Here is a 144,179-nt window from a genome sequence, read left to right on the forward strand (position 1 = left end):
AAAATTATGAAGAGAATTAGTCCAGGGATCAAGACGGTCATTTTGAAACTGAAGGGTAAATTTTGCACAAACATTAGGAAGTTTTTTTACATAAAGAACAATAGACTCTTGGAATAAGCGACTAAGTAGTGTGGTAGACAGTAAGACTTTAGAAACTTTCAAAACTTGACTTGATGTTTATTTGGAAGAAACAAGTAGATAGGACTGGTGAGCTTTGTTGGGCTGAATGGCCTGTTCTTGTCTAAAGTGTTTAAATGTTCTAATGGTGTGAGGGCTGTTCTTCAGGTCGTACCCGTTTCTTCGAAATTATGGACCCATGTTGTAATTGCATGAGCAGACGGAACATAATCATGATGTCCTAACTGGTAATGATGCCGAAAGTCCCTTTGCGCAGCAGTCACACTATCACCACTCTTATAAAAAGCTTTCATGGCAAACTCTCGTTGTGCACCACTCCACTGCTCCATTATAACTAATGGCAAGGGGTTCTAAACGAGGTTGCATTGGTCCCAAACAACTGCCGACACCCCAGGGTCGCCAACACCTCATTCCGAAATTTCCCAGTTTCCCTGAGCAACCCTGTATATTTCTCTCTTGTAATTATTTTCCACCATGGGTACGAAAAGGGATGGTATCTGTTCTAGTCAGTTCTGCATCAACAAACACATCCCAGAGAAGAAAGAACGCCCCCTGCTGGATACAGTGTCAAACGAATCTATTGTTACTGTAGCCAAACAACTCCATTTTGGATTCATCTGTCTAGAGCTCATTGTTCCAGAAGGTCTGCTCTTTGCCTGGCAAACTATACTCTTGCTCTGATGCTCGTCATGGACACCTCACACGCAGGTCAGATTTGTGAAATCTCTTTCTAATTGTAGATGTCAGCACTTTAACACCAGATGTTGCAAGAGTTACTCGCAGATCTCTGAGATGAAATTTTAGGGTTTTTGGAGACTTCTTTTAGTCAGATATGGTCAGGTCTTGGGCTGAGTTTGCTGGGCCGGACATTCCTTATCAGTTATTTGAAATCTGCGTCTCTTGTAGGTGTTTATCCTTACAGTGGAATGATTGATTTCAGATAGTTTATTGATCTTTGTGAATCCCTTGCCAGACTCATAGACATCCACAACCTTCTTTCTGAGGTGCCTGAGGGAGATCTTTTGATCTTGGCATAACGACACCACACACGTCAATAACAAACAGAACACCGGAGCCTACGCATCTGTAGTTTAAATAAGACAGTGCTGACCAAGGGAGCACACTGGTAATGGAGGAAGTGTTGGGGCACCAACAGGGTCACCCCTGTTAAAATTTACAAAGTCATTAATCAAAACGGGCGCTCAACGGCATATTCAATAAAGTTGAAATGAAAAGCAGGTTAACCAAAATTAAATAACAGGCTTCTTTGATCTTTTTTTCTATGATACTTCAAGTTCAGGTAGGAGCTCCAGTCACCGGTCCGCTCTCTGCTGAGTGAGACGTGCCATGCCAGGAGTGGCTTTCTCTTTTATAGCTGAGGGACTGCAGGGGGCGGAGTCAGTTTCTCCTCCGTGGGCGGGTTCTCGGGGCTGTGGTGAGAAAAGGGAGATGTTACCATTAATGGCCACGCCCCCTAGTGCCCTGTGTGGTAGTGCTTACCTCAGATTAGCCTGTAAGGCCAACCTCAGACGTGTCTGTGACAACAAGTACATCCACCTGCATATTCCTTAAGGAGTTTCTGATCATGGGCACCTCATGATGGGACACCTGATTCTAATCTGATGGATCTGAAGTAGGGGTGGACTCACTTTATCTACGTGACAAACCTGCATTTTTGTTCATTTGGAGTATGAGCATGAATACACTGTGTCAGTGTGAGGTGCCACTTCATCAAACAGATCACCTTTATCTGTAGACACTCTTTGTATGAAGATCTTTTGTTTGAAAATGTCAACCATTTCTATAGGGTGCACTTACTTTTTCACATGATCAGCAGCTATAAGAAGGTCCTTCACAGTTTCTACCAAGACGGCCTCCCTCCTGTGCTTAGTCATAAAACCAGACATGACTCAAACCACTGAATGCCTTTCAACATTGGAAATTACAGGTCGGCCCACCCTATCCGCAGGTATATAGTTCCAGGACCACCAGACCCAACCAATGTGCATAAACTGAGCATGCTCAGAACTTAAATACAGTCATATGAAAAAGTTTGGGAGACCCCTCTTAATTATTTGGATTTTTTTTTCTCATTGGCTGAGCTTTTAAAAAAGCAACTTCCTTTTAATATCTGACATGCTTTATGGAAACAGTAGGATTTCAGCAGTGACATTAAGTTTATTGGATTAACAGAAAATATACAATATGCATTTTAAACTGAGTTCATCAAGAACACAGGGACACAGTTGGAAACTTGTTAAGGGTAAATTTCACACAAACGTTAGGAGGTTTTTCTTTACACAAAGAACGATAGACACTTGGAATAAGTCGTGTGGTAGACAGTAGGACTTTAGAGACCTCCAAAACTCAACTTGATGTTTTCTTGGAGGAAGTAAGTGGATAGGACTGGCGAGCTTTGTTGGGCTGAGTGGCCTGATCTCGTCCAGAGTGTTCTAATGTTCTAATAACAAAATTAGGTGCATAAATGTGGGCACACGAACAGAGATATGACATCAATACTTAGTTGAGCCTCCTTTTGCTCCTTTGAGCCTCCAGACGCTGTCCTCCTATAGCCTGTGATGAGTGTCTGGATTCCAGATGGAGGTATTTCTGACCATTCTTTATACAAAATCTCTCCAGTTCAGTTCAATTTGATGGACAGCCTGCTTCAAATCATCCATAGATTGTCGATGATATTCAAGTCAAGGGACTGTGACGGCCATTCCAGAACATTGTACTTCTCCCTCTGCATGAATGTCTTTGTAGATTTCCAACTGTGTTTTGGGTTGTTGTCTTGTTGGAATATCCAACCCCTGTGTAACTTCAACTTTGTGACTGATGCTTGAACATTATCCTGAAGAATTTGTTGATATTGGGTTGAATTCATCCCACCCTTGACTTTAACAAGGGCCCCAGTCCCTGAACTAGCCACACAGCCCCACCGCATGATGGGACCTCCACCAAATCTGACAGGAGGTAGCAGGTGTTTTTCTTGGAATGCGGTGTTCTTCTTCCGCCATGCAAAGCACTTTTTGTTCTGACCAAATAACTCCATTTGTGTCTCATCAGTCCAAAGCACTTTGTTCCAAAATGAATCTGACTTGTCTAAATGAGCATTTGATACAACAAGCGACTCTGTTTGCGGTGTGAGTGCAGAAAGGGCTTCTTTCTCATCACCCTGCCATACAGATGTTCTTTGTGCAAATTGCGCTGAATTGTAGAACGATGTACAGATACACCATCTGCAGTGAGATGTTCTTGCAGGTCTTTGGAGGTGATCTGTGGGTTGTCTGTCACCATTCTCACAATCCTGCCTCTTCATATGCCACTCCTGTATTTTTCTTGGCCTGCCAGACCTGCTGTGTTGGTTTAACAGCAACTGTGCCTGTGGCCTTCCATTTCCTGATTCCATTCCTTACAGTTGAAACTGACAGTTTAAACCTCTGAGATGGCTTTTTGTAGCCTTCCCTAAACCAGGAGACTTAACAATCTTTGTTTTCAGATCTTTTGAGTGTTGCTTTGAGGATCCCATGCTGTCTGTCACTCTTCTGAGGAGAGTCAAAGTGATGGAAGCACAACTTGCAATTGACCACCTTAAATACCTTTGACCACTCATGATTGGACACTCCTGTCTATGAAGTTCAAGGCTTCACAAGCTCATCCAACCAATTTGGTGTTGCCAGTAATCAGCATTGAGCAGTGACAGACATTCAAATCAGCACAATGACAAGGGGACCCCCATTTGTGCACAGCCAGTTTTTCACATTTGATTTAATTTCATACGACTAAATACTGCGTCACTAAAAATCTTTGTTCGGAAAACACCCCAGTACTCAGATGTTTCTAGGAAATGAAAGACATACCACTGGTATCTTTATTGTTGAAAGGAGAGGGCTTCACAAACTTTTTCATATGACTGTAAAAGCATAAATGCAATTAAGTACACAAAACAAACATAAAGGCCTTAAAGGGCAGCAAGGCTTGGGAATGTCGTGATGTATCAGCCTGCACGTGTCGTTTGTTTTTGTGCGTATTAAGCACGCAGCGCCACGTGTTGGAATTTCAAATTTTCTTTTTCGAGAATATTTCTGTTTTTTTTTTTTTTTTCTGATTTTGAAAATGATAGCGCAGATATCAAACCTGCAGATAAGGAGGGCTGACTTTAATTGCAAGGCAACAGTCTGTTTCAGTACTGTAGCCAAGAATGGTTGACAAATTGGCCAGTAACTGAAAAAATGGACTCGATCAAGTCCTTGCTTTATTAAGACCTGTGTGACGATAGTCTTATTGCGTTTGGCTGGAACATCACCAGATACCAGAGACATGTTGACAATATCTTCAATATTTTAGTCTCTTTTGCCCTTTTTTTTACGGGTCGTGGTGACCTCTGGGAGGCGCCCTATCACTGCATCTATATCTTTATATAACAATAAGTAAACTTTTTGAGAATCTTTGCTGTGCTACTGGCAGAACTTCCCATGAGATTAGTGAGCAGGTTTTCAGTTCACAGCGCAGGTCATCCTTAAAATATTTCTATGACCTGAAGCACCAAATTTATCCGTCCTACATTCTGACGACTCCATGAGATAAGGAGCAGAAGGTCACCCGGAGGCAGCTAGCGCGGTGTAGAATATTGGCAGGCTTTACATTTATTGTAAAATGAGAGCATGTTGGAGTTTAGTTTCTGAGTATTCAACGCAAGGTGATGCATTCTTATGGATGCTGAATGGGTTTGAAGTAAAAGATAAACTCAAAACAGAAAAGAGATGTAGATCAGGTGTCGACTTCTTTCTTTGTGCCATAATCAAGGATCCAAATGACCAAATCCCTTAGGGGTCGTAGAATCGTAAGATGCAAAATGATTCACACAGCAGGACGAGCAGAGGTCAACACGACTAGTACCCATTGCTATCCCTGCACAATATTTGAATCCTTGAACTTCTGGATCAAAGTCGACTGTGAAGCCCTCAGGGGCATTTAGCACATCAATTTAAAGAGCAAATCTTCCAAATCCCCAGAGTCAGTAAGTTCAAGAATTTTCTGGCTCTGCCTGCAGGATTTTTTTTCTCCCTGCAGTGCCTTCATGATAGCAGGAATAAAGCTTTGGTGCCACCTAGTGGCAATTTATAGAATTTCCCTGGAAAAAAATCTTTCTTTGAGAAAAGCATCCCTGCCAGTCAACAACAACACTTATTTGTATAGCACATTTTCATACAAAATATGTAGCTCAAAGTGCTTTACAAAATGAAGAATAGAAAAATAGAAGACACAAAAAAAAATAAAAATAAGTCAACATTAATTAACATAGAATAAGTAAGGTCCGATGGCCAGGGAGGACAAAAAAACTCCAGACGGCTGGAGGAAAAAAATAAAATCTGTAGGGGTTCCAGACCACGAGACCGCCCAGTCCCCTCTGGGCAATCTACCTAACATAAATGAAACAGTCCTCTTTGTATTTAGCGTTTTCATGGAAGGACTTGATGATGATGGTCACGTAGACTTCTGGCATCCAGTCCATCAATGTTGGTGCATCAGGATGCTTTGAGTAAGGTGGTGATGGCGCAGGCCGCCACCACAAAGAAACCAGAAAAAGAAACAGAAGAGAGAGTTGGGGTCAGTATGGATTTTGGAGCCACTGTGAATAGTTATTATGATGAATTGAACATACAGAGTATCAGGATTAAGTTAAAGTAAAGTTATAAAAAGGCCATGTTACAGTAATGTGTTTTCAGCAGTGTTTTAAAGTGCTCCACTGTATCAGCCTGGTGAATTCCTATTGGCAGGCTATTCCAGATTTTAGGTGAATAGCAGCAGAAGGCCGCCCGCCTCACCACTTCTTTTAAGTTTTGCTCTTGGAATTCTAAGGAGACACTCATTTGAAGATCTGAGGTTACAATTTGGAATATAACGTGTCAGGCATTCCGATATATAAGACGGAGCGAGATTATTTAAGGCTTTATAAACCATAAGCAGTATTTTAAAGTCAATTCTGAATGACACAGGTAACCAGTGTAGTGACATCAGAACTGGGGTGATGTGCTCGGATTTTCTTTTCCTAGTTAGGATTCTAGCAGCTCCATTCTGCACTTGTTGCAAATGATTTATGTCTTTTTTGGGTAGTCCTGAGAGAGTGCGTTACAGTAATCTAGTCGACTGAAAACAAACGCGTGAACTAATTTCTCAGCATCTTTCAGTGATATAATAGGTCTAACTTTACTTATGTTTCTTAAGTGAAAAAAATCTGTCCTAGTGGTCTGATGAATATGCGATTTAAAATTCAGGTTACAGTCAACAATCACCCCTAAGTTTTTTACTTCCGTCTTAACTTTTAATCCTAATGCATCAAGTTTATTTCTGATAACCTCATTGTCTCCATTATTGCCAATTACTAAAATTTCAGTTTTCTCTTTATTTAGTTTGAGAAAATTACTATTCATCCATTTAGAAACACAAGTAAGACATTGTGTTAGTGAATCAAGAGAGTCGGGGTCATCAGGTGCTATATATAAGTACAGCTGTGTGACATCAGCATAGCTGTGGTAGCTCACGTTGTGGCCTGAGATAATCTGACCTAACGGAAGCATGTAGATTGAGAAGAGCAGCGGACCCAGGATAGAGCCTTGTGGACCACCATATAGAATATCAGGGGTCTTGAGGTGTGATTACCACAACTCACAAAGAATTTTCTCCCTGTCAGGTAGGATTCAAACCAATTTAAGACATTGCAAGAGAGGCCCACCCATTGACTAAGGCGATTTCAAAGAATATCAAGCCATGTGTACTGTATATACTGTGGCCATGTGCAGGAATAACAGGTCACGCAAAGGTAAAAGTTGGAACGCCAACTGGTTTAATTAATTGAATTGGCCGAGAAAAAGAATACCTCTCGGGCATAATGAAAAACAAAAAAAAGATTTGGCTCTAGCCAGACATTTTAGGGTCTATTAGACAGGACCTCTGTCCGGCGTGTCGCTCTGGTGATAAAAGTTGGCACCTTTTGGACAGCCAGGTTTCTTATTGCTGGTGAACCAGAAGGGGTGGGCTACGTATAAACATGGCCCCCACATTCTAACATGGGCCCCTATGCCAGGATCTGTGGCGGGCCATTCACCTAGGGTTAAGGAAAACGTGATACCCAATAGGATTACAAATAAAATAAGCGAGGTTAATGATGTGAAAACATAAGAAGTATTATGCATATATTTATAAAGTAAAGATCCTAATGAAAAACGTACAATAGTATCAACAATCACTGCAAAATCTGTTTTCCAGCTTTCTTTGACGCAAAATTTTCAACGACCTCACTAAAATCAACATGTTTAGCTAAATCATTTTCGATACACAGAATTTCGATAGTCGTTTTTGACTAGTTCTATTTCTTTGCCATGTTTTTAATGAATTTGCCAATCTGCTAAGCGATCTTTCTACTGAAGAAACAGGAACTGGGAGGATCTGTGCAGCTAAGCAAATTCTATTATTTTTTTTATAAATTATAATTTATTTGTCTGCAATAGTCAACTACTCATACAAATTAAATAATATTACTTCTTTTTTGTTTTGCCTTTAAAAGAATTAGAACAGGCATCTTATAAACTAATTGTTATAAATATACTGTAAATATAAATATAATATAATAATATTAATAGAATTGTTTGCGTTTTAGCTTTAAATGTAGGTATACAAATTAGTTAATAATCCGTACGGTTCTATGACGCTTAGTTTTTCGTGTACTCCGCCATTTTTGATATACTTTTCTAATGTAGGGTTTCATATAGGAAATTCTCTGACTAAAATAATGGAGGTTGTTGCAGGCCTCAATTTTCTTGCAAAAAGCCGAAAATTACGTCTTTTCGAAAATGGTGGCAATTTTGAGAAAAATCCAAATCGAAATCCTAAAACTACCCATACAATCAGATCGAGACTCAGACTACGGATGCTATGAATATACACAGTATGTATGTATATATATATATATATATATAGCATTCATGGTCTGAGTCTCAATCTGATAGATATACTCCCTGTGTCTGTGTGGGTGCTCCGGTTTCCAAAGACATGCAGGTTAGGTGCTTTGGTGATTCTAAATTGTTCCTAGTATGTGCTTGGTGTGTGTGTGTGTGTGTGTTTGTGTGTACCCTTTGGTGGGCTGGCACCCTGCCAGGGGTTTGTTTCCTGCCTTGCACCCTATGTTGGCTGGGATTGGCTCCAGCAGACCCCCATGACCCTGTAGTTAGGATACAGAGGGTTGGGTAATGGATGAATGGATATATATATCCGACACATCCAGGCCGCTAGATGGAGACTTCCCTGCAGCTTAGAGGTGCCCCAGATTCCCACAGGGCAACATGGGAGATGGAGTTCGGCTTCACAACCCTGCTGGCCACCGTGGGTGCAGCTGTGTGATGCTGCTGGGAGACAGGGGGATTTTTATTTTCCCGGAAGTACTCCCAAGTCACGGAGATGGAAGAACAGAAAAAATATAAGTCTTCATCTGACCCGGAAGTGCTATTGAATCACGTGGACTGAAGGACAAGAGCACTTCCAGGTCATGGAGTATTTAAAGGACTATGGGAAACCCCACAAGCTGAGCCAGAGTTGGGAAGGAGTGTGACAGAGCTGCTGGGAGAGGAGGATTTGTTTATTTGTATTGATTATTGATTATTGTTGGAGAATTGTGGCAAGTGTGCAGTGCTTTGTGCACTTTATTGATGAAAAATATTAAAAGATTCTTCTTGGTGCTTTTACAAGTGTGTCCTGGATGTCTGTCTGGTGGGTTTCATGGGGCAACAGCGATCCCTAGCTTCCACAATATACATATATATATATACACATATATATATTCCAGGGATGCCTGGAACAAGGAAGGACAGGGAGAGGGGCAATATATTCCCCTGGACGCAAGAGGACAGCCTCTCTGGATTCCATCAGGGCCACGGATACAGAGTGGGGAAGCTCATCCCTGTGAGGGTCTGTGGCCGCCACCAGAGGGCGCGTGGATGGTTCCTGAGCCGTGGACTGCAAACAAGGAAGTGCTGCCGGAACAGGAACCAGATACGCTCGAAGTGCTCCCAGATGTAAGGGCAGCACTTCCAACACACCAGGAAGTGCTGCTGGAAGATCATCAGAGAGCACCTGGAGCACATCCGAGTGTGCCATAAAAGGGGTCGCCATACTCCATTCGAGGAGCCAGAGTTGGGTGGAAGAGGACGGAGCTTGCGAGAAGTGGAGTAGAGGCGGCAAGAGAGTGAGAAGCCTAAAGGACTGTGAGCTGTTCTTGTGCGTTGTAGTGTTGTCTGTAAATAAATGTGAGTGCTTTTGGACATCTGGCTGTCTCTGTGTCTGTCTGTGTCCGGGCATCTTTCACAATATATATACAAATACAGTTGCTATAGAAAAGAATCGCCCCCTATGAAATATTCCCATTTTTTTGCTTAAAATGAAAACACACACAAAAAACATTTCTTCCAAGCTTTACTTACTCAATGCAACCCAAAACATAAGTGAAAAATATCAGAACTACAGTTCAGAAAAATTATAAAAAATCAGAAAAAGACCTACTGAGATTAATAAAGGATCACCTTCCAATTTCAATGTCATTTTGTTGACCCACCTTTTGCTTTAATGACAGCCTTGAATCTGTTGGGATTCTTCTCTATCAGCTTTGCACATTTAGATTGAGTGCCCACTCTTCTTTACAGAACTGTTCAAGTTCGGTCATATTGGATGTTGAGTGTTTCTGGTCTGCTATCTTCAGATCTTTCCACAGATTTTCCATGTGATTTAGGTCTGGTTTCTGACTGGCCACCCCAGAACATTCACTTTTATCTCCTAGAATATAATAAAATAAAATAAAAATAGGAATAACCTTGGAAGTCAATCATCACCCTGAAAGTGGATAGTAAACGTCACGTAGTGTATGTGTACCAAATTTCAGGTCAGTAGTTCAAACGGTTTGCGAGCTACAGGTGATTTAAAATCCTGGACAGACAAACGAACCGCCATGGTAGTGTATTATATAAGAAGATATATATATATTGTCACACACGTGAGCATGGCAGACAGCTAAAAGGACCAAGGCCAGGGGTGGTGTATACGGTGGCTGCCCCAAACGTCTTTTTGATGTCATGGTCTATTTATTTCACTATATGTATATATATATATATATATATATATATATATATATATATATATATATATATATATATATATATATATATATATATATATATATATATATATATATATATATATATGTACATATATACTAGCAAAATACTGAAGTACTGAATTAAAATTTTTATTAGGAAGAAAATGAAACCTTTTTAAACTGAGGGAAAATATGCCAATAATTATTTGTTAAGGATCTCTTTGTATATCATGTTGTCAGTTCGGCCCTCCGGTTGTAACATGACCAAGCTGTGCGCTGAGCTTACTCTTTAATCGGTTTGAGTTTCATGGTTTGTTTCAATTACGACAGTATTTGCAGGATTTGTTGTGTTGAAGAGACATTCGGCATCTGTCAAGTGTTGTAAGCCCACAACCGGTTTCATCGATAACTTCACATCCAGCTTTTGAGAGTTTAAACATTCATAAACATCAAAGTGTCCACTACTCAAATCGTCACCTGTGAATCTAAGATGTTTAAGAGGCATTGGCGGGTGTCAAAAGGTGTAAAATATTTGTCCATTTTGGTACACTTGAAAGCGACAACCAAACAATTCAGTGGCAGCCATCAACTCACATGCAGATGCATAGGTGAAGGGCTTAAGCATTTCACTCTTCTAGTGCTCCTGTGTAGTCTAATTATCTCCTGTACCGTCATCAGTCCACACCTTGAACCTGTCCCAGTCATTCAATACATAGGACACAATGTTCCTCCGGATATCAAGAGTGAGCCTGATATGGCCGTGCAACATGTAACACAGAGAATGGAAAAGACAGGCGCCATCTCCGGGCATGGAAACCACTCGGTAAGTGACAGTTCTTTGATCGATGGTGATCACCTCGATAGACATGTTAATGGGGGTACGGTTGGAATGATAAAGTAAATGGGTACCTGAAAAATGTAAAGTAAGTCTAAAATACCTACACAATAACTATAATCGTAATAAATGAACAATAAGACAGCGGAGAAGCCGTGGATTAAATAAAAATGCTGCAGTTATCAGTAGGGAGACGTGAATCCCGTGGCAAAGCAAGAAAGGGAATGTAGAGACCAGAGCGACGGACAGCCTTATTTAGGCAGGCAGCCAACAACATGGGAGGCGGTGGGATGGGGGACCCAACGCCGCCTCACACGGTGACCGAGCTGCAGGCTATGGACGTATATATGTACATAACTAGGATTCAGTTAGCGTTGGGAACCCGTGTACTAAATTTCTTGAAGATGGGCCCATAAGTAACAAAGACTGTTGAAAAGTTCAATATGGCGGCCAACAGGGGCGTCATACCACTGAAATAAGTACGTACATTGGTTTCGGTTAGTGCAGGGAAGCCGCCTACCAAATTTTGAGAAGATGGGGCCATAAATAAGAAAATCAACATGGCGGACGTTGTAATTTTTGTAAGTAAGCTGTAAGGAATGAGCCTGCCAAATTTCAGTCTTCTACCTACACGGGAAGTTGGAGAATTAGTGACGTTGGAAAGTTCAGTATGGCGGCTGACAGTGGTGTCATACCACCGAAATAAGTATGTACATTGGTTTTGGTTAGCGCAGGGAAACCGCCTACCAAATTTCGTGAAGATGGGGCCATGAATAAGAAAGTTCAATATGGCGGACGTTGTTGACCGTTATGACCATTATGCGTAGAATTTCGAAATGAAACCTGCTTAACTTTTGTAAGTAAGCTATAAGGAATGGGACTGCCAAATATCAGCCTTTTACCTACACGGGAAGTTGTAGAATTAGTGACGTTTGGAAAATTCAATATGGCGGCCGACAGTGGCATCATACCACCGAAATAAGTAAGTACATCGGTTTTGGCTAGCACAGGGAAGCCTGGGTTTTGGTTAGCACACTGTTGTGTCATTTGCAAAATTAATGATGCGTGCAGTGTCTGCTTGAAGTCTGAGAATCATAGACATGAGCAGGTGCCAAGGATCTTCTCTGGTGATGCTCTTCCAAGCCTCTAACACAGCCATCATCACCTCCGGCTTTTTTTGGGGGGCTTGTCCCCTTAAGTTTCCATCTTCAGCATATGGAAGGCCTGCTCAGTTGGATTGCAATCAGGTGACTGGCTTGGCCGTTCAAGTATTTTCCATTTTTTAGCTTTGAAAAACTCCAGTGTGGCCTCAGTGGTGTGTTTGGATCAGCATCTTCTAATAGAATGAGTTGGAACCATTTACTGGAACATGAGCAGATCAGATGGTTTCTGCACACCTTGGAATTCATTGTGCCACTGCCGTCAGCAGTTCCATCATCTCTGAAGGTCACTGCCAACGTAAGGAAACCTCACGACGAGGTCGACACTTTCTCCACAGACAGACAGACACACTACTAATGGCTGTGCCCAAGAGATTATTAAAGGCCTGGCTCTTTGGTTTTTGTCCAGACACTCGCAAGCCCAGACATTCAGACTCCTTGCTCAGTCTCTCGACATCACCGATCAGAGCCTCCATAGACTCTACAAAGATCATGGCCTTGATGACAAAGTAAAGATCAATGAATCTTTCTTCACCAGCAGATACCCAAAAGCCGCTAGACCTCATGAACCTCCCCAACACCCAGTCCATGTAATCACTGAACACAGTAGGAGCAAAAACACATCCCTGGCGAACTCAAGAATCAACTGGGAAAAACATAGAAGTTCTGCCTCCACTCTGCACAGCACTCACAGTGCCAGTGTACAGGATCTGGAGTATGGTGTGCCTCAAGTATAACACCTTGCATAGAATTCACACTAAAACATGGCACTGTGGTGTTATGGGTCCACAGCTCGCTCAGCAAAGGCTAGTTTGCTGCTCACAGCTTAGCGGGGGGGCATGGTGGCTGTAGCGGGTCTCAGGGCGATCTGCGGTGTGGGCTTTTCTCACCTAGGTGCACAGGTGAGAGACTGCCCAAACCCGTGATTGTTCCTGAGGCTGCTAATGTGCTGCAGCTGCTATGCCGTCTCAATATATAGAAGCGCAAGTCGGCTAGGGGGTGGATAGAAGAAAGAGAGATGAACAAGAATAGAGAAGGAAACGGAGGTTGCAGGAGGAAGCAGTGAGCGAGTGAGCGAGAAAGCCGGTGCGAGAGAGCGAGCAAGAGCAGGCTCGCAGCAGCTAAGTAGGCAGCCTGGGTGTTTGGAGCCGTAGTAGTGTTCACTACCGCTGAGTGAATGAGTAGCAGGAGTGACCAATGAAGGGCGACTCGCTGCGTTAAGACCAGGAAGGCAGCAGGGGTTGGGAGATTTGATGGTGGATTCCCCAGCGTGTGCGTCCTGGCCATTGGGTGAGAACCAAGTCTCGGGCCTAGGATGAGTGCGCGACCGAAGCCAGGAATCGGGGCGGCCTCCAGACCTAAGTGAGTGTATGAAGGTCAGCTGCAGAGAGAGCGTCTCGCCTGTTGCAGAGCCCAAACGGGAGAAGCAAGTGAGATGCTAGTATAAAAAGAAGCACTGGGCTTATTGATTTTTAAAAGACTGCTTCCTGCATTGTGTTTTAACCTCCTCATCATTTTAAAGGATTGTTTGTTTTTGTAATTATTGTAAACCTTCACATTTCTTTGATGGATTATTTATTGAACTTTGGATACTGCACTTTATTTATTTAAACACTATTTTGTTTGTGATTGTTAATAAAAGCACTTTGCACTTTTTACATCATCCCCTTGCTATGTTGTTGCCTCACTGTCTAGCTCATCTCGGTTATAACTATCGACGGTGTCGGGTTCAAGGGCTCCCAAACAGCAGATGGGAGCATGGAGCTGAACCAGCATCGTCACAGGCACATGGACAAAACTGCATTTATACATAAAACTCTACATAAGCAAAGTTCTGTGCACTCTCCCTTTATAAATCCCAATCAATGTGAATTTTAATGCACATGCACAAACCTTCAGCCCCACTCCGACTCCTTCCAGAATTTCGCCTATTTGAATATGTAAATCAATATAAATATCCCCTTCCACTCAGTGTTTTGTTAAAAGATAATGGCAAAGCATGTGTGAAAAAGAAGAATTTTAGCAAATGCAAAATGGAGCTTCCACTCGGTGAAGTGCCGGCAAAGAGAAATGTACTATTTGGTGGCTTAAGCATTGGTAGAAGCAACAGAAGGAAATTGATGGATTGGCACAGCGTTGAGAAGGCACTCAAAAGTTCAAGTTCAGAAAGTCACATAGTGGGCGAAATAAAAAATAAGAGGCTACAACAACAACATTTATTTATATAGCATGTGTTCATACCAACAGTGCAGCTCAAAGTGCTTCACATGATGAAGAAATAGAAAAAAGACAAAATAAATAAGAATCTTAAGGAGGCCAGTGAGTACACATATAAACCCTTGACATATACTTTGTATTTTTAGGAAGACATTGCAAGACACTGGAGAGATTCTGAAGGACTGGAAAATGGCAAACATCATCCCATTATAAGGGTGACAGGGCAGAGCCAAGCAACTACAGGCCAGTAAGCTTAACGAGAATCACAGGAAAATTAATGGAAGGAATTATTAAGGATAAGATTGAGCAACACCTGGCAAGGACAGGAGTTATTAGGAACAGTCAGCATGGAGTCAGAAGAGGGAGGTCGTGTTTTACTAACATGCTGGAATTCTATGAGGAGGCAACAAAAGGATACCATCAAAGTGGAGCTTATGATATTATTTATCTGGGCTTTCAGAAAGCATTTGATGAGGTGCCACATGAAAGGTTGGGCATCAAGTTAAAAGAAGTGGGAGTTCAGGGTGATGTTTTTAGATGGGTGTAGAATTGGTTCAGACACAGGAGGGAGGAACCTCATCAGAACTGGGTGAAGTTAAGAGTGGTGACCAGCAGGGGGCAGTGCTAGGTCCACTGCTATTTTTAATAGATATAAATGATTTAGATAGGAATATAAGTAACAAGCTGATGTGAACTTGTCCCAGACACAGACAGGCGGACATGTTGTTGTCAAACCACCACACGTTTATTTACACTATATACAATTATAATTATGGTCACAAAGACCCCAGTCCATTGGTCACACAGACCTTAATCACGTGCACAAACCCCAAACAGTCACAGTCCTGGCCACAATGCCTTGTCTTCGGGCCGCCTCCACAGCTCCTCTTGCCTCGTCCTCCTTCCACCCGACTCTAGCCCGAATGAATGGAGACGGCCTCTTTTATAGAGAACCCGGATGAGCCCCAGGTGTTCTTCCTCTAGCCACGCCCCAGCGTGGCGGAAGTGCCGGCTGTCCTCCCGGCTGCTCTCCGGGTGCCGTCATAAATCTTCCCCCCAGCACTTCCTGGTGTGGCGGAAGTGCTGGGGTAACAGGTCCCCAAGGCACTGGGGTGCCTCCTGGCGGTGACCATGGGCCCCTACAGGGTAGGGCTTCCATGCCCTGTACCCGTGGCCCCCAAAACAACCCGGAAGGCAACCCCCACGTGATCCAGGGAGGGTGCAGACCCACATCCGGTCCTTCCTGTCGTCCTGGCCGGGTCATGGCCCCTGGCATCCCTGACACTGGTTAAGTTTGCAGATAATACCAAGATAGGTGGATTAACAGATAATTTGGAATCCGTTATATCATCACAGAAGGACTTGGAAAGCAGACAGGCTCGGGCAGATTTGGACGGTCAGAAAACTGAGAGTCCACCTTATGAAAAGGATTTAGGAGTCACAATGGACTCTAAGCTATCGACTACCAGACAGTGTTCAGAAGTCATTAAGAAGGCTAACAGAATGTCAGGTTATTTAGCGCCTTGATGTGTGGAATACAAGTCACAGGAGGTTCTGCTCAAGCTTTATAACACACCGGTGAGGCCTCATCTGGAGTACTGGGTGCAGTTTGGGTCTCCAGGCTACAAAAAGGACATAACAGCACAAGAGAAGGTCCAGAGAAGAGCGACGAGGCTGATTCCAGGGCTACAGGGGATGAGTTATGAGGAAAGATTAAAAGAGCTGAGCCTTTACAGACAAAGAAAATTAAGAGGAGACCTGAGTGAAGTGATTAAAATTATGAAGGGAACCAGTCCAGTGGATCGAGACTGTACTTTTAAAATTAGTTCATCAAGAATATGGGGACACAGTTGGAAACTTGTGAAGGGTAAATTTCGCACAAACATTAGGAAGTTTCTCTTTACACAAAGAACGATAGACACTTGGAATAAGCTACCAAGTAGTGTGGTAGACAGTAAGACGTTAGGGACTTTCAAAGCTCGACTTGATGTTTTTTTTGGAAGAAATAAGTGGATAGGACCGGCGAGCTGTGTTGGGCTGAATGGCCTGTTCTCGTCTAGAGTGTTCTAATTTTGTAATTAAAATTAGGGAACACTAATTAAGATAATTAATAGAATAAAAGTAAGGTCAGATGTCCAGGGAGGACAGAAAAAAATAAAAATAAAAACTCCAGGCAGCTGGAGAAAAAAATAAAAAAAAACTTTAGATATCAAAGTTAACATGAAAAGGCGAATCACAGCCCACCATCTGAGTGTCAACACTACTGGAGGAGAAGAAGAATTCTGTTGCTCACACCGTTTGAGCAGTGAGCTGCTGTAGTTACTGACAAGGCATTTTACTTATTCAGCTAATTACATTCAAACAAAGTCGTAATACTGTGATTTGACTGATCATTTGGTGGGTCATCCCTTCAGGTACGGACCAGCCACGATTATGTGCCACATTATGCAGCAGGTTACATGCTTGCACAAAGTGACACACTTTCCATGCACTGTAGAGCAGCACTCCACCAGTCTTATCCAAGCACTGCCAACGTCTCTTTAGCTGCCCTATAGTACATTCCACCACTGTTATCATTTCACATCATTCTTGTTCAGTCAGTGGGCTGACGAGGGGGATGAGAAGCCCCATCATCAGTGGCAACAAACTCTATGGTCAGGCAGCCAAGGAGGAGATGATAAGTAATTGTAAGGAATTGTATTACATCATATAGATAACTTACAATTTTGAACAAATTCCTGAAAGTCTGCCTTTGTAAAGTTGGCCCCAGTTCAGCACAACAAAGCCAAGAGGATAGCTCTTGGAAATCAAAATCGACTTAGAAGCTAGTCATCATCATGGGACAAGATGTCAGTATGGTCTCTAAATACGCACTCTCTTCTAATTCATTTATTTGCTAAAGCAAACATGGTAGTTGGAAGAGTTTGGCCATTCCATTCACCATTCTATTGTTGTAAATTGATTACAATCAAGAGAATTACATTTGTAAACAATATGCAATTCATTTCAATGTATTTGAGAAAGCCTACATTATGTATGCAAATCAAAAAATTAAAGGGAGACCACACAGAAACAGTAGCGCTGCTTTGACGGTAAAAAAACGAGCAGAAATGTGCGTACGTGTGATGTGTGGCTGCCGTGAAAATGTATGTGGCATTGCGCAAAATTTACTTTCTATACATCTTGATGTGAGTGTGGAAATGAGCGTATTCTACATTTTTATGCGTACATATTATTAATACTCAAGGCCTCTGGTGACCACGCTACAAGAAAGACACAGCAGATGTGAAAGAAAAATCAGCTGCTTGCAAGCTAATTAGGGTTAATAGATGACAAAGCGTTCTGCTATAACAGCAGGTTATTCATACAGGCGTCTGTCATAAGACAGGGTGCAGTAAGCTGACTTAGGACAATTTCCAGTTTCTTTAGGAATGCGTCTATTTGACACAGGAAAGATGACCTTTACTTCTTTAGGGCCTATCTGACAAGAAAATAAATAAGAACAGATGGTCCATTAGCGTAATAAAATAAAATGCTTAAGTAAACAATATGTTTTTTTCGATAAATAAGGAAAAAGGGGGAGGAAGGAGAAATTATAAAAAGCCAATCGAAAAATGGAACTTTGCTCTTCTGCTTTGCAACGTAGAATCCATGTACTCATCGGTGACTGAATAAAAATCTAATTGATTAAACTATTCCTGTCTTCCTCGGGGAGGTTTCTTCCAAACAGCATTTGAAGTTCCGCAGAGGAAAGCAACCAAGTGCATCCCAGGACTGACAGACTCATAAAATCAAATCTGTTTAGTCCTGAGCAGAGGAGACTGTGTGGGAACCTACCGTATATATTCGCGTATAAGTCGGGTCTTGAAAACTGAAAAATCGATCACAAAATCAGACCCTGACTTTTACGCCCGTTCAAAAAAGTGCCATTGCCTCCTCCAATCTCGCATCAGTTTCTCAGACACATTGAATTTTGTTGCAGCAGCACAGTTAACTTCAACAAAGTTTAGTTTAAAACCAGCTTCATATTTTTTTCTGATCGAATGCTCCATCGTAGATAAGGGATGCTCTTACGATAAAGGTGCATGAGGGTGTGAGATACAAAAAACACAAATCAGTGCAAACATCACTTCAGAATAGTTTGGGTATTACCGTGTGGTCACGTAGGCACAATACATAGAAAAAAGGCGGTGTGCTCCGTGGTTACTCTCTCAGGTGGGTGTTAGGATATCGTAATCTCTGGGACCAATACCGTGAGTTTTCCGCATTCGACAGTAAAATCAAGTCCTGACTAATCCGCAGGAGAACTTAAACGCGAGTATATACGGTAATCCAGGTGTTTAAATTCCTCAAAGGCATTGAGAAAGGAGATCCAGCGACGTTCTTTCATCCTAAGGGTGAATCCCATACTCAAGGATATCAGTGGAAATTAAGGAGAAGTACATTTAGGACTAAAGCCTGGAAGCACATCTTTATGCAACGAGTCGGAGGACTCTGGAACAAACTACCGAGACATGGAGTTGGAGCAGAAACCTCGACCACCTTTAAAAAGAATCTGGATGAGGTATCAGGACAGCTTAGCGATTGACTAAACCATTGTCGGGCAACTGGTGCGCCAATTTTCTTGGAGCGACGCAAAAACTTTAGTAAAATATTTAAAATTTCTAGTGTTTTTGAACTTTTGGTTAATTAAAAAGATAATTTTTTAAAAAATATATTTTATGTTGGAAAAACAGATAACGGTTAATCAGATTGTTGAATAAACGAATGTATTTATTTTGAATGCAAGTTAAAATTTTTGCTGTTCACCATTCATCATAATATCAACACCAGCAGTGTCAAAAACACATCTCGTGAGACTTAAAAAGTCTCGTTGTTAGAAGATCTCGCTCACTGTACAGATATAAGAAGGCGGAGCAAATATAAAACGAGAAAATACGAACACTACATTTCGGCTCTTGCCGACGAGAGAGTATCGCTGTAGCTGCAGCTTTCACCACTTAATCGTCTGAGTATTACTATGGAAAAATTAACCTTATTTTCGCTCTGACACCGCTGATCAACACAGTAAACTTTGTAAACTCAGTGACCTTTTCCAGTTCTTTGTGGTGAAAAACATTTTGATGTGACACAGGCATTCGATGCTTCCTTGTAATTTAATTCTCAACGATTATCACTCGCTTTTTATTTACGGTAATTTTAATTAATCTTTATCTAGAAAAATCCATACATAGTTAATTCTCGTCACAACTTTATTTATGGGCAGTCCCTCAGGTGTGCCGCAAAAGTAAATTTTTGGACTTAGTGTGCCGCAACTCAAGAAAGGTTGCCTTTCACTGGGCTAACCAAATGGGCTTGATGGACTAAATGGTCTCCTCTCATCTGTCAAATTTCTTATGTTCTATGTCCAGCAAAGCTCTTGCACACAAAGGATTTTCAGTCTCCAGAAAGGTGTAAAACATTTTGTTTAACTAAGGTACATCTCAGGAGGACTACACATAAGGCTACCTGCTTCATAAAACAAAAGCAGCTATGCTAAAGGTTCATTGTTTGACGATAGCTCTTTTAGGGTATCATAATTGCACAAATGAGCATATACAGCATCTGCTAAGCATACAGAAATAACATATAAGACTCTCACGTGTGCTTTATGGAACAGAGAGAGTGTCCGTAAGGCTGCTCATCCTAATGGTGGCCCTGGTCAGGTGCTCTGTGCTTGTGCAGATCAAATGGCAGGTATCTTCATTGACATTTTTTTTATCTGTTCCTGGCCCAGCATGTTATTCCACTTTGTCCCAAGACATCAACTATTGTGCCTAAGCCTTCCACTGGTGTGGGCGTTGATGACATCCATTCAGCTGGGTTCGCTTTCTTCATTATGAATGACTTTAACAAAGTGGTTCTTATTCATTTCAGTGTGTACCTACCATCCCATCCCCACTGGATCGCCATCCGTTTGACCCACCTGCACAACAGTGGCACCTGTGTGAGAATGCTGTATAGTATTCAATACTACCATCCTCCTCAAGCTGATCACAAGTTCAGTAAGCTTGGCTTTAGAACTTCCCTCTGGAATTGGATTCTGGATTTCCAGACCAACAGACCAGAGTCTGTCAGATTAGACAACAACACTTTCTCCACTTTGACCCTGAACTGTGGTGTCCCATGGGTTTGTTTGCTGAGCTCCTTGTTCTATGCCCTTTTCACTTATGACTGTGTCCAAATGCATGCATCTAAAACAATCATTAAGTTCACCAACAACACCACAGTAGTAGGGCCCATCAGTAATAATACAGCTAAAATGTCTAGAGTCTTATGATGTGGAGTGCCAACAATAAACTGGCCTTGAACATCATGTAGATAAACCAGCTCATTGTGGACTACAGAAAGTCCAAAGTCTGAGGGCACACTCCGATCTTCATCGATGGGACTGAGGTTGAGTGTGTGTTCAGCTTTAAGTTCATAGGCCTTCAAATGTCCGAAGATCTTTTCGTGGTCCCTCCACACCTCCACCTTGGTCAGCAAGGCACAGAAACATCTTGTCTTTCTGAGGAGGCTGAGGACAGTTCAACTGTCTCATCAGATTGTAGTGACGTTTCACCACTGCACCATGTGAAGAAAAACAAAAGCACAACATAAAGAGTCTGGGCCACCCGAAGACAAACCCCAGTTCATTGAAAGGTACGCAAAAGGCATAAAATAAAACGTGTGGTGCAGCGATAGGTTGAGACGTCATATAAATCAATCGGTCCGCCCAAGATGGCATTGTTTCCTCTCGAGCTGGATTTTGAGAGGAACAGGTGGGTCCAGGTGGTCTGACCTCGGAAGTGACATCACAGCTGGTAAAGTGTCAATCTTCCTTTCTGCAAGAGGGGTAGGAGAAGAAAGGATGCTATTACACATTGCCCCGTCATGTCTCAGCAGTAAATTACAATCACACAAGGCCTTAGGTTGTTTTTTTTTTTAATATAAACTTTATTTTGCACAATAATAGAAGACATGAAACACATCAATACAAATAACAACTTCTCAAGAAAAATAACAATGACATTACTCCTCCACTACTCCAAGGTCCACGCCTCCTACCCCATACATTAAGTCAAGTACACAAGTCTGTAGTAAGTATTCAGTACTCAGAACAATCGTTCTAACATTTAACATTACAATGGCACACCCGCTCTTCTTCATTATTCCAGATTGATTTTTAGTTGCCCCTCCTCAATGGAGCACAGCACCCGTTCACTCCCCACACTCTTTCAAATTCTTCGATACTGCACATTGCTTTATAATACGTAAATTCCAGCTTAATTCTCGAAATAACATAAAATTTGAAAATAAATAGTACATCATCTGGTACCACTCTGTTGTTGGAGTTTTGGTTTTGATGTTTTATTATATTTCATGCCCCAAATAAATCTCTGATGATCAAAAGAAACAGTACATTTTGTCACATATTTTCTGAAAGTACACCAACAGAGTTTGTAGTCTCATACAATATAAGAATAAATGGCTTTAGGTTGTTAAACCAGCGCGCGTGTGTGACAGCGATCAACAGCATTCTGATCAATCGTATTACAGTACGGTATGGACACAGCACACTCTCTCTCAGACTATAGTCTCTGCAGTGGGTTTTTAAAACTGCTCAGGACATCATTGGTGCCTCAATACCTGCCATGGAGGACATCCAGCGCAAACGGTACCTGTGTAAGGCACATAGCATCATCAGGGTCCCCTCTCACCCCAGCTGTGGCATCGTTAACCTTCTGGAAGGCAGTAAAGGAGCTGATGTGTCAGCACAGGCAGGCTCAAGAACAGCTTCTACCCTGTAGCCGTCACCATGCTGAACTCAAACTCCAGTCTCATGCACACCCTTGGACTGAATATCCATCCATCCATTATCCAACCTGCAATATCCTAACTGCAGGCTCACGGGGGTCTGCTGGAGTCAATCCCAGCCAACGCCGGGCGCAAGGCAGGAAACAAACCCTGGGCAGGGCACCAGCCCACCACAGGACTGAATATTCATATTCAAATTTGAACTTTCACGAATCATTCTGCATAAACGTGTGGCTTGCTCACTGCTGCATATAGTTCTACAGCTTTGTTTTCTGATTACTTGAAACTGACTACTATTTGTACTTCTGGTTAGATTCAAAACTGCATTTCATTGTGATGGTCCTTGCACTGTGCTCAATGACAATAAAGATCAATTTAATCTAATATATGGGATATTAGGAAATGTTAAGAAAATCTAACGTACCATCATATAATTGTCTTTTGGCACTTGCTCAAGGGCAAGAGCTGTACATTGGAAACGTACCAGCATGAAGCAGTTAAAGGACAATGGGACCTTAGGAGCTTATAGTGTTAAAGCAAAATAAGAAAAGATTTCTCTTACATGATCCAAACCACATCTCAGATGGCCACTTATGACAGGTGGCAAAACAAATAGATAGATAGATAGATAGATAGATAGATAGATAGATAGATAGATAGATAGATAGATAGATAGATAGATAGACGTGAAAGGCACTAAATAATAAATAGATAGTGTTGTGATGTGAGATTTTACATATAACTTGATAAATGTTTTGTATGTCTTTATTTATAATTTAGGCAAACCAATGTAATTTAGTGGTACCTTGGTGAGAGGCATTCTTGTTTATCCCCCCCATGTTTACGACTTTTCTTTGTAATTTTACGACAGGATTTGGGGGATGTGTCTTAAACCAGTTTGATGAGCATTTCTTTACTAAAGTCTTTTCCCCCATCCCCCACACAAAGCCAGGTTAGTGTAATATATGGTCTTTAGGAGATAAGATGTTCCATTTCTCCCATTGGTCTGAGGTATGGCTGTTTGGAATTGGCTCGTCTCAGAGGCCTTCAAGTACCATGATATCCTATTCGCTGTAGGGAGTTGGTCAGAAAACCTATAAATTTGCTTGCTCAACCACATTCTCTCTCTCTGACTGACCCACATATGATGAAAAAGCATCTCTCTCTCTAACCAACATATGATGGAAGAAGCATCTCTCTTGCTAACCTGTGATGATGAAGACAACACAATGAAGAGCACAGCTCAGCAGCCATATTGAACAGACATGTGGCTGAAAGCTGAGCACCAACGATGCCTTAACTAGAGACATTTTAAGTAACTGCAAGTCTGTGTGCCACCTGAATTACACATCACCATTTTATCAGGTTGTATGGTTGCCAATATTCAAATGTACTTTGCATTTTGTTATTATTTATGAATATTATCATTAATACATTATTTTATGTGTAACTTAACTCCTGCTTGTCTTTTTACTACATCTAATTGCCTGAGGTTATAGATATAGAAGGGAGGTGGGGATAAGTTATATACAGTGGTAAGTCTGTGAGATTAGGTATTCTAAGGCTACATATTAATAATACAATAGGGGACAGTAGAGCAATATATATTACTCTACCAAGATAAAACAATTGGCGTAGTCGGCAGGATTTTGGGGTAACCAAGTTTTGCACCCTGTTTGCAAATACTGTTTTGATGTATGTGTTTGTTTATGCATAGGTATTCTAAGGCTACATATTAATAATACAATAGGGGACAGTAGAGCAATATATATTACTCTACCAAGATAAAACAGATAGATAGATAGATAGATAGATAGATAGATAGATAGATAGATAGATAGATAGATAGATAGATGTACATTCTGTCTTTCATTGCTCTTGTTTTATATAACCTTTCACAAATAACCATTATTCTTTTTATCACTCTCTGTTTGGCTTTTACTATTAAAAGGCACTTTCATATGCAGAAATGTGCCGTATAAATACTTGCTATTGTTCCTCTATGGTTATGGTGTTCATTGTAAATCTTGTCAGCTGCTGCCATGCATTGTGTCCTCTTTTATGGGACCACGGAGGCTACATGTCTATCAACAAAGCACTGGACAATCACTGAAGATGGCTCCTTTGAACTTGGCATTATCCTGTTTTTCAGAAGGACATCTTCATATTGGATGTGATAACTTCTCCAGGGGCCTCATGTATAACGCCGTGCATAGAACTCGCACTATAACATGGCGTAAGCACAAAAGCCGAAATGTGTTTACGCACAGAAAAATCCAGATGCAGGAATCTGTGCATACTCCAACTTCCACGTTCTTCCGCTACATAAATCCCGATCAGCGTGAAAAGTAACGCTCGTGCACGCGCTTTATGTAACGCCCCAACTCCTCCTAGAATTACACCTCTTTGAATATGCAAATGAATATAAATTGCCCTTAAACTCTGTGAAAAGACAATGGGAAAAGCACGGAGGAAAATATAAGAATTTCAGCGAATACCAAGTGGAGGCAAAGGAAAAACATACTATTTGTTCAAATAAACCGTGATATAATCAACAAAAGGAAGTTGATCGAGTGAAATAGCGTGTTGGAGAAACTTGAAAGCTCACGTTCACAAAATCGCACAGTGCCGGAAGTAAAAAAAAGCCGAGTTGTAGCCCACCGTCTGAGTGTCATATGAAAGCTTATTAGGGTACAGACAAAAAAAAAGGCACTCAGTGGGGAAAAAGCACGAAATGTAAACTTCAATCTCGACATTTCCACTTTAATCACGTAGTTTATTTTGTCATTAAAGTAGAACATCATAAACTTCATCTTAAAATGGTTTAATTAACCAGTTTCTCAAATCACATTGTAATTAAAGTAGCACGTTAAATGCTTTGTTTTGTATTTGATCTTCTGTGTGCTCTATCTGTGTGAATCACTACGTGCTTCTTAAACCAGCTCTCTTCCTCCAACTGGACACAGAATCCATGACATTCGTGATATTACAGCTCTCTGAATAACTAAAATACTGAGATGTATACGTGATGTCATTTTCATGATGATAGGAGTTAAAGCACGTTATTAAACATGTGTTTCACTTCGATGAAATAATTTATTGCAGCAGTACTCATGGGCGGCTCTAGGCTTGTGGTGGCACTGGGCAAAGGAAGAATCGGTGGCTCCTTCGCCGCCAATGTCAGTAAGGTTGCTTATGCATGATGGATGGCCTCGTCCATTGCAGACACTGCATAGCCACCTCATGCTCTTGACACAAGTATTTAACTTTTGCCGAAATTTGTCGCTGCGTTTTTAGCTGTGTCGTTATTTTCTCTTTCTGTTTTATATTCAATATATATTGGCGTAGCCGCCACTGCAGTCCTTGCTTTTCTTTCACCAAACACCCAATCAGAATTGGGGAGCGCCGATTCTTCAAAACGTTTAAGGAACATTGAAATATCTTCGTAGTACATGTTTAATTATTCTATCCTTCACGACACTCCCAGTGAAGAATATAGATTGTTTAAATGTTGTTAAAGTTTTATCTGTATAATATAATAAACATATTTTGCTGCATTTCATCTTAAAAATGATATCATCATCATATGTAAATATGCACTTTTTAAAGTTGCTCAGGTTGTGCGATATTATAACTGTAGTGCAAGTTTACAGTGAGGTGATTGTAGTTATAAGTACAAACAGTTCTACAAGGAGCAATTGATTGAGTGTGTTTAAAGTTCTTGGGATGAAACTGTTACTGAACCGCGAGGTTTGTACAGGAAAGGCTTTGAAACGTTTTGCCGTGGCTGAGACAGCGTGTCCTTGAAGCTGTATACCAATAATTCTCTTTCCGATCAGCTGCTGCTGTGATTCACACTCAGATACAGTGATATAAATACTCCGAGTGCTGCAGTGAGAGTAATATGGAAAAAGATGATCCGTTCTGGCAACTCCTAACGTGAGCAGCTGAAAGAAGAAGGTGCAGTGAGAGTAACAACGCTAAAGCAGTTATGGCATTTGGAATACTATGGCTGTTCCTTGAACCATTATATTTTTACAAGTTAATTACAATCAGATGCATTACGCTAATAAACAATATGCGGTTAGTTTCAGTGTATTTATAAAGCCGCGTTAGGAAAATAAGGTGTAACCACACAGGAACAGTAGCACTGCTTTGACGCTGGGTGCCACCAGTTTGCAAAACCGAGCGGAGAACTTGCGTACGACAAGGTATGAGGTACCGTGGAAAAGTGCGTGGATTTACGCCAAGTGTAGGTTTTATACATCGCGATTTGAACGTGGAAAAGTTCTTACGCAACATTTCTGTGCTTACGCACCGTTTATACATGAGGACCCAGATCTTTGCAGGAAAGGGAGGAATTAAGAATAACACTTTCCTTTTTGGCAGAGTTTCAGAGAAAAAGCAATATGTGAATCTGCCAAATCGAAAGAAAAGATTATAGTTGGGTGAAAGACAACAAGCAGACATTGGACAGAAAAAGACTGGAAAAGTGTATTATGGTCAGCATGCTAGAATCATCTTCTCTCTTTTGCAGGAGATGCTGGAATTTGCCATGTGTTTAAGGAAGAAGCCAGCTGAGGACCTGTAAGGTCTTTGTTTCTCACAGTAAACACTCTGATGCCCTTATCCTCTTATGCAACTATGCCTCTGGGCCTTCAAAGAATTAGTGAAAAAGTTGGTAGCTTTTAGTTCCTGGAAACCATATTGGATGATAACTTGAATCTTAATGAAAACACACAATATATTATGTTCTGCAGGGGGTGCCACCGAGCTCAAAAACCCAGACACAACTGCATACAGACAGTCCTGGGTTGAAATCAATTATTTTATTTTCAGAAGAGTATCTGTGACAGGCTTCTTCATTGTCAGCACTGCACTGCACAACACAATTCAAGTCCTTTCTTTTCTCTTCTTTTCTTTCATTCTCCCATTAGAATGTTATCCTTCTCCTCTTCCAATTCAGACTCACGTGGTTCCTTCAATGTTAGATCCAGCAGTACTTCTGGTCAGCAGCTTCCCCAGGTGGCACCCAAGTACCCCAGCAGGGATGCCCATCATGAGTAAAGCTCCCATGTTTACCAGCAGTTGTACAAATGGGACCTCAGCCAGGGGGATATCAGGGGAATACCTGGACCCGGACAACTGCCTCCCTCTGTTCTTCCATTATTATGACCTCCTGGCTGGAAAAGGTGTCAGAAACCAACCCGATCATCCATGTCACTCCATTATAAAGGCCTCCTGGCCAGATAAGGAACTATTGATCCTGGCCTGGGTGCCAGCCATACCATGTTGTCTGTGCCAATATCTATACAAAATGCCAAACAAACAGTTATTTATTAAGAAGGCTGAGCAAAATGAACATTTCAACAAGCATCTTACAGAACTTCTATACATGTCATATTGAGAGCATTCTGACTTTTTCATTCATGGCCTATTTTGGGGGAACTGTCAATGACAGATAAAACGAAGCTTTGGAAAATAATGATAGAATTAGGGTCTCCTCTCTGTGGAAATTCACAGCTAGACACTCTAGCAACTGCTCTGAAGAGCCAAACAGGTTTATTTTATATTTTTGTGGAGATCAGTGCTTGGCCAAATCAGACAGTAAGTCTCCTCATCCCACTCCTGACACCAATGTAGCAGCAGTAACAGGTGCCAAAGTGGATCATCATTCTTTTTACAAGGTTCTTTCGAGATGACTTTGTTTGTCTTTTCCACACTTGCTGGAATTCTGTTTGCAACTTTACGTGTTTGCTGTTTTTATAGGTGCCTCTGTCACTGGTGATAAAATGCCAGTACATACTATGGGTGACCCAACTCTGGTTAATGCAACTTTTCAGTGCTGTTACAATATGAAACCTTCCGTTTCTTGGCAATCTATCACATGGAAGAACCTTTATTCTGCAAAACACAATAGACATGTTTCTTGAGAAAGCTGTTTCCTTTGGGCCATTTTTGCACCCAGAACTGAACAATAGGAATGCCAGCACCTTACTACTCAATTGAACAGAATAACAAGTTTCAGCAGTGACGCTGTCACCTCCATCTTTGTTAGCCCTATGAACTGTGATTTTAGGTTGAACACAAAAGGCCACAAAAGGTTTTGTCCAACAGGTCTGTAAAGGTTTATTTCACTGCAATGCAAAATACATACAGGGTCTCACCTGCATGCCCCATAATACAAAATACATTTACATTTAGGATTAAAAAAATATTGCATTAACAAATGAAAACACTATAGGAAAACAAAAGAAAAACCAACACCTCTCAGGGGGGCCTTTACCGAGCTGAAAACACGCCTAGAGAAACATGCCCCCCTTCTCTTACAAAAGTTCTATTTACATGGCAGGGGTGTCTGTGTTAACTGCCACTCACTTCTGCAATGGTACCATTTCCTGCTTAAACAAAACTTAACAAAATAGTCGTGGCTGTTTAGCCCCAACAATCTAATTAAAATAACCAATAATAATAATAATCATCATCATAATAATAATACTGGATGGGCTAGTATAAAAGGACTCTACTTTTCTATTAATGAAATATCTATTTTATGTAAGCCCTTTTTCATTTTTTTTGCTATCCTTCGTCACACACATGCGAGTAGGAGTAAGTTGAGCAGACCAAGTGAAGGTAATTACCCGCCAGGCCAGGGGGTGGCAGGATGCGCTAAACCTATTTCTGTTATTTCTGCAGGCCAGATACGGGAAAACCTGATTTATCACCAAAAACGTCACTTCTGTTTCCGCCGCAACAAATGACGTCACTTCCAGTTCCAGTGCCACAAAAGATGTCACTTCCGGTTTTGGTGTCATAAAAGATGTCACTTCTGGTTTTGGCATAGACATATATAGGTAGATGCCGCATTCACTGTGTTGCCCAGTCGACGCGATAAGTCAGAGCATCAGCCATATTGCGAGTGGCAAAAGTGCCATTTAAACTAATACAGGTAGACGTGGAAACCGGGTTTTCTGATGAAAAAACAACAGTATCGTTTACATACAACAGATTTTGGCGAATCGTTTAAATGCAATTATTTATATCCATTTATACACTAATAATGGCAATTATTAAATAATAATAATTATTATTATTAAATAATTCCTCCCATATAAGTAACATTTCTCGGACTGCCTTCTTCCACCTCTGAAACATTTCTAGACTTCGTCCTGTTCTTACGCAACACAGTACTGAAGTATCGATCAATGCCTGAGTCACCTCACGTATACAGATTACTGTAATGCTATTCTATCTGCCATCACACAAAAACGTTTCCATCACTTACAACTGCTGCCAGGATAATAACCTGCTTTTCTAAATCCACTGAACATATTACACCTATTTGCTCTTAGCTTCACTGGCTCCCTGTTCACTACAGAATACAATACTAAATACCACTCTGAACATTTAAAGCTCTCCATAACCTCACTGATCTCCTACAGACTTGCACTCCTCTCGCTCACTCAGATCCTCATTTGCAGCTCGACTTTCTGTACCACACATCAGACTCAGTACTATGGGAGCTCGAGCGTCTCTCCTGGTGCTCCTCAACTCGGGAATTCTCTTCCCTCTCATATTCGTCAGCTCAATTCAATAACACATTTGAAACCTGCCCTCAAAACGTATCATTTCAAATTGGTATACCAATTGTGAATTTTGCACTGTGACTGCCAGTTATCTTTGTTTTTTTGCTAATTATTTCTTTTTGATTTATAATTCTCTTGTTTTAATTTTACTAATGTTGTTTAATTTTATTTTAAGGTGACCTTGAGTGCTAAGATTATAAAACGTGATTTTCTAATTGCCAAATATAACCAAATCAATTGTTTGGCCTTACCTATGAAATGTACAATCGGTTTGTACAATCCCAAGCAGCACATGTGTGAGGCATCTTTATCCACTACTTCACTCCACAGCAGTGCCACTTGCAGTATGGCGGCGGCGTTGACGTATGATGCTGCTGGTCATGCAGCATCTAGTAATTCTATGTCTATGGGTTTCAGCACCATGAAAGACATCACTTCCGGTTCCGGCCATAGATGACATCACTTCTGGTTTTGGCCTTTAAAACTGCTCTCATATCACTGCTTCGGCAGTTCAGTTTTGGAACTCAATGAGAGCACATATCATCATATTTCAATATTCTTTTGCAGCCAGGGACAATATATGGCTGGCTGCCCCAAACCTTTTTCCTGTGTTGAGACTGATTCTTTTACACCTTATATTATTTTGCTTGTGTCTGTCTTTGCTTAATATAATCTAGGGTTGCACAACTGCTAAATCCCTCCACAACGATAGCGAGGAATCCGCTTACCTTCAAGTCTTCAATTCTTCAATGTGACCAATTATCGACTGTGGCATTTATTCTGTTTATACGGTGCCTACTTTGTTACTGTCCGAAACTGCATTATGACACTACCATTTTACAACTCCTTTGTCCTTCACTTCAACGTAAGCCTTCCAATAAAATGAAAAGGTACATACAGCATAGCTGTGACCAACAGAAACAGTCTCACCGGCCTACATACTCACATCAACGCACAGAAGCAGAAACATCAACATCATGCCAGACCAACCAACACAGGCGAGAACAACAAAGACAACATATGACAAGCCACAGAGCGACATTATCTGAAGATCAGCGGCAGCAAGTCTTGCACCTCGACAGCGAACGAAAAACAAATCACACACACAACCTTTCTGAAGAGCAGTGGCAAACTGCCAGACAACAAGAAACATTACGATGGAAAAACTACAGGGACTCCATAACACTTAACTGAACTCAAAACCAGATATTCCCTCTACATTACAGCGTAGGCAATTCCCCGTTCGTTTAGCAGATTGTATGACTATCACCAAGTCACGACGACAAACGTTTTAACGTTTGTGAATTTCTCCTTGGGATTAATAAAGTATCTATCTATCTATCTATCTATCTATCTATCTATCTATCTATCTATCATATAGTTCCTTTCATATCTATCTATCTATCTATCTATCTATCTATCTATCTATCTATCTATCTATCTATCTATCTATCTATCTATCTATCTATCTAATAACATCAGAGTTTATTTGCCAGGCCCTGTTTTTACCCATAACTACATTTTCCCAAGTTAAACGTACAACTACTTGCAGGTTACACACAGAGGAATATTATCGCTGACAATAACGTTTATGCAACAAATCGCATTTTCCGACAATTATTATAGACGTCGGTACACTACATTACCTGACAACCACACTTCACACATACTGTCTTACGCGAGCCCTGCATTTCCCTTCTTATCCAATATGTTTTTTTAACCTGTTTGTGTTACACTTTGTATTGTAAATATTCCTGCTGTTGTAAATGACATTAATAACATCCCATACTAGTCATGTGACTATTCTAATACTGAGTCCTCGCACAAGACACTACTTATTAAAATAATCTCCTTTCTTACTGTAACATGTAATGTTCTTCTCTCCCTCATCATCATTTCATTCTTCTTCTTCTTTCGGCTGCTCATGTTAGGCGTTGCCACAGGGGATCATCTTCTTCCATATCTTCCTGTCCTCATCATCTTGTTCTGTTGCCCCCATCACCTGCATGTCCTCTCTCACCACATCCATAAACCTTCTCGTACGCCTTCCTCTTCTCCTCTTGCCTGGCAGCTCTATCCTTAATATCCTTCTCCCAATATACTCAGCATCTCTCCTCTGCACATGTCCAAACCAACGCAATCTCTCCTCTCTGACTTCGTCTCCCAGCCGTCCAACTTGAGCTGACCCTCTAATATCCTCATTTCTAATCCTATCTACCCTCGTCATACCCAGTGCAAATCTTAGCATCTTTAACTCTAACACTTTTATCCTTGCAAAATTTTCGCAAGCACGATTTGCTAGTTTATTATTACTCTTGTTTCATTTTTCTTTTCTTGCAAATATTTTTTGACATTTTGGGAAATATATTGCGGGCAGCACGGTGGCGCAGTGGTAGCACTGCTGCCTTGCAGTAAGGGGTTTGCTTCCCAGGTCCTCCCTGTGTGGAGTTTGCATGTTCTCCCAGTGGCTGTGTGGGTTTCCTCCTTGTGCTCCAGTTTCCACCCACAATCCAAAGGCATGCAGGTTTGGTGGATTAGCGACCCTAAATTGTCCCTAGAGTGTGCTTGGTGTGTGGGTGTGAGTGTGTGTGTGTCCTGCGGTGGGTTGGCGCCCTGCCCAGGATTGATTCCTGCTCCAGCAGACCCCCGTGACCCTATGTTTGGATTCAGCAGGTTGGAAGATGGATGGATTGGAAATAGTGCTGTATGGCGTGGTCCACATCTAAAATTTTCATTATTAAGTATTAACTTATTAAGTTTATTACATAGAAAATCACACAAAAAATCCCGGACCATCCAGAAGTGTGCGAACTGACAACATAAAGAATTGTCTTCACGCTGAACTGGAATCGTCCCCGCATAAATCAAAGTCATCCAGACGATTTGGATCTGCATAATTAGATCTGAACCACCCTGTAGAAATAAATCTTGCTGTAGTAATGTCTTGACTATACTTAAAAAATAGTTTAAAGGTAACTTGATTAAAAAAAATAAAATTTCTTTATTTTTTCAAAAAGCAAAACACACTTTATTTATTGTGTTTATTAGTAGGTGACAAATAAATAATTATCCATACAAAAGGGAGCGCTCTAATTCGGGTAAGCTGAATTAAACCCCCAGTACTTTGCAAAATAAATATAATTAACTTAGTATTAATCTTTCAGATGTAATATCTGCAGTATATACAGAGTGCATGCAAACTCCAATACCCAGGGTCTGAAACAGTCGGTGCAGCTGATCAGAGTTTACTTCATCCAGTCCTTGCACACTTAGCAGCCTGTCGCTGTCTGTCAATGTGCCACATTTCCACACTTGTTGAATCTCTCAAGAGAGGGAAGCTGTTGCGTAGCAAAGGACTATGCAGGCTGTGCAAAGCACGAGGGCCTACGAGCTTGGGGGTCCCACTTGGGCTGTTTAGATTTTTTTTTTAATTTTAATAACTTAAATCACTTGCACAGTTCATTACATTAATAATCCACAGTTTCACTGACATGTTTGCACCATCGCCAGGTAAGTCCAATCCATGATGATATTACATGTTTGGCAGGCCTACAGTTTACATGAATTTAGACTTCTGGAGTTTGGAGGCTTGGAGGCACAACACGTCCTAGTCCACCTTACAGAGACAAGCGCATTCCCAAATTTGGTGACCTTTGGTGTGCCATAGCAGATGTGAACGCAAGACATTTTGAAGGACGTCACATGAAAAGTGTAAATATACATTATTATCTAATTGTTACTTGTGTACATTTATTTGATGTCAACAGTCCTAAAAATTCGAACTCATAATTGGTAAATCATAGCAATTCTGTTGTTAAGTTGTGGTCCTCTTTACTCGGCAAAACGCAGAATATTTGAACAATTGGATGGTGTGACGGACGGCTGGGGCCCATGCACCTTCTGTATATGTTCCAGGGGAGCAAGCATGGGCTGCACAATACCTCCCCCGGACCACTTGGTGGCAACCCAACTGGGTGATTCTAGTGTCTCAGATACCCGCAAGGCTCCATGGGAGATGGAGTATTTCACAGCCCTGTGGGGATCCATGGGTGGCCACTAGGAGGCACTGCAGGGGTTCCTGGGCCCGTCTGGGCCGTAGTTCAGCCACACCCGGAGGTGGTCAAGCACCTGAAGCATTTCCGGATGAACTATAAAAGGAGCCACCAGGCACCACTCCGAGAGCCTGAGTCAGGAGGAGGAGGAGGAGGAGGAGGAGGAGGAGGAGGACAATGCTTGAAGGGAGGAGTGGTGTTAAAGAGAGAAGTGTGCCTTTTGTTTTGGTTTTGTGCTTTTGGGACTGTGCTGTGGCTGAGGGGCATGGGGAAGACGTGTCCCCCAACTGAAGAAAAATAAATCCTTTTAATTTTAACATGCCTCTGTTGTCAATCTGTGTCAGGTCAGGTGCATATATAGCTTCTTTCTTACAATGGTTTTCATACTCTCGTCATACAACACCATGTCAGCCAGTAGCAGCTGATCCGACAAACATTATAAAAGTGGTGCTGCTAAACGTAAGCCACGCTTTCAACAGGACTTGAAAAACGCTACGCTTACCAAGATTTCTCAAAAATGAGCAAGGCCCAGCAGTGGTAACTGAGAAGGCGGATGCTGGTGAATTGTCGCAACGGTCGCAAGCAGGTTCTGCAGACAGTGCAGCGAGTGAAATGGTTGCAACTACCGAGTCTGGAAGTAGCGATACAACGGCTTCAGATCAGGTGCTATCTGCTGAAACCGTTCAAAATGGAGAAACTTCGAATGACAAAAGACAATTTCCTACCCACAAGGCAAATTTCTTGGAACCATTGACACCTCACTTTATGATGTCCATTTTCTCAGGACTTGTGTAAAACAGGTCAATTGTGAAGTAGTATCCTGTCAGCCGGTGTTGTTGTTTTAATTTGTTACAAATTGAAAAGGCTTCATTTTATAGCACAGAAGAGTTTCTACTTTCTAGCTTACGTTATATTTTAAACATCTTCCTCCACAAAGTTGTCTTGGAAAAATAAGCGGGACATCTTACATATATTTATGTACTACTACTACTATTACCCACATCTCCCACATTCCATTCCCACAATTTATTTTATTTTTGCTATCTTACAGCTGATGTAATAAAGCGATTAAAAAAGTTATTACAAATTCCATTTAGAGAGCCTGTTTGTTTGTCACCCGCGTGTGATCTGATAGTGACGCGGACACCACTGCTCAGTCAGCCCCTAAGACCTACTGGCGAATAAATTACTAACAGTTATGCTAGACAGGGGTGACCCACCTCAGGGCACAGCACAGGGGCCTTCAGCAAGCTAGCTACGCCACTGGAGGGAAGCAAGCACGGAAGACAACATCTATCACCTATGCATATAAGCACAGTTAACAGCTTCACGTTTCTAAACAAACCATTGGCAAGGTCAGATTTGATGAAATGTTTCTAGAAAAAAAATCTCCATTATTTAAAAAAAATCCTTTGACGAGACGAGACTTTTTTGGAGGAGAGAGTTTTTCAAGTCCCACAAGACAAGACTTTAGCTTTAACATTTTTTCAAGTCACACCCTCCTCTCAAACATTTTCAGACAAGTCCGCGGTCCTCTCACCTCTCATTCGTGTGAATGCTTTTGACAGACACAGTTCCTGCTCTCTCAGCTCTTATAAATTTTAACGTTTTCCTCACTTGAAATCAAAACGGAGGTAAGGAATTTAGGGGTAACAATTGACTCTGACCTGAATTTTAAATCACATATTAATCAGATCACTAGGACAGCATTTTTTTCACTTAAGAAATATAACAAAAGTTAGACCTCTTATAACATTGCAAGATGCTGAAAAATGAGTTTTAAGGCTTCATTGCAATAAATCAACCACACTGACTCAACCCAATTCGGCCGAATGAGATTGAGCCCCGATCATTACAGCCATTGAAGTTTTTATAACAATTTCTTATCATTTTGGCCCATTCAATTCGCTCATTCTGCACCTGGTTTTACTGTCCATTGTTCCTCTTGGTGTCTATTTGGCTTATTTTGATTGGTCTAAGACTGGGTGGATGGTTTCTTCCCAATCTCTTCTCTGACTCCCTTCTACTCCTGTCCGCCGTACCTTGAGTTTCCATGGGAACCCTTATCATCTTCTTACTATTTCTATTACTGGCCCCTTTATGGAATGTGTTATCTTTCTATTCTGTTCCCATTTTCTCTAACTGGCCAAGGATTCAATTCCATATATGGGTTTTCCTCTCATCGTTTCCTCTCCTAAGCCTTCCAAACTTTTTACAATAGTGACCTGAAGCTTAAGCATTAATTAAAAAGAAGTATAGTATGTGCTTTCATTTGATCATTGCTTGGCATGCTTGATTTGTCTTAATTTCTACACTGAAGTTAATTGCTAATATATTCTTATAGTATTTTTGCTAATGCCTGCATTTACTAAGATTTTCTCTTCATGCATTAGGTCAGCGTGACCCTGCTTATAGCAAAAGCCTTTCTGCTGATTCAGAAACCTAGCTGGTTTCAGCGGCCTCTTCTCTATGTTATCGTTTCCTAGCCTTGAATCACAGGTGTTCTCAAACTCTTATCCTGTCCAAAACTGGTCTCGGTGTATCAATTAGCTGTTCTTTTGTTTATTTTGGAAATTTTAATGTAAGCCTATAAAATAATGCAATATAACTGATTTTTAGTTAAATATTTGCTAGACCTATTGTATTTGCTTTAATATTCTAATTTATGCTTAATCTAATGTTTTAGAAGCTTTTAATTACTTTTTATGGCTCTATATGTTAATTTTGCTATTCTCTTATGCTAATAAAATTTTCCTTCTACATTACCTGTGTCATTCAGAATTGAGTTTAAAATCCTGCTTATGGTTTATAAAGCCTTAAATAATCTGCTCCATCTTATATTTCAGAATGTCTTACACCTTACGCTCCAGATCGTAACCTTAGATCTTCAAATGAGTGTCTCCTTAGAATTCCAAGAGATAAACTTAAAAGAAGTGGCGAGGCGGCCTTCTGCTGTTATGCACCCAAAATTTGGAATAGCTTACCGATAGAAATTCACCAGGCTGATACAGTAGAGCACTTTGAAAAACTGATAAAAACTCATTATTTTAACATGGCTTTCTCATAGCTTCATCTTAGATTAATCCTGATGCTCTGTAAATTCAATTAATTATCATGATTATTCATGGTGGCTCCAAAATCCGTACTAACCCCTACTTTCTCTGCTGTTCTGGTTTTCTGTGATTGTGACATGTGCCACCACCACCTGATCAAAGCACCGTGATGTCCCTACATTGATGGATTGAAGGCCAGAATTCCACATGATCGTCATTATCAAGCTCTTCCATGAGAACCCTGAATACAATGATGACTGATTGAGGTAGAATGCCTAGAGGGGGCTGGGTGGTCTCGTGGCCTGGAACTCCTGCAGATTTTATTTTTTTCTCCAGCCGACTGGAGTTTTTTTTTTTTGTTTTTCTGTCCTCCCTGGCCATCGGACCTTACTTTTTTTCTATGTTAATTAGTGTTTCCTTATTCTAATTTTTATTTATTTTGTCTTTTTTCTCTTTCTTCATCATGCAAAGCACTTTGAGCTGCATAACTCGTATAAATAAATGTTGTTGTTGTTGTTAAGTTCCCAATTAAAGAAGACGTATTATGTCCAAATCTTATTGAAGAATTTCATCACAAAGGGTTATCAACAGAAAAAATAAGTACACGGGCAATCCTAGCACAGAGAAACGATGAAGTCAAACGAATTAATGCCAAAAATGTTGATCGGTTACACAGCAAATTGATTAAATGCGTATCGATAGACTATGCTGAAAAAGTTGGTGGTAATCGTGAGGGAGATGAAAACATCAACTTACAATATCACAAAGGATATCTATAGGGTGGTCCAGATCTAATTATGCAGATCCGGATCGTCTGGATGACTTTGATTTATGTGGGGACAATTCTTCATGTTGGCAGTTCACACACTTCTCGATGGTCCGGGATTTTGCGGGTAATTTTCTATGTAATAAACTTAAGTTATAGCATACTGAAAATTGCATAATTCGATCTGAGCCACCCTGTACAACAGTTAACCCAGTCCGGTCTTCCACCGCACGAATTACTTGAAAGAAAGGTAATGCAGTACATCTTCAGGGGATAACATTAGACACCAAAGGAGATCTTCATATGCCATTCATATTAAAACATTAACAGTTTCCTGTTAAGAGTCGTTTTATTTAATAAAGAGAAAGAAACAAAATTCAATCATGGGCAGTTATACATTGCTTTGAAGCAAATTTAACACTACAAATGAAAATATAAATCTGTTTAAGTTGTACATCCGCATCCCCATACGCGAGTGGAAGAACAGCAAAGAGGCTAACGTGTAGTGCAGGCCCGGGCGTTGGCAAGTGAGGCGAGCAGAGGGGGCAAAGCCCTCTAGTTTACTACAACAACAACAACAACATTTATTTCTATAGCACATTTTCATACAAACAGTAGCTCAAAGTGCTTTACATATTAAAGAATAGAAAAATGAAAGACATAATTATAAAAATAAATCAACATTAACATCGAATAAGAGTAAGGTTCAATGGCCAGGGGACAGAAAAACAAAAAACTCCAGACGGCTGGAGAAAAATAAAATCTGTAGGGATTCCAGACCATGAGACCGCCCAGTCCCCTCTGGGCATTCTACCTAACATCAATGAAACAGTCCTCTTTGGATTTAGGATTCTCACGGAAGGGCTTGATGATGATGATGGTCACGTAGACTTCTTCCTTTTAATCCGTCCGTACTAAAAGAAAGTATATCCCTCCTCAAGCACACAATTTCTATTTAAGCCTGTATGCCTTTTATGAACCCCTCCATCTCCAATGTGGCAGGAATTAGGCAGGATTCATAAGTTTGCTGTTCAGTGATCACAGCTAAATAGGCCTGAATGAAGAATAGATGGAAATCAACTTACTTTATAAGTGGAAGAGGTTATTTGGCAATTTGGTTCCTGTATTCAAAAAGTCAAAGAATTAATTTATAAATAAATAAATAAATAAATAAATAAAAAACACCACACACAACACTTCCCTATCCATGAGCCATTAAAGAGGGTAAAAAGTATAATCCAGTAATTGAGGATATTAAACTCCTCTTTAAGATGTCATCAAAAGACACATCAGGATGACCAGCAACGTAATATTTAGTAAGAAATTAAAACTTAAATATACATATTAAAAAACCCACATGCCACACATTACATTTGAATGAAAATAAAAGTTAGCCAAGTAGAAATTAAGAAAAGACAACAATTTCTATCAAAAACATGAGCATTTCTAGGCTTGTCCAGACTTTTTACTGGGAAACGCCAGTTAACTCGACTAGTAATGAATACAGCATAATTAGCTCAGTCTATAGCAGGGTTATTCAATTGGCGGCCCACGGGCCACATGCGACCCAGAATCAACCTCCGAGTGGCCCAGCCCGTGGTTCCGCCCATAGATAATAAATTAATATATATTATTCATAAATTGTTATTTAATATAATTTAATATAAATATATATATATATTATATTAATATAAATATATAGTACTGTATATTAATATAAATATAAAGTATTTATTATGTCTATGGTCCCGCCAAAAACGCGTATTCCTACGTAAATTACGTAGCCTGCAACACGCAAACAATGCAGACCGTGCTGGTAGTAGCTTAGATTACTATCAATATGTCTTTCTCAACACTGAAACGTAAAATTGCCAATGAAAACCGTAAGTTTAACCCTGTCTGGACTGACAAATACTTGTTTATTTTACCGCCACATCCAAATGGCAAACCGATGTGTTTAATTTGTAATGAGTGCATTAGAGTATTTAAAGATTACAATGTGCGGAGGCATCATGTTGAGAAACACCACACTTTTCGCACCAATTTTCCAGAGGGATCTCAAGAGAGGGCTGCAAAATTTGATTGCATTTTACAACCGGAGCAGTACTACCATGGTGCGGTCATTCACAGCCCAAGAGAGAGCTACTGCAGCATCCCTTCATGTTTCCTGGATACTGGCAAAAAAAGAAAAGGCCATTCACAGACTCTGAAACCGTGAAGGACTGTATGCTGGCTGTCGTGGATGAGGTGATAAATGACGATAAAATTAAAATGAGCGTGGTATCTGCTATAAAAAACGTACCCCTATCAGATACTTCAAACATTCGTAGGGTTGAAATTCTTGCTGCAGATGTGTATGAAACGCTGTTAGGAGACCTGATGAAAGCTGATACTATGTCTATAGCAGTAGATGAGTCCACAGACAAAACTGATACTGCTCAGTTGTGCATATATGTCCGTTTTTTTTATGGCAAATGCTTCCGAGAGGAGCTGCTCGGCCTACTGCCGTTAGAAGGACACACAACTGGCGATATAGTCTTTGGGAAAATTTCAGCCTTTTTTAAAGACAGTGGTCTGGATATGAAGCGTGTGTGCATGCTTGTGACAGATGGGACTCCGTCCATGACAGGGAAAGTGAATGGTTTGGCAGCACGTTGGTCCGCTGTTGCACCTCAGTTGATCTCCTTACACTGCATTGTGCATCAGGCGGTGTTGTGCGCAAAACTAAGCGGGGCGCTCAAAACGACAATGGACAGCGTTATGGCTATAATTAATTTTATTCGCTCCACATCAAGCCTCCAACACTGCTTATTCCGCATGCTGCTGTCAGAAATGGCTGCTGAGCACCACAAACTTCTTTTGCATAATGACGTGAGGTGGCTGTCCAAAGGCAAAGCACTGGAGCGTTTCTGCGGTCTCAGAGAAGAGATCATAACTTACCTCCGCGGCAGCAAGCAAAAAAGGCAAAAGTGCACTTGAGTCGCATATTGGACGACAACTTCATGGCCGATGCCTGCTTTCTGAGCGACATATTCAAACACCTGAACGATCTCAATTTGGGACTACAAGGCAGAGACAAAACTGTCATCGACCTTGTGGAACAGATGCGCGCATTCCAAGTTAAACTGGACCTTTTCGCAAATGATTTGAGCACAGGCGAATGCTGCATTTTCCGACACTCCGCAAATGCATCTCATCCCCCACACAAATCACGGATGTGATGACAGGTTTCATTGCGATGTTGAAAAATAACTTTGCTAGTCGATTGGATGGACTTGATCTGCCCACAGAGTTGGCCGTTTTTGTCAGAGACCCGTTCACTGTTGCAATAGAAGGGGACTTATCCGCCAGAGCTAAGAAACTGGTCCCTTCCATTGACGAGGGGAAATTCACACTCGAACTTGTTGACATGCAGTCATCTGTAACCATGGCACAGGAGCTTTCCACTAACGGGCCTGCAATGTTTTGGACTGATGTCAACGCACATCAGTTCCCTAACATTAAGAAAGTAGCGATCGTCATGCTCATTATGTTTGGATCAACATATACATGTGAGTCAAGTTTTTCACACATGAACTCCATAAAAAGCAACTCGTTTGCTCCCTGACTGACCATACTCTCCACCAATGCCTTGAATTGCATTGACAACTTGACAAATTACGAGCCTAAAGTCACTGCTCTCGTTCAAAACAAAAAAATGTCACTTCTCCCACTAAGTCAGCAGGGTAACTGTAGCCTACAATACATCAATATAATGTGGGATGTGTAACAGAGGCATGCCTAATCACACATGGTGATTTAAAATATGTTCCCTCAGTGTTGTTATAGTTGTGAATACTGTGCACTTTTTATTTTATGCACTTTGAGATGTTCCTGGGTCAAATGTGTGCAAGTTGTTTATTTTGTTTCAAAAGGAAAAAATGTTATTTCTAATAGCCTACTACTGTGCACTATTTTGTTTTATGCACTTTGTGATCAGATAGGTCAGATATGTAGCCTAGGTCAGTTTTTTTTCTTTTGTAAGTGGAAAAAATAGGGGCTACCTCAGATTCTGTTAATTCAGCTCTTTTTGTATGCACCTTTTGCTCTGCAAACTGACCAAAGTTAAAAGAGAAACAACGAATAAACCTTATGTTTTTCAATAAATTTGTTTGTGTTGGTTTTAAAATTTGTCATTACGAGCTGCTTTGCCGCTAAAATGACTGGCCCAGCTAACCTTCTTGGTTTGACAATCTGGCCCAACTGAATTTGTAATTGAATAGCCCTGGTCTATAGTGATTAAAAATGAAGAATAAACTTTATTGTAACTGACCTCAAGAGCAAAGGCGCATGCGCTCTATAGATGATATGCACGCCTCGCAGAAATGAGAGCGACCCCGTCAGCGCGCGCGCATTCTGATCTCCATGGTAACACCAGTTGGCGGCCGCGTGTTTTGCGTACATTGCGACTGCGCGTGCCCGGCATGGCGGATTGCGGCAGTGCAATGATGGCGGAGGCTGAGCGGAGCGCGGAGACCCTCAAGGAGAAGGCGAATAACTACTTTAAAGGTGATTTTTATTATAGCCTCACATATACATGTTAATTAATACATTAGTTTTGTCGATGAGGGAAAAAAGAAGCGAACTGTCGGGTGTGGTGGTAAACGTTTTAATGAGGGGCTTGGTACTGTTTTTGTGCATGCCTGGCACGAGAAAGCCGGGTGAGCTGCATGCTCTTCTGTTTCGAGCTTTATTCAGTAGTAGTGACTCGACGGAAAGGGAGCTCGGATGAGTTACTGGAGGTTGCTTTCTTATCCGGCTGTGTTCACGAGTAGTGGCGCCGCCTGCTTGTCATTGTAATGGTGTCGCCTTTTTTTTTCGGTCGCGGGCTTGCGCCGAGAATGTTCTCCTGCTTTGACCACGAGGAGTGCATTCAGTTGCGCCTTTCACTGTCTCGCCCCTGTAATTTGGACGATGGCAGTTTGAAAAAGTCGGCATGATCTTCCGGTTTCCTTCCGCGTGGTGTTCACTTTTCATGGCTATCACGTCACATGTTTGGCTTCCTCGGGGTACGCGGATGGCAGCTCCTCATTCTGTGCTGGTGCGCCTCTTTTACAAAGATCACTTTCCACGCTGTCACTTGTTAATCTTTGGTCGCGATCTTCTGAGCATGTGAAGCAGGTCGTCGTGCCTCTCCATTTCCAGAAGCACTCTTGAAAATGTCATCGACTACTTTTATAGTTTAAATTGGACGAGTTATCGTTTGTCCAGTTTCTCGTTATAACATAAAGATCTGGGCGAGACTTGCATTTACTGAAAGCGTCGTCTGTGTAGCTGACCTGTTTACATTTGTGATGGGCCAGCTGTCGGAGACCTAATAAACTATTCAAGTTAATGTTAAATGTTTATTTCGAAGTCTGGGAATGAATGAATGAACTTATTTAGCTCAAGGCAGTTTTTTTTTTTTGAAGTTTCTGTTTATAAAGTATAATCAGTTTTGATTGTAGCGATTTAATCTGCATCAGTGTAAAGGGATGGCGGTGCATCCTTTTATTTTCCGTTTCTACTCAATTTCTTCTTAACTAGAGCTTCCCATTTGTGGGTGTTGCAGATTCAGAATGTACTCGGACCTCTTCACTTTCAGCATGCTTTACTGCGTTTCTAGATTTAATTTTAAGTAGATAAACTTATAATTTTTAAAATCAACAACCCATAATGGTCAAAGTGACAACATGTTTTCAGAAAGGTTTGGAAATGCATAACAAACCAAAACTGAAAACGCTCATTTATAGGAATCCTCAGACTTTTAGTTCAACACTTTGTAGATGAGATTAGATCAACTTTACTAACCCTAAGGGAGAGTTCAGTTGTAAGCAGTGGCAGAAACAGAAAAAAAAAAAAAACATTGGTACAGACTCGCAGGACAAATAATACAGTCAATTAATTAATTAATTTAATTAATCAGTCAATCAGGTCAGGTTGGGAAGCATACACTGGTACAGCGTGTAGCTGCACCCACCACATGACAAAACAGCTTGGGATCCCGGTTGGCAACCCTCTAGGCAGACATGTGGTTCAGTCCCACCCTCGGGGAAATGACCTTCTGTCTACCACAGCCAGGTAGTACTTGGTCTGGTCCAGCTGCTTGGGTCCTCAACAATGCGAATCCTGCCAGCCGGATCACCCTTAGCGAATCACGCCATAATAGCTGTAGTACTGTAACTGATGATCCCTCACAATGCAGGTAATCTGCCTTATTGATACTTACATCAGTCAATCAATCGATAAACAAAGTACCTACCTGTATATTGTGCGGATATTTCAAAATAAACTTAAGAGTACATCAGCAAGAAGCATTGAATTCCCTGATAGTAGTGAACAGAAAAGACCCCCTCCAGAGGTGCTTTGTAGCACAATATGGTGGAATGGGCCTGTGGGTAAAGGTGCTCCAAGAGATTGCTTCCTGGAGGGGATTTTTCATGATGGTATTTAATTTTGCCACCATTCTAGTTATCCACAACAGCTCCAGTGTGTCCAGGGTTCATCCTGTGATGAAGCATTTTTTCCTAAGGCGTTGTGCTTCTTTTGAGTTCAAGTTGTTTCACGAGGAGACTGCAGTATAGAACAACTTTATTGGCTACTACAGACCGGTAAAGCATTTCAAGCAGCTTGTTACATACATCAAAAGACATTCATCTAATCTAATAACGTAACATTTTATACTCTATAATGCCTTTTCTGACCTATATATATATATATATTTTTTTTTTACAAGTAGTAAAAACAAAACTTTAAAAAAGAAGTAAAATGGTAGAGTCCTTAGTTTGTAAATCTGTAATGGTTAACATATGCTATTGTCAGATGACCCAAGCAGTCCATTAAACAAAAATGGCAACTTGTGAAGGTGCTGGAGAAAATTAATGTCTAGTGAGTTCCAAAGCCACAAGACTGCTCAGCCCCATCGAAGCTTTTTACAGGACTTAAATGGGGGGGGCGGGGGTTGTGTTTACATTAGCAGAGCAGTGAGTACAACCGCAAGATGTTATGCGAATAAATATGAATAATGTTGCATCCATGCCACATTTTCCGAAATGTACTATACAAGTCATAAAATGAATGATTCCAAATATCATATACTGTATGTCTTTTATCCATCCAGATCAGAGAATTTTCAGTTCCATTGCCTCAAAACACCACTCACATCTACAGCTATTCTCAGTTTCAGATAAAAACTAAGTGTCAGATCCCCTCAATAGTATGTATCATGATCATGACTGAGAGAATTTAAGTGGGGGGAAAAAAACAGTAACTTTTACAAGTGCTATAAATGTACAGAGGCTGTTACAGACGCAAATCAAATGTATGTGTGTACTGTATAATATTAACAATAAGATCAGCTCACTACTGAAAACGGTAGATATAGGAGGCAGTCGGGATCGAACCGAGGACTCTCGATTACAAGTCGGCAATTCTTACCGCTATGCCACGGAAGCTGTTGTATCGTCCTTGAACCTTTTGTGAAAGTGTTTATTTGATCTTTGGACTTCAGGCTTCACACATTATATAGTTTATGCCAACATTTTGTCATTTATTACTAAAATATGAAAAACACTTCTGTGTAATCAGAGTGTTAAAACAAGTTATTGTAGAAATGGAACACACATGGAATGCATGTTCCAAATAATGATATATTATTTCCACTCTAAAACTCCAGCAGTTCACTCCCAGATAATCAATCAAGGCATGAACCTGGGAGAACTTTGTGCACGTCCTGCGGCGGGGAATGGGTTACCAGGCTACTTGCTGCTTGTCTTTATCAGCACATTTACAGGACAAAAGATCCTGATGGAGAGGTGTGAACTGATTTAAGGTGGGCCGGATCTACATATTTTTTTGTAGGCTCTGGTAGTTCTATTAAGTCCCATGATGCACAAATGACACATTGAATCAGTGGTAGGAATTGAACCAACATCTTTGTGGTTTAAATTCCTGTGTCTTAGAGGTTAGGTCACAGTAAAACGATGTTTTAATTTTACGTTCACTTTGATAACCTATAGAGTAACTCAAAGCCCAAAAGTGTGATCTGCTTTTCGTGAAATTGGTTTTGCGGGAGTAAAGAGAATTCAGTGAAAAGTATGACGGCGCCATCTAAAGTTCTGCTAATGTTATTTGAAACGAGTGAAAATATTACATGCAAGAACAAGAATATTCTAGCATGTTCATGTTTCAAAGAAATGCTAAAATTGACAAAAAATGGCTTGAATTATGCTTAGTTAAAGCTAAGGGCAATGGACTTCTTCTGTTTTAATTGTCCTCGGGTTAAGCATTACTTTAAGTTTTGTTTTAACTTGTTGAACAAACACTGAATTATAGAGGCAAGAGGGAAAAAATGTAATTACATAAGTGTAGTGATACCATGCTGTGTTTAAAGTAAATTTATGCTGATATCCTATTTTTAACTTATCTTAACCTATGTTGATTTAAACTATATGTATCAACATTTGTCATGGATCTCCACATCAAAAGTCTCCACATTACTTGTTAAAGTTGACTCTGTCCAAAATTTCATTTCCGTCTATTTCTGCCCTTTAATGACGCTCAAACTCTGGTTCATTGTTTCATAATGTCTCGTATTGATTGCTGTAATTCCCTCTTCATTGGCCTCCCTGCTAAATCTATACAGAAACTGTAGTACATTCAGAACTCTACAGCCAGAGTCCTCACTCGCACAAAGCGTTCTGCTCACATCTCCTAGCTTCACTGGTTACGGGTTCCATCAATGATTAAATTCAAGGTTCTGCTTCTCCCCTTTAAACCCCTACATAACCTTTGTCCCTCTCTACCTCACTCCTCTCCTTGCTCCATATACTCCTTGTCCTTCTCTCAGGCCCTTGTGCAGTAATCTTCTTCCTATCCCACGCACCAGGGGCCTCATGTATAACGCCGTGCGTAGAATTCCCACTATAACATGGCGTAAGCACAAAAGCTGAAATGTTCTTACGCACTGAAAAATCCAGATGCAGGAATCTGTGCGTACTCCAACTTCTACGTTCTTCCACTACATAAATCCCGGTCAGTGTGAAAAGTAACGCTCGTGCACGCGCTTTATGTTCCACCCCAACTCCTCCCAGAATTACGCCTCTTTGAATATGTAAATCAATATAAATAGACCTTAAGCTCCGTTTTCTGTGAAAAGGCAATGGGAAAAGCAAGAGCGAAAATAGAAGAATTTCAGCAAATACCAAGTGGAGGCAAAGAAAAACGTACTATTTGTTGGTTTATACAGTGGAATAAACAAAAACATACTATTTGTTGGTTTATACAGTGGAATAAACAAGAAAAGGAATTTGATCGAGTGACATAGCGTGTTGGGAGAAACAAGCTCAAATTCACAATGTCGCACAGTGCCCGACATAAAAAAGAAGTTGTCAGATATCAAAGTCGCCGTGAAAAGGCGGGACGTGACCCACCGTCTGAGTGTCATATGGAAGCTTATTAGGGTACAGTGTGAAAAAAAGGCACAGAGTAGGAAAAAAGCACGAAATGTTAACTTCAATCTCGAAATATCCACTTTAATCACGTAGTTTATTTTGTCATTAAAGTAGAACATCATAAACTTCATCTTAAATTCATTTAATTTACTAGTTTCTCAAATCCCGTCGTAACTAAAGTAGCACGTTAAATGCTTTGTTTTGTATTTGATCTTCTATGTGCTCTGTGTGTGAATCACTACGTGCTTCTTAAACGGGCTGACAAGATGTTGCAGCACTGTGTGCGACCTTCGATGAAATACTTTACTGCAGCAGTCCTGTCTCATTCAAACATACTAACCTCCAATTCCCGTGCTTACTTTTCTATCCCCAAATACCCAATCACCATACAATCAGCTCTGTAATAGACATTAAGCCATAAGCTTAACAACGACAATTCTTCAAAACTTTTAAGGAACATTGAAATATCTTCATAGTACGTGTTTAATTATTCTATCCGTCTATCCTTAGTGTCGCGCCAGTCTCAGCAAATATACAGCGCAAGGCAGGGACAATATGTGAACTTACTAGCTCTGTGCCACCGTGTCCTCGCATGTTTAATTATTAACAATACAGATTATTTAAATGAAGTTAAAGTTTTATCTGTATAATAAACATTTTGTTGCATTTCATCTTACAAATGATATCGTCATCATATGTAAATGCGCACTTTATAAAGTGGCACAGGTTGTGCGATATTATAACTGTAGTGCAAGTTTACAGTGGGGTAATTGTACTTATAAGTACAAACAGTTCTACAAGGAGCAATTGATTGAGTGTGTTTATAATTCTTGGGATGAAACTGTTTCTGAATCGCCAAGTCCGTACAGGAAAGGCTCTGAAGCATTTTGCCGTGGCTTTGGCAGCTTGGGCTTGATGCTGTAATACCGATAATTCTCTTTCCGATCAGCTGCTGCTGTGATTACCCACTCGGATACAGTGATATAAATACTCTGAGTGGTGCAGTGAGAGTAATATGGAAAAAGATGATCCACTGTGGCGACCCTTAAAGGGAGCAGCTGAAAGAAGAAGGTGCAGTGAGAGTAACAATGCTAAAGCAGTTATGGTATTTGGAATACTATGGCTTTTCCCTGGACCATTATATTGTTACAAGTTAATTACAATCAGATGCATTACGCTAATAAACAATATGCGGTTAGTTTCAGTGTATTTATAAAGCCGCGTCAGGAAAATAAAAAAGTAACCACACAGGAACAGTAGCACTGCTTTGACGCTAGGTGGCGCCAGTCTGCAAAACCGAGCAGAAAACTTGCGTACGACAAGGTATGAGCTGCCGTGGAAAAGTGTGTGGCTTTACGCCAAGTTTAGGCTTTACACATCGCGATTTGAATGTGGAAACGTTCTTACGCAACATTTCTGTGCGTACGCACCGTTTATACATGAGGCCCCAGGTTCTTCAGTGTTGCGGCCCTTCAACTCTAGAACTCTCTTTCTCAGTGTCCCTGGGTTTGCCGCTCTTTCTCAACCTTTAAATCTCAACTCAAAACTTTCTTCTTCGATGAAATTTTGTCTTCTGTATGACCTTTTTTTTTTTTTTTCCCCCATCTTATATTTAAAGCAACCTTGGGTTTGTGAAAGGCTCTCTATAAATGCAGCTTATTATTATTAATTCTTGATCAATTTCTTTGCACACTGAGCAGATTATGGGTAATTGGTCACCTTTAAATCCTTTGGAAGTATTAAACAATAACTGTGCCATATTAAAATACTTGCTGTAATTTTCCTGTTTCAGATAAGGATTATGAAAACGCCATCAAGTACTACACGGAGGCACTGGAGATCAACCCAGACAATGCCATCTACTTTGGGAACCGGAGTCTTGCTTATTTGCGTACTGAATGTTATGGCTATGCATTGGCTGACGCAACCCGCGCAGTGGAACTTGACAAGAACTATATTAAGGGTTACTATCGCCGGGCCACTTCAAATATGGCTCTTGGGAAGTTCAAAGCAGCATTGAAGGATTATGATACAGTGAGTATTTTGTGAAATGTCTTTGTGTTATCAGGTGAATATAAGTTAATGTCCTCATTAAATACAGCAATACTGCTTGTTGTTAACCACTGACAATTTGCTTGTTTATGATACATTTTCTCAGATTTTATTTCTCTGTCACACAGATGCCACCACCAGTAGCTCAGTTTGCTTAGAAGATAGTTTGACAGTTTTTTCTCTTTTTCTTTTACGTACAATTTACACATTTAATTACTAGGCACTCATTTTAATTTGAAATGTTGTAATTTAGCAATATAACACCTTTCATGGACCCTTACTTTTGGAATGCTTGTGTATTTTTTTTTTTATAAACCTTAGCAGTGCAGTGTTATGTGCAGTTTAAAACTTGACGTAAAGACACAAGAGTAAAGTAATAGAAGCTAAGGTTGTACTGGTAGCCTGTTTATCAGTAGACAAATTTACTGCTGTTGCCTGAGTGGGGTCTACTCATTCATTCACTCATTTTCCACTGTTTATCCACCAGGTTGCAGGGGCAACAATCTTAGCATAGAAGCCCAAACATCCCTTTCCCCAGTCACACTTGCCATCTCATACTCTGGGGTCCTAAGGCATTCCCAGGCTTTCTGGGAGATATAATCCTCCCAGTGAGTCCTGGGTCTCCTCCCATATGGTTGTACCTGTACAACTTCCACAGGGAGGCGTTTGGGAAGAATCCATATCAGATGTCTGAACCACCTCAATTGCCTCCTTTCAATTTGGATTGTCAGCAGCTCTACTCCAAGCCTCTCTTGGATATCAGCGCTACTTACACTACCTGCTAAGGGAGAGCCCAGCCACTCAGTGGAGAAAGCTAATGTTTGCTGCTTGTGCCCACAATCTTATTCTTTCAGTCATTACCTAAAACTGCTGACCATGGGTCAGGGTAGGGATGTAGATTGACTGATAAATCGAGAGCTTCACCTTCTCGCTCAGCTCCATCTCCCCCACTACAGTTTGGAATAGCGGCCTCATAACTGCACTTGCCACCCCAATCCATCTGTTGATCAGAGCATCCCTACAAAAAAGGGATGGTGAGATCTATCAGCCGCCAATCTGAATTGGCAGATTTTAACAAGAAAAAGGCTTGATCAGTGATCGTTAAATTGGCCAATCACAAATAACGATCTTTTCAGCCCCTACTTTTCTAAGCTTTACAGTGATTTAACTGCAGCACTCCTTTATACAATGTATTATGGTAGTTGAGCCAGTGCATGTCCTTGCAGCAAACAAAGGCTTGTTTTGCAAGAGATGATTGAAATATTAGTCTTTACGTTAAAGAAAGTGGAGTAATAAATAGAGAAAAAGAAATCGGAGGAGTTGTCCTGTGCAATTACAAAAATGTCAAGAAAGCAACTTTAATGTATTCATACCTTGTTATTTTAAACAGATAGATAGTAATGTATTTATTTTTTCCCTTAATTGAAACAGACAGTTGTAGTTTGGACAGTGCAACTGTTTTAAATGCAACAGCTTACAGTTTCAATTAGGAAAAGAAAATGTTATCTTAACAGCAAAATATATTTCTTAGTTAATAAACCTATTAGGTGTTGTAGGCTTGTGTCTTCTCGATAAACAACTTATGAACATTTGATACATTTACGTTTTTTTTTTTTTGTTTTTTTTTAAAGATTTATACTGTGTTTATTATTTGTTGCTGTGCATCATACAGCATATGTTTTGATAAGAAAAAAAGTACTACATAATTAAAATGGTAGTCCATATTTATAATAGCCTCAAGAATTACGAATGTCTAGCTGATACACTGAAGGAAAAAAAATCTGTTTAAATACAGTAAATGTATGTGTCCTAAAAGTCAACTGCCCTCACTTATCCTAAAATAGTCAAATGCTAGTTGGTTATTAGAGAAACCTTTGTAATTGCATTAGCACCGATTAAAGCTGTTATTCTGTTTACTTAAGGTTCAGTTCTGGATTCAGAAATAGCCAAAATAAAACCGCTTTCTCAGGAAATCCATGTGTTTTTTGTTTTTCTCTTCAGAATCAACGTTGTTCCATGTGACAGATTGTCATTTCAAGGAGTAATGGACAAGTAATAATTTGTTGCCTGAAATTTTAAGTCAATTTAATGGTATTTTGATAAAAAAAAAGTTCTATCAAAAACATGAACATTTCTGTTTGCCTGCAGCCTTTTGACTGGTAGAGTACACCTAGCAGCCAGAACTCCCTCTTAAAAAGAAAGGTAAATTAAAATAAATTGGGAACCTTATCAAAATTCTAAAATAAATTTCTGGCATTGTTAAAGGCAAAACTAATAATTCATTAACTGTGAGATCAATATTAATCAGTTGATTCTTCTCACATTTCTCAACCGGGGTTGCAGCAGTTCCTTTAACTAGTGAGAATTGTGGCTCTGTTTTTAATGTTGACATATTTTATGCATATTGCACGTACAGTGTGGGTGTTTAGAGCAGGGGTCTCCAACACGTCACACGCAATCTCTCTTTTCAATGTGGCATACACTTAAGAGAATATCCAGACTCAAACTCATCAAGACATAAGTAACACATTTCAAATATCAATCAAAGTTGAACTCAATTGTTCCCTCATTGGCTAGTTAAGCGAAATAAAGGAACACGACCCAAAGCTGGCGGGGGAGTGAGGAGAGCCCCTCCCCTCGGCCCGCTGAGTGTTTTTCGGATTAGTACAAATAAATCGATACCACAAGCGAACTGTGATACATAGCGAAATGAGAGAAGTCGCAAAATCAACCGGAATGTTCAAGCAAATTATAGGAAAAAAAACCAAAACAATTTAAATCCATTAAGTAGTTCTCTTGTGAAAAACTGACAGATATACAGACAGACAGACATTGGATTTTAGATATTATATATTAGTAAACCTTCAAAATAATCTGCAGTTCTAGTTTCAACAGCATTTTCAGAATTTCTGGCGCTTAGTAGAGCCAGATAACTATAAGAATCTTCACCAAGCAGCTCTGAAAATGTCTGCTTTGTTGGGGTCTCCATGTCTCTGTGAGTCTGACATGAATGTCATGAAGTCAAAGTTCAGAACACGACTGACAGACAAACATTTAAATGACTCCAGAAGAGTGAACCTCAGTGGCTCCACTCCACCATACACCTCAGTGCCAGTCATCTGACTAACTAAAAAACATCACACATGCAACTGGACATTTGAATAAAGTGACAGAGTGACAAATGAATATGTCAGATCTGTGCACTTGGAATTGCATTGTTTAGTTTTGACAGCATTCATGTTTTAATTCAAAAGTGTGAGATACACTAGAAAATGCATACAGACATACAAAATGCACTTGCAGGTGAACTCAATATTTTTTGTGATGTTTTAATGCAAAATGTGAGTTGTGGACACCAACATTTTGTAAATGTTCAGGCAAAACAATCTTATTCAGTTTGCTTGGGTTGAAATAAGCTATTAGAATAAACATTAGAAAACATGAGGAGCTCTCGGCCATTTTCATTTTGTAAAAGTAACTCTCAGGGGGAAAAAAAGGTTGGAGCCCCCTGGTTTAGAGACTGCAGTGTGCTGGCATAAAGGTGCTGCCACAGTGGCTGCATTAACAAGGAAGTTTTAATGTGTAATAATTGGTCCTATATCTCACTTGGAGTAAAACACCTTTGTGTAAAGTTTGTGGCTAATTCAGAATATCTCGGTTAAGAAGTGCTTTTTTAATTAAAGTGGAAAGGGTAGACATACAGTACCTTTCCATTCATTACCAAACCTACTTAGTCATCTTCAGGATTGTGTGGGTACACGGCAGAAACAGGCCCTAAACTGGTGGCCATTCCATTATCGGGCACACTTGCGCCCATTCCCACTTTTATCGTGTCTAGTATTGTTTGTGTAATTCAGTTGTGTATCTAAGTTTGTTCAGGACAGCGTGTGTGCTAACACAGAGTGGTGAGAATTAAAGACATTCACAAGCCAATTTATTGCCCACCACCTCCATTAAAAAAAGAACATGGCATAATCAAACTTCTTGTCCTTCACATACCAATTGCATACATTTAACAGTTTGTATTTTTTAGTAAAATGTGTTACTTTTATTTCACCGATGGCACAATGGCTGACAGTGTTCTCTGTGCTCCAGAGATCCTGCAAAAAGACAATTTCCCCTCTGGGATTAATAAAATATATTTAATGGAATAAAAAAGATCTGTTTTTAAACCAGCTTTTTCTATGATTGTGGCATTCCTGGAAGCTAAACTAACTCAACCATATCCTTTAGTAGTTTCAGGGAAAAACTAGCATTACAACTTTAATAAGTGATCTTTGGTGAACAGCTGGATATTTGGAATATGGAATTTGTATTTTGTGCAGATTGACCCGGCTCCTCGCTGCAGCTCTTTGTGATGGTTACAGTGATAAGACCTGCTGCTTCACAGATTCAGTTATAGGAGTTTTAATTCCATATTGGCCATGAACACACAATAGCTAAGCTCCATTCTATAAATATTTATGTGACTTTCACCTTGGGAGTGGCATGAAAATTCCAGAAAGCCAAACTGCTGTAAACTCAAACAGGGACATTTGAAGAGGATGACTAACAGCATGTCAGAATATGATTAGGAAAAAGAAATAACAAGGAGTTAAAATTAAAAAACAAATAAAAATCAGGGTTTCGTTCTTTATTATGTGCTTTGCCGTGGTCTGTGATGGACTGGTGTACAGCAAATAATTGGTTCCTGGCTTTGATTTTGCTTTGTTACTGCCAGGATAGGCCTGGAGCCCTATAGTCAAATAACTATGCAAACTGAAAAAGGAAATATCAGAATATTACACATGAGCCTTCTTCAGGGAACAAATAATGGGTTACAACCTACAGATAGAAAAAGATACAAATTAATGGAAATAACAGTGAACTAGATGCCCATTTTCATTTCTTTACTGTTTCAAAAAAATGTTCAAACATTATGCTATTCATTAGGTATAATACCAACTGCTACTGATGAACATTAATGAGTATACTAGTGAGTAGTGAGTATACTTTATTAGCATCAACAAAGGCCACACAAAGATGTGTTTGAATGTATTTTTGTTCCTTGTAGCAATTTCTAAAGTGGTGATTATGGAAATGTGTGCATTGTGTTCACTGTGGCTGACAGTGCAGTGCTTTATTTTATTATAACATTTTAATATTTTATGTCTTTATTGGAGGGGGGCATTTAAAATTAGTTCTTAACCTGTTAAGCTGGCCTTTTCAAAGTTGAGCACTTTGATTTCCGTTTTGCAGAGAACATAGACAGAGTCACTGAACTATAAAACAGATTTCAGATATAAAATGGCAAATGCGTGAAATTTGGAGATTTAGTGGAGATTACATCAAAATTTCTGAACATATTAGACATCTTGAGCAATCTGTCTTTTATATTATCTGGATATGGTCATATGTGTTATCCTTTCAGTGAATTCTCCTCTTCACAGAAATTTTGTCATGTTTCTGTTTCATAGTCTACCCATGTGTACTCCACAGTGCGCAAAGGGGTCAGACATCTGCTTGTTAATAAGGTTGGCATGTTCCAGGGAAGCTTTGGAGGAATATATTGAAGATAGCATCAGGAAATCAAAAACTACTCAAAAAAAACTGAAATGCAATCTTAACTGCAAAATCCAGAACACACATAATATCTAGAACAGGAGTCTCCAACACGTTGCTCGTGAGCTACCCGTAGCTCACAACCCCTTTCCAAGTAGCTTGCCAAAGGGTTAATAAATCCTACATAAATTTGAAAACTTGATTAGTCAAATTGGGTGGACAATCTTTCCAAAAAATCATATCACCATCCTTTTAACACAAAATCACGATCCACAATCTATACTGCAATCTATCTTTCCAGTGTGGCATACACTTAAGCGAATATCCGGACTCAAACTCATCAAGACCTAAGTAACACTTTATTTTAAATATCAAACAAATTGTTCTCTCGTTCGCTAGCAAAGTGGAGTTGAGGAACATGGCCCGAAGCTGGCGAGTCAGTGAGGAAGGCTCTTCTCCTCGGCCCGCTGCGTGTCTCTCGGATCCATACTTCTGTGAGTCTGACTTGAATGCCATGAACTCAAAGTTCAGAACAAGACTGACAGATGAACACTTAGGTTCACTCTACTGGAGTCACTTAAGTGGCTCCACTCCCCCATACACCTGCCTCTCTTGATGACTCCATGCAGTGCCAGTCAGCTGACTAACTAAAAAACACGTCACACATGCAACTGGACAAGTGAACAGTGACCTGGAACAAAATGACAAATGAGTAAGTCATATCTGTGTATTTGGAATTGCATTGTTTTGTTTTGACAGCATTCATGTTTTAATTCAATAGTGTGAGATACCCTAGAAAATGCATACAGTGTAATAAGGTGCTATATTGTGCCCGACCCGGCACCTTTTCAACATTTTAGGTCATTCATTGCATTGTAACGGATTGCATTTGAAGACAAACTGGAAAAACTGAGATGTTCTAAAACTTTTGACCAGTAGTGTGCATTAAGATGTTAATGAGCTAAATGAGAATAGGTCAGAGTTGATACAAACCTGCTCTGATTAAGAGCATTAGAATGTGTGGATGTACAAACAGTAAATAATAATGCACTTTATAACTTAACGCATCAGAATTTAGCAAAACAATTGCCTCTTGAACTTTATCATTTGTATTTATAAATCCATTTATGCATTTCATTTTTCCACTGAACATCTGTTTCTGAATATATGCATGTATTTTGTGCAATTTCAATAGAGAGTGCAGTGTACCACTTCACTCTTTGTATTGCTATTAATTGAACATACAGTATATTCTTACAGTAAAATTGAGTAAAAATCTAAGTAAAGTAAATTTAAGAAAATTGAAAAGGAGTATAAAAAGGAATATGTTTGCGGTCTACAAAAGTATGTTTTATTTTCTTTTTACAGTAATGTTTGGGACAGAGGCACATTTTTCCTTGATTTATCCTTCTGCTCCCCAGTTTAAAATTGCAAATCAAGCAATTCAGACATCATAATTAAAGTGCACATTGCAGACCTTCATTTAAAGGGTACTCACATACTTTTGATCACACCAAAAATTTTTCTATATGGTTCCCCCACTTCGGGGCACCATAATGATTGGGACACAGTAATGGCAGGTCTGTTAAAGCCATCATATTTGACACTTTGTCGCATATCCCTTGTATGCAGTGACTGCTTGACGTGTGCCATTCATAGACATCACCAGGTGCTGATGATCTTCTCTGCTGCTGCTCTGCCAAGCCTCTGATGTAGCCGTCTTCAGCTCCTGCAACTCATGGGGGGTTGCCCACTTAAGTTTTCTCTTCAGCATATGGAAGGCCTGCTCAATTGGATTGAAATCAGGTGGCTAGCCTGGCCATTCAGGAATTTTACATTTATAGCTTTGAAGAACTCCTGTCTTAAGATCTTTATCTTGTTGTAGCATGAAACACCGTCCAGTGAGTTTGGAAGCATTTACTTGAACCTGAGCAATTTAAATGTTTCTATACACCACAGAATTCATTGTGTGCCTGCCGTCAGTAGTTCCATTATTCATGAAGAGAAGTGTGCCAAGACCTGTGGCAGCCATACATGCCCAAGCCCTACCACTCCCAGCACCATGTTAAACAGATGAGGTGGTCTGCTTTGGATCTTGAGTAGTTCCTTTTCATCTGCACACTTTTCTCCTGCCATCACTGTAATGCAAGTTTATCTTCATCTTGTCTGTTTCCAGAATTCTGTAGACTCTTTTAAGCCTTTTTTACCAACTACAATCTGGCCACCCTGTTTCTGTGGCTAACTAGTGGTTTGCATCTTGCAGTGTGGCTTCTGTATTTCTGTTCATGAAGTCTTCTGCAGGTAGTCGTCTCTGACACATCCACATCGGCCTCCTGAAGACTGTTTCTGTTCTGTTGGAAAGGTGTTGGGGGGCTTTTTCTTTATCATTGTGAGGATTCTTCTGTCATCAGCAGTGGAAAAATCTATTTAATTTGAATCTTGACATAAGGTAGCTTAGTGTCTGGGGTAGTGTGGAGTTATAAGTACTTAGTCTTTGTTTTAGTGAACTTTATGGCAATTAGTTGGTTTTATCAGACATCCTCAGTCTCCTAGAAATCAGTCTTCTCTCAGAATTCCGTCCCGGAAACCCCAAGGGAGACCAAAACCCATTAGACTGGAAACCCCAAGGGGAACCATCCCTACCCCCTACCCCCTCTCTTCCACTTCCCCTTCCTCCGAAAGAATGGCTCATTGTACAGGAAACACCATGCCCCTCTCACAAAACTCTCGAATATCAGTTCTGCAAAGATCAGATGACTGTTATATAAGAGGCTGACTTCACCCATCGAACCCAAGGCACATGAGCAACATACTGTGTGATATTTTCCTATGATAGTAACTTTTGTGTTATCTGACAGGGTTAGGAAAACTTGGGACTCTTTCTCCTTTTTCAAGTTTCTGATGCAACTCACAGTATATCCCAGTCCTGTAACAGACAATGGAATGACAGCAACCCATCTCACAGAAATGTGGTGTTCAGTTCTTTTTTGTAATGGATGTAGACCAATAGGGTGCAACTTCTGAGTCTGTATGTTTGAGTCATTCCAATAAGGGAACTTAGATGTAGAAGGAGTAAAGGTCTTTAGTTCCTGTTAGTCCTTTACTTCACTAAGATCTGGAGATGACTGGAGCTCTTGTTGTTCTAATTGAACTTCAAGATGGCTCCATCTGGATACTTACATTTTCGGTTTTTCTTGCCCTCTTCTTTTTGCAGAGGTGCATTGTGGTTTTATTTATTTTAACAATGTCAGCAACTTTATGCATTTTCTTTGCTCGGTTTTCATTAAGAACTTCTTTTTTTCCTTATGTTCATCTTTGTTCTTTTAATGATTTATTTTTAATGCGGTTAAACAATCCAGTGCAAGATAATCTTGTGTATTTTCTCAGACTTGATATGTCTTACTGTTTTCACGGTATAATGGAGTAATTGCTTACTGTTTTATTTCATTTTTGTCTGTTTTGATAGTACTCACAAAAGAATTAAGGAGACACTCGTTACTGCAAACTCTAGGTGCTTTCCATTACACGCATGTGTGCGTATTTCCCATGTTAAACAGTCCTGAGGGATTACTTCAAGTTTCTTAATGTGTGTGCTTTAGTGTGTATTTGTTTTTATATGCCTCCTAGGTTGTTAAAGTCAGACCAAATGACAAGGATGCCAAGATGAAGTATCAAGAGTGCAGCAAGATAGTCAAGCAAAAAGCATTTGAGCGTGCCATCGCCAGTGACGAGCTCAAGAGATCAGTGGTTGATTCACTGGACATAGAGAGTATGAGTGAGTATTTTCAAGTTCACTCTTTTGTGGTTTCAATTTAACTTTAAAAACATAGAAAATATGATATAATCATAACTTTTTTCAATTTCTGGTAAAGTTTGTATACAGTTAAGTTTAATTTTGCAATGTTTACAAGATAAATATGTTTCAGATTTGCCAATGCATTTTTAATTTGTCCTGAATAGTAGATATTAAGGTCTGCTTTATAAGTGTTTAGAATTAAAACATATCCACAGATGAAATTACCTATAGTCCTCCACACTGAGTTTAATTGTTAAAATTAATGTTATGCATTAATTCTATTTTTGAGCGTTCTGAATCATATCTTTACCCTTTTTTAATTGTACTGGCTTTTCCTTGTTGCTTTTCCTTTGTTAATTTTGTATAACACTCGTCACCGAGTTCAGTCTCACACGTTCACAGGTAAGTGCAACTACAAACTTTACAAATTACTCATTAAATAATGAGCTCACATGAAGACATAGATTTGTTTAAACAAGGTAGTTTGAAACTGTTTAGCATAAATGGAACCTAAAAATATCTCTCCGTTCATTAATTTTTATACAGGAAGGCATTCATGTTATAGTGAATGTGAGATTATTAAAAAAAAAAAAAAAAAATTGTCTTGAGTGTGTTTCTTAGTTAAATATACTTTTATCTGCTGCGTTTTTGTTTTTTGCTCTGATGCACAATATCAACTGTGGAACCTTTTATAGATAGATGGCTGCCTCTCCTAATTCTGTCCAATCCATTGAATTGACCACTGGTGGTCTTTGGACTCCAAAGAAGTTGTAGAAGCATCTCGGTGATGATCAATAGAATGGGATGTATTTGAGCCAAATGTCGAATGCCATAGCAAAGAGTCGCAATACTAGTGGCAATGTGATTTTATTTTTTTTTTTTTTTTACCTTTAATACATTTGCAAAAAATTCTAAATCCTGTCCTCACTTGTCATTCTGAGGTATTGAGTGTTGCTTAATGAGGGGCAAACATGGATTTAAATGGTTTTTGCACAAAGCTGCAATATAACAAAATAATGGAAAACTGAAGAGGTCTGAATACTTTTTGAATCCACATTATTTCCTTTTCACAGTTCAGTTGCCATATTACATAAATGTACCCATGTTTAGGAGCTAATTTAGACTTGGGCCCAAACACTAATGTTCTCTCTCTTTCTCTCTTTGATACTTCATGAGTGTTTTGTAGAATTTGCTTTTAGAGCTTTTCAGCTCTAAAGATAATTTATCCAAGGGTTTAGTTGTTCAGGTTATATTGCTAATGGACTCACCCTGCCCATTTCCAGGAATATTGAAGAGCAGTGAAGTCTGAAAGTAGTCAAATTGTATTAATTCCCACAATATCACAATTGGGCAATCTGATAAATACTTCTGACCATTTCCTTTCTCTCTCTCTCTCTCTCTCTCTCTCTCTCTCTCTCTCTAGCAATTGAAGATGATTACTATGGACCGAAGTTGGAGGATGGAAAGGTCACATTGACATTTATGAAGGAAATGATGAAGTGGTTTAAGGAACAAAAAAAACTACACAGAAAATGTGCTTACCAGGTGAGAAGACAAAACTTAAAATAAATATATAGGCTATGTTGTTGCTTGAACAGTAAAAGCATCTTTAACAAAATCTATACACATATATACTGTATGTTTGTACATTACTTTTGAATTGGAAGTTATTTGTATGATGCTCCATGTAATAAGAGTTTTGTATCTAAGAGCAGTGTGCTGGGCCTGGTGACATTGCTCCACTATTAGGTTTGTCAAAAGTCTCGAAATATCGATAAGTTTCGATTTAAAAAAAAAAAATTACTCCAGTACTCATTCTTCCCAGTATCAGTTCTACAGCTTACATTATGCATGCACTTGCGGCTTGCCCTGGCTTTTGACAACTGAACCTCTTAGGCTATCAATTGGCATGGCAAGAGTTGTTTCCACCCACTCACATGTGTTAATAAGATGGCTGTTTCAGCAGCATCAGAACCTTCACCAGCACACCCAATTGACAAAGAGTAGCAGCCAGAGTGGTGTCTGGAAATACTTTGGCTTTGTAAGAAATGGAGATAGAAGACCACAAGATACATGCAAACCTGTATTTGAGATTTCCTACACATTAAAGGGGCTAACACAACCAATTTAGCCAAACATTTGAATGATCGACAAGTCAGTCAATACAAAGGATATCAAAAAGTATCCTATTTCTAAATTACGGTACGGGAGCATTAAGTATAAATCTGTAAACAGTTGCATTTGAAGTAAGGGTGTGACATTTGTTTCTTTTTTACAGGTTAAAATGTTATTTTCTAGCCAGTTAGATGCTTAATCAAGACAGGGTTCTTCAGCTATTTTCCCTTATGGGCCAGTTTTGGTCTGTGCTGGTCATTCAGCGGCAATGGTCTTTAGCACTAGAGCTCTGTGACTCCCTCGATTTTTATACCCACTCCGCAAAGTGTGCTGCCAAAGCGCATTGCTTTCTCTTTTTTTATTAAGTGCGTTTTAAAAGTTGTATTTTATTACATTTACTATATAATGTAAGACACTTTAACTTTTCAGTGTTAAATTGCATAAACAGTGATGTTACTCCTCTATGTGCTGATTATACTTTTTTTTTTACCTGTTCTTCAGAGCTTGTATTTAGTACGTCACAGCCCAGCAAGAGCATACACCTCATGGAAGAGCTCTTTGACATGCTAGTCTTTCTTGCAATAAAGACATGAAGCTTCATAGACATTGTACATTATTTACACAATAATGAATTGTGCACTGTCTGCTTATATACAGCCGAGGCCAAAAGTTTTGAGAATGACACAAGTGTGGGTTTACACAAAGTTTGCTGCTTCAGTCTTTTTAGATCTCTTTGTCAGATATTTCTATGATACTGAAGTAGAATTACAAGCATTTCAGAAGTTTCAAAGGCTTTTATTGACAATTACAAATAGGTTTATGCAAAGAGTCGATATTTGCAGTATTGGTCCTTCTTTTTCAAGACCACTACAATTCATCCTGGCATGCTGTCAATCAACTTCTGGGTCAAATTCTGACTGATGGCAGCCCATTCTTGCATAATCAATGCTTGGAGTTTGTCAGAATCGGTGGGGTTTTGTTTGTTTCTGTTGTCCCTGCACCACATGACAAAGTCCTCTACCGACTTCCTGTACATGGACTCATCTCAATTAATAATGCAGCCTGTGATGGATGAGTTGTCTGAATATTTCTGCAGATGGCAAGTACTGGTATTGTGCTGGAAGTCTGTTGTGTAGAGGTTAAACAGAAAGATCTTCATAATGTATGAAATAAGAGTAACTGGTCTGACTACTTTGGATCACTGGAATGCCTTTTCTTTGGCAATGGGACTACACAGGATGTTTTCCACAGCTGGGGAATCTTCTGCAAATTCAGGGAAAGGGAGAACAGGTGCTAAAGGACCCCACACAGCTGTCTGGCGCATGTTTTCGGCACCCTGGGACTGATTCCATCCGGCACTGAAGCCCTGCATGTGCCATATTCCTAGATCTTTCCTCACTTGATCAACAGAAACACAAAGACCAGGGTAGTGGAAGAGGGCTGGAAACCATAGGTATGATGTTATCTTAGAGGAAGGTCTTACAGGGTGCAGATGGGATTCTGGGACTTTCTCATTTTGCACACAGAGTTTCTAAAACTGTCAGAAAACTGTAAGCTAATGTTCTATTTGTAAACTAACAGTCCATGCTTCTAGCAGTCACACTATTTCCTAACTAACTTAAAACTCTTGTTTTTACAGAAATAGCTAATTTGCAGGGAGTATAAGGTTATGCCATAATCTAAGTAACTATGTGAAACTGATATTCAATTCAAATCAAGCAACCAGTTATGTGAATTTAACACAAACCTTCTAGGATTGACTCTTATAATTATGCTTCATGCTCTAGTGGTTTAGCAACATCACAGTTGGCGATCATCAACAAAGCAATTTCAACGTAAAGAAATTGCAGTCTGCTGCAACAAAAAGAATAATTCTTTTAAACTAAGAGCAATAAAGACCTGTTTAAACCTGATTTTATCAAGTAATTGCATACAATAAATATCGCAGTAATACCCTAAAAAAACCTTGAATGCAGCAAACTCAGCTCCTCCAGTCCTTAAATGTGACATGCCTTCCATCTAAAACGCATTGTGAGCTGTTTTGAGATGTAAAACTAATGTGATCTCCCCTTGCCCCATCAGAAATGCATTCCTGCAGTTCTCACCATATATTAATAATTTACCTTGTAATGAAAAGCAAACAACAGTGTTGTGACCTTGTACTTCTTATAGTATGTTAAAAAATGTCATTGGTTTAAAAAGGTTTATACTTTTTTGTGGGTATATTTTTATATTAGTTCAACAAGAAATGTGTCTATTCCTTTTTTGTTGTGAAAAGACATTTATTTATTGGTGACACATGTGTAAGAGGAGCACAGGGTTAGTAATACATTTTGTACAGAAAAACATGGTGTATAGTCAGTCCTCAACTAGCAGTATGCTAAAATACATCTTGTTTTAATTAACATGCTAGACTATTAAATGAAAATAGTTAACTTCTGCCTCAATATGCTAAAATGAACCTTAAATTAAATAACATGCCAGATGATTTAAATAAAGAGTTTCCAAACTTTTTTCGGCCGCAGACCCCTTTACCAAAACCTTCTAAAACAGTCGACCTCGTAGTCATTTACTTTACTTACTCACATTAATACATTTGTACAGTACTCGATATTAAATATTTCGCTAGATATCAAACTTTTAATTTTAATCACTTGTAATTAATGATTGAAAAAGATAAAAGGACTACGGAATATGGCATTATCTTGTGCAACATTTACTATCGAAACCTGCACTAACGAAAATTAAAGCCAAAAAAATAAAAGCAGAGTTTTTTTTTTTACATTTTTGACATTTAGGAAGTAAATATGTAAATTCAAAATAAGTACAAATAGTCCACGCTATACTGTCTCCATTTCTTTTTTGGTTCAGTCATATTATTGGAAATAAAAACTTTTATTAACAAACAATTTTGAGAGCCCCGTGATAAAAAAAAAACAAAGTATGTACTTACTTGAAGCAGAAGATTTTTGTTCAAACTCGAATAAATAAACTGTGGCCTCTGATTTTCTTTTTCGTAGTACTGCTCCTCAATAAATAATTCAAAGTTCAAATCACAAAGAAGTACATGTCACTTTAAACGGACCAATTTATAGTGTTTTATGAAAGCATGACCGTACAAGACTGATAGATTCTGCTAATATCGAATATCCGTCGTCTCGTCCTACCGCGAGCAAGTGCGGACATGCAACGGTTTTTCATTTCCGCACTTGCTTAGATACGTTCGATAAGACAATGCACAGACATGTTTGTGCTGCATGTATTTTCATGCATTCTCACGTGTGACTCTTTTAATGACACAATTTACCTTTTTCGTTTGCAAGTTTGGTATGTAATGTGTTTTTATCAAAAAAGTTTTTTTTTTTTTTTATTATTTTGCTTCTTAATTAGGTACCTATTGGAATCATAGATATTTTGAAGTAACAAACAAATAGCAGTAGTAAAGGGGTCTATTTTTGCTGTCGTCGACCCCCAAATTTTTTTATTGAAACTATCAACCCCAGGGGGTCAATATCAACCACGTTGGGAACTCTTGATTTAAATGTTTTTATCTGAGCTTTATGATAGTTTTTACTTCCATTTTAAACCAAAATTGATCTCATTATTTATTTTGGTTATATACACTAGCCCTTAGACCTGCTTTAAGTGCCTTGACACTTCAAAATGTGACAACATGATCGGCGAGTAAAAATCACTTTACAACTGTTTAAACTATTGCATTTTAAAAATGCAAGTCCATATTTGTTTTTAATGAATCCTGTATGCTTAGGTTAATATTTTACACTATATTTTAAGTATAACGAAGTATAAGTATAACTAAGTATAACACTTGCATAAGTGTTGCATAAACATAATTATTTTTTCAATATAAATAACAAATGAGTCTTTGGTGTATCTTATTATGCAGTATTATATTTTTAGATAATTATGTGTTGCCATTGTGCAACTTATACCATATCTCACTAGTGAAATTTAGTTATTTTTAATTTGAATTTGTCTCAGATTTTTAAATGAAAGTAACCCATCTGTAGAACCTAACACATTTTTGATCTTCCTTTTCAGATTTTGGTACAAGTGAAAGAAGTATTGGCCAAACTTCCTAGTCTTGTAGAAATTACATTGAAAGAGGTATGTCTTAAGTATTGGTAAGAGTTGTTCAATATGACTATTTAAGTAATGTTAGATGGGTTCATTTTTTGCTAAGCAGTTTTAATTGCCACTTCATTTTGAAGAGCAGTCACTGCTCTTATTTTAATCTTCTCTTTTTGAACCCTTCAGATGTTTCTTGCCTTAAGTTGCATTGCTTCTGCTACACTCGTTTCCACACATTGTCCTCTGCTTGGTCTATTTCATAGCTCTACATAAAGCATTGTTAAGGTTTTTTATATTGTGGATAGATAGAACTGTTAGTCCCTAGGGGGATATTTGCCCTTTTACACAAACTCTTTAAATAAATACATAATGGTCTAAAAACCCACCAAAATGACAATGAAGAAAGAAAACGTCTGACTTGTCAGTCTCAGTTCAGTGAGGCACCGTACAGGTGTATTGCTTTTGGTATAAATGAGCTAAGTTTGTGTGTATTGACACACATCTGCTGAATAATTAGTTGTCTGAAACTCATCAGTGTTAGTGTGTCAGTCAGAGGATGTGCTGCATTGTTCAAAATGGCACTCTCCTGTGCTGCTACCTCCATGGGGACCACAGTGTGTCCCATAACTGAACCTACTCTTTTAATTAGCTTTTTAATTTGGTGGGCCACTCTTGAAGTGATGATACCAGCCTAATGAAACACAGAGTAGAAAATTGCACTGGCTATCACAGAGTTTTAGAAGATGTGAAGGGTGTCACTTCCTACATTAAAGGAACTCGGTCTCCTATGGAAGAAAAGCTGGGTCTATCCTTTCATATATAGTTCCTTTGTGTTCTGACACTAGTCCAACCTGTCACTGATGTGGACCCCAAGTACTTGTGGGAGTGGACCAACTCTACATTCACTCCCTGAATAGTGACCAGACATAGAGGAAGAAAGTCGATAACCAGTTCCTTGGTCTTGCTGATGTTAAGATGCAGACAGTTCCCTATACACCAAGACACAAAGGTCTCCTCCTGACTCCTCACCTCCATCTCAGCCCCCTTACCAATACGCCCATAAGTGCAGATATAGTTGGAAGTACAAAGATAAATCTTTCTCAGTCGAACTGAAAAGCACTTAATGAACATGCCTTGAATCACTTTGTAGATATTGTACATCCTTACCTGCTTCAAATTAAAGTAAAAATTTGGTGGTCTAAATCAATAACTTTAAATTATTAATACGTTTAATTCACAGCAAAAAAGTGGATATTTTTCTCCATTCCTGATTAGATTAAATTGATTTAATTGTGACCCTGCTGATCCAATTTAGCTCTAGCAGTAAATGGCACACTCCTCCTAATATGTGAACAGACAGAACAGGTCAAGTTTGTCAATCCTATTCACCCAATGCTCCTAAAATAATATCAAATTGAGTTTTGAGTGTCTGTAATGTCCTATTGTCTACCACACTAGTTTGGTAATTTTATTTTAATGTGTCTGTGCATGAAGAAGAGCTTTCTAACATTTGTGCAAAACTTATCATTCACAAGTTTCCAACTATGTCACAGTGGTCGTGTTGGCTGTTAATCGTAGCTGCTTCGATCTTCTCTCATAACTCTTACCCCTCCAGCCCTGGAATCAGCCTAGCTGCTGTTCTTTGGACTTTTTCTAGCCCTGCTATATCATGTTTTGTTGCTGGTACTTGAGAGAATATGAGAATGAGAATATCAGTGCCTGATCTGCATGATTAATGTGCCCATTCTTTATTGTTAATGTGACTTCCACATTTCCCCTGACATGAACATTTACAGTTGCCACATTGTGAGCAGTGCTTAGGGGGCAAATGTCTTGCTTGTCCTTGGACTCAGTCAGTTATTTTGCCTCTTTGTCACACAGCTGCCATCACACCACACTGAAGCTTAACATGACTGAATTTACTTGCCCTATTATGGTGGTTTAGTCGCCTAGTTCCACATCATGCATCAGCTTCACATTTTGTGTCAGTGTATGATGACCAATTCATATAGTCATCACTTTGACTTGAGCAATGATTCAGCTTCAGTTTAATGTAAAATTCTCTAAGTGTTTTCTATGCTGTTGGTTTTTTGCTCTGCACAGCTAATGAATTATTAATGAATTACCTTAGTGTGGCAAAACACATAGAAATAGTCTTGATTTATTTGCAGCATGATGGTATTTCATTCACTAGGTAGCAGCAGGATTCTGTCCCAAGTGTTATTTGGACTTGAAAATGTAAAGTGGATCATTACACATTATCTCGAGTCTGACTCATGGTTAAATGTAATTACATAGAATTCTGAGCCCAAGTCATGCTTGAGGTTAACGCCAAGGATGTCAGAAAAGTTCAGCATTAAGAATATAAAGCATCTTAACAACAGTGTAAAAAATAGTAGTAAAGTTATTGGTTTGCTGCAGGCCCCAGTCACTGATCTGTATTGCAAGAAAGTCAAAAAGAAGACTGACTCGATTCTGTCGTCATACTCTTTTTGTCTAAATTTCAGCTGTTGCCATCTGGCTGGAGATTTAGGTTCCCAAGGGTGAAGAGCAACAGATTTAACACTAGAATTACCAGAGCTTACGAAAAAACTTGTAGAGTCATCCCACCTTAAATCACTTCTCACCGCTCCGTCAGCGTCTTTTGTCCTTTAAATGTGTTGATAAGCAGCAAACAGTCTGCTATTACATCCCCCACCCCGCACAGTTTTCTCAGCTCAAGTCTGTTTACCTTCGTGTCAGTTGGTTGGAGTTGCATAGAGTAAGAAGTCAAGCAAAATCACACCTTTTATAAATACTATATTGTTATTTGGAACACATGCATTTCATCTGTGTCAGTTGGTTGGAGTTGGTTTAAGCAACAGACAGACAGACTTGAGCTGAGAAAACTGTGCGCCGGTGGGGGATGTGATAGCAGACTGCTTGCTGCTTATCAACACATTTAAAGGACAAAAGACGCTGATGGAGAGGTGCGAAACGTTTTAAGGTGAGACAGATCTACGAGTTTTTTCGTAAGCTCTGGTAATTCTAGTGTTAAGAGCCTATTCCCAGGGCTATAAGAATTTAGAACTCTGATACTTGTATGGATGCTGCTTAATTCTGAATTATTATTGTGTACTGTTAAGATTTGTACAAAGAAGTTTGTGTATATACAATAACACTGGTTGTCCTTTATTGTGTCTTGGACTATTTTAGATCGATATATAGTGTCTTTTCTGTCTGTCTAGTAGTGTCTTTATTCTATCTATCTATCAATCCTAGTAGTGCCTTTAGTCTAGCTATCCATCCCCATCGGTAAATTTGCCTTTATAACGATGCTCTTTAAGTAAATACATAGATAAATTAATATATATACACACGCAGTATGGTCTGAACACATGCTGGAATGACTAAAAGGGAAGAATATTAAAAACAGAGAAAACGTCTGACTTGACGGTCAGTTTTCTTGTATCTGTGTAACAATGCCTTATGTTTTGTACTTTCCTGCTGCAAACAAATAGTCTACCCATCCAGTCCTAGAGGTTTGTAATCAGGTTAACTGTTAAATAAATAGTCAAATGTTAACACTGAAATATTGTCACTTTTATATGTGTATTCAAATATGTATATTCTACAGTCATGATAATTTTGTCAAAACAATAAAAAGTAAAATAATTATAAAAGCTCAAGGGCATCCACATTGGAGTGATTTGTATGTCTCTCAACTGTCCCTTGGAGCACCTGGGCATTCCCCAGGACAGAAGGTGGACTGGACTGACCAGCCCAGTATATTGCTGCCATAACCCTCATCATGCTGAGCAGAGAAAAAATCATGATCATGACAATACAGGGTTTAAAAAAGAAAACTAACACCACCTTGCACTTTTAACTGCACGAAAACTTTTAATATTCTGCCTTCTCAGTTTTTATTAATTATTACAACCTTTCCTATGTTTGTCAGGCTGTGGTACTGTTCCTAAAAGCAAGCAAAACATTTTGAACATGTTCATTTCCGAATATCAACAAAAGTTTCATGCTAGCAAGTCAACAAATCAATAAATATCTTGTAATGCATTATTTTATGATGATACTTGACCCACCCACCCCCTTTCACTTAGAGCAGAAAGGCGCCATCTATCAGAGGCTGTTCATTTTTCATCATATTGCCCTAAGCCTCTGAATAAATAAGTTAACAGGTTGGATGGTCCCATGAGACTTATTTGCTTTACTAAAACAGATTTTTTGGTGTCTCATAATTCTTTAAAATTGATTGTAATATACTTGATTAAGATGCTTAATTTTTCACTTGTTTTGTGTTTCTAATGTGTATTGTTCTCTGTGATTGTGGTGTCTTTAAGTAAAGGTTAACTGATCATATAATCCAGTATTCAGACCAGGCATCCTGCCATAACTGAAAACCTATCATACGGCCACATTGACAGATTATTTTTTTCTCCAACAATAGACATAGAAATATGTACAATATATGTACATATCATTGTTATATACAGTATTTATGGAAGTATTACTGTGATAGGTTTAAAATTTCAACTTCTAGTTTTCAACAGTTGTTTAAGGCATCACCAAGCACAATTTGATTACTTTTAGACTGCTCTTTATATGTGTCAGTAAGCTAGTCTGTCCATGCATTAAAATAGTCATTTGTGGCTATGCGGGTTTGCTCCATGCTCCCATCTTGCTTCTGGGAGCCCTCAAACCCAACACCCAATGTCACTGATGAGCTAGACAGTGAGGCACAACAGTGAAGCAAGGGGATGGTGTAAAAAAGTGCTTTTATTTAAAGCCAACAAAACAAGTGTTCAAATTAAAGTACAGTGTATCAAAGTAAGTCATTAAATAAATAATCCATTAAAATGAGTAAATTAGTGGAGGTTAAAATCCATTAGAAAACAAATCCATTTTTAAAAAAAAAAAGCCATCCTTCTTCCGGTCACTCCTGCTCCTTGACTACACTCTCAGCAGGAGCGACCACTACCAACTGCCCTAGGTGTCGGCCTGCTCAGCTGCCTGCGAGCCTGTACTCGCTCATTCTCACTCTCTTGCACTGGCTTTCTTCTCCCCGCTTCCTACCTTCTCCTGCAACCTCTGTTCACTTTTCCCTTTTTTTTTTCCCCCTAGCCGCCTCGCACTTCTATTTATTATGGGGACGGGGATCAGATGTGGCAATTAGCAGCTCCCAGCGCCAATCACGAATGCGGACGACTCCTCACCTAACCACTTAACACTAGAATTACTAGAGTCTACATAAAAACCTCGTAGATCCGGCCCACCTTAAAACCGTTCTCACCTTTCTGCCACCGTCGTTTGTCTTCTAAATGTGCCAATTAAGACGAGCAGCCAGCTATTCCATCCACAACCATCGCAGAACGTTCACTAAGTTTTCCCAGCTCATGCCTTGTTTGATTATCTGGGAGTGACTGAACTGCTGGAGTTTTAGAGTGGAAATAATAGATCGTTATTTGAAACACATGCATTCATGTGTGTTCCGTTTATACAGTAATCTGTGTAAACACCTTGTTAAAACTGAAACTTTTTCATATTTTAGTAATAAATGTTACAAAAAGTAGGCATAAACTATAGAATGTGTGAAGCCTGATTTCCAAAGATCAAATAAACACATTCACAAAAGGTTCAAGGACAATACAACAGCTTGGCGTAGCAGTAAGATTTACATTTCGGAGTGCAGCCTGCTTACTGTCCCCCAGAGACCAGAGTTCGATTCCCCGCTGGGGCAAAAGTGTTACTTTTTTTCCTTTTTAGCCATAGCCACTCTGCCTGCCTGTGTCTTCTTTCTGCATGCTGGGGTGTTTTACTTTTTTTTTTCTCTTAAGTAAATCGTTAAGTGTAAAATGTCAATCGCGGTTATTTCTGTTGATTAATTCATGCTTTCATTCATTATAGCTAATACTGTTATCAAGTGGTCGCTATTTTTGCCTGTTGTATACAATCTATCTAGCGTCTTTACCTCCACTCTCACTGCCCGCTTGCCGGCGTGCGTGTGTCTATTGATATATGATTTAATGTATTTTCTTTTTAACCTCAAACAGACATAAAATTTATAAACTGAAATATACTTAGTTAATGAGATCGTTATATTTTCATGTGGGATACTCCTTTTAAAATATTATTTAACAATTGAGACTGCAATTAACATGATCAAGTATCCTTATAACTGTTCTTATTTTTAAGTTCTGTAAGACACACACTGTCAGACAGATCACTGAATAATGCACAGACAGAAGTTGATAGATAGATAGTTGTGAAAGACACTAGATGACAGGTGCTGCAGAAAGGCAAGCAGGCAGTGAGAGTACATTCACATGTGAAAGGCACTAGATAAATATGGATAGGTAGACAGAGAAGGCACTAGACAGATACATAACGATACTAGCTATATAGTAGTTTCGTTTTATGTATAATGTATTTTACAACTAGGAGAATTGTCACAAATAAATACATTAAATTATCAATCGACACACGCTGCACGCAGGCAAGCGGGCAGTGAGAGTGGAGGTAAAGACGCTAGATAGATTGTATACAACAGGCAAAAATAGCGACCACTTGATAACAGTATTAGCTATAATGAATGAAAGCATGAATTAATCAACAGAAATAAACACGATCAACATTTTAAACTTAACGATTTACTTAAGGAAAAAAAATAAAGTAAATCGCCCCAAGACGCAGAAAGCAGAGAATTGCAGAGCGGCCATGGTTAAAAAGAAAAAAAACACTTTCTCCCAGCGGGGAATCGAACTCGGGTCTCTGAGGCACGGTAAGCAGGCTGCGCTCTGAAATGCAAATCTAAGCGCTACGCCACAGAAGCCGTTGTATTGTCCTTGAACTTTTTGTGAAAGTGTTTATTTGATGTTTGGAAATCAGGCTTCATACAATCTATAGTTTATGCCTACATTTTGTAACATTTATTACTAAAATATAAAAAAGTTTCTGTTTTAACAATGTGTTTACACAGATTACTGTAGAAACGGAACACACATGAAAAGCATGTGTTCCAAATAACAATCTCTAAAACTCCAGCAGTTCAGTCACTCCCAGATAATCAAACAAGGCATTAGCTGGGAAAACTTAGTGAACGTTCTGCGACGGTGGGGGATGGAATAGCCGGCTAATTGCTGCTTATCTTAATCGGCAAATTTACAGGACAAAAGACGCTGGCGGAGAAGTGAGAACGGTTTTAAGGTGGGCCGGATCTACGAGTTTTTTCGTAGACTCTGGTAATTCTAGTGTTAAGTGAGGACCGTCTGCACCACACATCACCCCGGGAGCCTCTCCAGCCACACACCATTCCCCCTTTCTAAGCCGCGAGTGCGGCAATTATGTATTTATAAAGTGTCCTTTTTGACGTGAGCTGTGGACCCGCTACACCACATCACTCATTAGTGCAATAAAATGCTAGAACTCCTTTCATTTTTGATTGTGTTTGCAAACATAATGATTTTTAAACATTTTTGTGCATAGTTTGGAAAAAACTATACAACTGTTTTCATCAAAAAATGACTTTTTAATAAAATACCGGCTTACAGATAACATACTGCTGAAATCACAGCTTTATATAGGGAAATCATTTGCTCAACACGTCTAGACTTTTTGCTGTACTTTCTGACTTTTATCTTCAGGTACTTGTTTTATAAGGAAGACGTCAACATGCCCATGATCCCACCAATTAGATGTAATTGCCCATATGGCTGTCTGTGCGTCTGCAGTATCTCTAGCCGCATATAGTCGGTCATCTTTGGTGGTGAGTCTAGTTCCCTGACACCTTCCTCCTGTGGTGTCTTGCAAGATTTTGTTTTTGGCCCACTTTTTTTTCTGCTTATTCAAGCTCCTACATGGTTTTATGATTCTGTGGCATTACCTTACTTAACGTTCATAAGCGGTCGACATCCATGCCTTGCACGAAAATTATTTCATGATGCACTCTATCAGTAGAAAGCTCACCACCAACCTCAGTGTTATTACATGGGTTTCTGTGCATCTCTTACACCTACATACTATTATAATTAAGTACACTGGGTTTTTTGTGTTTGCTTTTTTTTTTATTTATAATCTTCAGCAAATCTATGAAATCCTGCGCCTCAGATCTACCATATATTCCATTTTTTCTTAAAGTAACTTTAGAGTCATTATTAACAGTCTGTGATTTCAATATCCTTTCTTGTCTACTTTCAAAACTTCATTCTGCCACCCTGATACAACTTCAAAATTTAACCTAATTCTACAAGATTGTCATTCCTTCACCCCCTTAGATAGGTTGTTATAGTTGTCTAGTAATAGGCTGTTTAAAAATGCCACTTCTCAAATCTAAGCTAAAACTGATGTAATACAGCAGTAATTCTGAACTGCCAGAAGAATATTGATAAATTATTAATTTAAAACATTTTTTAAGGGTCTGCTATTCTTGTCTAAATCTCTGTAGTATTTAATTTCCAGTATAAAAAGTGACACACCCCAAAGTCTTATAAAGGTGAAATATGCCAAAGCCTCAATATACAATACTCGCGCCCCTAGCAGAAGCAACGAGTGGGGTACACAGAGTGGTACTGACGAATATGGTATGTAGATGAGTGAAGGAGAGGTGTTCTGAACGGAAAAATGAGACATGGTCACATTAGCTACAGTATGTACAGTGAGTTGTGAAGTGGAAGGAGGGATGCTTGGAGAAGCTCAAGGAAGGTTTGGTTAGCAAGCAGTCTATGAAATGATCATGTACCTGGTAAATAAGTGATGTAGATGTTCTCATCTCTGATTGCATAGTTTCTTAATTCTGGAAGTGATGAATTATGATAGGCAGGCTCTGAGGTCATCCTCTACATGCAAACATGTCCTGTACTTGTCTTGATAGCAGTCATTGCTGACACTGAGGACTCATAAAACCAAGCTATATATAATTATCACCATTTTTTTTCTTTTTAAGCTTCATTTGGCTTGATTTTACTTGATGGTGTAGACGCATGATCCAAAAATCTTTCTGTTACTTAAAAGGATCCCCCAATCTAGCCCTCTAGCTTTATTGCAACTTGGCAAAACAGAGTCATGAGTGACTTACACTCATTTTGGCAGTATATACAAAATGAGTGATACAAAGCTTCACAATCATTTTTATTGGCTCAGAACATTATGGGTTTGGCTGGCGCAAGTGTAAACTTGTGTGCTTAAGCTCATGCTTGGTGCAGGGGGTCTTGGCATGTGTTTTAAAGGTCTCTCATTTAGATTACTGTTTTCTCCTTTAAAATCAGATGCATTGGGCAGAGTGGTGCAGGGTTACAGGTAGTCAAGATTCGATCGCCCATTGGAAAACAGTGTTTGTTTGGATATATTGACAGTGCATGCACACACGGCTGCACTGTCTGTAAAGGTTGTTCGTTCTTTTGATGCTTCATTGTTTTTTTTTAATGAAGGTCACTATTTTTCGCATTTTGATCAGATACCACTTGATGATTGTTTAAAATATGTGAAATGGAGAACAAAAGAGAAGAAGCTAACCCGACTGGTAGTACACAGAGTATACATGAAATTTATCAATTGCCTAACATTTTATTATTTTGTGTACCCCAATTTGAGAAACAGTGTTGTATTTGTCAGCATGCCTGTTTCATGCATGAAGTCCCTGTACAGTAAATGTTACTGTACTTGGCAGGAGATACTTTTATTCAGCTTGTATGTCATTAAATTCCTTTTGACTTGCAATATACACCCTTAAGGTAGGTGCGTAGTTCTCTTGTCTTTGTTTTTGTAGCTAGTGTAATGATAACCTTCATTGTTTCAAACAGTTGTCTACTGTTTGTCATTATTGGGTTATTTGGAGCAGGGATCTCCAACTGCAGTCCTGGGGCTTCATGTATAAACGGTGCATACGCACAAAAATGTTGCGTAAGAACCTTTCCATATTCAAATTGCGATGTATAAAACCTAAACTTGGTGTAACGCTATGCACATTTCCACGGTAGCTCATACCCAGGTGTACGCAAGTTCTGTGCTCGGTTTTGCAGACTGGCGGCACCCAGCGTCAAAGCAGTGCTACTGTTCCTGTGTGGTTACCTTTCTTTTTTAGATCCACATGCCTGACGCGTCTTTATAAATACACTGAAATTAATCGCATATTGTTTATTAGTGTAATGCATCTGATTGTAATTTACCTGTAACAATATAATGGTCCACAGAATGGTCAAACTACTCTAAATACCATAACTGCTTTAGCGTTGTTACTCTCACTGCGCCTTCTTCTTCTTCTTCTTCTTTCAGCTGCTCCCGTTAGGGGTTGCCACAGCGGATCATCTTTTTCCATATCACTCACACTGCACTACTCGGCGTATTTATATCACTGTATCTGAGTGGGGAATCACAGCAGCAGCTGATCGGAAAGAGAATTATCGGTATACAGCATCAAGCACATGCTGCCTCAGCCGTGCTGTCTATTGAACTGCTGTCATATGGCAAACGCTTCAGAGCCTTTCCTCGTGGTTCAGAAACAGTTTCATCCCTAGAACTATAAAGGCACTCAATCAGTCCAAGTGCTCCTTGTAGAACTTATAAGTACAATCATTTCACTGTAAACTTGCAATCTCATACTGATCTTTAAGGATTTTGACACTCTTGATATCCTTCTGCTGTGAAATATTCTGACTTGTCATTGTTTAAACACGTCTTAAACAACTATTATCATACACTGATAATTTCTGTATTATCTATATCTATTATTTATTATTTATTTATTATATTGCATATCTTACACATCAATATTGCTGCTACTTCTTTGTCCTATCTTTGCACAATGTCTTGTCTTGTTTGTGTTTTGTTAAATTTTAATTTTTAAATTTTAATTCTATTTTTAATTTATTATTTGCACATCATGTTGTTACACTGTGGACCCTGAGCTTCGCAATTTCGTCTACCTGTATACTTGTATATAGTTGAGATGACAATAAAGTTCACTTTGACTTTGAATATTGCACAACCTGAGCCACTTTATAAAGCGCGTATTTACATATGATGACGATATCATTTTTACGATGAAATGCAGCAAAATATGTTTATTATATTACACAGATAAAACTTTAACTTCATTTAAATAATCTACATTGTTAATAATTAAACATGTGAGGACATGGGGCGCAGCACTAGTGAGCCGCTGTTCCTGCCTCGCACTGTGTTCTTGCTGTTGCTGACGCAACACTGGAAGGATAGATGGATAGAGTAATTAAACACGTCCTATGAAGATATTTCAATGTTCCTTAGAAGTTTTGAAGAATCGGCGTTCTAAGCTTACAGATGGCTTAACGTCTATTACAGAGCTGATTGTGTGGCGATTGGGTATTTGGAGAAAGAAAAGTAAGGACAGGAATTAGAAGTTAGTACGTTTTGAAAGAGACAATACTGCTACAATAAACTATTTCATCAAAGGTCATGCATCTTGCATGAGGCATGAACAATCACTGCGCCACTGTTCTCCCATGTTTAATAACATGCTTTAACTCCTATCATCATGAAAATGATATCACATATACATCTCAGTATTTAAATTATTCAGAGAGCTGTGATGTTACGAAAGTATTGGATTCTGTGTCCTGTCAGAGGAAGAGAGAGCCCAGAAACACGTAGTGATTCACACACACAGAGCACATAAATGATCAAATACAAAAGAAAGCATTTAACGTGACACTTTAGTTACGATGGAATTTGTGAAACTAGTAAATTAAACTATTTTAAGATCAAGTTTATGATCTACTTTAATGACAAAATTAACTACGTGATTAAAGTGGAAATTTCGAGATTAAAGTTGATATTTCATGTTTTTTTTTCCACTGTGTGCCTTTTTTTTTCCCTCTGTACCCTAATAAGCTTTTATATGACACTCAGATGGTGGGCTGCGACCTGCCTTTTCACGGCGACTTTGAAATCTGACGACTTAATTTTTATTTCGGGCACTGTGCGACTTTGTGAACTTGCTTTTGAGTTTCTCCGACACGCTATGTCACTCGATCAACTTCCTTTTGTTGTTTGTACCACTGTTTAAACTAACAAATAGTAAGTTTTTCTTTGCCTCCACTTGGTATTCGCTGAAATTCTATATTCGTGCTTTTACCATTGCCTTTTCACAGAACACTGAGCTTAAGGGCTATTTATATTGATTTACATACTCAAAGAGGCGTAATCCTGGGAGGAGTTGGGGTGGGGCAGCAGGCGCGTGCACGTGCGTTAATTTTCACGTTGATTGGGATTTATGTAGCGGAAGAATGTGGAAGTTGGCGAACGCACAGATTTATGTATCTGGATTTTTCTGTGCGTACGCACATTCCCGCTTTTGTGCTTACACCATGTAATAGTGTGAGTTCTACACACGGTGTTATACATGAGGACCCTGGAGTACTACTGCGGCTGCAGGTTTTCATTTTAACCCTTTTCTTAAATAATTTTTGCCACTTATTAACTCTTTTAAGTTGCTGTTTAAGTCTGACCTTCATTTCTTTTTTTTTAATTAATTAGCAGCCAAACAATAATGACATTCAAAATGAGCCAACACATGACCAGCAACCAGTATCCATCATGCAATATCTGATAATAAAGATAGTTAAAGGTCTCATTTATGTTAATCTGTTCAGATCTACAAAAAACTTTTTTATAATATTCTTAAAAAAAAGAAAAATCAACTGTTTTGGAAATGCCTCCTGTGGCAGAATAAGAGCATCAAAAAGCCATAAATTAAATAACAGGTTTAGTCAACAACAAGAATTGGATTCTGATAGGAAGCTGGTTGGAGTGAAACTTCATTTCACATTTCTATTTGTCTGCCGGATAAGGAATAAATGAAGCAATTAATAGGACTGAATCTTTATATAAAAAAAAAAAAAAGTTTTAAAATAATTGGAAAAGATGTCCATAAACAGCAGAAATTCAACACTAATAATGAGTTGCAACGCATTCATTAGTAAATTGCCAAGAATATCAGTTAAAGTAGCTGTTAAATTAGCTGAAAAGTTTTTGTTTTCTGTTTTTTTTTTGTTTTTTTTATTTATTTGATTGGATATACTTTGTTAATCCCAGAGAAGAAATTGTCCTTTGACAGTCAGAATCCAGGGTCAGCCATAGTACAGCCCCTGAAGCAATTTTCAGATTAATGGCCTTGCTTAAGGGCCCAACAGAATCGGATCCCTTTTGGCAATAATGGGGTTTCCAGATACCAGCGCCGATCCATAGCCTCTGTGCAAAGAAATGGTTTTATATAAGATACTGGTAAATGGGGATGGGCAATGTGGGGAGTGCCAACATTTTTAAATATCCTGTTGATTTAAATTAAAAGCAGATCTGACATTTGAGTTTTGTTTAAATGTTTTCTTGGAGGATTCAAGTCTTGGTTACTTTCTATATGAGATTTGCATTTTCCCACCATGGCTGTGTTGGGGTATCATCCCACATGTTTTACGTTAATTGTTGACTTTATTTTGATATGTGTACCTTTTGAGTGTACCTTTCTAAGAATTGATGCTGGTTTTATTCCCAGCCTTCCCAGGACTGGGAACTCATGAGACCACATACTCCAAGGTGCATTTTTGAGAACAATTGGGAAGCTTTTTAAAGTAGAATCCTCTGGATGAATACCTTAATGTTGTGTTTAGAGCTGGGGAGATGTTTTATGCAAAGAACTGTTGGCAAGATTACTTTTTGTATTGATACTTGGTTTCTGTTCTTTTTTTTGTTTTGGTGGGTTTTTTGTTTTATTTTTTTAATTGGGGCTAGCAGATGTCTTTGAACAAGGATGGACAAAACACTCTGTTTATTTATAGCATATCTGAACAAATTAATTTGCTTGTTTATGCCACATTTCACATAAAATGTTAAATTTTATTACCAAATGTATTTTTAATGTGTATTACTTTAAGAACAATTGTATTGTTTTGTAACATTCTGTTTTGATAGTTACCATGTGTTGTATGTGATTTATATATTTGTTTATTTCCTCTTGGGTTGTAGGATACATTCCATCAGTATTTTTTTATTGATATAATTGACAGTTCTTTTGGGAGCAGCATTTCATATATGCTCTGAATCTATACTACCGATCAAAAGTTTTAGAACACCTCAGTTTTTCTTCAAATTTAATCAGTTGAAGGGTTTTAAAGTAATCAACAGAGGTTGGGACGCCTGTGCAAATTGTTTGCTTCCACTTGCAAGGCTTCGTTTACTTTCTGTTGCTGAAGAACATTTGTAGGTTGCAGCCTATTGCTTGTTCCCTGAAGAAGGCCCATTTGTAATATTCTATAATTTCCTTTTTTTCTGTTTTTGTTGACCTAAACTTTAAATGTAAAGTTTACTGCTGACTTTTTCACCATTTTAAGTCATTCATTACATTTCAACTGATTAAATTTGAAGAAAACCTGGAAAAACTGAGATGTTCTAAAACTTTTGACAAGTTTTTTTTTTTTTGATTTGCTGATAGTTTGTGTCTGTCCAGATGTTTCCAGGCGTGTGCTTGGAATTATAAGAGCAAAATCTTTAGTCCACTCTTTTTTTTATGTTGATGTCTGTTTCTTGCAGTCACCTCAACAGGATCTAAAACTGTTTAATAATCTGCTCCCCATTCAAACAGTGCATGAACAAACATTATTTTGTTTTATCTGTTTTTCCCCTTTAGGCAGACAAAATAACTATATGTGGTGACACACATGGCCAGTACTATGACTTGCTGAATATATTTGAATTAAATGACTTGCCTTCTGAGACCAACCCATATGTATCCTTTTTCATGGCATCATTCTTTTTTTTTTTCTATTAATATTCTTTCAGTTTTTGTTTTCCCTAAGATACATGATTTTACTTTGTATACTTGGGAAGCTTCAGAAAATTCACAGTGCAGTGGGGTAACCATTACAGTATTTAATGACTAAAAGGAATGGGCTAATCGGTAAAATAAAGCAGTGGCGTGCCGCAGCAAATGTTGGTGCAACTGATGTGCTGTCTCACGTGAATTGTCATCTTTTTATAAATCTTGTATTGAATCCATTTTAATATACAATATGCTATACTTAATTATCAAAAGTCAGTGCAAGTGTCTGAATCCCATGAATTGAATTGTGGAAAGGTGCAACGAAATAATAATGTCCCAGAAATTTAATTTGCCAAAACTGTGTACTGTATAAGAAAGTGTCGAGGAAAGCTGAGTGTGTTTTGTCAGACAGAATTTAGCCACGACTTTCAAACACTGAACCTTTGGGACCAAGTCAGAAGCTCAAAATCCACAAGTGTAGAAAATAATTGATTCAAATGTTTCTTCATTCTGCTGCTCCTAATACTGTCAGTAATCCTTATTTTAATATTTGGCCCCCTTACCTAACTTGTTGTTCCGAAAAATTTCATTCCAGGTAGTAAATGGCGGACGCTTTATTCTAGATTTAACTTTGTTACCTCCGTAGATTATGTAAAATATTAATGTACTCCAATTTACTATTTATTTGTACAAAGCTTGTTTTGCCTTTATTGTGATGTGCTGATGAACAGCATTTTCCCTTGGCTTAATATAAAATTGGAATTGAACTTAAATGAGATGCAAACTCTTTATCATGGATGCAGTTCTTTCTTAAAAGGGTTTGTTATTTCTTCACAGATTATATTTGAGCTGTTCGGTGCTCCAAGTATGCGGTTTGCTTTATCCCTTTTTTTCAGTGATCTTTAAGGTAGAAGCATAAACTTCCACAAACAACTTTAAGGAAAGATTCTACTTCCTAAAAAGAAAAGGTTTGTCATTAGACTCAAATGAAAAGAAAGCTGTACCAAGTCAGTTAAGAAGATAAACAAAAACACACGCAGAGTTTGTTTCTATCTGAGGTAATGCATTGTGACATCTGTTGATTTTAATCACAAGGGAGTCTGCTAACTGTTGAGCTTTCGCTCTTCGGCTGGTAGCCAACAGCCCATTTATTAAGATTTATGCCAGTATTTTCAGTCTCAAACAGAGGCACAATAGCTTATAGCCTGTTTGAATAGTGGAGTTGAACTTTATTTTTGTGGTTTAAACATTACACAGCATATGTACACATATTATATAAAATATACAGAGAGAGAGTCTCTTTTTTTTCCATTCATGTATAACAGCTTCATTTATTTGAATAATGGATGGATAGGTAGACCTTTTTTGTTCCAAGGGAGAAATTTAGTATTTTACAGAAGCTCTTTAAATAAAAACATCAACAGATAAATATATTTACGCACACACTATGGTCTGAACACTCACCACAATGACTAAAAAGGAAGAAAAAATTTGAAAAAAAGAAAAGACAACTTCTGACTTGGCAGTCACAGTGAGGCACTATACTGGCATATTGCTGATGGAATAAAGGAGATTCCATTGTGTTTCTGGCACACTTTTGCTGAACGATCAGTGTCCGTGTGTCAGAGGGAGGATGTACAGCATTGTTCATAATAGCAGTCAGTTTTGTTTCAGTTCTCCCCTTTGCTACCAACTCCAGGTGGTAGAAAGTGTGTCCAGTGATGGAGCCTGTCCTTTTCATTAGCTAGTTAATTTGGTGGGCCTCTCTTGAAGTGATATGACCAGCCCAGCCCACCACAGCGTTGAAAATTGTACTGGCCACCACAGAGTTGTAGAAGATGTGAAGGATGTCACTTTCCACATTAAAGGAATGCAGTGTCTGCCCTTCTCTAGTTCCTCCGTGTTCTGAGACCACTTCAACCTGTCATTGATGTGGACCCCCAAGTACTTGTACCAGTGCACTATTTCTACAACCACTCCCTGTATAGTGACCAGACCTAGAGGCTCTTTGGTGAGTTGAAAATCTATAACCAGTTCCTTGATTTTGCTGTTGGTAAAGTAAAAACACATCTCTTTGCAACAAGAAACAAAGTTCTCCACCTATACTCTGTCTCACCCCCTCATCAAAACATCCTGTAAGTGCAGAACCATCTGAGAATTTCTGCAAGTGACATGACCTGCTGTTATATTTGTAATTGGTTGTGTACAGAGTGAGGACAAAAGGAGACATGCCTGTTTCTTGTGGTGCTCCAGTGTTGCTCACACAGTCCTCAAGTCTTACAAACTGCGGTCTGCCTGACTGGTAGTCCATTATCAAGGATCTGTAGGCTCATCCACCTGCATATCTTCTTAAATAATTATGGCTGGATGGTACTGAGGGCGGCATTGAGGGTTTCCTTCAGGTACTCCACAGTCCAAAGACATGCAGGTTAGGTGCATTGGCGATTCTAAATTGTCCCTAGTGTGTGTCTGTGAGCACCCTGCGGTGGCCTGGCACCCCGTCCGGGGTTTGTTTCCTGCCTTCCGCCCTGTGTTTGGCTGGGTGGGTCCACCTGACCCACATGACCCTGTAGTTAGTATATAGCGGGTTGGATAATGGATGGATGGATAATCTTCACAGTGGTGCCAGCTTTGTCCAGGTGACAGTAGGCCTTGTGTTGCGACAGATATTTACATCTTCCACTCCAATCTTTGTCCAATAGGCAATCTGCAGTGGGTCCAGGTGGTCTACCGAAAGAGGACTCCTATAGTCCATTACCAGCCTCTCAAAGGTCACTGTGATATGAGATGTACTGTAAGTGCCACTGGTCTGTGAAGAGGTGCTTGCCTTCTTTAGAACAGGAGCAATGCAGGATGTTGTCCACAGCAGCGGCACTTTCTGGAGCCCTAGAGACCAACTGAACAGGTGACAGAGAACAGCACAACAATAAATAGCTCCTTAGATTTTCCACAAATGCCTGTTAGTTTGGTTAGGATATAGCGGGTTGGGTAATGACTGACTGCCTGTTAGTCTGATGGATTACTTTTTTCCCTTTCAAGCCTTGTAATTTGTTGTTTAATATATTTCTCAAGAGTTTTCCTTACCTTAGACATCAGTTATTTAATGGTGATTTTGTAGACAGAGGCTCTTTTTCTGTAGAAGTCATCCTCACCTTATTTGGGTTCAAGCTGCTATATCCTGATTGCTTCCATCTTTTGAGAGGTAAGAAAAAAAATATATTTATGCTTGTACTTGTATTCATTTGTGAATGTATACATTACTGGTTAAAAGCTTTGGAACACCCCCGTTTTTTCCAGTGTTCTTAATTGTAAAGTTAAGTAGTTCAAGTATAGTGAATAACCTGAAATGGCACAAAGGTGGGTGGTAGGCTGCCAGAGGTGTAAAACAAATTAGGTTAACAAAACTGGAAATATATTTTTCAGAATTATGCACAAAGGCTTTTTTTTTCTTCATGGAATAAGTAATAGGTTAACAACTTCTCTGCAGTAATGGAACTTAATTGAAGTGTTTCTGTTGGAGACATTGGAAAGAAAGGCAGAGTATTAGTGAGTACAGTTTCTTACACCACACCATCAAAAGGATCTTGGAAACTGGAGAGAACCCTGACATGAGCAGGTGTGGTAGACCTAAAGCCCCACGAGAATCAGAAGACCAGCTTCTCAGAGTCAGCAGCTCGGGTGATAGGTGCCTCACAGGACAACGGCTTCAAGCACAGCTTAATAGCTAAGCTGTACAATTTCCATATTTCCAATTGTTTGTGTTCCATGGTTTCATTTCAGAGTATGTTCAGACTGGTGATAGTTTGTGCCCCAAGCAAGCCTATTTTTCTTATTTTGCAATTTTAGCAATGGCTTTCTTTCTGCCACTCTAACCTGCAGCTTGGAGTCTTCTCCTCGCGGTTCAAAGTGACACTTGCTTACTTCGAACACTGTCCTATGTGATGGCTGTCACACAAGGTGTTGTCTTTTACAAATTAATCTTTTTATTCTGTTATGGCCTTGGGTCTGCCAGGTCTGTTCCTGTTAGAGTTTTTTCCACTTTCCAAGTTCCTTTTGCTGTTGTAGGAAACTTTACACACCGACACATTGGGTTCCTTTGTGGTTTCTCTAAAGAAAAGACCTACCATTTTTAGGCGTAGGTCTTCCTTTGCTAATTGCTATTTTCTTGCCATTATGATGATAATACATATTGCATTACTGTCCAAGTAATACTTCAGAGGGTATAGGAAAACAGTTTGATCCAACATTTATAAGACAGAAGGGTCTGTTAGTAATCAACAAAATTTGGGACACCTGTAGGAATTGTTTGTATCAAGTTTCAAGGTCTCATTGTCTTCCATTTCTGTTATAAGTTGTTAATCTATTACTTGTTCCCTAAAAAAGGCATTTGTTCTAACTATAAATTATATTTTTCAGTTTTTTAAACCTTTGACAACTTACCTCTCACCTTTGTACCATTTTATGTTGTTCACTATACTTGAACTGCTTAAACTTCAACTAATCTGTAAAAATAGGTTTGTTCTAAAACTTTTCACTGGTAGTACATATCTTATCAAACTGCTGTGAAAAAACCTCGGTTATTAGAGTCTTAAGCCATTGTTATAAATGATCTCCAACATGGACTTCCTTTATTTACACCAACTGGTGGAGTACCACATGTTCTTGTTAATGCAACATGGCACACTGAATAAATCTAATAGAGCATGTCTTTTCAATATGTTGAGAACAAGACAATGTAACAACAGTCAATGGAAACCAAGATCACCAACCCTTTGAGGGCTTGATTCAAATCACACCAAAATTCAAAGTCAAAAATTGAATTCACAGGCTGATCCAACTTGTGTGAATTTCTTAATGGCATCTCATAATGTAACTCAGTAGTGTACATGTTTAGTTTTTCTCCCAACGATGTCTGGACATGCTCCTGATGAGATAGCAGATAGTTTCCTGGGGGGATCTCCTCCCAAAATTGGATCAGGGCATCCGTGAGCTTCTGGACAGTCTGTGGCGTTACTTGGCAGTGTTGGATGCACTGATACATAACATCCTAGAGGTTTTCAATTGTAGTCAGGTCTGGGGAACATGCAGGCCAGTTAATGGCATCAATACCTTCATCATCTAGGAACTGCCTACGCACTCTGGCCATGTGAGGGTGGTCATTGTCCTGCACCAAGAGGAACCCAGGGCTCACTGCAACAGCATAAGGTCTGACTGAGGATGTCATCCCGGTATCTAACAGCTTGCAGGGTACCATTACCTGGCATATGGAGGTCTGTGCACCCCTTCAAGTATATGCCTCCCCAGACCATCACTTGATAACATTCACCACAGCATCTCCAGTTGTTTTCATCATTTAGTCATTCCTGTGTGGTATAACATTCATACAGGTATAAATTTAAGCAAGAGACTTTTTTTTCCCTGTGTTTGATTTCCATCCCAATGATAATGATAGTCCCCCACAACCAGTTAAATCAGGTTAAATAATGGATGGATATATTACTTGAAAACAAGGCATGCAGTTAAACAAACACATTTGATTTATTGTATCATTTACCTAAAGGTCAAGAGTAATGTGGCTACATACTGAGTGCTTCAGATTTTAAGTCCCAAATGATATACATCCACTATTCACTAGAAAAAAAAATTCAGTGATTTACAATGACATTCAGTGGGTCGGAAGGAATTGAAACAAAGCCCTGTTCATTCATTGTATTGGCCCTCCAAACTGGAAAGGGAACAGCAGCCATCCCAGTCACAATGCATATCCATCTCTGCTCTCCATCGTAGTGTGTATTTGAAATCGTATGGTTAGTGAAGTGAAGAAGGGTCACATTTTATAATAGAAATAGTTGTCATGGTGTCCCCACTTTCTCAATTGATTTAAATAATAATCGATTTCAAGTATTAGATGGCTGCAGTTGAACCTGTGAAATTTTCCTGTATACATTTTATATAAGATTTCAGAAGCTGCATTGCTGAACAGAATACGACGGTTAATGTACTAGCTCCTGATTATTTACTTGTGCATCTTTTTTTTTATATAATTGCATAATGTGTAGTAGTTTAGAGCTTTTTAATGTATTTTCATACTGTAGCTTAAAATGCTATGCAAGTAATCCAGTCTCTTTCTGATTTTCTTTCTTTCTGTTGCTCTCTGTAGGGAATCATGAAACTGACAACATGAATCAAATGTATGGATTTGAAGGAGAAGTAAAGGCCAAATATACTCCACAAATGTTTGAATTGTTCAGTGAAGTCTTCCAGTGGTTGCCTTTGGCACAGTGCATTAATGGCAAAGTGCTTGTAAGTTAAAAAGTATACAATTGTTTAAAGCAAAGGTTTTCAAACTGTAGGCGGTGCCAGGGCAGGCCTGATGAGGTTGACACTCTTCATAAACAAAATCAATTCCAGTTTTAAAGACCATTTTAAATTATCTTGCTGTGTTTTTAAGTAAATAAACCCAATGTTCTTCAGTTGTTGCATCCTTGACAGTACTTTATCCTTTCAACAACAACAACATTTATTTATATAGCACATTTTCATACAAACAGTAGCTCAAAGTGCTTTACATATTAAAGAATAGAAAAATGAAAGACATAATTATAAAAAATAAATCAACATTAACATCGAATAAGAGTAAGGTTCAATGGCCAGGGGGGAACAGAAAAAACAAAAACTCCAGACGGCTGGAGAAAAATAAAATCTGTAGGGATTCCAGACCATGATACCGCCCAGTCCCCTCTGGGCATTCTACCTAACATAAATGAAACAGTCCTCTTTGGATTTAGGATTCTCACGGAAGGGCTTGATGATGATGATGGTCACGTAGACTTCTTCCTTTTAATCCGTCCATCATTGTTGGAGCATCATGAAGCTTTGAATAGGTGGAGGTGGCGCAGGCCACCACCACAAAGAAACCGGAAAAAGAAACAGAAAAGAGAGTAGGGGTCAGTACCGATTTTAGAGCCACCATGAATAGTTGTTATGATGAATTGAACATACAGAGTATCAGGATTAAGTTAAATTACGATTAAAATGAAGTTATAAAAAGGCCATGTTAAAGTAATGTGTTTTCAGCAGTGTTTTAAAGTGCTCTACTGTATCAGCCTGGCGAATTCCTATTGGCAGGCTATTCCAGATTTTAGGTGCATAACAGCAGAAGGCAGCCTCACCACTTCTTTTAAGTTTTGTTCTTGGAATTCTAAGGAGACACTCATTTGAGGATCTGAGGTTACGATTTGGAATATAAGGTGTCAGACATTCCGATATATAAAATGGGGCGAGATTATTTAAGGCTTTATAAACCATAAGCAGAATTTTAAAGTCAATTCTGAATGACACAGGTAACCAGTGTAGTGACGCTAAGACTGGTGTGATGTGTTCTGATTTTCTTTTCCTAGTTAGGATTCTAGCAGCTGCATTCTGCACTAGTTGCAAACGATTTATATCTTTTTGGGTAGTCCTGAGAGGAGTGCGTTACAGTAATCTAGTCGACTGAAAACAAGCGTGTGAACTAATTTCTCAGCATCTTTCAGTGATATAAGAGGTCTAACTTTACTTATGTTTCTTAAGTGAAAAATGCTGTCCTAATGATCTGATTAATATGTGATTTAAAATTCAGATTACAGTCAACAATCACCCCTAAGCTTTTTACCTCCGTCTTGACTTTTAATCCTAATGTATCCAGTTTATTTCTAATAGCCTCATTGTATCCATTATTGCTGATCACTAAAATTTCAGTTTTCTCTTTATTTAACTTGAGAAAATTACTATTCATCCATTCTGAGATACTAGTCAGACATTGTGTTAGTGAATCAATAGAATCGGGGTCATCAGGTGCTATTGATAAGTACAGCTGTGTGTCATCAGCATAGCTGTGGTAGCTCACGTTGTGCCCTGAGATAATCTGACCTAACGGAAGCATGTAGATTGAGAATAACAGCGGACCCAGGATAGAGCCTTGTGGAACACCATATTGGATATCATGTGTCTTCGAGTTGTAATTCCCACAACTAACAAAATATTTTCTCCCTGTCAGGTAGGATTCAAACCAATTTAAGACACTGCCAGAGAGGCCCACCCATTGACTAAGGCGATTTCTAAGAATGTTGTGATCAATGGTGTCAAATGCAGCACTCAGATCTAAGAGGATGAGAACAGATAAATGGCCTCTGTCTGCATTTACCCGCAAGTCATTTACTACTTTAACGAGTGCAGTTTCTGTGCTGTGATTTGTTCTAAAACCTGACTGAAATTTATCAAGAATAGCATGTTTATTTAGGTGGTCATTTAACTGCATAATGACTGCCTTCTCTAGAACTTTACTTAAGAAGGGCAGGTTAGAGATGGGTCTAAAATTTTCAAGAGCCGAGGGGTCAAGATTATGTTTCTTAAGTAGGGGTTTAACTACAGCAGTCTTAAGACAGTCCCACATCAGTAACATCTCCCAGTCTGCATATTTCCTCTTGCGTAACATTAATTGTATTCCCCACACCCCTGCTCTCCTTGTTCATTGCCTTGTCACCTCTCGTGTGGATTATTGCAATTCCCTTTTCTTTGGTCTTTCTCGCAAATCTCTTTATAAGCTTCAACTGGTCCAGAATTCAGCTGCTCGCCCTCATCATTACCAGTACCCCCTCTATTCACCATATCACTCCCGTTTTGCAGCAGCTCCATTGGCTTCCAGTTCAGTTCCGAATTCAATTCAAAATTCTCATACTACTTTTAAGGATCTTCACAACCTCGCCCCTCCATATCTGTCTGACCTCCTCCATGTTGCCATTCCCTCCCGCACCCTCAGATCCTCTTCCTCCATCCACTTGACTGTCCCCTTCATCCGTCTTACCACTATGGTTCCCATACTGTTTGTTTTTATTTAGGTTTTGAACAAACAACACAACGTTTTTTTTTTTTTTATTTTATACTGATATTTTATCTAACCTTCATTGCTGTTTTCACATTCCATTCTTAAGATGTTTTTGTATTTAAGGTAATGCATGGAGGCCTCTTCAGTGAAGATGGCATAACACTTGAAGATATTAGGAAAATAAACAGGAACAGACAGCCACCAGATTCAGGTAAGACAAAATAGTCTTCAGATTTCCTTTTAAGTTTTGTAAGCTACATCAATATAACCGCGTCATCTTATCATAGTAACATCTTAGTAACAGGTTCAATCACTGTGTCCTAAGATTGGGATCACTAGTTATGTTAAAGTAGAATAATTCTCTTGCTCAATTGGAAGAATTCTAGCCCGCCTCTTAAGTCAGTGGGTAACTGATGTTTTATATTACAGTAATCCCTCCTCGATCGCAGGGGTTGCGTTCCAGAACCCCCCGCGATAGATGAAAATCCGCGAAGTAGAAACCATATGTTTGTATAATTATTTTTATAAATTTTAAGCCCTTATAAACTCTCCCACAATGTTAACATTATTAGAGCCCTCTAGACATGAAATAACACCCTTTAGTCAAAAGTTTAAACTGTGCTCCATGACAAGACAGAGATCACAGTTCTTTCTCACAATTAAAAGAATGCAAATATATCTTCTCTTCAGGAGCAGAGAATTTCTGAGAGAGAGCGCGCTCGCAAAGAAAAGCAAACAATCAAAAAACCAATACGTGTGCTTTTAAGTTTACCGAAGCACCGCAATAAAGCGGCATTTTTTAGAGAAGCGTCCGTATCTTCTAAGCAAACATCCTCTGTGCAAACAGCCCCTCTGCTCACATCTCCTCCGTCAGGCGCAGAGAACTTCAGAGAGGGTGAGAGAGAGGCAGAGACAAGCAAACAATCAAGCACTGCGCGGGAAGCATATCTTATAGCATTGAGGAGTTTTAGTTAATATGTAATACATGCTGTGATTGGGTACCTTCTAAGCCATCCGCCAATAGCGTCCCTTGTATGCAATCAACTGGGCAAACAAACTGAGGAAGCATGTACCATAAATTGAAAGACCCATTGTCCGCAGAAATCCGCGAACCAGCGAAAAATCCATGATATATATTTAGATATGCTTACATTTAAAATCCGTGATAGAGTGAAGCCGCAAAAGTCGAAGCGCGATATAGCGAGGGATTACTGTATTTGAAATTGGGGAAAAAACAAATTCTCACTTAGATGATCTGTTCAAAACTTTTTTAAAACCTGGCAGCATCCAATCAATAACATTTTAGAATAAGCATTTAAATTGGGGAAAAGGATCTTAATCCACCCTTCCCATTTTTTTTCTAAAGTTTTATGCTGACTGGCCTAGTTCTGTTTCTCTTTATTTGAATTTAGTTCTGTTAAGTTTAACTTGTGTGTATGTAATATTACTTGCTTTTAATACATTTACTAAAAAAAAGAAAGAAAAAAAAAGAATAGTCCTCTCAGCTATAGCATACATTTGCCATTTCTAATATAACTGTGGGAAGCCAGCCTGGAATGCATTTTGTGAAAATGTAGAGCACCTCTGAAGTAGAAATGATGAAACACATTTTAGACATGAGGAAACAGTAAAAATTGAATGCAAGTAAATGTAAGGCATGAGTAGGAAGTTGAAATGATACATTTGAATACATAATGGGAGGCCCCTTATGAGAAGGACCTAAGAGTCTTGTGAATTGATCGCTATCAAGAAGGCTAATTGGATGTTACGTTATACAGTATTTCACAATATGAAGAGTACAAGTCAAGGCAGGTTATGCTACCCCTTTATAACGTAATAGTGAGGCCTGATCTGGAGTTCTGTGTGCAGTTTTGGTCTGTGGGCCACAAAACAGACACAGCAGTGCTGAATAAAGTCTAGAGAAGAGGAAGTGAGGTGATTCCAGGACTAAGAGGTATGAGTTATAAGGAAAGTTTAAAGGAATAAAATCTTTCTAGTTTAAGCGAATTGAGGCTAAGAGGTGACATGATTGAAGATTTTAAAAATTTGAAAGGAATTAGTCAGTGGATCCATTCTGTCACTTTAAAATGAGTTCATCCAGAAGAACGCAGGGACACGGTTGGAAACTTAAGGGTAAATTTCACTCTAAAGTTAGAATGTTTTTCTTCACACAGAGAGCGGAGAACATCATGGAATAAATTGCCAAGTAGTGCTGTGCAGAGGACATGAGGGACCTTCACATGTTGGCTTATTGATCAAAATTTGATTTTATTCTTTTGCTTCACCAGTTCATGCTGTTATTCTTTAGATAGAGCTGTTGTACCATTACATGCAACATTCTACCAAACATGGCATTCAACTACTGTAGCTTCAAATGGTAGTCTGTCTTAGAAATTAATGACTGTACATAATATGGGAAATCTGAGTTGTTTGGTTATTTACCCCTTTTTAGTATTCGATTAGAAGATAATTTTCTTTTTACTTATATTAAAAAGCATGCTTTATTGATCATGTCAAAAAGCAGCTGAGTCAGCACCCATTATCTGCTGAAATATGTGGCATGTAAAGACTTGCTGGATCTCTTGGTCATTTATATGTTTACTGAAATTACAGAGTCTTCAGTTGTCTACAATAGAAACACAGTTGCTCTTTTTTTTTTTTTCTCATGGTGTCTCAACTGCACAACATTGTGGGGCTGTAGTGTATTGTGCTGTACCACCCTGTAAAGCTCAGCTTTGGTTTGTGGGCAGAATAGAACTTCAAAAAAGGCATGATGAATATAATTAACACAGGTTTGCATTGGGAATTTGATTATGCAATGAATAGAATGATAATTACGTGAAAGGATCTGTTCAGAATCATAAAACAGGTGAATGCACAACAACCAAAGCACTTAATATTAGAAATGTGAGAACACAAGTCAAGCTGAAAGTAGTGACTGTTGCCAAGGTGCACCGTGGCAGCACCACCATCTAAGAGCCCACTTTATATTTTTGCTCTCCAACCTAAACTTCTGACAGTTTACATGTTTGACTTTGTTATTTTCAGTGCATTCTAAGTAATTGACCTGTTCAACCAGATAATGTAATTTAAAAGTGTTCAATGACATAAATCACCCCAAACATCATTATTTTAGTTTCTGTCCTACTGACCGCTTCTTGGTGTGCATTAGAATCAGCAAAGTGAAGTACAGGCTGTGCCCATGACACATTTAGCATAATAATGTTGACAATAAGTGAAGACTAGATTTGTATTATTGGATTTTACAGCTCAGTGCTCTACTCACAAACCCCATCTGTAAAGTGCAATACAAGTGCATAGTGCACAAGTGAAGACCAGAAGTTGTAATAGTTAAGAAATTCTCAAAAAAAAAAAAAAATCTTATGTGAAATAAAAGGCCTCACTAATGCATGTTCACGTCAGGGGCAGCATTAGGCATGTGCAAACTTTGCACCTGCACAGGGCCGCCATGCCAATATATATTGAATATAAAACAGAAAGAGAAAATCATGACACAGCTGATAGCTGAAGCGAAGCTAGTGCAAGTGGGCGAGTCGTCTTACAAGTTAATGTTTCGCCTAGTTTTAATAAAGTATTAGTGTTAGCACAATAGTCGTAGTGAATATCTGGTCGGATAGGGGAAACAAGACATTCGCATACCCATTCTAAGGAAAATGAAGACATTTCGAGTACACAAATCTGGTTATTCGAAACTAAAGAGAAAGGCGGCTTCGGAGGTTTTCATTGCGTCACAGGAAGGAGCAATCCTGAACTTTATCATAAGTTAAACGCTTGTGTAATGAGCACGAGGCGGCTGTGCAGTGTCTGCAACGGACAAGGCCATCCGCCGTGCATAAGATACCGTATTGACATTGGCAGGCGAAGGGGCCACTGATTCTTTTTCTGCCCAGGGCCGCCATGAGCCTAGAGCTGCCCCTGTACACGTGTTTGAAATGGCATGATGCTAATGTTACTGAAGCCGTTTACTTGTTTAACTACTAAATTCATATTCACTGTTATTGATTATTTCCTCTTTATTTTAAATACTGAAGTGACATGCAAGTGTTCTTCTTATACTTTACAATTGATACATATTTGCCTAAGTTTAGAGAGTAATGTAAAAGTAAAGTAATTACTAATGTGAATACTTTTTCCACGAAGTATTGAATATAGTAATAGTTAGAAATACAGCACAATGCACTGTTTGGCAGTTGGCTTCCTTTATTTAGCTTTGATCTTTTCTGTATGTGCATGTGTGTTTAACTATTGAGCTTGTGCTGTTAGTTGTACAGTTCAGTACATTAAATCCGTTTAAATTAAACAATAAATCCCTTACAGAAAGGAATATATACATGCATGGTGATTTGGGGTATAATGTCTTTCCCCCACATTTCTCATGTAACTTCGCCCCTTTGAATGGGGCTTTCACACCTGTCAGAATGACAGAATTGCTCATTTTTCTACCTTTTACAGTAACTGCTCATGTACCAGTACATCAACAAATCTTTCTTTAAAAAGTTGTATGCAATTGAAACTTTGTTCATTTGGAATAGAGTAGGCTCAGGTTAAAAAAAAGTCCTTAAGCGATATAATTTAAAGTAGGGGATGGTGTGCTGCCTAACTTCTAGTTCTACAGTTGCATTGTAAATAAACATACAATATACTGGGAGAAGATTGAAATTATCAGAGAGAAATAAACTTCCACATGCTTGGTTAACCATGAAGAAAACAATCATGTATTCAGTTCTTCCTGTTTGCTCTGCTCTATGCATCAGTTACCACTAATTGCTGGCAACAAAGCAGAAATTTGACAGCAAATGGTACCAATGCAAGAGACACTTGAAGGCTGAGAGGTCACTGCCGATCACTTCCTTACAAGTCAATCGTATATTTTGTACCTTGGAGTTGGTAGGAATCTATACTAATAAAAGGCAAAGCCCTCACTGACTGACTCATCACTAATTCTCCATCTTCCCATGTGGGTGGAAGGCTGAAATTTGGCAGGCTCATTCCTTACAGCTTCCTTACAAAAGTTGGGCAGATTTTATTTCGAAATTCTACGCGTAATGGTCATAACTGAAAGCTATTTTTCTCCATATACTGTAATGGAGTTGAGCTCGAAAGCCGTTGGGGGCAGAGTTTCGTGTGACATCATCACGCCTCCCACGTAATCATGTGAACTGACTATCAACTCGGTACGTAGAAAACAAGGAAGAGCTCCAAATAGCGCTGAAGAAAACATGCATTATATAATTGAGAAGGCAGCGAAACAATAAGAAGCGAGCGAGTCACACATAGAACCATATTCATGAGTGCAGCTACTTCGGAAACAAAGCACGGTGTAAACTTAGTTTAAATTAAGTTCATAGACAGGCTGCTGCTGGCGTTTGTCATGCCCACGGGTAATGCAGGATACAAGTTTAATGAGATGATGCAGGATATAAACGAGAGTTTTGATCACTTTGTAACTAAGTTAAAATTGCAGGTGAAGGGCTGTACTTATGCAAATTCCGAGAGATTGTGTTTGTGGGGGATTGACAGTTAAGGCGGGTCTATCATCTCCCCTCCCATTCACCTTATTTCGCTCTGAGCTGAGCTCTGAAACTAACGCAGTGTTATGGAAGCGACTTTGTGACGCTGCCACCAAATACTCACAGAAAAATCCACAAGTTAATACACACGCTGTCTCTACAGTTTCTCCACACTGAATCCTCCAGGCACTACTTACAAAAGGTTAACAAAACGTTATTTTTAAAATGTTTCCTTTTCTTTGCACATGCACAGCTGAGAAGCTTCGATGCATGTGCTCCATAACGCGTTAAAAAATCACACATTTAATCACACTTTGCATTACAAGCAAAGGGGAACTTCTGTCAATGCATGATTTCCTGGTGCACCGATTATATTGATCAGCGCTTCCCGATTCATTTTACCCTCTCACCCCCTTGGTTTGAGAAGAAGTATGAAAAAATATGAGGTTAACACAGAAAAACAGATCACCAATTGAAGCTTTATGAATAACCGATTCACCATCAATAATTGTTTTGGTAAAGCCATACTCAGTGTAATCCTCCTTCCATTTTATAATTTTTCCGCCACTAGCCATGATTAAATGAACGGTAAGCTCAATAGCTCAAATTTGGATATAAGTAGGTTCTATTTTGTTGCCAGAAATATCTTTGTTAGGAATGGAAGTTGAATTTAGTCTTTAAATTTCTATGGTAAAGAAAAAGTTATGCAATGATGACTAAATATAACTATATAAAGTCAAAACTTGTATATATAAAGTCAGCGTCGGTATATATAAAGTCAAAACTTGTTTCTGAATATATAAAGTCAAAACTTGAATATATAAAGTCATTCCCAAATATATAAAGTCAAAACCTGAGTATATAAAGACGGCGTTGGAATATTTCGGAATATATAAAGTAAGCGCTGGAATATATAAAGTCAAAACTTAAATATATAAAGTCAGCGCTGGAATATCCATCCATTTCCCAACCTGTTGAATCCGACCACAGGGTCACGGGGGGTCTGCTGGAGCCAATCCCAGCCAACATTGGGTGCAAGGTAGGAACAAATCCTGGGCAGGGCACATGCATCATTTTCAAAACATTAACCGAACAGTGTGTTTTTAATTTATTTTTCGTTTTTGTTAACTTAGTTCAGTTCAGAGTCGTTTCAATCAATAGATTTTGACTTTCACTTTATATATTCAGGAGTGAGTTTATAAATTCCGACGCTGACTTTATATATTCAGGTTTTGACTTTATATATTCCAGTGCTGACTTTATATATTCTGACACTGACTTTATATATTCAAGTTTTCGCTTTATACATTCAAGTTTTGACTTTATACATTCAGAAAAAAGTTTTGACTTTATGTATACCGACGCTGACTTTATATATTCAAGTTTTGACTTTATATATTCTGATGCCGACTTTATATATTCACAAAATCAATGTATTTGCCTGTTTGGCACCCCATAGTATCTGTCTGTCTGTCTGTCTGTCTATCTATCTATCTATCTATCTATCTGTGAGATATGACAACAACACTCATATCAATGACAAAACAATTACATTAACAATCATGTTACGTTATTTTAAAAATTTTTCTTTTTCATAACTTCTTTAACATACTACTTCTCCGGTATTCTGCTAGTATATGATATATGGAAGACTGTTGGTATCAGAACTTAAAATAGTATTGTGCATTACACCCTTATTTTTTAAGTAATATTGCCATGTACCTCCTTCCTTGGAATCATTTTCTTCATATTTGGTTAACTTTCTTCTTATTATTCTTATTTTTATTGGAATAAAATCTTTGCTCGTCTATCAGACAGTTGTGAATTCACAATAATTCCTAGCCTTGATGTGCTTTCTAGACCCTTGGGGCCTGACTGATTAGGTGACAGACGGTCCCACAAAGTTGGTCAGCACAGTGCTAGAGATTTCAAGGACTGACTCCATCTGGTCCCACTGCTTCTCCTATGTGTAGCCTCCTCGGTTGTCTCCTTACTTGGCCTTCAGTTATGAACAGCAAATACTGGTAGTCAGAGGTGGTCTTGTCACTGGCCATTCCAGGTGACGTGATAAGAGTTGTTGCTGTAGTAGGGGTGATGTGGAGGGCATGTTCTTCGGAAGAAGGTGGCAATGGGATGAGAAATCTTTTTTTTTTTTTTTTTTTTTTTTTTTTAAAAGGGTTCAGGGTGTTAATTTTATCAACATCCCCTTCTAGCACCTGATCCCTTGGATTGCATGAGGCAATTCCTTTCATAAGTTTGTAAACTTCCATCATGTCACCTGGTAGTTTTCATTTGCTTTAACTGAAAAGATTCAGCGCCTTCAGCCTTTCTTAAAAACTAGTACTTTACTGTTGTGTTCTGTCACTCTTATCTTGGCTTTCTCTAGAGATGCTGTTTCTTTTTTTTGTAATGAACCTGAGGAACTAACGCTAACCCGTTACATGTTTCACTTCCTTTGAACAATTATTTCATATTAAATTAAGCATAGACTCAGATACTTTTAGACATTTAATAGTAAGATCATTTTGATGAATAAATTAATAAGTACATCATCTTGTTTGCTGTTTTATCCTGTTCTCTTCTATTTTGTATGACATACATAAAGATCTGATCACACTAAGTTCTAGTTTATGCAGATGTTCAAAAGTCCTCATTTCTCAATTCAAAAAACATAACTCCTCTTTGTACTGTTCACCTATTTTATACCATAACGATTATATTCGGGACACTTAAGAGTGAAAGAGAAGTATTCTATGCCAAACAACAATTGATGTGGTGGGTTGGGTAAAACAGGTAGAAAGTCGGATCTGTTTTGCTCATAATGGCTTCTCATATTGCCCTTGGAACGTCAGATGCCTTTGTGCAGTAAATTTGATCATCAACTTTAAACAAAATTGAAACTGTTTAAAACCTCAGGTGCATCCTGTTTCCCCTGATCATCCTTGAGATGTTTCTGCAGCTTAATTGGAGTCCACCTGTGGTAAATTCAGTTGATTGGACATGATTTGGAAAGGCACACACCTGTCTATAGAAGGTCCCACAGTTGACAGTTCATGTCAGAGTACAAACCAAGCATGAAGTCAAAGGAATTGTCTGCAGACCTCCGAGACAGGATTGTCTCGAGGCACAAATCTGGGGAAGGTGACAGAAAAATATCTGCTGCTTTGAAGGTCCCAGTGAGCACAGTGGCCTCCATCATCCGTAAGTGGAAGAAATTTGAAACCATCAGGACTCTTCCTAGAGCTGGCCGGCCATCTAAACTGAGCGATCGGGGGAGAAGGGCCTTAGTTAGGGAGGTGACCAAGAACCCGATGGTCACTCTGTCAGAGCTCCAGAGGTCCTCTGTGGAGAGAGGAGAACCTTCCAGAAGGACGACCATCTCTGCAGCAATCCACCAATCAGGCCTGTATGGTAGAGTTGCCAGACGGAAGCCACTCCTTAGTAAAAGGCACATGGCAGCCCGCCTGGAGTTTGCCAAAAGGCACGATGAGACCATGAGAAACAGAATTGAACTCTTTGGTGTGAATGCCAGGCGTCATGTTTGGAGGAAACCAGGCACCGCTCATCACCAGGCCAGTACCATCCCTACAGTGAAGCATGGTGGTGGCAGCATCATGCTGTGGGGATGTTTTTCAGGGGCAGGAACTGGGAGACTAGACAGTATAAAGGGAAAGATGACTGCAGCAATGTACAGAGACATCCTGGATGAAAACCTGCTCCCGAGCGCTCTTGACCTCAGACTGGGTCGACGGTTCATCTTTCAGCAGGACAACGACCCTAAGGACACAGCCAAGATATCAAAGGAGTGGCTTCAGGACAACTCTGTGAATGTGGTTGAGTGGCCCAGCCAGAGCCCAGACTTGAATCTGATTGAACATCTCTGGAGAGATCTTAAAATGGCTGTGCACCGACGCTTCCCATCCAACCTGATGGAGCTTGAGATGTGCTGCAAAGAGGAATGGGCGAAACTGGCCGAGGATAGGTGTGCCAAGCTTGTGGCATCATATTCAAAAAGAGGTGCATCGACAAAGTATTGAGCAAAGGTTGTGAATACTTATGTACATGGGATTTATCAGTTTTTTTTATTTTTAGTAAATTTGCAAAAACCTCAAGTAAACTTTTTTCACGTTGTCATTATGGGGTGTTGTGTGTAGAATTCTGAGGAAAAAAAAGAATTTAATCCATTTTGGAATAAGGCTGTAACATAACAAAATGTGGAAAAAGTGATGCGCTGTGAATACTTTCCGGATGCATTGTAACATAATGAAAATTGCATAATTAGATCCTGTCTGTCTGTCTCTGTCCATCTGTCCGTCCGCAAATGGAGAAAATGAGTCACGTATCTTAAAATCGTTTGATTAAATCTGTTTATTTGCTTATTTATAGAGCTTCCTTTAAATAAAATAATAATAATAAATTTCTTCCTGGGCACAAATGTTCCCTCTGAAATTATTTTTGCTTTTATTTTTTAAATCTTTGATAATGCAGTGGCTGTTAAATGAATTGTAAAGGACCCTGATTTTTTTGTTTTGTTGTTGTAACAGGACCAATGTGTGATTTGCTGTGGTCTGATCCCCAACCCCAGGTAAGATTTAATTGAAGAAACTTATTAATGTAGTTATTATATGAATTGTTCTTTGTCTCATACAAGGCTTATTTTATCTTACTCTGAAAACATTATTTGCTTTGGTGGTGTCAAGTTTTTATTCTTGTACATTTAGAATCTTGAAGGCATTCGTCCAAGATTAATATGCTCTACTTATTTAAAACCTCTGTTGTTAGTTACATACATCACTATTTATTGAGATCCATCATTGAAATGCATAGCAGACCTGATGCCAAGCTTTCTCTGGAAAAGTGTTAAAGCGTTTTACTTCAAATAAGCCATGCGTTCTCATTACCGTGTAATCACAGCGTTATCTTTGTGTCCATAGGATGGTCGATCTGTTAGTAAGCGGGGCGTAAGCTGCCAGTTTGGTCCAGATGTAACCAGAAAGTTCCTTGAACAGAACAAGCTAGAATATATTATCCGCAGCCATGAGGTTAAGGCAGAGGGATATGAGGTTACTCATGGAGGCAAGTGTATCACAGTATTCTCTGCACCCAATTACTGGTAAGTTACTTATTTTTTCTAATTTAAAATAATTACAACTTCTATCAAGATCTTTTCTTTAAATTGCAAATGTAAATCCTAATGTATGATGAAGATAGACTTCCCCCCCAGTGTAACAACAAATGGGGGAAAGTTTGTAATCTTTAGTGGATTTTGACGTAAGGTTTATAAAGTATGTTATGATAAAGGAAAGAATGAAGGCAAAACTGAGTGCCATTATGAAGAATGCTCCACATCCCCTCTCTGACACACCAACACTGAGGACTTTCACCCAATAAAATATACTGCAGAAGTGTGTCAAAAAAACGTGACTGGGGCTCCTTCATACCAACAGCATTACGCCTGTATAGCTCTCACTGTGACTGTGACAACCAAGTCATAACTTTATAGTCATTTTGGTTTGTGCTCACTTCTTTGTGTGTGTGTATTTATTTGATTATGTTTTTATTTAAAGAGCTTCTGTAAAATGCTAAGTCCCCCCCGAAGGACAAAGAAAGTTCTATCTAATATAATATACGACTACCTGATTTAAATTACCTTGTGCACATTCCCAATTTATTCTCTCCAGTAACTGAAGAAAGCTGCTTACTGAACATGTCGGTCTTGTTGAATGTGTGAGTTCTAACATAGTTAATGATATTTTAAATAAACTGTTTAAGTCTGTTTTTGTAACAACGAGCTTTTAAATCTGCTTTGTCATATGTTAGGTTGGCAATGTTTGCTACTGTAAAATTTATATTTACCTTATTACCTGGTTAAAACTTGCCAAAGAATAATAGACGAGTCAAACTGATTCAATTTTAAAATGTCACAAAATCCTGGAGTTTTAATTTTCCAGATCTGTCCTTCCTTTTCCTCAAAAACATTTGTCCAAACTTTAATTTCCAGCATGAAATCAATCTTGTCAACTGTAAATTAATCCATTGATTCATAATGCCCATAAATATTCTGTTTTCAAAGTTTTTATGTGATTGTTATTTCTTAGCCTTTGTACTAGTCCAGAGGTGGAATATAAACTGGACCTGCAGGTTAACTGGTAGACTGCATTACTATCACCAGTGTACCTTTCAAATATGTAATAGTGCTTTTACTACATTTGTCATATTTTAGGGAATATATGAATGGACGTTAGTTTGGCTTAAAAATAAATCAAATGACACATTAGAGTTTGAGGTTCTGTAATTAACAATGAAGTATGTTGTTTGTCCATCCTATTAACTGCCTGTGGTTTCTCCTTCAAAGCACTAAGTAAATTTTACTTTAGTATTTAAAAATGTTGCAATTCATTTCATCATTGGTATGGGCAGGCCAAATAGCCACTTTGTCTGAAACTGGCCTAGATCCTTACTTGCTCCCACTGTTAGCACTGCCGGTGTGCATAGCCCTATACACATGCATGTGACATTTCCCTCATAAACCACTTAGGAAATGAATGGGTGGTTATAAGCACATCTATGGGCATGTCCAACACAATCAGAGAATGAATGCAGAGCATTTTTTTTTATTTTTTATAGGGACTATGTACATCACGGTATTAAAAAAATGATTTATCATGCCATCATTGCTTCCTCTTACAGCTTTCTGACAGTACAAACTGAACCTCATTGCACTCACAGAGCACACTTGAAACTTATTCTAAGCTAACTATGTAATAGGATTAAAGAGGTCATAACAAAAGTCATTTTTTTTTTCTTTTTTCTCCTCCCTTTTGACCGCATTCAGGAAGGTTGACTACAATCCCATGAATCTTAACCATGTGGTCAAAGAGCCATCAACCTGCATGGAGATGGTCTTCTAGCCTTTACCTTTAACATGCTTGTCTATCATTTTCTTTCTGATTTGCTCTTCTCTGGTCCATGTTCAGTGTAGGACACACGATAACACCAAACAACAGAGCAGAGTGATGACTTTTCTCCATTTAAACAGGGTGAATGACTGACTGCATGATTTGAGATGTGTGATATGAATTCAAGAAAACTGCTAGTTTGAAAAGTCCCTCAAATCTAATTATTTAGGACAGTTCTATTCAATTACAAATTCAGTTTGGCCATATTTTCAAACTCCTCATCTTATCCTTTCTGGATTCCTCAGCACTTGGAGACGTCCACCAAATGGCGTAGACAACTCTTACATCTTGCTTGGGTCCCTGTTGTCGATCTCTCAGCATTCGCAGGGCACCATACTGAGCTCTGCTCCTTGCTGCCTCCCCACCAGTTTGTTGGGCTTTCATGGTAGCCACCCAGAACACTTAGTCGCTACTGCCCATATGGTGCGCAGCATGAGTGGCCCCTTCAACACCTTTTGAGTTTCTGGCCATGTACTTCTCCCACAGGACTCACTTTCTGTTCATCTGCTTTCCATTTGCATCCAACAACAGCACCCTTTCTGTTCCTGCCCTTTTTACATTTCCCTTCCCTTTAACCTTCATGCCTTCTTTCTTATTCTTTTCTTCCTTGACTAGTCATTTCACTGTGCAGATTCTCTTTATAGCACCGATTGGCTGCAGGCGATGTCCTAAACCTGCTCCGAGGTATGAATGAGGGACTTCACTGACCCGTTCACATTTACATGTGAATACACGATAAGCCAAGCACCCCAATCAACCTTGGAGTGGCGTGTGTGAATCCGTCTGGAGTCCCCGGACCTCTTATCACACCAGCTATCACATGGTGATGTCATCTAGCTAAATGCATAGCTGCAGAAGGAGAGTCAGTAGCCACTAGTACACAGATACGCAGACGTCTTTTCTACATTTTTATTCTAGGAATTAAATTGCCACATTGTTACATTTTTTTAACCATTTGAAATAGTGTATTGCTTTAGGAAGTTATTGGTTAAATGTTATTGCAGTAGAAGCTGTTTACTTGGATATAACAGCTGCCTTTTGCAGCTATGAAAGTTTCTTCAAATAATTACTTTTGAAATCAAGATAGAGCATTCAGTGAAGCTAATAAGTTTTATCTTTTGCTTTTCTCAGTGATCAAATAGGAAATAAAGGGGCGTACATCCTCCTCAGGGGATCTAATCTTATACCAGAGTTTCATCAGTTCACAGCTGTGGTAAGTGTGCCCAACTCTTCTTCCTTGTCAGACCATTTCTTATGTAGTTTTCAGATTTTGTGTTGGTCATCATTAACCTGGGGTGGAGTTTATGGGTGTGACATTGAATGCTTCTCATTTTCTTTCTTTCTATTTTACAGCCTCATCCAAATGTCAAGCCAATGGCGTATGCTAATACATTGATGCAGTTGGGAATGATGTAGCTGTGCAAAATTCTTTGGATGTCTGCCATGTTTCAATGACTTAAGTGGTTTTTCTATTTTATGTTTTGTTTTGGTTTTGATTTATTTCCTTCCTCGTTCACAACAAAATCATTTTTCAATTCTCCGTTTCTGTTCAGCCTGTGATCTGCCAAACTTTATATAAAAAGTTACACTTTTTAGGTTGGACTTTATATAAAGAGGGTGCATTTTTGCAAAATGCTTACCTCTTGTCAAAATTTTTGTCAGTATTTTAGAACCAGATTTTAGTGGTTATTTTGGAGGTCTGGCGATGAAACTTCTGTTTTTCACAGTTTTTTTTTTTTGACTGAATCTCATTTTGAAAACGGTTCATCAATATCGGGAAATACTATTGCTTCTGCACATAAGGAACACATCTTTTGTTTAAATTCCTCATTAACCACTGTGAATACAAATGTCTGTCATTTCCCATGTTAGACAATAATTATTTTATTCTGCAACAAGCCTAAATAATATTTTTTAAATAGATTATATTTGTGATTTTTTTTTCCCCCAGTTTGTGTGAGTGCTGAGCAAAAATAATGACAATATTTTAACTAAACAAAGGATCCTTTTGGGCATTTTTTGACATTTCAGATGTAAAAAAAATATATCTAGAAGTTTTGCTGCCGGCGCCTTTCTAACATCTGAGGGTCGAGCCCCACTGTGCCGAACATCCGCTAACCATGCTCCTGACATGACCAGGATAAACTTCCGACTCCTGACTCTGAATAAATGGGTCACAATCTTTTTTTTTTTTTTTTTTTTATACAGATTTTGTTTGAAATTCAAACAATATTTGTGTACCGTGTAGAGAGTGAATGTGCAATCACCTAAGGTGCTGATCTGTGATTTAGCATTGTGTCCAACAAAAACGCGTTGGGGCTTTTTATGGAGGGTATCATTGTGGTTTTTTTTTTGTCTTTTTCTCATGAAGATATTTTTAAGCATTTTTTTGGCATTAATAAATAACTAAAGTCGTAAGTAGTAATGGTTCCCAGGTTCTGGCTAAGAAATGAATCTTTAAAGTATATCTAATAAATAGCGCAGTACCTAGTTGCTTCAGAACAACTATGTCATTGAATTTTTGCTGCAATATTATCACATCAGTAGCATCAACGTGCCTTGTTTTCAGAAGTTGAATAAAATTGCTTAAAAGTCGTTTAAGAGAGTCCAGGGAACTCTTGACCAGTTTTAATGGGTTGACCAGCCACTCGTGGTGGAGATTCAGCTCTTTTCATGTATAATCTTTTTTCTTTTTTACAATTCCTATATAACTGTAAACCAAAAGACAAAATCAAGCAGCTACAAGCTGACTGTCCTTAAAAGGAAAATGTCGGCTGACTCTGCTTGAATGGGTTAACACTGGTTTTCTGCATAAACCCAAAAATATCTTGCCATGCGTAACATTACGTGCAAAGAAATGGACTGTTGGTAGTCCCTGTTGCCAGATTTGAACAGAAATCACAAAGTAAGTACTTGTCCAAATTTGGCAGCAAAAGCACTTCTTTTTTAGGGAGCGTTAATGTTTGTGAAAAGATCTGCGTTTTTTTCTTTTTTTTTACAGCAGTTGATCCTTATTTATACTTGCCTGCATCCACTGTTTATTTTAATTTGTTTAACAGAGGCAAAAAGACTGGTCAGCAAAATGTATGCACTAGCCAAGTATTGTTTATTTTTGAGGGGGTTGGCAAGTTGACAAATTTTAATTAAAAAATATATATATTTCTTAAATGTATATGTTAACTTTATTGTGAAGGAATTAAGTCCTGGTTTTGGAAATTTTAGTAACAGCATATTTTCATCACTTTCTGTGAACATAAAACTGCAAACAGTTAGGTTGTTATCTGCATTCCTTAGAATAAAGAATTTTTTCCCATTGGCTTTTCCTTGCAGTTTATTCAGGTGAAAAACGTAGGCCTCTGTTATATGCAACAATTGAGGCCCTTTATGTGTACAGTATATATGCATATTTATGTAGTTAAAGGAAAGGTCTCTTAAACAAGCGATGAGATCTGAGCTGATACCTACAGATTTCCAGATCATTGTGCACAGTGATGGAATGTCGTCACATCCCCGGATCTGTAAGTATGTAAGATGTGCCGTGGACTTTTTTCACATGTACTTTTATTTGTGGTTTTGCAAATCTGTTTTAGATGTTAAGTGGTTACCATTGCTTTCTAACGGTCCACCACCCTAGGTTTGAGTGCCGCACCCAGTCCTTATTAAAATGAAGTTTCTCGCTCTCTCAAACTTTTCTTAAATTGGAACATTAGAACAGTCTAGATTAGTTTAGGTCATTCAGCCTATCAAAGCTCACCAGTCCTATCCACCTAATTCCTCTAAAAAAGCATCAAGTCGAGTTTTGAAAGTCCCTAAAGTCCTGTTGTCTACCACACTACTTGGTCAATTATTCCATGTGTCTTTGGCTCTCTGTTTGAAGAAAAACTTAATGTTTATGTGAAATTTGTCCATAACAAGTTTGCAACTGTGTCCCCTTGTTAGTCTGAATTTTCAATCTTAATCTTCTTTTGCTTAAACTGAAAATGCTCAGCTCTTTTAATCTTTTCTCATAATTCCTCCCTTGTAGGCCTGAAATAAGCCTCATTGCACTTCTCTCGACTTTTCCTAGTGCTGTTATGTCCTTTTTGTAGCCTGGAGACCAAAGCTACACCCAGTAGCCCAGATGAGGCCTCACCAGTGTGTTATAAAGCTTGAGCAGAACCTCCTGTGACTTGTACTCCACACATCAAGGCGCTATATAACCTGACATTCTGTTAGCCTTCTTAATGGCTTCTGAACACTGTCTGGCAGTTGATATTGTTGAGTCCACTACGACTCCAAAATCCTTCTCATAAAGGGTACTTTAAATTTTCAGACCCCCAATTGTGTATTCAAACATCACATTTTTACTTCCTACGTGGAATATTTTACATTTACTGACATTACATTTCATCGGCCACAGATCTGTCCAAGCCTGTATGTTGTCCAAGGCCCTCTGTAATGATTCAACAGATTATTGGCCTATCTTGTTGTCATCTGCAAACTTAACCAGCTTGTTACTTATATTCCTATCCAAATCATGTATTTATATATAGACTGCTGCTCTAAAGTTTTAGAACTCCTCAGTTTTTCTTCAAATTTAAGTAGTTGAAATGCAATGAATGACCTAAAATGGTGAAAAGATGAGCAGTAAACTGCTAGAGGTTTAAATTAAAAGTTTAAGTTAGCAAAAATTGAAATACAGTAATCCCTCCTCGATCGCGGGGGTTGCGTTCCAGAAATCCCCACGATGGGTGAAAATCCATGAAGTAGAAACCATATGTTTGTATGGTTGTTTTTATATATTTTAAGCCCTTATAAACTCTCCCACACTGTGTATAAATATTCTCCACACAGTTATACAGTAAACCCTCGTTTATCACGGTTAATCCGCTCCAGACAGATAAATGAGTAGGATTCTTTATTTATAAATCTAATATTTTCATAGAGCATAGAAAACCTGTTTACGACCTTCTAAATATGTGTTTTAACATTATTAGAGCCCTCTAGACATGAAATAACACCCTTTAGTCAAAAGTTTAAACTGTGCTCCATGACAAGACAGAGATGACAGTTCTTTCTCACAATTAAAAGAATGCAAACATATCTTCCTCTTCAAGGTGTGCGTCAGGAGCGGAGAATGTCAGAGAGCGAGAGAGAAGTAAACAATCAAAAATCAAAAGGGCTGTTGGGCTTTTAAGTATGCAAAGCACCGCGATAAAGCAGCCGCAATGAAGGGATCCATGTGAAGGTAGTCTTTCAGCATTTTTTAGAGGAGCGTCCGTATCTTCTAAGCAAACAGCCCCTCTGCTCACACCCCCTCCTTCAGGAGCAGAGAATGTCAGAGAGAGTGAGAGAGACAAAGAAAAGCAAACAATCAAAAATCAATACGGGCTGTTAGAGCTTTGAAGTGTGCGAAGCATCGTACGCGAAGCATATCGTATATCATTGAGGAGTTTTATTTAATATGTAATACGTGCTCTGATTGGGTAGCTTCTCAGCCATCCACCAATAGCGTCCCTTGTATGAAATCAACTGGGCAAACAAACTGAGGAAGCATGTACCATAAATTAAAAGACCCATTGTCCGCAGAAATCCATGAACCAGCGAAAAATCTGTGATATATATTTAGATATGCTTACATTTAAAATCCGCGATGGAGTGAAGCCGCGAAAGTCGAAGCGCGATATAGCGAGGGATCACTGTAAATGAAATTTCAGAATTTTACAAATGGGCCTTTTTCACTGAACTCCTAAAAGGTTACAACCTACAGATGTTCTGCAGAAAGTAAATGAAGCTTTACAAGTAAAGCAAACAATTTGCACAGGTGTCCCAACTTCTGTTGATTATTTAAAAACCCTCTGCCAGTCCTAAAGCAGAGTTGGAACAGTTCTATGTTCCTACACCCTCTCAAGTGATAACGGCAAGAAAATGTCAATTAACACATACAATGAGACAGGGTATTATTACCTCTGCATGTGTAGAACTTTCATTTAGAGAAACTGCAAAAAGCAAGTTTCAGTGAGTAAAGTGGTGTTCTACACAATCCAAAGACAACTGGAAACTGGAAGTAACTCTACTAGGAAACGATCTGGCAGACCAAAGTCACAACCCAATCAGAAGACAAGTTTCTGAGGGTCACCAGCTTGCATGATCACAGGTGCCTCACAGCTTAATAATGCAGGTAAACAAAAAAAACAAGTGTCAATATTTTTGACAGAGCGAATAACAGCAAGAAAGGCCATCCCTTAAAGGACAAAATGGGGCCTTGAAACACCAGTTGTGGACTACTGCAGTCTTATAGACCAATTAATCCAGATTTGAAATCTTCGATTCATCACGCAGGATGTTTGTACGACAGCAAGATGGTGAGATGGTTCCTCAGTGTGTGACACCAACTGTCAAACATGGAGGAGGAAGTATGATGGTCTGGAGGCAGAGTTGGTGACTGGCATTCTGATTCCGAAGGGTTACCACAGGTGCAGCCTACTTTGATTAATTAAAAATTTGAATTCAGTTTTGTACTCCTAATAATTCCTTGCCTTGTTTTTGTTTGCCATTGTTAATTGGTCCTCTGCCTTGATTTCATGACACATTAAGACATTGAGCTGTGTTCATGCTCATAAAATCTGTAAAAACTGAGGTGTTCTAAAACGTTTGACCGTTAATGTTTGTGTGTGTGTGTGTGTGTGTGTGTGTGTGTGTATGTATATGTCTGTGCTGGTATCCTGAACGTTGCCGGTTCGAATCCCTGTCACTGCCAAAAGAGATCCTACTCTGCTGAGCCCTTGAGCAAGGCCCTTAACCCTCAATTGCTCCAGGAGCGCTGTACAATGGCTGGCCCTGAGCTCTGACCCCAAGGGGTATGCGAAAACTAACAAATTTCTAATACAAGAAATTGTATGAGGTGAAATAAAGAACAACAAAAAACAAATTGACAAATAGTTGTGGCCCGTAGCACTGACCCCTGCTGGACACCCCTGTTAACATCACCCATTTCTAATAAGATTCCTTGCACCATAACCCTCTGCCTCCCATGCCTGAGCCAGTTTTGAATCCATCTACGCACAAAAAATTTAAATGTTGACTTTTATCGTGAAGGAATGAAGCCATAGACGTGTTAACTTCCCATTCTAAACTGGGTGTGTGTGAATGTGAGGGACTGGTGGCCCATCCTGGATTGGGTCCAGTTTTGGGCTTTATGAGGCTGGAATAGACGCCTCCTCTCACTGACTGATTGTATTTAAAGGAATTGAGAAATGCTAGTGTATAGTGGAGGCTTTACGTTTACGTACACCTCGGGGAATATTGAGCTTCAAAGACTTTAGCCATCTTAACACATCACAATACCAAACGTTTCAATTAGTGAATGTTTTTAATTTTCGTAGCTCTGATTAAGAGAGATTTATTTCAGCTTTTAAGCACTAAACTGCGCCAACACTTTCACCTGTGTGTTTGTGTCTTTGGCTGTCCTCCCACTCTTCAGTGTGTCAAATTATTGCGTACATCAAGTTGACTGTCCCTTTAAACTGCAAGGATGACTCCAGGAATTGATGTCATTACTTTTAGCAGTTTCTAATTTGCTAATTGTCACACTTTGTGGTTAATTGAGACGCCTGTGGCCGTATATGATAGGCTTAGTTGTCGTGGCTTTTGGCACACTCCGTTCAAGATTTGTGTCAGCCAGCTGCTTCACTTCCACCCGATTACCCCAATCACTTTAAGATGTACACGGACTTGGGGTTAACAACGTAAGATTCGTTTTTCAAACGCTGCGACAAATGTCAAGACCTAAAATGGAGAAGGAATTCAAACTACAGTGGTGTGAAAAACTATTTGCCCCCTTCCTGATTTCTTATTCTTTTGCATGTTTGTCACGCAAAATGTTTCTGATCATCAAACGCATTTAACCATTAGTCAAATATAACACAAGTAAACACAAAATGCAGTTTTTAAATGATGGTTTTATTATTTAGGGAGAAAAAAAATCCAAACCTACATGGCCCTGTGTGAAAAAGTAATTGCCCCCTGAACCTAATAACTGGTTGGGCCACCCTTAGCAGCAATAACTGCAATCAAGCGTTTGCGATAACTTGTAATGAGTCTTTTACAGCTCTCTGGAGGAATTTTGGCCCACTCATCTTTGCAGAATTGTTGTAATTCAGCTTTATTTGAGGGTTTTCTAGCATGAACTGCATTTTTAAGGTCATGCCATAGCATCTCAATTGGATTCAGGTCAGGACTTTGACTAGGCCACTCCAAAGTCTTCATTTTGTTTTTCTTCAGCAATTCAGAGGTGCATTTGCTGGTGTGTTTTGGGTCATTGTCCTGTTGCAGCACCCAAGATCGCTTCAGCTTGAGTTGATGAACAGATGGCCGGACATTCTCCTTCCGGATTTTTGGTAGACAGTAGAATTCATGGTTCCATCTATCACAGCAAGCCTTCCAGGTCCTGAAGCAGCAAAACAACCCCAGACCATCACACTACCACCACCATGTTTTACTGTTGGTATGATGTTCTTTTTCTGAAATGCTGTGTTCCTTTTACGCCAGATGTAACGGGACATTTGCCTTCCAAAAGTTCAACTTTTGTCTCATCAGTCCACAAGGTATTTTCCCAAAAGTCTTGGCAATCATTGAGATGTTTCTTAGCAAAATTGAGACGAGCCCTAATGTTCTTTTTGCTTAACAGTGGTTTGCGTCTTGGAAATCTGCCATGCAGGCCGTTTTGCCCAGTCTCTTTCTTATGGTGGAGTCGTGAACACTGACCTTAAATGAGGCAAGTGAGGCCTGCAGTTCTTTAGACGTTGTCCTGGGGTCTTTTGTGACCTCTCGGATGAGTCGTCTCTGCGCTCTTGGGGTAATTTTGGTCGGCCGGCCACTCCTGGGAAGGTTCACCACTGTTCCATGTTTTTTCCATTTGTGGATAATGGCTCTCACTGTGGTTCGCTGGAGTCCCAAAGCTTTAGAAATGGCTTTATAACCTTTACCAGACTGATAGATCTCAATGACTTCTGTTCTCATTTGGTCCTGAATTTCTTTGGATCTTGGCATGATGTCTAGCTTTTGAGGTGCTTTTGGTCTACTTCTCTGTGTCAGGCAGCTCCTATTTAAGTGATTTCTTGATTGAAACAGGTGTGGCAGTAATCAGGCCTGGGGTGGCTACGAAATTGAACTCAGGTGTTATACACCACAGTTAGGTGATTTTTAACAAGGGGGCAATTACTTTCTCACACAGGGCCATGTAGGTTTGGATTTTTTTCTCCCTAAATAATAAAAACCATCATTTAAAAACTGCATTTTGTGTTTACTTGTGTTATACAGGGAGTGCACAATTATTAGGCAAGTTGTATTTTTGAGGATTAATTTTAATATGGAACAAACACAGTGCTATCAGTCAATCCAAAATGTTAATAAACCTGAAACTTGAATGTTTCACAACGGAAATGTGAGTGTGAACATCATCAGGGGAATACATATGTGCGCACAATTATTAGGCAACTATTAGTGTGCAGATTTATTATGCAACTAAAGGAAAATGAAACTTTTCCCATCTCACTTGTTTCTTTTCATCTGTTATAGTGAGAATAATAAACAAACACCTCAAAATTTACAAATAAACATCTCTGACATTTAAAAAAATCAATCAATGACCAATATAGCCACCCTTCTTTCCAATAACAGTCATAAGCCTTTCCATTCATGGAGTCTGTCAGTTTCTTGATCTGTTGACGATCAGCTTTTTGTGGAGCAGTGACTACAGCCTCCCAGACACTCTTCAGAGAGGTGGATTGTTTTTCTCCCCCGTAAATCTAGCGTTTAAGAAGTGCCCACAAGTTCTCGATAGGGTTTAGGTCAGATGAGGAAGGGGGGCCATGTCATTATTCCTTCATCTTTAAGGCCTTTACTGGCTGGCCATGCAGTGGAGAACTTCGATGCAAGTGATGGAGCATTGGCCTGCATAAAAATCATGGTCTTCTTCCTGTATCACTGTTTGAAGAAAGTGTCTTCGAAAAACTGGCAGTAGGTTTGGGAGTTGATTTTGAGTTCATCTTCAATGCAAAAGGTCCAACTAGCTCATCTTTAAAAATACCAGCTCATACCAGTACCCCACCTCCACGTTGGAGTGGAGCTCTGTGCCCATTACTGATCCACAGGTCCATCCATCTGGTCCATCAAGAGTCACTCTCATCTCATCGGTCCATAAAACCTTCTTCAGATATTTCTTGGCCCAGTTTTGACGTTTCAACTTATGTTTCTTGTTCAGTGGTGGTTGGGTTTCAGCCCTCCTTACCTTGGCCATGTCTTTGAGCACTGAACACCTTGTACTTCTGGGCACTCCAGGTAGGTTGCAGCTCTGGAATATGAAAGTACTGGAGGATAATGGGTTCCTGGTAGCTTCACGTTTGATTCTTCTCAAATCTTTGGCAGCTAATTTGCGTCTTTTGTTCTCAACACGTTTCTTGCGACCCTGTTGACTATTTGCAACAAAATGTTTGATGGTTCTGTGATCACACACCAATATCTTAGCAATTCCAAAAGTGCTGCATCCCTCTGAAAGACTTTTTACAATTTTTGACTTTTCAGAGTCAGTTAAATCTCTTTTTGGCCCATTTTGCCTGAGGAAAACTAGCTGCCTAATAATTCTGCACACCTTGATATAGGGTGTTGATCTCCTTAGGCCACACCCTCCCTCATTACACAAATACACATCACCTGACGTGCTTAAATCCAATAAGCATTCAAGTTAATACAGCTTGGAGTTGGAATATACGCATTAAAAATGATGATATGGTCAAAATACTCACTTGCCTAATAATTGTGCACACAGTGTATTTGACTAATGGTTAAATGTGTTTGATGATCAGAAACATTTTGTGTGACAAACATGCAAAAGAATAAGAAATCAGGAAGGGGGCAAATAGTTTTTCACACCACTATATATGTTACCTCTTGGGCATGTCATTGCCAGACACGGACGGTCTATCTATCTATCTATTATATAGTGCCTTTCATATCTATCTATCTATCTATCTATTATATAGTGCCTTTCACTCTTATCTATCTATCTATCATGCAGTGCCTTTCACTCTCTATCTATCTATCTATCTTATCTATCTATCTATCTATTATATGGTGCCTTTCCTATCTATCTATCTATTATATAGTGCCTTTCACTCTATCTATCTATCATATAGTGCCTTTCACTCTTATCTATCTATCTATCTATCTATCTATCTATCATGTAGTGCCTTTCACTCTATCTATCTATCTATCTATCTATCTATCTATCTATCCATCCATTGCTATGCCGACGACACGCAGCTCTACATTAAAACTGTCCCAAATCCTTCAGAGGCCACATTACACTTTACTACATGCCTGGACGAGATAAAGGCTTGGATGAACAGCAATTTTCTACAGTTGAATAGCAATAAAGCTGAGGGAACCCTTGTCGGCACCCCCCAGCAGATTCGTTCTTTCCCAATACTCCAGTTGACTTTTGACAGCCAGCTCATTACTCTTTCTTCCTTGGTCACTAATCTGGGGGTTCGGTTTGATCCACAGCTGACCTTCAGTGACCACATAAAACACGTGTCTATGGCATCGTTTTACCATCTGCGAAACATCTCTAAACTCCGCCCCTCTTAACCCTCCCCGATGCAGAGAAACTTGTCCATGGCTTTATCTCCTCAAGGCTGGACTACTGCAGTGGACTTTTTGCGGGTATTCATACCAAGGACATACAAAAGCTTCAATATATCTAAAACAGTGCTGCAAGAATCCTACTAAGAGTAAGGAAATGCGAACATATTACTCCCATCCTCAGATCACTTCATTGGCTCCCTGTTTCCTCCCGGATTGAGTACAAAATTCTTCTATTAGCCCATAAATGTATCAATGGCCAGGCACCTTCTTACCTTCAAGATTTGATTCACTTACAAACTTCCAATCGGATCCTCAGATCATCTGGCAGCAGGCAGCTTCAGACTCCCCTTACTGAGCTCCGTACTATGGGGGTCGAGCTTTTTGCTCTGCTGCCCCACAGCTCTGGAATCGGCTCCCTGTTGAGCTGAGAACGACACAGAATCTGGACACTTTTAAAGCAAATTTGAAGACTTTTTTTTTTATTTAGGAAAGCATAGAACTGCTGAGATTGTAAATCTAATCTAGTCTTTTAAACTTTTAAACTTTGTGGTTGCTCTTGTTGTAGCACTTTGAGATTTTGTCAATGAAGAGTGCGTTATATAAATAAAACCTATTATTATTTTAATCTATCTTCTTTCATTTTTTGAAGAGGCAACACACGTGTTGCTTATTCCCTGACATAATGGCGTGATACATTTAAAGGTCTCGCCTACATTTTCTGTCACCGATGCCGTCCTTTTTTTTTTTTTTACACCTTTGCATCAGAATGCAGAAAATGTTTTGAACTTGAACATCTTCTGTCCTTCAGCTCACAAGACCACGAAAATGAATGTCGTTTTCTCACCATGATGATTTCTCACACTGCCACCTGGTGGAGTCCTCCAGTTTTCCAAAAAGTATGAGCGCAAGTGTAGTCCGTACACTGTATGCGTAGCAGCAGCCGCCGCGAGCGTACGCGTTACGTTGTTTAGCGTCAAGTATTTGCCGGCCCTTTGTGCCAAGCAACGTCTGTTTTTAATTCAGTGAGCTGCTACTTCCCAGTTTCCGAGTTTTGGGGTCAAGGAAGAAATTACAAAAGAGTGTTTTAATACATTTTAATAAAAAGTAAGTAGTTATGTGTGGGGGCGGCACGGTGCCGCAGTGGTAGCGCTGCTGCCTCGCAGTTAGGAGACCCGGGTTCGCTTCCCCGTCCTCCCTGCGTGGAGTTTGCATGTTCGCCCCGTGTCTGCGTGGGTTTCCTCCCACAATCCAAAGACATGCCGGTTAGGTGGATTGGCGATTCTAAATTGGCCCTGGTGTGTGCTTGGTGTGTGGGTGTGTTTGTGTGTGTCCTGCGGTGGGTTGGCACCCTACCCAGGATTGGTTCCTGCCTTGTGCCCTGTGTTGGCTGGGATTGGCTCCGGCAGACCCCCGTGACCCTGTATTCGGATTCAGCGGGTTAGAAAATGGATGGATGGATGGATAGTTATGTGTGGTTATTGTAATTTTTTTATACATTATATTTATGTTCATCTTGATTTCCACTTCCTTTCCATTATTAACTAATTACTGAAGCAACGGCAGCCTTTCATCATTTAGTGCTGAACGCCCAATGGCCTGCTTAGCTTGTTTTTAACTGTCACTATCAGGATACAACGAAAGGAGCAGACTACACAGAAAGAGGGGAAAATAATTGAAAAACCACAAAAAAAGAATTCATCATTTAATGCTGTAGCACAAAAATAAAATTCTCAATGTATCATAATGATATTATTATCAACACCATCCAACCTCTGCTCCTTAGAGACAAGCTGACAGAGATAGGAGTAGATTAATACCTGGTGCCATGGATGGTGGACTATCTTACAGACTGACCTCAGTATGTGCGTCTCGAGAACTGCAGGTCTGACATTGTGGTCAGCAGCACAGGAGCACCGCAGTGGACTGGACTTTCTCTGGTCCTGTTCAGCCAACATACATCAGACTTCCAATACGACTCAGAGTCCTGCCACGTGCAAAAGTTCACTGACGACTCTGCTATGGTGGGCTGCATCAGGAGTGGGCAGGAGGAGGAGTATAGGAACCTACTCAAGGACTTTGTTAAATGGTGCGACTCAAACAACCTACAACTGAACACCAGCAAGACCAAGGAGCTGGTGGTGGATTTTAGGAGGCCCAGGCCCCTCATGGACCTCGTGATCATCAGAGGTGACTGTGCAGAGGGTGCAGACCTATAAATACCTGGGAGTGCAGCTTGATGGTAAATTGGACTGGACTGCCAATACTGATGATCTGTGTAAGAGAGGACAGAGCCGACTATACTTCATTAGAAGACTGGCGTCCTTCAACATCTGCAATGAGATGCTGCAGATGTTCTATTAGACGGTTGTGGTGAGCGCCCTCTTCTACACAGTGGTGTGCTGGGGAGGCAGCATAAAGAAGAGGGACGCCTCACGCCTGGACAAACTGGTGAGGAAGGCAGGCTCTATTGTAGGCATGGAGCTGGACAGTTTGACATCCTTGGCAGAGCGATGGGCGCTGAGCAGACTCCTGTCAGTCATGAAGAATCCACTGAACAGGATCATCTCCAGACAGAGGAGCAGCTTCAGTGACAGACTGCTGTCATCGTCCTGCTCCACTGACAGACTGAGGAGACCTCACACTATGTGACTCTTTAATTCCACCTGGTGGGGTAAATGATAACATTAATTTTATTTTAACTCTTTTCATTTTTATTACTATTTAATTTAATATTGTTTCTTTGTATCAGTATAATGCTGCTGGATTATGTAAATTTCCCCTTGGGATTAATAAAGTATCTATCTATCTATCTATCTATCTATCTATCTATCTGTTATATAGTGCCTTTCATATCTATCTATCTATCTATCTATCTATTATATAGTGCCTTTCAAATCTATCTATCTATCTATCTATCTATCTATCTATCTATCTATCTATATTATATAGTGCCTTTCATTTCTTTCTATCTATCTATCTAATGTAAAAATCAGACTGTTGTGCTTTTCTGAATGCAAAATTAGAGAAGATGAAGGACAAAAAAAAAGCACAGCTAACTAACTACATGATATCAATTCTTATCAAATTCTTATCACTTATTGTAAATCAAAAACCTGCAGGCACAGGGGGTCCCCAGGGCTGAGTTTGGGAACCACTGGATTGGATGAATCAACCGAGGGAGTTTGGGAGGTCAGGGTTTTCGTCCAGTGTTGGACTTGGTGCCACTGCAATGCCACCATGGCCCACAGAGTGGGAGACGCTGTACATATACACATATTATACATACATACATATCTATCCATTATCCAACCTGCTATATCCTAACACAGGGTCACAGGGGGTCTGCTGGAGCCAATCCCAGCAAACACAGGGTGCAAGGCAGGAGCAAATCTCCGGGCAGGGCACCTGGACACAGACACACACACACATTAGGGACAATTTAGAATCGCCAATGCACCTCATCTGCATGTCTTTGGACTGTGGGAGGAAACCCACGCAGACATGGGGAGAACATGCAAACTCCACGCAGGGTCGCCTTACTGCAAGATTGCAGCACTGCCACTGTGCCACCGTGCCGCCCTGTATATATATATACTAATAAAAGGCAAAGCCCTCACTCTCTCACTCACTCACTCACTAATTCTCCAACTTCCCGTGCAGGTAGAAGGCTGAAATTTGTCAGGCTCATTCCTTACAGCTTACTTGCAAAAGTTAGGCAGGTTTAATTTCGAAATTTTACCCGTAAAGGTCGATAACAGTCGACAACGTCCGCCATGTTGAACTTTCTTATATATGGCCCAATCTTCACAAAATGTGGTAGGCGGCTTCCCTGCGCTAACTGAAACCAATGTACATACTTATTTCAGTGGTATGATGCCACTGTCGGCCGCCATATTGAACTTTCCAACGGTCTTTGTTACTTATGGGCCCATCTTCAAGAAATTTGGTACACGGGTTCCCAATGCTAACTGAATCCTACTTACATACATATATACGTCCATAGCCTGCAGCTCGGTCGCCGTGTGAGGAGGTGTTGGGTCCCCCATCCCACCGCCTCCCACGTTGTTGGCTGCCTGCCTATATAAGGCCGTCTGTCGCTCCAGTCTCTACATTCCCTTCCTTGCGTCACCACGGGATTCACATCTCCCTGCTGATAACTACAGCCTTTTTATTTAATCCACGGCTTCTCTGCTGTTTTATTGTTCATTTATTACAATTATAGTTATTGTGTAGGTATTTTAGACTTACTCTACATTGTTCAGGTACCCATTTTCTTTATCATTCCAACCGTACCCCCATTAACATGTCTATCGAGGTGATCACCATCGATCAAAGAACTATCACTTACTGAGTGGTTTCCATACCCGGAGATGCTGCCTGCCTTTTCCATTCTCTGTGTTACATATTGCGCGGCCATATCTTGATATCCATTGTGTCTTATGTATTGAATGACTGGGACAGGTTCAAGGTGTGGACTGATGACGGTACAGGAGATAATTAGACTACACAGGAGCACTAGAAGAGTGAAATGCTTAAGCCCTTCACCTATGGATCTGCATGTGAGTTGATGGCTGCCGCTGAATTGTTCGGTTGTCGCTTTCAAGTGCACCGAAATGGCCAAATAGTTTACACCTTTCGACAACCGCCAATGCCTCTTAAACATCTTAGATTCACAGGTGACGATTTGAGTAGTGGACACTTTGATGTTTATGGATGTTTAAACTCTCAAAAGCTGGATGTGAAGTTATCGATGAAACCGGTTGTGTGCTTACAACGCTTGACAGATGCCGAATGTCACTTCAACACAACAAGTCCTACAAATACTGTCGTAATTGAAACAAACCATGAAACTCAAACCGATTATGACAGCAGCAATCCAAGCTGTGAGATTTGAGACAAGATTACTGTTCACATGGCCGACTGTATGTTGTATGCTCAAGATTAAGCTCAGCGCACAGCTTGGTCATGTTACAACCGGAGGGCCGAACTCACAATGTGAAATACAAAGAGATCCTTAACAAATAATTATTGGTATATTTTCCCTCAGTTTAAAAAGGTTTAATTTTCTTCTTAATAAAAATATTAAGGCAGTACTTCGCCGCTGTGAAGCACGGGTATTTTGCTAGTATATTATATACTGTATATACCTGCTGAAGTTCAAACCGAGCATCACAATGGGAAGACAGGTGACTGAAGTAATGTTCAAGGTGGTATGGTTGGTGGTGCAAGACATGTTGGTCTGAGTATTTCAGAAACTTCTGATCTACTGGGATTTTCACACAGAACCATCTCTGGCGTTTACAGAGAATGGGTCAAAAAAGGGAAAATATCCAGTGTGGAATGTGGCCCGGACACAGACAGACGGACATCTTTTTTTCACCCAACTCACACATTTATTATGTACAATATTTACAATTGTTTAGTGCACAAACCCAGTGCCTCCAGTACCGATTCTGCAAAGTCCAGGCTTCAGTCTCCAGTGCCTGTCTTCAGGCCGCCTCCACTCCTCTATCTCTAGGCTCCCGTCTCCGAATGAAGGGAGGCAGGCGGCCCCTTATATACCATATATATATATATATATATATATATATATATATACACTTATATACTGCTTTTTGGCTGACCCCATGCCCGCTTTCATACCGGATGACCCCATGCCTGCTCTTTAGGTGACCCCCTTTCTCGGGAGGGCCACCAGCCCGAGGCAGATTTCTCCCAGGGTCGACGGTTCTCCCCCAGGCACCAGAGGCCCAGCCTCGGCCCCTCAGGACTTCCAGGCAGAAGTCGACTCGGAAAATTTCTAAGTCCAGACCTGAAAACAGGATGGGCTCCAGCTGCTCCCCGACACTCCTCCGCGGACACTCCCCTGTGTGGCGGAAGTGCCAGCTGCACACCCAGAAGCCCTCCAGGTGTCCCCAGTCTTCTTCCCCCCAGCACTTCATGGTGTGGCAGAAGTACTGAGATCCAGGGTTCTTCAGGCACCAGGGCGCCCCCTGGCGGTCCCCAGTGCAACCAGGGCGCTCGCAAGCCCTCCTCCGGTCCTCCTGGGCGTCCCGGCTGGGTACCACCCCGAGCCGTCCGCCACACCAGTGAGAGACAGTTCTCTGAGTGAAAATGCCATGTTGATGCCAGAGGTCAGAGAAGAATGGCCATACTGGTGTTAAGAGCTGATAGAAAGGCAGCATAAACTGAAATAAGCACTCATTACAACTGAGCTATGCAGAAGAGCATCTCTGAACACACAACCCATCAGACCACACTGGGTGCCAATCCTGTCAGCTAAGAACAGGCAACCGAGGCTACAGTACAATTTTCACAGACTCGCCAAAATTGGACAAAAGAAGATTGGAAAAATGTCACCTGGTCTGATGAGTCTCGATTTCTGTTTCAGCATTCGGATGTCAAGTCAAGTCAAGCTGGGGAGCCTGCACTGGTACAGAGCATTGCTGCACCAACTACACAATGAAACAACTCGGGATCCCGGTTGGCAACCCCCCAGGCAGACACACAGTCCAGTCCTACCCTCGGGAAATGACCCTCCATCTGTCACTGCCAGGTTTTACATGGATGACCCCTTGGCCTGGTCCAGCAACTTGGGTCCCCAACAATGAGGATTTTATGAGCTGGACCACCTTCTGGGAAATGCGCCACATGGCCGTAGTGCCATAACTGCCACTCCCTCACAATGCAGGTCATGTGCCTCATTCGGGACTCCATGAGCAACACAAAGTCAAACCAACGGGACCCAAGGGATTCTCTAAAGAGACACAGTAGTGCAGGAGTCCAGTCTTCATCTCAGGTCACTGGATAGCGTCCATGTCTCACAAACAGGAAGCACCAGGACTCTACAGACTTGGACCTTCGTCCTTTTATAGATATCGGGAGCACCACACACCCCTCGCCAGAGTCCTCATGACCCCCTCATGCTCTCCCAATCCATCTACTGACTTCATAGGAAGAGTCACCAGAGACGTGAATGTCACTGCCGAGGTAAGTAAACCTCTCGATATGGTCGACACTCTCTCTGCAGACAGACCCACAGCTGATGGCCGTGCCCAAGAGGTCATTGAAGGCCTGGCTCTTGTTTTTATCAGGACACTCGTGAGCCCAGACACTCAGACTCCTCACTCAGTCTCTCAAGCACCCCAATCAGAACTTACATTGACTCTACGAAGATCACAGCATCGTCAGCAAAGTCAAGATCCGTGAATGTTTCTTCACCAACAGATGGCCCACAGCCACCGGACCCCATGACTTTGCCCAACACCCAGTCCATACAAGCATTGAACACACAGCAGAACACACCGCTGACAAACCCCAGAATCTACTGGGAAAAACACCGAGGTCCTGCCTCCACTCTGCACAGCACTCACAGTACCAGTGCACAGGCCGGCCATTTTATCCCGCAACCTCGAGGAGATCCCGTGAACCCTCACGATGTCCCACAGGGCCACAGCTCGATCAACTGAGTCGAATGCTTTGTGATAATCGACAAGGGCTGCAAAGAAACTCCGCTGATATTCCCATTTGCATTCCATGAGAACCCTCAGTGCCAGGATGCAGTCAATGGTCAACTTCTTAGGCATAAAACCAGACTGTTCCGGTCGCTGGTAGGTGAGCAAGTGATCACGGATCCTATTGAGGACGACCCTATCAAGGACCTTACCCGGCACCAAGAGCAGTGTTATCCCCCTGTAATCCAGGCGATCACCCTTCCCTTTCCAGATAGGGATGACAAGTTAGTTGAGATGATGCCAGTCTACCAAATGGAAGCAAAGATTGCTTGCAATGCCAGGAGGACAACCTTACTACCAGCCTGGAGAAGTTCACCGCGGATACCACAGATCCCTGCAGCCTTCCCTTCCCTCAGCTGGTGCACCACCTGTGCAATCTCAGTGAGACTGGGGGGGTTCACAGCTAATTGGAAGATCAGCCTCAAGAACCGTGGACCCAGAGATATCCAACGTTCTAGCCGGAGGATCAGCTTTGAGCTGCTCAAACTAGCCAGCCCAGCGGGTCACAACTGCAGTGTCATCAGTAAGGACCGTTCCATCAGCTGCCCTGACTGCGACTCTCCGAGGAACAGATTCAGATGTGTGTAATGCTTTGATTCCTTTGTAAGCAGGACGTGGGTCGCTAGACCACAGATGGTGTGTCACTTGCTCACAGATTCCTCTAACAAACGTCTCTTTATCTGCCCTCAGAGCCCTCACAGCCGTCCTTCTCAGTTCCCGGTACAGACCAGAGTTGCCATTGAGCCGTGTGCTGCGACTCCTCTCGATGATATCCAGGGTGCCCTGCGAGATGGAACACTGGTAACACCAACACAACCCTCAGCAACCTTCAGGGTCTTGTCACGGAGGGTCTTCCACATCACATTAGGATCAGCAGTCGTACCCAAATCTGAAAGTTCCTCACGCAAACTGCGTGCAAACTCATTAGAAACAGCCTGGTCTTGGAGTCTGGCCAAGTCCAGGCTCGTTTTCCCATTCGGATTGTAGAATTTGGCCTCAACAACATGAAAGCAGGGATCCATCCTTCCTTGTATGAGCGGTTCAGCCTGCTGGTGGTGGTGGTGTAATGGTGCTTTCTTGGAACACTTTGTGCACTTTAGTACCAACTGAGCAGCGTTTAAATGACACAGTCTACCTGAGTGTTGTTGCTGACCATGTCCATCCCTTTTTGACTGCAGTGTGTCCATCTTCTGATGGCAGCTTCCAGCAGGATAGATAACACATCATGTGATAAAGCTCAAATCATCTCAAACTGGTGTCAAATGGCCTCCAAAGTCAGCAGATCTAAATTCAATAGAGCATGGGATGTGGTTGAACACGAGATTGGCATTATGGATGTGCAGCCTAAGCATCTGCAGCAACTGTATAATGCTATCAGGTCAATATGGACCAAAATCCCTGAGGAACGTATCCAACGCTTTGTTTAATCTATGCCACAAAAAATTACAGAAGTTCCGAAGGCAAAAGGTGGTCCATATTGTAACAACCCGGCAGCAAGCGCTGGCGGAGTGACGCCTCATGGGTAATTTATGTAAATAGTTTGCGGGGAAATTATGGGTAATTTATAAAAAGCTTATTGTATGTCGGAATTTACGTATTGTCATTTGTGTTGTAAATAATGGTGTGTTTGTATTTAATTGGTTGGGTGGGTTTGGGTTATCGCCGTCCGGGGGTTATTTATTTTGTAAAAAGTACCAATTTATTGAAATGTGTCTTCGTGCTTGACCTTGGCAATGGCCGCGCAATAATGTTGAGCTTTTGTTTCTGACTATCTTCTGTAATAAAAAGATACAACAGGACAGAGCTGTTTATTTGCTAAGATGTTATCTAAGCAAACTACCGAGACACTCGAGTCGCGGTGTATGGGGCACGAGTGTTCTCTTTCTTAAAGAGCTGGGTGCAGTTGCGTGCATGACGCTGGCAAGCCGCTAGCCGACAGCTTCGAGAGGTGCACGGCAGAGTTCGGCTCGAAATCTTAAAAGACTCCTCCACGGGTCGCTACATTGGTGTCAGAAGTGGGAGACCAGGCTGTTAAGAAGACGCCGTCATGGAACAGAGTCTTGAAGAAATAGAGCGTGCCATCTCGAAAATAGCGTTATGTTGGAGCGCCTGATCAGCAGAACTGCACGGAGAATAAGGACAAACTGGCCTGAGGGTGCCAGTATTCCCCGGACAGTGTTGCGATCTTCTAGGCACGGCCGGAATGAACCTGTAGCTGCCGCAACGACACCCCAAATCACCAGTCGGCCGGGCCTCCCACACGGTCACCCGCTAAGCTGCCACGATACAGCGGGTTGACGCCCCTAGAGCCATACCTTGCACAAGTGGATCTGGCTGCTCTTCACAATGGTTGGAGCTGCGAGGAAGCTGCAACACACTTGGCCCTTGCCTTGGAGGGTCCCGCACTTCAGGTACTCATCGACCTGCCGCCTGAGGAGTGTCGTGATCTTCAGGCCCTCACCGATGCTCTCACCCGTCTTTGGACAGAGAACCTCAGCGGAACACAACAGGGAGGAGCTGACAAACCGACATCGGCGTGAAGGTGAGAGTGTGGGAGCATTTGCAGCTGACATCAGGGTCTATGTACGGAAAGGTTACCCTACTTTCTCGACAGCAGCAAGGGAAGAACTCAGTGTTCATGCTTTCCTGCGGGCCTTACACCAGAGCGTCTCCGCCAGCACGTCTGTCTGCTGTCGCCCAGACATTTGAGTGAGGCACTACGGGAGGCTGAACGGGCTGAAGAGGTACTACAGCTTGGGTCTCCGCACGCCAATCATCACGCCCAAGCCGCTAAGAGCAGTTGAGCGAGTGGTAGAAAGGGACCAACCTGAGGGTGTGGAGGTCAGTCGCGCCCAGCCATCATCATCCCTCCGCAATGACTGCCCTAAAGTGGGGCGGTGGGTTTTCAGGTGGACTGTACCTAGACTGCATTATAGACGGACGGCCATGTAGTGCCTTAGTGGACACGGGTCCACTATTTGTCTATTACAGAGAGGAGTGTTGCCCAAACAGCTGGTCCTCTTCCAAAAGACTGGACTCCTTCTAACATCGAACTGCGACGGTTACGGGTGAACGGACAAAAATGCCCGGAAAGAAACTATTGACTGTAGTAGTAGGGACGAGCCAGACCAGCCACGAATTCTGGCTCATGGACATTAAAGACAAATGCATAATTGGGTTAGACTTGCTGGCCCACTGGGGAGCATGTGTTGATGTGTCCAGGGCCATCCTCGCGTAGGTAATGAGACTGTGTCGCCCAATCGGGCTGGAATCATCCTGGAAGGGCTGTTAGCTTGGATTTGCCTGGACACCACGGCTCACCGCTCCCGACCGTTGTTCGGAAGATGCAGGGACTGAAGAGACCCCCAGGAGAGTATTGCAGCTCAGACCAGTGCTCCCCAACGGTTTTCCTCACACGACCACCCATCCACTGAGACGGTTGCTGCTGTGGAAGAATTGGGCAATCAGTGGTGAACAGCTGAGCACGCCACAGCAGGAGCAACTCCAGAAAGTATTGAACGACTTTGTGGACATTTTGCGGCTCGAGAAGAGGACTGCACCAGAACCTCGTTAGTCAAACACCACATTGACACTGGCCACGCCGCCCCCATTCGGTTGCGCCCCCACAGATTGCCTCTTGCAAAACGCCAAGCTGCCGAAGAATTGATTCGCGAGATGGTAACCAACGACATCATTGAGCCTTCTGACAGTCCTGGGCCGCACCCATGGTCATGGTGCGGAAGAAAACGGGGTTGGCGCCTTGTGTGGACTTTCGTAAATTAAATGCAGTCACTCGAAAAGACTCTTACCCATTGCCTCGCATCGATGATGCATTGGACTATGTGGCTGGATCCCGTTGGTTCAGCACTTTGGACTTGCGCAGTGGATATTGGCAGGTAGAACTGGCAGCAGAGGACCGACCCAAAACTGCATTCACCATCGGACAAGGGCTGTGGCAGTTTAAGGTAATGCCGTTTGGACTTTGTAATGCGCCGCCACGCTTTGAAAGACTAATGGAGCGGGTCCTAAAGACATTCCCGAACCCGTTGTGTGGTCTATTTAGATGACCTGCTGATTCATGCCAGAGACTTTGACCAGGCGGTGCACAATTTAAGGGAGGTCCTGACCGCCATTCAGAGCGCCGGGTTGCGGTTAAACCCTGAGAAATGCAATCTTCTCGCCCGACAGACTCAGTTTCTAGGGCACGTAATCAGCGAGAGTGGGGTGGCTACAGACCCCAAGGTGACTGCCGTGAGCAACTGGCCCCACCAGCCAATATCACTGAACTGCGGAGCTTTTGGGTTTAGCCTCCTACTACCAAGATTCAGAAAAACTTTGCGACCATTGCCAGCCCTTTGCACCGACTAACAGTAAGGGCCAACAGTTTGGGTGGACGGAGGATTGCACAGCCGCCTTCCAACAGTTAAAGGCTGCCCTCGTCAGCGCCGTCCTGGCGCACCCTGACCCCAACCAACCTTTTGTGGTGGACACTGACGCTAGCAATGTGGGGATTGGGGCCGTGCTCTCACAGAAGGGGGAGGCTGGAGAAAGAGTGATAGCTTATTACAGCTGCAGCCTCAGTCGACCGGAGAGGAATTACTGTGTCACTCGGCGGGAACTGTTGGCAGTGATCCTAGCGGCACGGCACTTTCGGCCCTACCTATTGGGCACTAGGTTCACACTGCGGACTGACCATGCTAGCCAGAGTAGGAGGAGCCGCTACAACTTCATTGGCCAGGAGGCAGTCTCAGGCCGAGCTGATCCGACTAAGCTGACGCTAAGGGCTTTTTGGCCTTGGAGCCAGAGTAACGCCACACTGGCGTATCGTGCCTCGCCAAGGACCTGTCAACTACATTACCATCCATTGGGGCACCTGAGAGAATTGGACATACGAGGCTGCTTTCTCACGTAGCGGTCGCACGATTGCGGTAGACGGAATTGCCGGCGTATTGACATCCCACTGGCCCCAGAGCTTATCTACGAGAGTCCTCGAGGTATACGGAGCGCTACCGGAACTTACGGCGAAGTCAGACAGTGCGCGACTGAGCCGACACCGTTCCTTCCCGGGCAAGTGATGAGCGAGCCGATCGACGCCCACTGCTACGTGATCTGACCAGTCAAAAGGGACTGGGACCAACCTCCTTGGCCGTATGGCAACGAAGGCTGGTCGAGGCACCCATGGTATGTTTAAGAATTGCGGGAATACTGGGTCTTACCTAGCTAGGATGTCGGAAATCGTAGCATTTGGTAGCAATGGGCTGCACTGTATCAAATGGCCGAGGAGGGTTGGAGCCAAACGTCGAGGCCGCTGCATGCTGCGCTAAAACTCAGGTGGATGAAATGGTTCACGTGAAAGGATTCCGCAATGCCCACGCATCAAGCGGGAAACTTTTGCTATGAGTAGTTCGTAATCAAGAGAGTAGTGCTACAGGACTGGGTGAAAATAACCCACATGTTTAAGCAACCACAAACTGATTGCGTGTTGACGTAACCTCACCCTGGCACTCATCAAAGTTGGACTGCAGCACACCAGACGACTGGACATATCTGCCTGACGCCGGCATGAGGATATCGGACAGAGGTGTCGGACTCGAAGGGTTAAAAGCACGCCAGCGGGTCGCGTTGTAAATAGTTTGAAGGGAATTGGTATATATAAGTTATTGACCTGATTGTGATGACTTATTGGTGACCAAATGGTTATTAATTAGGGCGTGGATGGTACGCGCGGAATTTTCGAAAATGAACAATTCCATGGGAGGCCTGGATGAGCTGGAATGCCAAATAAGGAGCTTTTGATCTCGACTACTCTGGCAAGAGCCCACAGCAGAGCCGAGCTAAGATGTGGTATCTGCAACCGCAACGGAAACGGGTCGTGTAAGCCCTTCAAACTAGCTGCACCTGCAGACGGGGAAGGCTATTGGACAGCATTCGGAGGTGAGTTTTAGAGTCCGAAGCCTGGATCTTAGAGACCCAGGGTGCTACAAGACTTTGTCTGTTAGAATCTATAATGCACTCCACTGGTGCCCAGAGCAAAGCAATCTGAAATTACGCAGCGGTCTCTCCAAACTGCAATCAACAGTGCAGACATGAGCCGACAAGTCGATCACCTGCATGGCAACTGTCCCGTCGACGGCCGGCATTTACGTGATTTCTGTGACTGGCTATGGGGGAACTCTCTTAGGAGGAGGAGTTGTACAACCCGGAGAAGCGCTAGGAGTACGCCATGGACGTATGTTTGTTATTCTCGCGTCGCGATTTGTACGAGTAGTAACGCTTTTGTGTTCGGATTTACGTGTGCAATGCCGAATACAGGCACAAAGTGCCGTTTTTGGGGAGGGTCGCAGGACTCTATCGTGCCTGTCCGGGTTATAAGTTTGTGACGTGCAAATGGAACGTTTATTGAATGGTGTCTGAACGGCTTGAATTGCAAAGGCTGCGCAAGTAGAGTGTTGTAGCTTTGGTCCGACTAGTTTGTAGATAACCAAGATACAACAGGCGAGCGTGCTTTAGTCCCTTGCAGTGTTTCTGGGAGCAAATCCAGTCGATGACCTCCTGGATCGCGCCTGTCCTCAGTAAGTGAGCTGATTCTAATCGTATAAAGAGTGCAACAGTACTGACGCATACGCTGGCGAGCCGTCATAGCGAAGTTGGAGAGGTTTGGTAGTAGTTCCAAGGCTCGATAATTTGAAAAACTCCAACGGGTCCTCAAATAGTTGAAGTATTTAATGTTCATATATAACTGTATTTCTGATGCTTTAGTCAGTGACTCAAACTGCTTGTCATGGGCTAATTGCTGACTCTTTCAGATTTGAATAAAGAAACAATTCTGTATCGAAGTTGAAGATTCATATCATAAAGAAAAGGAAGTGGCCGATCATTAACTCATGGCAATTTCTGTTCCAAACAGTATAAGAGCACCCTTATGCTTCCTCAACCGTAACAAACTGCTTTAATTCTATGGCTGCTTCGTAAGCAGAGCACCTTGACTTTGTTTTACATAAACAGTTGCACGGAAAGAGCTTTATTATATGACTAATGGCAGCATTTGAATGAATCTGTGTTTTATTCCCTTCTTCGAAGTTCGTCATAAATCTTTCATAGAGACGCACAGATTGATACCCACGCTTTGGTTTCAGACAGTTTCCCATGTCTTAAAGGCAGAACATCGGAATATGCGACCATACTGGCAATAACAGGGCATTAAGGGTCCGTGTGACCTCCTGTCGCCGCCTCGTCCTTCAGTAAATGTTTGCGATGAACGATAAAAGTCAAAACGACACGATAAGCGGCTGAGGTGTCGTGAAGGTACTGAATAATGGTAAAGTGGAAGTGGGCAGAGTGGGTGGTAGTGGTGGGTCCGCAAGGTTTGGATAGAGTGGGTGGTAGTGGTGGGTCCGCAAGGATAACCCTAAAGGCGGCGGTCCTCAAATTCAGTCCTGTGGCTGCTGGTTTGTGTTCCAACTACTGTAGTTTCACAATCGGGGAGTCATGTTACCTTCTGTTGATCTCGCTGGCCTGTTGTCACCAACAGTTCAGTTTAATTAGCTGGATTCTCTTTAATCGATTATAATAGAAGAAAAGCAACAGTACTGTACTGCGAGAGTTACATCGATTCACTTTATAAAGTTGGGACAGTTAGGCTAATCAAATCAAAAGGAGTAATTTGTAAAATAACTGGTATTCCATCAAACAGTATAAAGTATTTAATGCTTTACATAATCAAGTAACAGCATTGTTTTTGAAGACATAGTCATGTGAAAAATTAAGTACACCCCATGGCAATTGTTGACGTTTTCAGTTTTTTGTACAAGTAAACATTGGGTCTTTATGCCAACAGTGCTTACAGTTAAAGGTTTTATTTATTATCTGCAGGGGTGGGCAGAGTCATTCCTGGAGGGCCGCAGTGGCTGCAGGTTTTTTGTTCCAACCCAGTTGCTTACTAAGAAGCACTTACTGCTCAAGTAACAATTCTGCTTCAATTTAGTTGTCTCGCTCGTTCGTTACGATTCTGAACCCTTATGCTTGTTTTAGTCATAAACAGCTGTTCTCTTGGTTTTAATAGCTTTTTATTAGCAATTCGATTCAAATGGCATTTAGCTTGTTACCATTTACACCTGTGTCTATTAATCATGCACTTTTGGGTTTCATTAAATACTTGGAAGGAAAGTGAAGAGACAAAAGTGAAAGATTGAGTATTACTCATCCATTTTAGCCTTCAGATCATTTCGATGATATCCTTAGAAAGGGGAAGAACATCTAGGATATGAGAATGGCCTGATATGGCAGAGTTAAAGCACTAACAAGCCATGAAATTAAATTATTGGCAAGGATTGTTTTGTAATTAAACAACTGGGTTGGAGCAAAAACCTGCAGCCACTGCGGCCCTCCAGGACTGACTTTGCCCACCCTGATCTAGTGCTGTTCATATCTATCTGTGATGTAGTGCCTTCCATATCTATCTCTCATATAGGGTGGTACTGATCTAATTTTGCAACTTTTAATGCAATGCAGGAAAACAATGCAAGACAAAAGAATTGTTTGAAATATCTTGTAATAAGTTAAAATGGACTTACATTGAATTAATTCACTGGTGTTTTTTTTTTTTTTTTCCATGTGATGCCCCACTTGTCCTCCATTGAGTTGTGGATTTTCTATGTAATAAACGTAAGTTATAGCATAATGAAAATTGCTTAATTAGATCTGGACCACCCTGTATTGTGTATTTCCCCTTGGGATTAATAAAGTATCCATCCATCACTATCTACAGTGGCATGCAAAAGTTTGGGCCTCCTGTTTAAAATGTCTTCCTGTGGATTAGTTAATTAAGCAGAAGATGAACTGATCACCAAATAGCATCAAATTAAAGAAACACATTTCTTTAATATTTTAAGCAAGATTACATTTTTATTTCAGTCATTTACAGGTACAAAATACTAAAAAAAAAAAAAAAAATAAAATGAAAAAGGCGTGAAGCAAAAGTTTGGGCACCTGACTGTCTTTGGTCAGTTTCCGCTAGTACAGTGGAACGTCGAGATACGATCACCTCTGTATACGAGAAATTCAAGATAAGAGGAAAGTATGAGCAAAAAATTCGGATTTAAATACGAGCATTGGCTCGCGTAACCAGCCACCAGCCAGGCTGTGGTTACGCGTGACGCGTTTCCCTATCCGCCTCGACTCGGGGATTCACCCAAGCTGACACTGTCAGCCCGTCCGCTCACTCAGTGTTCCTTGTTCTCCCGTAGCGTGAGGATCTACGCGTTTGTGCGCTTGTGATTTCATTGTTTCGCTGTAGCAGTTCGCCATATAAGCGTATCCAAAAATATCGCGGACATGCAGACGGAGAATAGGAGACGATTGCCCTCAAGAGGAGAGAGAAAGAGAGAGACACGCACACGAGAGAGAAGAACCATCAGCTCCGTTATGATCACATGACGCTCAGCAGACAAAGTGTATCCATACTACTTGTATTGCAAGACATCGCTCGTTTTATCAAGTCAAAATTAATTAAAAAATTTAGTTCGTCTTGCAAAACACTTGTAAATTAAGTTACTTGCAAACCGAGGTTCCACTTGTATATATTATTTATCAGTGTTATTTGTTAGGAAAATTGATTTTTATGTTGATATTTTTGGGGGTGCGGAACGTATTAACTGGATTTCTATTATTTTCAATGGGGAAGTTTGTTCTAGATATGAGAAATTCACTATACGAGCTCAGTGCTGGAACGAATTAAACTCGTATCTCGAGGTTCCACTGTAGTTCGTAACTGGACGACGCTCAATGTACCCCAAAACCCAGATAAAGTAAAATCACCAATGTTTATTGCCCGTATTAATTTTTGATTGTTTGCTTTTCTCATTCTCTCTCAATCTCTCTGACATTCTCTGCTCCTGACAGAGGGGGTGTGAGCAGAGGGGCTGTTTGCTTAGAAGATACGGACGCTCCTGTAAAAAATGCTGAAAGCCTACCTTCACATGGATCCCTTCATTGCGGCCTCTTTATGGTGCTGCGTATACTTAAAAGCCCAACAGCACCTATTGATTTATGATTGTTTGCTTTTCTCTCGCTCTCTGATATTCTCTGCTCCTCATGTCGCTCCTTTGAAGAGGAAGATATGTTTGCATTCTTTTAATTGTGAGACAGAACTGTCATCTCTGTCTTGTCATGGAGCACAGTTTAAACTTTTGACTAAAGGGTGTTATTTCATGTCTAGAGGGCTCTAATAATGTTAAACATATTTAGAAGGTCGTAAACAGGTTTTCTATGCTCTAACTGCGAAAATATTAGATTTATAAATAAAGAATCCTACTTCGTGGAAATTAATTTATCTGTCTGGAGCAGATTAACCGCGATAAACGAGGGTTTACTGTATAACTGTGAGGAGAATATTTATAAACAGTGTGGGAGAGTTTATAAGGGCTTAAAATATATAAAAATAACCATACAAACATATGGTTTCTACTTCGGAGGGGGGGTCTGGAATGCAACCCCCGCGATCGAGGAGGGATTACTGTACATATAATAATTCAGCAGAGCAAAAATAGTCGTATCCAACAAACAAGACGATTTCAATAAATTACACAAAAAATTGTGTATAGTACTTCTAGGCAAGGGCTCATGAAATGTTTGTAGTCCTTAGCTGGCAAAAAATAAAACTGTTGAAAAAAAAGGTCAAATAAATGTACCAATGACTCTGTAGCACAAGGGTCTCTAACTCCAGTCCTGGAGGGCCGCAGTGGCTGCAGGTTTTCATTCTAACCCTTAATTAGTGACCTGTTTTTGCTGCTAATTAACCCCTTTTGAATTAATTTTAATTGATTTGTTTTTTAAGACTTGTTCCTGTGAATTTCTTCACCATCACTCTAAATTGCTTCATTTCTTTCCTTAAATGGCACCCAAACAGAAATGAAATGTGAAGTGAGGGAGCCAACAGAAGACCAACTAAGTCAGGTTCTCAAACTCCGTCCAATTTCACTCCAACCAGTTGCTTAATTAGGTGCCAGTTCTTGTTGTTAATTAAACCCCCCAGTTCCTTAATTCCATGGCTTGTTGCTGCTCTCATTGTGTGATAGCAGACATTTTTGAACTTGATTTTCTCTTTTCTAAGAGTACTGGTAAAATGTTTTGTGGACCTGAGCAGATCAGCATTTCCGAGACCTTCATCTTTGTTTATTTTCAGATATTGTATGCTGGTCACAGTTTGCTGGACATGTTTTGGCTCATTTTGCATCTTATTATTGTTTGGCTGCTAATTAAGAAAAAAGAAATAATTAAAGGGTCTGAGTCTTCAAGAGCAAGTCAAATTAAATGAATTCAAAAAAAGTTAATTAGCAGTAAAAACAGGTCACTAATTAAAAAAAGGGTTAGAATGAAAACCTGTAGCCACTGGGGCCCTCCAGGACCGGAGTTGAGGACACTTGCCGTAGCAGCCAAAACCTGTCACTCCCCAAGTGCTAAAGTTCTCCCCAGTATCTAGGAGACTTACTGGTTTAAAAAGGTTGGAAAAATACCTTTAAGACAACCTTGAGCATGGGTGGAAAAATGTACCTTTGTAATATGTAGAATAGCGCCCCGTATCCTCGCCACCCCTCCTTACTAATGACACTCGGCCTTTTAAGTATTTCCTGCTCAGACGCTTAACTCTTTTAGGGTGAGTCGACATCCAGAGGTAGAGGGCGACAGTCAGCTGTAACAGTGAGTTTTGTCGCTATTAACATCACAGGTATTCCCTCTGTGCTTGGAGGAATGTTAGACTCATTGACTCGCCATCTAATCCTTGCGTGTGCGTGAGTTTCAAAATGTAAACAAAGGCAAGATGGCATCAACATCTCACGAGGGAGCGGAGCGAGTGCAGAAAAGAAAATACTCAGCAGACAATGTTTTTCGTATTATCGTTGAGTCGGACTGAATTATTCAGAATCTGATTTTGTTTACAGTGATCAGGAGATCGAGCAAGAGAGTGAGGAGCTGGCATCAGCTGATCGGACACCAGCCGATGCCGCCCCAGCTGATTGGCTGCCAGCTGAGCGCATTCGCGCAGCTGACACACCTACGGCAAGGTTTGCGTGGGAGAAATACCCAGACATTGATCCATGGGAGCCAAACTGGCTACCGGACTTCACAAGACAGCATGGCTTGCTGTTGGACACGACAGATTACCAGCTGCTGGACTGCTTCAGGCTGCTCTCTCCTGATGCTGCCTTTCAGCTACTGTCAGACAAGACAAACAGGTATGTTGAGCAATTTTTTGCTCTTGCACCACATTCTCGTATTTCAAAGTGGAGACCCACAATAAAAGATAAGATGAAGGGCTTTGTGTCATTACAAATAGAGATGGGACTGGACTGGTGATATAACTTCAGGGAGCACTGGTCCTAACGTGCTTTGTCCCCTGCTGGCTTTGGACAGGTTTTTGCTGCGTGATGATAGGTACATGATACTAAGTTTTATTCACTTCTAACCAAAAGCAAATCCCAAGGGCTGAGCCAGGCTATAACCCCATGTATAAAGTTCAGCTCCTGCTTGACATTGTGGAAACAACATATAAACAATTTGATCAGCCTGGCCATGATTTGTCTGTACATTAATCTATAATAAAATAAAAGGGACACCTCTTTTTCTGCCAATATATACCAGACGTGCCCAAAAAGTATGGCATTAAGGATTTTGTACTGGCGGAAGCAAACACTGGTTTCTGCCCGAAGGTAATCACATATACAGGAAAGTATTTCTTTCAAAGAGAGAACTGTCCCTTGACAAGTGAGGTTGTGCTGGAGCTGCTTCAGGGCTATGAACATTTGGGTCATCTTGTGTACATTTTGGACAATTTTTATACATGCCCAGAATTGTTCATGGAGCTACAGAGCAGGGGAATTGGAGCTTGTGGCACAGTGAGGGTGAATAGGAGACACAGGCCTGAAGATGAAAAGAGGTGACAATACGGTTTTCATGCGGGCGGAAAACTTGGTGGCAGTGGCATGGCACAATGTCAAATGGGTGACTTGTCTCTCTACAGTACACACTAACGATACATGTGAGAAAGTGCAGCAACAGGCAATTGAAAAGGAGGCACCAGTGCAACTCGTATTGTAAGCAGTGCAATGTGGCAATACGTGTAATTGGCTGCTTTGAGCGAGATCAGACTGCGCAGGACTTTGCTGTTGTAAAATGTATGTGATATGAGTGTGAAATCATAGAGTATGCAGGCTCATACAACATGCAAGACAGGAACATTTGTCAAAAGTACATATTTTTTGTAGATTTGATATGTTAAACAATTACTTTGTGTTCTTTTTTTTAAAGTTAGTTTTTGGAATAATATTCAGCCCTGGGAGAAAAGAAACAAAAAAAACAATTAGCCCTAAAAGAGTTAAAAGCAATGGGCTTTTACCATTCAGATAGAGGGGGTGGAACACCGCCATATCCATATTTTATTCCTACTGGTATATACCATCTTACATACGTCTCGTACATCTCCGGAGATTACATCTAAATTTTTAAACAACGATAAAACATAATATACATGAATGAATGAAGTTAAACTATTACTATACCTGTACTGCGAATGCTTTCCCCGTTTCCTGTTTCGTGCTTCCCGAATGTTGAGAAATTGGCTGCTTGCCGGCCTTTAGCAGCATAAAGGGAGCACACGCGTAGAATGAAAACTGCCTGTCAGTTGACCACTAACGTGGCTAGCCCACTTAAAGAGAGGACTCCGTCAAGCTGGTAAGTGAAGGCATTATCTAACATAAAAATCTGATATTTATCGGAATAATGTGCTAACATTAAGTGCCTCTAATCTTCACTTTATGAACCTTTCAGCACTGCACCTGGCAAATCTTTACCGTACTTTTGTTAAGTATTGGCTGCTGCTGGTTCTTCCGGCTCCCCTCACCGACAAAAGACCCAGTGACAGTTCTACTACTGTCGCACCGACTTGGTCAGTACTTAATAAGACCCCCATTAGAGAGTATCGCAGCTTGTAAACGCTTTTCATAGCCAGCTAAGAGTCTTTCAGTTTTTACTTGAGTTTCACCCATTCATCCTTGCAAAAGGCGTCTAAATCTGCAAGATTCTTGGGCTGTCTTGCATGCACCGCTGTCCCTTTTGAGATCTCTCCACAGATCTTCAATGACGTTTAAGTCGAGGGACTGTGTGAGGGCCACGGTAAAACCGTCAGCTTGAAGTATTCCATTGTAGATTTGGAGGTGTATGAGTGGCACGGTGGCGCAGTGGGTTGCGCTGCTGCCTCGCAGTAAGGAGACCTGGGTTAGTTTCCCGGGTCCTCCCTGCATGGAGATTGCATGTTCTCCCCGTGTCTGCGTGGGTTTCCTCCCACAGTCCAGAGACATGCAGGTTAGGTGCATTGGCGATCCTAAATTCTCTGCTGTGTGCTTGGTGTGTGTGTGTGTGTCCTGTGGTGGGTTGGCTCCCTGCCCTTGATTTGTTCCTGCTTTGCATCCTGTACTGGCTGGGATTGGCTCCAGCAGACCCCCGTGACCCTGTGTTAGGATATAGCGGATTGGATAATGGATAGATGGATTTGGAGGTGTTATTCGGATCATTCTCTTATTTTAGCACCCATCCTCTTTTTAACTTCAACTTGTGATGGTTGCTTCCAGAATTTGCTGGTAGTTATTTAAATCCATTCTTCCGATGACATTTTCCCTGTGCCATTGTCTGCAACACAAGCCCAAAGCTTGATCGATCCACCGCCATGCTTAATAGTTGGAGTCGTGTTCTTTTCCAGGAATTCAGCCCCTTTTTTCTCCAAACATATCTTTGCACATTGTGACCAAGAAGTTCTATTTTGACTTCATCAGTCCACAGAACTTGTTTCCAAAATGCATCAGGCTTGTTTAGATGTTTTTCTGCAAACTTTAGGCACTGGATTTTGTGGGTAGGATGCAGGAGTGTTTTTCTTTTGCTGACTCTACCATGAAGGTCATATTTGTTCAGGTGTCACTGCACAGTAAAAGAGTGCACCACCACTCCAGGGTCTGCTAAATCTTCATGAAGGTCTTTTGCTGTCAAATGGGGGTTTTTATTTGCCTTTCTAGCAATTTAACGAGAAGTTATTTCAGAGAGTTTTCTTGACCTTCCAGACCTCAACGTGACCGCCACCATTCCTTTTAACTGCCATTTTTTTTAAACAACATTATGAACTTGGGAAACAGCGACCTGAAAACACTTTGCTATCTTCTTATAGCTATGTCATGCTATGTGAGCTGCTTTAGAGGAACCCATAGCTTCTGATTGTTGGAATGGTTTGAGGGGTCTGAGAACTTTATACAGCTTTTGACATTTGCATTACCTGGGGCCTCATGTATAAACGGTGTGTACTCACAGAAATGTTGCGTAAGAACTTTTCCACGTTCAAATCGCGATGTATAAAACCTACACTTGGTGTAAATCCACGCACTTTTCCACGGTACCTCATGCCTTGTCGTACGTAAGTTCTCCACTCGGTTTTACAGACTGGCGACACCCAGCGTCAAAGCAGTGCTACTGTTCCTGTGTGATTACTCATTATTTTCATGACGCGGCTTTATAAATACACAGAAACTAACCGCATATTGTTTATTAGTGTAATGCATCTGATTGTAATTAACTCGTAACAATATAATGGTCCAGGGAACAGCCATAGTATTCCAAATACCATAACTGCTCTCACTTCTCCTTCTTCTTCTTCTTTCAGCTCCTCCCGTTAGGAGTTGCCACGGCGGATCATCTTTTTCCATATTGCTCTCACTGCACGACTCGGAGTATTGATATCACTGTATCTGAGTGTGAATCACTGCAGCAGCTGATCGGAAAGAGAATTATCGGTATACAGCATTAAGCACACGCTGTCTCAGCCACTGCAAAACGTTTTAAAGCCTTTCCTGTACGGACCTCGCGGTTCAGAAACAGTTTAATCCCAAGAACTTTAAACGCACTCAATCAATTGCTCCTTGTAGAACGGTTAGGACTTATAAGTACAATCACCTCACTGTAAACTTGTACTACAGTTATAATATCTCACAACCTGAGCCACTTTATAAAGCGCGTATTTACATATGATGATATCATTTTTAAGGTGAAATGCAGCAAAATATGTTTGTTAAATTATACAGATAAAACTTTAACTTCATTTAAATAATCTATATTCTTCACTGGGAGTGTCGTGAAGGACAGAATAATTAAACATGTACTACGAAGATATTTCAATGTTCTTTAAACGTTTTGAAGAATCGGCGCAAAGCTTACAGATGGCTTAACGTCTATTACAGAGCTGATTGTGTGGCGATCGGTTACTTGGGGAAAGAAAAGCAAGGACTCTTGGGGCGGCTACGTCAATATATATTGAATATAAAACAGAAAGAGAAAATAACAACACAGCTAAAAACGCAGCGACAAATTTCGACAAAAGATAAATGCTTGTCATGAGCACGAGGCTCATGAAACACATGTTTAATAATGTGCTTTAACTCCTATCATCATGAAAATGACATCACGTATACATCTCAGTATTTGAGTTATTCAGAGAGCTGTAATATCACGAATGTAATAGACTCTGTGTCCAGTTGGAGGAAGAGAGCCGGTTTAAGAAGCAAGTAGTGATTCACACACATAGAGCACAAAGAAGATCAAATACAAAACAAATCATTTAACGTGCTACTTTAATTACAATGTGATTTGAGAAACTGATTAATTAAACAATTTTAAGATGAAGTTTATGATGTTCTACTAAATGACAAAATAAACTACGTGATTAAAGTGGAAATGTCGAGATTGAAGTTGACATTTCGTGCTTTTTCCCTACCGTGTGCCTTTTTTCTCTGTACCCTAATAAACTTTCATGTGACACTCAGACAGTGGGCTTACAACTCTTCTTTTCACGGCAACTTTGATATGTGACTTCTTTTTAATTCCGGCACTGTGCGATTTTGTGAATGTGAGCTTTCAAGTTTCTCCAACACGCTATGTCACTCGATCAACTTCCTTTTGTTGATTATACCACGGCTTATTTGAACAAATTGTATGTTTTTCCTTTGCCTCCACTTGGTATTCGCTGAAATTCTTATATTTTCCCCGTGCTTTTCCCATTGTCTTTTCACAGAAGGCTGCGCTTAAGGGCGATTTATATTGATTTGCATATTCAAAGAGGCGTAATTCTGGGAGGATTTGGGGCGCTACATAATGCGCGTGCACGAGCGTTAGTTTTCACGCTGATCGGAATTTATGTAACGGAAGAACGTGGAAGTTGGAGTACGCACAGATTCCTGCATCTGGATTTTTCTGTGCGTAAACACATTTCGGCTTTTGTGCTTACGCCATGTTATAGTGCGAGTTCTACGCACGGCGTTATACATGAGGCCCCAGGAGTTTCGTAACGATGACTGTGAATAAGCTGTAGACGCCTGACAAACGAATGAAGGTCTGAGACCACCTTGTGAAACATTTAGGGCTGCAACGAATGATTGTTTTAATAATCGATTGTTGATTGTTTTGTCAATTAATCAGTTAGTTGGATTATTTAAAAAAAAATAATTTGAAATTAAACACAAAGTTTGTGAAATGGAACTTTTCACAAAATAAACAGATTTGCGTAAACTTTTCAGAAGTGCATTTTTCTAATGAACTGCTTGTAGATATTTTAAGCAATATAGTTTTTTATATGGCACTTATATGATAATATATCTCTCTATATATAAAATCAAACATTAGTCGGTCTGTATGCCTGTCTGCTTTTCATGAGAGAACTACTTAACAGATTTAGATCTTTTTTTTTTTTTTCTTTCTTTCTATGATTTGCTTGAACATTCCGGTTGATTTTGTGACATCTCTCATCGTGCTAAGAATCATAATTTGCTTGCAGGAGCGATTTATTTGCACTAATCCGAGACAGAGGCTGCAGGCCGTGGGGAGAGGGACGCGTGATGTCAGGAGTGGGGAGCCGGTCTACCTCTGGCCAAGTTTTGGAGTGTACCTGGCCTCCGCTTAGCTAGCGATACCTTTTTACTTATTGATTTTTAAAGTTTGTCCTGTTTCACTACTACGCAGGTGGAGCCGTGGGGAATGGCTACTTGAAAATAAATGGAAATGAAACACTTGGTAGCAGTTCTGGCTCTGGTTGTGACCCATCCTTAAAGACGCAACAGTTTAAAATAAATTGTCTAAACTGGCAATTTGGGTTATATATTTGGAATCACTCTAAGCACACACACTTCAAAATTAAGTGCAATGTTTTTTTCTTTCAGTTTCTGTAAAAGCAAAGGTTTATTGGCAAAGCATCATGTAAATGCCTGTCCACCACAATACTTCACCATAGAAGAATTTGTTGCACCATCGTGACTTTATTAGGGTGTTATTTATTTATTAAGTCTGCAGTGATGCTTGAAATTGGTTGCCATATGTTGGGGGAAATGTCTATACTATTTACTTTTGCAGCAAAGCAGGTGGTTTCATTTGTGTGAAACTCAGTTCTTCCTTTGCTCATTTTATCTGAAAGTTCATATCATTTTGCATCATCTTTCTTCACTATTTGTATAATTATTATATACTTACTACACTTCTGACTTTGTACTTCTACTGTTTTGCACTTTTTACAGTAGAAGGATATGAGAGACAATAAAAGTCATTTTTCAAGCCAAAGATTGCAACACTTTTTATGTGGTGTTTAAAAAAAAAAAAAAAAAATTAATAATGCTAAGGAGGTTAATATTGGAAATCAGGCTTCTATGCATTTTTTTTAAAGGGATAAAAGCCAGAGTCCACCAAACCATTACATGAAATTGGTAACTGGTATCGGCTTAAAAAAAAAAAATAAACCCCGATCGGAGCTACCTAGTGAAAGGTTTATCAGTGGCTCAAACGCTCATTGTTATACACCTGGACAAACTGGTGAGGAAGGCAGGCTCTATTGTAGGCACGGAGCTGGACAGTCTGACATCCATGGCACAGCGACGGGCACTGAGCAGACTCCTGTCAATCATGGAGAATCCACTGCATCCACTGAACAGGATCATCTCCAGACAGAGGAGCAGCTTCAGAGACAGACTGCTGTCACCGTCCTGATCACTGACAGACTGAGGAGACCCCACACTATGAGACTCTTCAGTTCCACCCGAGGGGGTAAACGCTAACATTATACAAAGTTATTGTCTGTTATACCTGCATTGTTATCACTCTTTAATTTAATATTGTTTTTTGTATCGGTATGCTGCTGCTGGATTATGTGAATTTCCCCTTGGGGATTAATAATATATAATACTTTGGTTCTTGTCTTTCTAATTTTTAAATTCCCCGCCTTTTGGTAACATTTTTGTTTTGCCTTTGTGTTTTATTTTAGTCATGTGTTAATGTCATAGAATGCACAATACAGGGCACATTTCATATTGGCAATATTTTGTATTGTAAAATTCAATGTAACAACACGTTGCGCAGTGCTTTATGTTCTACTATGTAAGGAGCCTTCACAAAGAGAAATTGGTAGGATTTTGAACATTTCACCCTCTACAGTGCACAATATAATTAGAATGTTCAAAGAATCTGGTCAAATTTCGGTGCGAGAAGGGCAAGGTCTTAAACCACTTCTGAGTGTGCATGATCTCTGATCCTTAGACGTTACTGTCTTATGAACCGACATGTGTCTCTGATGGATGTCATGACATGGGCTCGCAAATACCTCAGATAGTCCCGGCCATTTGCCCTTCCATTCATTTAAGGCTTTTCTCTGCAAAGCAGAAGCCATGCATCACCACTGTCAAAGTGCCACCAACTTGTCTCAGATGGGTCGCGTCCAAACTGGAAAGTCGCATGCTGGAATTATGTTTTGTGGTCTGACGTTTTAAAAACCGTTTTCTCCTCTGGGCCAAAGAGGAGAGGGACCATCAAAGCTGTTGTCAACGTCCACTCTAAAGCCCAGTGTTTCCTAAGGTTTTTTTTTTTTTGGGTTAGGTTGGGTTTGTGCGTGTGTGTGTATGTCACTGCCCATGGCTTGGGTAACTTGGAAATTTGTGAGGGCACCATTATGCAAAAAATTTTATATAGCACCTTTAATACATGGAATGCAACTCAGAGTGCTTCACAGATTACATTAGAAAATAAACACAAGATGTCAAACTTAAGAAATTATACTAAATAAAATGGTACAACAGAGCACTGCTCCCAAAAAGTTTGTATTGTATTGCGACTCTGCCACTTCTGAATCTACTCTCCACTCACCTGACGGTCTTAATGGCTGCCCCTGCTCCCCCAAAATTTTAGGGATGCTTGATACGTTTGCAGTGGGGGAGGCGGTGGTTGCAGCTTGAAATGGTGTTCACCTTGTTTCTGTAAAAGTTGAATAACGAGTTTTGGCTTGCAGATGGAGTCGAGACTCGTTCATGGCTGAAACGGAAAGAACTCAAGCTTCAGGCCATTATATCTAAATTTAGTTAAGGCGTGAAGCAACTTTCAGTCTTTTAATTATGTGGATTTTCTAAATCAAAAATTTCCTAAAAATATTGTACAAATATCAAATAATCCTAAATGTATCCTTCTAATATGCTGGTCCTTACAGTGCTGTAAGCTATGGTTGCATACTAATACTGTACATATATATTTATTTGATTTTCTTTACCAGGTTTCCCCTCCATGACCCAGACAGGCTTAGGCAATGGCTGGTCAACATGAAGAGAGAGAATTGGAGCCCATCTAAGCACCAGCACTTGTGCAATGAACACTTCACATCATCTTGCTTTGATGTTCGATGGGGGATACGTTATCTGACAAACACCGCAGTGCCTACGATATTCAACAGTTCAGACATCCAGACGGTGGGTGATCTCTGCCAGCTGCACTGCTTGTCCTTTTCTTTACAGTTTTAATTTGAGAATGTATTTATGTGCAAACTGCAAATTTGTTAACTTCCTATTATCCTAATACCCTCCCTAATATGAATTTTTCCACAGTCTTATTGAGTCATGAACACTTACCTTACCTGAGACTGAGATGCCTGCAGTCCTCTAAATATTGTTCTAGGATATTTTATGACTTGGTGTTTCATTTTTAATTTGGCTCTATTACATTTTGTCTAAAGATATGGAGGTAGGTATGTTGCAAAAGGATGTTGGAAAGGGGACAGAAACTTTTTCACATCACTATACTGTGCATTTTTAGTGGCACTAAATATAAAACATAGAGCACACATACCAGAACAACAACATTTATTTCTATAGCACATTTTCATACAAAAAGTAGCTCAAAGTGCTTCACATAATGAAGAATAGAAAAATAAAAGACAAAATAAGAAATTAAAATAAGACAACATTACTTAACATAGAAAAGGAGTAAGGTCCAATGGCCAGGGTGGACAGAAAAAAAAAAAAACTCCAGACGGCTGGAGAAAAAAATAAAATCTGTAAGGATTCCAGACCATTAGACTGCCCAGTCCCCTCTGCGCATTCTACGTAACATAAATGAAACGGTCCTCTTTGGATTTAGGGTTCTCATGGAAGGACCTGATGATGATGGTCACGTAGACTTCTGCCTTTTAATCCATCCATCATTGTTGGAGCATCATGATGCTTTGAGTAGGTGGTGGTGGCGCATGAAAAAGAAACAGAAGAGAGAGTAGGGGTGCAGAAAAGACCAAGCATAGAGGCTGTGACAGTTGTATTTTATAAGTATGTCTAGTCCTTCATATGCTGTGAAGTAAATGTCCATCTGCTTTTTACATCCCCAACCTGAGTCCCCAAATATTTGATGTATGCTGCTTTGTCACCCAACATAGCTATAAGTACATAACTGGATTGAAACTAAACCGACACAGAAATTTCTGTTACTGGATTGCATGCAGCATACACTTTTATTTGCAATTTAGTCCTTTAAAGGACTGGCATACCAGTACGTGTGCTTCTTACCTTACACGCTATGCAGCCTGGACAATAATGTGCAGGTATTTTTACTTTAGGAAACTCAGTATTGTGTTGGGTTACCTGCTGCTTTAAAAAGTAATCGGACAATGTAACGCATTGCTTTTAATGTAATTTTCATGTTACTAAACACAGGCTAACTGAGTGCAGCAGATATGCACTTATTACTAAATTCTTAACAGAGTTCCAGCTAAGGGGTTACATGTACGGCTCGAGTTACTGACATCCAGCATACTAACTGGGCCGCAGCTGCTCCTTCATCTGTCTGGGGGATGTGACACAGGCTCCTCAGTAACTGCCGCCTTGTCATCTCCAGCCTGGGCACGCTGCAAGCAGTGGCTGGAGGGGGGCAGTTTCACTGCTCGTGTAGTGTAGTGTCCCTTGGGCGGCTCCAGTTGATGAATGGGGCGGTGGGCGGCTGGGTGCGCGGCAAGTGCTCGTGTGCAGGGCGGAGGAGAGGCGGTTCACTACCTGCCCACAACGCCGCCGCAGCTACTGCTCCTGACTGGATGGAGGCTGGATGGGGCAGAGGAGGGCGTTTCAATACCCGCCCACCAAACAGCCTTGTAGTGTCCTTTGAATGGCTGCCCCATTCGTTCTCGGTGGGCGGCTGGTGATGCTGCAAGCGGTGGCTGAATGGAGGCCATTGAGGGTAAATGGGGCGGCAGAGGGCAGCATTCTAGTGTGCCTCGGGTGGCTGCCTGTTGAATCGGGGTGGTGGTGGTGGGTGATTCACTACCCTCATTTGACCATACCCTTTTCGCTCTCGGTGGGCTGACGCTGCAGGCAGCCTACTGTATATAAGTGGAGGTGACTGTGTGGTGGGCGGGTGATGAACTGCCCCTCTCTACCCCTATTCATTCTCATAGCAAGCCTGCTTGTACTGTTACGTACATAACAGGAAGATGTCTCTTGTCAGTACATCAGACATGTTGACGACGGGTGCATTCCTGCTGTGATAGCATGTATACAGTGCTGTGCAGAAGAGCTCATCTTATCATTGAAGGGTGAAGACAAAAGGTTATCTCTGAAACACAAATCTGATGCTGGTGATACAGTAAAGAAGAGAAAACCCATCACCATGGAAAATAAAGTACACCGCGTTCAAAATCATTATGCAAATGCTATTTTTCTCTGATTTTCCTAAATAGTCGATGCTAGTGGCAGTCAGCATAATTTTTGAGTGATCAACCATTAGCGTATAATTTGAATGTTACTAAACAAACCTCCTAATGATAATGGTATGTTTTTCAAAAATAAAAAACTTCAAATGCACTGTTCCAAATTATTACGCACAACAGAGTTTCAAAACATTTTATAGGATGTAAAGAACTGAAAATGGTCATTTGTTGAATTTGCAGATTTAGGTCTTATTTACTGAAATCAAAAGCTATTTCAATCAAAAAATCTTAATAGGTCAAGTTCTATATTAACATAGGACCCCATTATTTGATAGCAGCTTCACAATTCTTGCATCCATTGAACTTGTGAGTTTCTGCTTGAATTTCTTTGCAGGATGTCAGAATCGCCTCCCAGAGCTGCTGTTTGGATGTAAATGGCCTCCCACCCTCATAGATCTTTAGCTTGAGGATGCTGCAAAGGTTCTCAATAGGATTGAGGTCAGGGGAGGATGGGGGCCACACCATGAGTTTCTCTCCTTTTATGCCAATAGCAGCCAGTGATGCAGAGGTATTCCTTGCAGCATGAGATGGTGCATTGACATGCATGAAGATGATTTTGTTACAGAAAGCACGGCTATTCTTTTTGTACCATGGAGGAAAGTGGTCAGTCAGAAACTCCACATAATTTTCAGAGGTCATTTTCACACCTTCAGGGACCGACCAGTTCTCTCCCCATGATTCAGGCCCAAAATATGACTTCCCACCTCCTCGCTGACGTCACAGCCTTGTTGGGACATGGTGGCCGTCCACCAACCATCCACCACTCCATCCATCTGGATCATCCGGGGCTGCACGGCACTCATCTGTAAACAAACTGTTTGAAAATGAGTCTTCATGTAGTTGTGGGCCCACTGCAGCCATTTCTGCTTGTGACCATTGGTTAGGGGTGGCCGAATAGAAGGTTTATGCAGAACTGCAATCCTCTGGAGGATCCTGCTCCTTGATGTTTGCGGGACTCCAGAG

At 40.3% G+C, this 144,179-nt stretch overlaps 2 protein-coding genes across 2 annotated transcripts in view; both read left to right on the forward strand.

Annotated features, from left to right (window-relative positions):
* Positions 1–42,253: 42,253 nt before the first annotated feature.
* On the forward strand, positions 42,254–104,307 carry ppp5c (protein phosphatase 5, catalytic subunit). The gene is made up of 13 exons (XM_039768033.1): positions 42,254–42,338; positions 49,053–49,294; positions 58,481–58,628; positions 60,073–60,194; positions 64,827–64,892; positions 79,507–79,605; positions 82,735–82,840; positions 85,799–85,941; positions 88,628–88,715; positions 98,580–98,620; positions 98,970–99,148; positions 102,126–102,207; positions 102,348–104,307. Exons 1-13 carry the CDS (start codon positions 42,254–42,256, stop codon positions 102,408–102,410), a joined length of 1,464 nt encoding a protein of 487 aa, XP_039623967.1. The 3' UTR covers positions 102,411–104,307.
* A 28,023-nt stretch (positions 104,308–132,330) lies between these two features.
* The window catches only part of LOC120538649 (peroxynitrite isomerase THAP4-like), a 15,557-nt gene continuing 3,708 nt past the window's right edge, over positions 132,331–144,179 (forward strand). The window contains exons 1-2 of the mRNA XM_039768034.1: positions 132,331–132,366; positions 140,745–140,937. Of these exons, the coding sequence (XP_039623968.1) occupies positions 140,791–140,937 (147 nt within the window). The 5' untranslated portion in view covers positions 132,331–132,366; positions 140,745–140,790. The remainder of the gene's footprint in view (positions 132,367–140,744; positions 140,938–144,179) is intronic.

This window comes from Polypterus senegalus, chromosome 11 (assembly GCF_016835505.1).
Source record: "Polypterus senegalus isolate Bchr_013 chromosome 11, ASM1683550v1, whole genome shotgun sequence".
NCBI lineage: Eukaryota > Metazoa > Chordata > Cladistia > Polypteriformes > Polypteridae > Polypterus > Polypterus senegalus.

Coding starts and splice junctions, on each gene's coding strand:
- ppp5c (XM_039768033.1), top strand. CDS start 42,254: ATGGCGGATTGCGGCAGTGCAATGATGGCGGAGGCTGAGCGGAGCGCG. Junction 60,195..64,826: donor ACAGAAAATGTGCTTACCAG/GTGAGAAGACAA, acceptor CTTCCTTTTCAG/ATTTTGGTACAAGTGAAAGA. Junction 99,149..102,125: donor TTCTCTGCACCCAATTACTG/GTAAGTTACTTA, acceptor TGCTTTTCTCAG/TGATCAAATAGGAAATAAAG.